The 144,179-nt window shown below is 43.7% G+C and overlaps 2 protein-coding genes across 2 annotated transcripts; one reads left to right on the forward strand and one right to left on the reverse strand.

Moving 5' to 3' along the window:
- Positions 1 to 37,898: 37,898 nt before the first annotated feature.
- On the reverse strand, positions 37,899 to 41,690 carry utp11 (UTP11 small subunit processome component). Its single transcript, XM_029737730.1, has 8 exons — positions 41,505 to 41,690; positions 41,189 to 41,250; positions 40,560 to 40,662; positions 40,051 to 40,173; positions 39,645 to 39,738; positions 38,988 to 39,118; positions 38,640 to 38,750; positions 37,899 to 38,261 (listed from the first exon to the last, which is right to left on the reverse strand). Exons 1-8 carry the CDS (start codon positions 41,562 to 41,564, stop codon positions 38,178 to 38,180), a joined length of 768 nt encoding a protein of 255 aa, XP_029593590.1. The 5' UTR covers positions 41,565 to 41,690; the 3' UTR covers positions 37,899 to 38,177.
- Positions 41,691 to 49,255: 7,565 nt separating this feature from the next.
- LOC115177178 (four and a half LIM domains protein 3) lies at positions 49,256 to 97,982 on the forward strand. The gene is made up of 6 exons (XM_029737737.1): positions 49,256 to 49,523; positions 87,622 to 87,806; positions 88,984 to 89,158; positions 94,803 to 94,972; positions 95,217 to 95,403; positions 95,748 to 97,982. Exons 1-6 carry the CDS (start codon positions 49,445 to 49,447, stop codon positions 95,903 to 95,905), a joined length of 954 nt encoding a protein of 317 aa, XP_029593597.1. The 5' UTR covers positions 49,256 to 49,444; the 3' UTR covers positions 95,906 to 97,982.
- Positions 97,983 to 144,179: the final 46,197 nt, after the last annotated feature.

Here is a 144,179-nt window from a genome sequence, read left to right on the forward strand (position 1 = left end):
AGCTGCATCGATCCTGTGTTGGACAAAGTTCTGTGAATTCAAACTGCGCAACACAACCAGAAGGTAAGAAGAAACAAGGCTGTTCTCAAGTGGCTTATCGACGCTACTGCATTTTTGGACATGTAAGAGTTGTCTTTTAGGGGGCACGATGAGAGGGAACATTCTGCTAACAACGGCAACTACAAGGAGCTTGCAGAGGTAATTGCACGTTACGATGCTTTACTTGTTGAACATATGGAATTTTCTACTGTCGTCTCTGGGATGTCGAAATCAATTAAGAATGATTTGATAGCTACCATCGCGTCATCCATAAGCTTCAAATCAAATCAAATGTATTTGTCACATACACATGGTTAGCAGGTGTTAATGCGAGTGTAGCGAAATGCTTGTGCTTCTAGTTCCGACCATGCAGTAATATCTAACAAGTAATCTACCAATTCCACAACAACTACCTTGTACACACAAGTGTAAAGGAATGAATACGAATATGTACATAAAAATATATAAATGAGTGATGGCCGAACGGCATAGGCAAGATGTAATAGATGGTATGGAGTACAGTATATACATATGAGATGAGTATTGTAGGGTATGAAAACATATAAAGCAGGTGGCTGGCTAGTGATACATTACATCAGGATGGCAAGATGCAGTAGATGGTATAGAGTACAGTATATACATATGAGATGAGTAATGTAGGTTATGAAAACATTATATAAAATGGCATTGTTTAAAGTGGCTAGTGATACATCTAATTACATCAAGATGGCAAGATGCAGTAGATGGTATGGCGTACAGTATATACATATGAGATGAATAATGTAGGTGTAAACATGATCTAATATAAATAATATAAAGTGGCAAGTGATAAATTGATTACATCAATTTTCCCATTATTAAAGTGGCTAGAGTTGAGTCAGTATGTTGGCAGCAGCCACTCAATGTTAGCGATGGCTGTTTAACAGTCTGATGGCCTTGAGATAGAAGCTGTTTTTCAGTCTCTCGGTTCCAGCTTTGATGCACCTGTACTGACCTCGCCTTCTGGATGATAGCGGGGTGAACAGACAGTGGCTCGGGTGGTTGCTGTCCTTGGTGATCTTTTTGGCCTTCCTGTGAAATCGGGTGGTGTAGGTGTCCTGGAGGGCAGGTCGTTTGCACCCGGTGATGCGTTGTGCAGACCTCACTACCCTCTGGAGAACCTTCCGGTTATGGGCGGAGCAGCTGCCGTACCAGGCGGTGATACAGCCCGACAGGATGCTCTTGATTGTGCATCTGTAAAAGTTTGTGAGTGTTTTTGGTGACAAGCCGAATTTCTGCGCCTTCTTCACCATGCTGTCTGTGTGGGTGTACCATTTCAGTTTGTCCGTGATGTGTACGCCGAGGAACTTAAAACTCTCTACCCTCTCCACTACTGTCCCGTCAATGTAGATAGGGGGCTGCTCCCTCTGCTGTTTCCTGAAATCCACGATCATCTCATCATCCATCATCCAGTGTATTTTTTCGCATGCCAAATGGGTGAATCCACAGAAATCAGCTGTCGCTTGCAGTTGTCAGTTGTTGTCAGGTATGTGAATGATCAACGCTTTATTCAGGACAGTTTCTTGGGATGCTTTGATGTGTCAAGTGGTCAAGATGCGAGTGTGAGTTTAACTTCATGGAGAAACGTGTTGTCGAAACCTATGATGACTCTACTGTAATAGAATGTCTCTGCTATTTGTATTTACATCTAAGTCCCCTCCTGTTCCCTGATTAAGAGGTGATGACCACTCCACTCACGTTACCAGTGTCAACTCTCTCCTGACATGAACTAAAGCCATGTCTCATGTGTTCTTTCATCCACTGGCGCATTGAATGTTTCCTCTCCAAGCCACGTGGCCCTGTCAATTTTCTCTCATTAATGTATGTAGAGTCAACCACATACACAAATACAATCACATTATTACGCATCAATGTGATTTAAATCCTTGCTTGGACTAACTCATTCTTAGCTCTTTTTTCTAACTGTGTTGTGTTGTTGTTTTTAGTCTTCCCAGTCAAATCCTGTTCTGCCCTCAGTGGAAGAGTTGAGCCTCCGAACACCTCAACCACTGTCCTCCACCGAAGCCAAGCCTCTGAACACCTCAACTCGTGCCTCGTACCCTCACTCAATCACTGCTGTGATCGCTTCCCAACACTGTATAAGTAGTCCTCTCATTCCCATTCCCCATAATATTTTACTATAAATGCCTTCAAGAAATGTTTTAGGTTAAAATAATTTGTCTTTGATGATTTTTTTTAAACACCCTTTGCTGTCTCCGTGTGGTCCATGCCTATACCATGGGTCTCCCATCCTCCTCAATTTTTCAAGTCACCAGCCTCTGTTGGCCTGTGGCTATATGGTTCATCCTTCATGCAGACTCCCAAGGTATATATCTATAGAGAGAGGAGTATAAGTGCAGGTTTAAAAAGTTCCTCTCCCCCCTACCTCCCATCTCTCTTTTGATCTTCTCTGGGTTTTGAAGAAGAAGAGAAGACGGTATCCTGGCTTCATGACTGTGAGGGGTGCCTTTCAACCGCAGAGCTGTCTTTCAGTGTGAGAAACAATTGAAAGGAGAGGTCACAGCTATTACCAACCCTCCTATAGCCTGCAGGCTATACTGTAGATACAAGAAGATATTCACAACTAGAGGAATGTTTGAAGCATTCAAAGCCACCATTTTGACTAATTCAGCTTGATGTTTGGAGAATAGTAGTACTGTCCTGCCCTACAAAGGCAAAGTGCACTAACTGCAAATTCGGTCCTAAATATTTGATCTGTTGTAAGGTCCAGGTGTAATATCTGATTAAAGTGGTATTTCGTTTCCTGACACAAGAACAAGCCAGACAATCAGAATGAATCCTAAAGAACTAAATATTGCTCTCTGTCTGGACAGAAACAGACCTTGAAATCAGATTTTGTAGTTCAATATTTTACGTAGTTCCTGCACTTTCCATTTGTAGGGCAGTGTAGGGCAGTGTAGGGCAGTGTAGGGCAGTGCCCTACAACTGGATCTGTAAGAATAAGGAAGAAGTGTAGAGAAAGTCCTATTGTTATACACTGAGTGTCCAAAACATTAAGAACACCTTCCTAAAATTGAGTTGCGCCACCCTTTGCCCTCAAAGCAGCCACCATTTGTCGGGGCGTGGTCTCTACAAGGTGTCGAAAGCATTCTGCAGGGATGCTGGCTCATGTTGACTCCAATGCTTCCCACAGTCGTGTCAAGTTGGCTGGATGTCCCTTGGGTGGTGGACCATTGTTGATACACACGGGAAACCGTACCCCGTTCAAAAGCACTTAAATATTTTGTCTTGCATGTTCACCATCTAAATGGCTCACATACACAATCTGTCTCAATTGTCTCAAGGCTTAAGAATCCTTCTTTAAAACGGTCTCCTCCCCTTCATCAACACTGATTGAAGAGGTTTTAAGAAGTGAGATCAATAAGGGATATAAGCTTTCACCTGGATTCACCTGCTCAGTCTATGTTCTGGAAAGAGCGGGTGTTATTAATGTTTTGAACACTCAGTATCTAGTCTTACTAAAGAGCAATAGTAGAGAATATTTGCTTTCATTACCCTGAAATTTCTCCCTGACCCATTGCCCCCTCTCTATTCACACATGCTGTGGAGGCCATTAAGACCGATGTACAAGGTTGCAAAATGAATAGTTTGCCTATAAGGCTTTTCTACCCTAAGAGCCGCTTGAGTCGGGCGTTAAAGGTTGCCCCCGTACTTCCCCTTCAAGCGTGCCTTTTTCCCACGGCCATGAAGGAGTGACTTTAACCACAAGATTAGCTGTGGAAAAGAAGAGAAGAAAGAAAGCAATGAAAGAGGGGCTTCTTTGAAAAGATACGGCAGTAAACAATAAGGTCATCCGTGCATTCTCAGGGCCGATCCCCATCAAGGATGTTCATAAACATGGCAATTCAGATTTGTCAAATATACTGCTCAAAAAAATAAAGGGAACACTAAAATAACACATCCTAGATCTGAATGAATGAAATAATCTTATTATATACTTTTATCTTTACATAGTTGAATGTGCTGACAACAAAATCACACAAAAATAATCAGTGGAAATCCAATTTATCAACCCATGGAGGTCTGGATTTGGAGTCACACTCAAAATTAAAGTGGAAAACCACACTACAGGCTGATCCAACTTTGATGTAATGTCCTTAAAACAAGTCAAAATGAGGCTCAGTAGTGTGTGTGGCCTCCACGTGCCTGTATGACCTCCCTACAATGCCTGGGCATGCTCCTGATGAGGTGGCGGATGGTCTCCTGGACAGTCTGTGGTGCAACGTGGCGTTGGTGGATGGAGCGAGACATGATGTCCCAGATGTGCTCAATTGGATTCAGGTCTGGGGAATGGGCGGGCCAGTCCATAGCATCAATGCCTTCCTCTTGCAGGAACTGCTGACACACTCCAGCCACATGAGGTCTAGCATTGTCTTGCATTAGGAGGAACCCAGGGCCAACCGCACCAGCTTATGGTCTCACAAAGGGTCTGAGGATCTCATCTCGGTACCTAATGGCAGTCAGGCTACCTCTGGCGAGCACATGGAGGGCTGTGCGGCCCCCCAAAGAAATGCCACCCCACACCATGACTGACCCACCGCCAAACCGGTCATGCTGGAGGATGTTGCAGGCAGCAGAACGTTCTCCACGGCGTCTCCAGACTCTGTCATGTCTGTCACGTGCTCAGTGTGAACCTGCTTTCATCTGTGAAGAGCACAGGGCGCCAGTGGCGAATTTGCCAATCTTGGTGTTCTCTGGCAAATGCCGAACGTCCTGCACGGTGTTGGGCTGTAAGCACAACCCCCACCTGTGGACGTCGGGCCCTCATACCATCCTCATGGAGTCTGTTTCTGACCGTTTGAGCAGACACATGCACATTTGTGGCCTGCTGGAGGTCATTTTGCAGGGCTCTGGCAGTGCTTCTCCTGCTCCTCCTTGCACAAAGGCGGAGGTAGCGGTCCTGCTGCTGGGTTGTTGCCCTCCTACGGACTCCTCCACGTCTCCTGATGTACTGGCCTGTCTCCTGGTAGCGCCTCCATGCTCTGGACACTACGCTGACAGACACAGCAAACCTTCTTGCCACAGCTCGCATTGATGTGCCATCCTGGATGAGCTGCACTACCTGAGCCACTTGTGTGGGTTGTAGACTCCGTCTCATGCTACCACTAGAGTGAAAGCACCGCCAGCATTCAAAAGTGACCAAAACATCAGCCAGGAAGCATAGGAACTGAGAAGTGGTCTGTGGTCCCCACCTGCAGAACCACTCCTTTATTGGGGGTGTCTTGCTAATTGCCTATAATTTCCACCTGTTGTCTATTCCATTTGCACAACAGCATGTGAAATTTATTGTCAATCAGTGTTGCTTCCTAAGTGGACAGTTTGATTTCACAGAAGTGTGATTGACTTGGAGTTACATTGTGTTGTTTAAGTGTTCCCTTTATTTTTTTGAGCAGTGTATATATATATATATACAGTAGTACAATCATTTTCAAGTACTGCAGTGCATCTCCTCCTCATGGACTGCACCAGATATGCCAGTTCTTGCTGTGAGATGTTACCCCACTCTTCCACCAAGGCACCTACATGTTCCCGGACATTTCTAGGAGGAATGGCCCTAGCCCTCACCCTCCGATCCAACAGGTCCCAGACGTGTTCAATGGAATTGAGATCCGGGCTCTTCGCTGGCCATGGCAGATCACAGGAATTGCAGGAAATCACGCACAGAACGAGTAATATGGCTGGTGGCATTGTCATGCTGGAGAGTCATGTCAGGATGAGCCAGCATGCAGGAAGGGTACCACATGAGGGAGGAGGATGTCTTCCCTGTAATGCACAGTGTTGAGATTGCCTGCAATGACAACAAGCTCAGTCCGATGATGCTGTGACCCACTGCCCCAGACCATGACGGACCCTCCACCTCCAAATCGATCCCGCTCCAGAGAACAGGCCTCGGTGTGACGCTCATTCCTTCAACGATAAACGCGAATCCGACCATCACCCCGGTGAGACAAAACCACGACTCGTCAGTGAAGAGCACTTTTTGCCAGTCCTGTCTGGACCAGCAACGGTGGGTTTGTGCCCATAGGCGACGTTGTTGCCGGTGATGTCTGGTGAGGACCTGCCTTACATCAGGCCTACAAGCCCTCAGTCCAGCCTTTGGCAGCCTATTGTGGACAGTCTGAGCACTGATGGAGGGATTGTACGTTCCTGATGTAACTCGGGCAGTTGTTGTTGCCATCCTGTACCTGTCCCGCAGGTGTGATGTTTGGATGTACCGATCCTGTGCAGGTATTGTTACATGTGGTCTGCCACTGCGATGACGATCAGCTCTCCGTCCTGTCTCCCTGTAGCGCTTTCTTAGGCGTCTCACAGTACGAACAATGCAATTTATTGCCCTGGCCACATCTGCAGTCCTCATGCCTCCTTGCAGCATGCCTAAGGCACGTTCACGCAGATAAGCAGGGACCCTGGGCATCTTTCTTTTGGTGTTTTTCAGAGTCAGTAGAAAGGCCTCTTTAGTGTCCTAAGTTTTCATAACTGTGACCTTAATTGCCTACCGTCTGTAAGCTGTTAGTGTTTTAACGACCGTTCCACAGGTGCATGTTCATTAATTGTTTATGGTTCATTGAACAAGCATGGGAAACAGTGTTTAAACCCTTTACAATGAAGATCTGTGAAGTTATTTTGATTTTTACAAATGATCTTTGTCCTGAAAAAGGGACGTTTCTTTTTTACATGTTAAAAGTTATTTGACAAATCTTTATTAGGCCTACTTTGCCCACAGAGATCATATGAAATGAATAGGGGTTCTATATGTGATTCTATGATTACACCTATGTCACACCCTGACCTGAGAGAGACGGTTTATTTCTCTATTTTGTTAGGTCAGGGTGTGGGGTGGGCATTCTATGTTTTGTATTTCTTTGTTTTGGGCCGAGTATGGTTCCTAATCAGAGGCAGCTGTCTATTGTTGTCTCTGATTAGGAATCATACTTAGGCAGCCTTTTCCCACCTGTGTTTGTGGGTAGTTGTTTTCTGTTTTGTGTTTCTGTACCTGACAGAACTGTGTGCTTTCGTTTCCCTTTGTTATTTTTCTTCGAGTGTTTGTTTGATTTAAATAAATAATAATGAACACGTGCCATGCTGCATCTTGGTCACCTCTCTACGACGATTGTTACAGAACTACCCACCACAACTGGATCAAGCAGCGTGCCCGGGAGCAGATGGATTCCTGGTCTCTGGGGGAGTTGGAGGAGAGGATAGACTGGACTTTGGGCCAAGTATTGGAGAGATACAGAAGCCTGCCGGGGAAGCAGGTGAAGGCAGCGAGAGAGGAACTAGCACGGCAAGGACGAAAGCACGAGAGGCAGCCCCCCAAAAAATTTTCGGGGGGGCACACGGGTAGATTGGCGGAGTCAGGGTTGAGACCTGAGCCAACTGCTCATGCTTATCGTGGTGAGCATGTGCCTGCTCCTCGCAATCTCCCTCCAGTGTGCCTCTACAGCCCAGTACGTCCTGTGCCTGCTCCTCGCACTCTCCCTCCAGTGCGCCTCCACAACCTAGTACGTACTGTGTCTGCTCCTCGCACTCTCCCTCTAGTGAGTCTATTCAGCCTGGTACGCCCTGTGCCTGCTCCACGTACCAGGCTGTCAGTACGTCTCCTCAGTCCGGTGAGACCAGTTCCGGCTCCACGTAAGAAGCCTCCAGTGATGATCCATGGTCCGAAGCCTCCAGTGATGATCCATGGCACAAAGCCTCCAGTGATGATTCATTGCCCGGAGCCTGTAGGGATGATCCATGGCATGAAGCCTCCAGTGATAACCCATGGCCCAGAGCCTCAAGTGATAATCCATGGCAAGAAGCCTGTAGGGATGATCCATGGCCCGGAGCCTGTAGGGATAATCCATGGCAAGAAGCCTGTAGGGATGATCCATGGCCCGGAGCCTGTAGGGATAATCCATGGCCCGGAGCCTGTAGGGATAATCCATGGCATGAAGCCTGTAGGGATGATCCATGGCCCGGAGCCTGTAGGGATAATCCATGGCAAGAAGCCTGTAGGGATGATCCATGGCCCGGAGCCTGTAGAGATGATCCATGGAACGAAGCCTCCAGTGATAATCCATGGCACAAAGCCTCCATTGATGATCCATGGCGCGGAACCTGTAGCGATGATCCATGGCACGGAGCCTGCAGCAACGGTCCCGAGTCCGGAGCCTCCAGTGACGCTCTCCAGTCCGGAGCCTCCAGCGACGCTCCCCAGTTCGGAGCCTCCAGCGACGCTCCCCAGTCCGGAGCCTTCAGCGACGCTCCGCAGTCCGGAGCCTCCAGCGACGCTCCGCAGTCCGGAGCCTCCAGCGACGCTCCGCAGTCCGGAGCCTCCAGCGACGCTCCGCAGTCCGGAGCCTCCAGCGACGCTCCGCAGCCCGGGGTCTTCAGCGACGGTCCGCAGCCCAGAGTCTTCAGTGACGGTCCGCAGCCCGGAGTCTTCAGCGATGGTCCGCAGCCCGGAGTCTTCAGCGGCGGCCTGCAGCCCGGAGTCTTCAGCGGCGGTCGGCAGTTCAGAGCCTCCGGCGATGATCCACGGTCTGGTTCCTCCGGCGACACAGAAGCGGGGGGATCAGCGGGCGGAGTGAGGGCTACGCCCCGAACCAGAGCCGCCGCCAAGAATAGACGCCGACCTGGACCCTCCCCTATAGGTTCAGGTTTGCGGCCGGGAGTCCGCACCTTTGGGGGGGTACTGTCACGCCCTGACCTGAGAGAGACGGTTTATTTCTCTATTTTGTTAGGTCAGGGTGTGGGGTGGGCGTTCTATATTTTGTATTTCTTTGTTTTGGGCCGAGTATGGTTCCTAATCAGAGGCAGCTGTCTATCGTTGTCTCTGATTAGGAATCATACTTAGGCAGCCTTTTCCCACCTTTGTTTGTGGGTAGTTGTTTTCTGTTTTGTGTTTCTGTACTTGACAGAACTGTTTGTTTGATTTAAATAAATAGTCATGAACACGTGCCACGCTGCATCTTGGTCACCTCTCTACGACGATCATTACAACCTATGCCAATCCGGATCACGGAAGTTCAGCTTTACAGCGTGATTGAAATTTAAACGGTAAACACTGCATATCTTAGCTCAATCGGAAATTACCTTCACATTTCTATGAAGGTATCTGTAACGCTTCCGCTTTACAGATTGAATAGAGCCCCTAAACTATAAACAAATATACTTTTAAAGAGACTTTTAAAGAGATTTTTGTACCACCACTTTTAAGAGACACTTTCTACCTTTCCCAAATAAAGTATTGTTCATTGTGAAACTTACCTGGTTGTCTGTCATACTTCCTGAAATTGAACTGGGGCGGCATGAAAATAACCTGAGTTTGACCATATCTGACACCCAACCACATACACACACACGCACGCACTCACACGAAAGCACACACGCACACACCAGTCAAAACAGAACAACAACAAAGATTCGAGCAAGGAAATAAATAAATAAGGAGGGAGGGAGGGAGGGAGGGAGGGAGGGAGGGAGGGAGGGAGGGAGGGAGGGAAGGGAAGAAAAGGAGAGGAAGAGAGAGACGGAGCAAGATATGAAATGGAGACCTGCCGCTGAGCTCAAGGATGCTGCGTGCGACTCGGTAATTAGAAATGTAGAAGGGTGGGATGGGAGGACAGACAGGTACACAATGTTAGACTTCCCCTGCCCCCGTCACCACCCTGTGACTAGCATGGAGAGACAGAGACGGACAGCAGACACAGAGACAGACACATGGGCAACAGAAGCACAGACAGACAGAAAGAGAGAAAAAGATAGAGAGGTAAAGAAGGAATTATATGAATAAGGAGAGAGTTGGGCTCATAAATATTCAGAGTTCAAGACACTTATGAAAACTGATGATGATGAAAACCCCAAAGCCCAAATAGACACTAAGGCTTTGGAGAAGAACAGGGAAGGTCTTAGGTAGTAGCAAGGGGTGAACTGAGACAGAGACCTGAAACAGGGAGGCATCATACAGCTTTGGAGGTCAAGTATGAGGATGGACAGAATATATCCCAGAAACAATGCACTAACACAAACACAGAGAGGAATGCCCTGTTCTGGAATCAGCTGTTTTACCATTACTAAAAGCATCACAAGGTCACCTCTAAGCACAAGGACAAAACCTTCCCTTTAAAAGCACTACTCATATCCTCAAGGCATAGGGACATAACACAAAAGAGGAGATGGCCTCTTCTTCTCCTCGTAATGAGGAAAGCCCAATTAAAAAGGCTCCAGTCCTCCTACTCCTCCTCCTCCTCTCTCTCTCTATCCCTCCCTTTTTACTCTCCTCCAGTGCCCTGTTATTGATCACCTTTAACCTCGGCTTTCAGCGGTGTCAAAACTACCATTTAGGGGGTTCCCCAGGGCTGCTCGTGAGGGCCGCGCGTCAATCGCACCCCGACCCATAAATCATTACAGGGCCTGTGAGTGTCTGACGCCCGGGGAGGGTGAGGGGGATGGGGGGGGATGACATTCAGAGCCACCGCTCGAGGGACTCCCCCTTCACGGCCCCCTGGGGTCAGGGGTCAGCGGCGGCCCATGGATCAGGGACCCAGACGCCCCCGCCAGGTCCCGACACACACACACCCCAAGGCCCAGCGGTGGCACCTTTTTGATTTTTAAATAAGACAAAGGTCAGGTGGCGAAGGCGCCCCATCCCTGGCCCCGCCTCATTGGCGTTCCCTACGTGACACATCCTCTTTATTCATGACTCTTCATTTCTTGGAGCTTAAGTTACCTGTACAGCAGACAGCATGGAGGCAGGGGAAAGTTAGCCAGACCAACCTGGAGAGGGAAGTTTAGAGACAGACAGACAAGGTTTTTAATGTGTCTTGAATTATCTGTCGTCTGATCATGATGCTAAGGGTCCATTGTTATGACACCCTATCTGTCTGGTTGTGGATCTAACGGTCCATTGTTGGGACCCTATCTGTTCCTCTATCTGGTCCCCTCGCTCCTCTCACCTCCTCCAGGGCTTGAGGTGCCTCATCGCCTGAGTACTCGTCTGTCTGCACGTAGGCTAGATGCCGCCCCCTCTCCAACAACCCCTCCACCCCTCCTTTATTCCACCCCTCCACCCCCAAAAAGCAGCACATGTGACCGATCCACTCCAGTGACTCAGCTGTTGCCAGTGCTCATCCCACTCCCTTCCCCTCTTCTCCCTCTCTCATTCTCCCCCTTTCTCCCCTCCCTCTCTGTCTCTCCCCCCCCCCCCTCCGTTCACTTGCTGCTCCCTGCATTGTGGCATGAAGAGATGACCCAGTAGGAACTACAGTGCTTTGCAAAAGTATTCAGATTTCTTCACATTTTATTGTGTTACAAAGTGGGATTAAAACGTATATATATATATTTTGTGTTACGAAGTGGGATTCAAAGGCAAAGGTCGAGAGACATGCGTCCTCCAAAGCACGACCCTGCCAAAAGCACGACCCTGCCAAGCCGCACTGCTCGCTTAACCCGGAAACCAGCCGCACCAATGTGTCAGAGGAAACACCATACAACTGGCGACCGGCCCGCCACAGGAGTTGCTAGAGCGCGATGGGACAAGGACATCCCAGCCAGCCAGACCCTCCCCTAACCCGGGTAACGCTGGGCCAAATGTGCGTCGCCTCAAGGGTCTCTCAGTCTCGGCCGGCTGTGACACAGCCCAAGATCAAAACTGGATCTATAGTGGTGCCTTAGATCGCTGCACCTTTCGGGAGGCAATAAAACATTTAAAACTAAAATGTAGTTGTTGCATAAGTATTCAGCTCCCTGAGTCAATAGATGTTAAAAACACTTTTGCCATCAATTAGTCTTCTTGGGTAAGTCTATAAGAGCTTTGCACATCTGAATTGTACAATATTTGCCAATTATTATTTTCAAAATTCTTCAAGCTTTGTCAAGATGTTGGAGATCATGGCAAGACACCAATTTTCAGGTCTTGCCATAGATTTTCAAACATGATGCTGTCACCCCCGTGTTTCACGGTGGGGATGGTGTTCTTCGGCTTGCAAGCCTCCCCCTTTTTCCTCCAAAAATAACGATAGTCATTATGGCCAAACAGTTCTATTTTTGTTTCATTGAGGTTTTGGAGCAGTGGCTTCTTCCTTCCTATAGGACTCGTTTTACTGTGGATATAGATACTTTTGTACCTGTTTCCTCCAGCATCTTCACAAGGTCCTTTGCTGTTGTTCTGGGATTGATTTGCACTTTCGCACCAAAGTATGTTCATCTCTAGGAGACATAACGCGTCTCCTTCCTGAGCGGTATGACAGCTGTGTGGTCCCGTGGTGTTTATACTTACGCACTACTGTTTGTACAGATGAACGTGGTACCTTCAGGCATTTGGAAATTGCTCCCAAGGATGAATCAGACTTGTGGAGGTCTACAATTTTTTTCTGAGGTCATGGCTGATTTTTTTTTATTTTCCCATGATGTCAAGCAAAGAGGCACTGAGTTTGAAGGTAGGCCTTGAAATACATCCACAGGTACACCTCCAATTGACTCAAATGATGTCAGAAGCTTCTAAAGCCATGACATCATTTTCTGGAATTTTCCAAGCTGTTTAAAGGCACAGTCAACTTGGTGTATGTAAACTTCTGACCCACTGGAATTGTGATACAGTGAATTATGAGTGAAATATTCTGTCTGCAAAACATTTGTTGGGAAAATTACTTGTGTCATACTCGAAGTAGATGTCCTAACTGACAGGCCAAAACTACATTTTGTATACCATCAATTTGTGGAGTGGTTGAAAAATTAGTTTTAATGACTCCAACCTAAAAATGTATGTAAACTTCCGACTTCAACTGTACCTATGTAAATGTGATATTTCAGTTTTTTTAAATTTAATTAAATAGCCAAAATGTCTAAAAAACATTTTTTGCTTTGCCATTATGGGGTATCGTGTGTCTGAAGAAAAAAAAATGTATGTAATCCATTTTAGAATAAGGCTGTAACATATCAAAATGTGGAAAAAGTCAAGGGGTCTGAATACTTTCCGAATGCACTGTATATGTGTTATCTAACGCTGTTCTTTTCTATTTATGTGACGTTTTCTGGTCAATTGTATTGTTATTTAGCCTAGATTCATTATGATTTGAACTGAGCATCATGAACATGTTCTAAACATTTTATGAAAGTGTTATCATGGTGTTGTAATGCGTTCAGTGCTGTGAGCTTGTTTTCATAAGCCGGTGTCAAGAGACAAAAGGTGAGACGGCGAAGTTGGGGGATGGTAAGGGTGGTATGAATAAGACGGGTCTGGATTTGGTACCCATTGTTAGGGGATCTTTACATGTCTCCCCACCCACTCTTTCCCCACCTCTGTCCCAATGGGATGACCCAATTCTCTGCCCCCCTACCTCTTTCCCAGTGGGACAGCCCAGCCAGGGGGAGTAGGGTTCGGACGGGACAGGCCGTCACAAAGATAATTAATTGGTGTGACACCTCTTTTGGTACGCATGGCCACAGCAATTAAATGGTGTCCCTAGGCCCTCGATCGGTGCAGCCATTATCATGTGGGTGACAACACTGCATATTGGGCCTTTCCATTCAATATGTTGGCTATATGTGTGGGAATATGGTTGTACATGAGTGTGTGTGTGTGTGTGTGTGTGTGTGTGTGTGTGTGTGTGTGTGTGTGTGTGTGTGTGTGTGCGTACGCAAGGTGCATGCAGGGAAGTGTACAGGTTGTGGAAACAGGACCAGAGGGAGGATAGGACCAAGGAAATGAGAGATTGAAGCAAGTAGGGTTTCTCAACGGGTGCCTCCTGAGATAGCCAGCGTGTGAACATTGTCTGTGTGTGTAGTATGGGGGGGATCTGGTGGCTTTGATATAGCTCTCTCTGTCTCTCCCACTCCCTCCAGCCATCAATTAGTGGGCTTGGGTTCGTGAAGGCCTCACGTTATTTCACAGAAGCCTTTGTTTCTGGCGCATTGATTCGCTCTATCCTCTCTCTCTGTTTCTCTCTCCACCTATCTCTCTCTGTGTGAGCGGGCGCCGTCCAGCGTTTGAAGGTTAAGATAAGACACAAGGCAGGTTACTCCCGCTCCTCCTCGCTTCTCTACTGGGTTTGGGCTCGGTAGGGCCAGGGCCTCCCTGGGTAGAGGACCTGAAGCAGAGTCCAAAGAGCTTTTAAACAGAGGAACACAGACGTGGCCACCAAGAGCAGAGCCCGTATTCACAAAGCACCTCAGAGAATAAATGTGACTATATGGACAATGGGTACCTAATCCAAGATTCACACTCTGAAACGCTTTGTGATTACAGGCCCAGTGCTTCAACATATAGCTCCATCAGACACACTTCAAAACACTCTGTTTTGTGATTTAATACGATGATTGTAATAGAATTTGAATTACTTGTCAGCCGAGACCCAGCAATGCAATAAAGTGCACTAGTATGTGAGCAGGACTGCTTGCACACTGTTTAAATAAAGGCACTTGCGTAAGGTATAAATTAGCCTTTACTGTGGTATTGTGTCCCTGTCCCTCTCTCACGTTCTTCCAGCCTGTTATCCAGCCTAGCCAGCTGTTTTCCCTAGAAGGTGAAATCAGACAGTGTGTGTCTAATGAGGGGCTAGACATCACCACCCCTTAACCCTCCATCCCCACTCCCCCACCCCAGACACTGGGACAGGGAGAGGGGGTCCCAGCCCCATCCATCACAGCCTCTGACCCGCCCCGCGGTGCTGAAAAGACCATGGTTATCACTCACCCCTGACATGGCCATCGATGGTCCCCCTCTCCCTCTCTCCTCCTTTCTCCTCCACTCATTCTCCCATAGCTGCAGTCATTCCGACGGACCTTTCACCTCCTGTCATCTCTCCCACCTACCTCCATCACCCCTCCTCCAAAATGCCAGCACTCTCAACAGATTGGTGTTTATTGGACAGAATTAACAAATCAGAATACGATGAAATGTTGGGAAAACCCCAGCAGGAACCAATCACAATGGTCAAAATATGAGGACACCATTTTGAATGCCCTCTGGTTATTAACCAATCAGAATAATACAAAATGCCAGAAAACCCCAGAAGAGACCAATCGCGATGCTCAAAGTAGTAAGAAGACGAGAACACCTTTTGGAAAGAGCTAATGTGAGTACACATGTCACGGGTGTGAGGATTTGCATGTTTAATTTCAGAAGCATTTCTATTCGGTGATTAGCCTGTCACTCGTTTACTCGATTACATTTGGCATAGTCGGCAGGATGTTACATATCTGCTGTTGGGTTTGGGTGCGCACTTGTGTTTGTTTATGACTGAATTCGAGAGCACTCAAGCTGTTCTGAGTTGGTGTTCCCAGAGACGAAGACCTTATTGTCCCCAAGCCCTCTCCCCTTTATTACATATGTATGTGTTGATTGCAGGAAAACAACAATACAAGTGCATGGCATTACCACTAACAATAACAGTGATGGTTGCTCTCCTACTCGGCGTTGGCTGGTTATCCGGCAGACCCCGGGTTTGCCGTCCGACTGGTGTGAAATGTCGCCAGAAGGGCCGGCTTCAGAATATTGTGAATGGGAATTGAAGTTCATCTCTCATTAATGTTTCCGTTATACATGAGATAATGTTGAAATGAGAGCTTTGAAGTCAATGTTTGGTCAAACAAATGAAAACCTTGGAACTCAGGTGAATGTGTGTGAATATGCTACGTGGTCTCATTAAAATATGGCATAATAGGGACGTTTAACCATTGCGGTTATATGTCATGTAAACAGACATGTTCGTTATATGTCCTTTCCATATTAGTTTTTTGTCACTTAGGTGACATATGACTAATTAGTTACAATGTTGTGAGTATACGAATAATACTCTACATTGGGCCCATGCTGGGTAGATGTGTTAAATTGATACAGTGCCCGCAGAACAATGGGCACACATGACGTCCTCAATCTTAGGGTTCAGAGGTCACCTAGGCCACCCACGTCAACAAGCTGTCACAAGTGAGAGTGGAATGCGTCAGTCCAGACCAAAACCTTAGCTCTGCCACTCCTCGCCCCGCCATCACGATACACCCAAAACTATGCAACACCCCCGTCAGCACTTAGTCCTAAGACCCCTTAGTCCCAGAGACCTCCCCACCCACCCTTTCTCCCCCCTCTGTCCCATTCACACAAAACCACACATGGGCGTGCGCAGACAACAGCCATCACTGATGCCCTTCTGATTCTTTGCCTCTGATTCTCCTGGCATCTGGGTGGAGGGAAAAAGGTTAGACTGTTTGTGTGTGTCTCAGAGAGAGAGAGAGAGAGAGACAGTGTGTGTGTGTGTGTGTGTGTGTATGTGTGTGTGTGAGAGAGAGAGAGAGAGAGAGAGAGAGAGAGAGAGAGAGAGTGTGAGTGAGTGAGAGAATGTGTGTGTGTGTGTGTGTGTGTGTGTGTGTGTGTGTGTGTGTGTGTGTGTGTGACTGAGGTGACGAGCATTCGGGGGGAGATGTCCCACAGCAGTGGCTCATGAATGGCTGCTGTTGTGAGCGTGGCGGGGAAACGCGTCGGAGGCCTGGCCTACGCACAGCAGCCACTTGAATGGGTGGAATTCAAGATGGCCGAATAGACGAGCCGATGCGAGCAGGCTGAAAACAATGCACCCTCACACTCTCTACTTCTCTCTCACTTTATCTTCCGTTGACTCTCTCTCTCCTCTCTGACACTAGCTTCTCATTATTTCATTATTCTTCCTTTTCTGTATTTTCTGCTCTCCCTATCTTTTGTAGTTCCATTGTAACACCTCATTTCCTCAATATGGGGATTCAACACCTTGAATGTATGGTTAATCAAAAAAGGTTGATTGATTGATTGGCCTATTTCTTAAATAATAGATCCATATAGAAAGGAGAAAAACGCACACAAGATGGATTTCAAAGGCTGTGATGTTCCTTTCTTCTTGGTGCTTGCAATGAGAAATAGCTGAACCATTGAAATAAAGCAACAGAGAAGGAGGGAGAAGGGAAACCATGCTGTAATTGATTTGAAGTGGTCATTTTATGATTGATCTGCTGATGTCTTAGCGGTCTTCCCCTTGTTAACAGCAGACATACGCCTTCACTCAGGGGATGTCAAGCAGGCCTCCAGTGGTTTACATCCCTTTATCCTCTCCCCACCCAACCTTCCTCAATATTCCTACCCCCCAATGGTAGCCTACATCCACCATATGACCATAAAAGGAAGAAGAGACAGGAGGATAGGACAAAAAGGCTACTCCCATTAAACATCTGTCACACTATCCTAATATTTACACTTGCGCACACACTAACCCAACAGGTCAAGGGTGACAGATCTACCCCAGGTCAAACAATGTGGTAACTATTTCCATTTAAGTGGTTATAGGTCAACTCTCTCAGATTGCAGGTGAAAACACCAGACAAGAGAAAGCCGAGAGGAACTAAGTCCAGAGAAATTAGGAAGATCAGTCAAGTATAGACATGAATTCTAAAATGACCGACAAGTTTAAAGATATAGTATTTCCTTGGGTCAGGCAGCTCAGATGTAGCCATCTCCACTGGCAAGCACCTGGTAGTGAGAAGAGGACAGCCAGACTGCAGAGCACTCCATTCTCTTTTCCTCGCAGACAGATACAGTACATCAACACCACCCAAGCACTGTACAGACATGGAGGAAAAACGGAAAAATAGAACAACAGGACATTTCAAGACGTAAAAGAGCAGCGTGTTCAAAGAGATTGAAAAGGGAGAGAAAAAAACAAGTCTTGTTTTGAGGGGCCATTGTTCCTTGGCTGGGTCCTGGGCGTAGGCGGACCAGTGTAGATTAGAGGGAAACATTATCTCTCTCTCCACTCCGGCCGGGGCCAGTTTACTGGCACGGGCCCCGGCTCCTCTTGGTAATTGAGTCTCTGAGTGGCCCTTGTCCACCGCAAACAAAGTAGCGGCTTGTTGGAGAGGGCAACTCTCTGAGGGTGACTCCCTGCTCTCTCCTCCTCTCTTCTCCCCTCTGGGCCTAGACCCGCCACAGGGCTACCGGAGTTCAAGCGTGGCCACGTGTTACCCATTAACCCTCCCACAATGGACCTCTTGAGTCACAAAATTTTGGGTCCCATAAAAACATTATTGTCCAGCTCCTGGGATCATTTGTCCACTCCACAAAGGAATAGAGAAAACCAAAATGTTAACCCGGCCGGGTCTCATCCGGGCGCATTTTTCAAATACTGCCCCCCCAAACCCCCGCCCCATTGGACCGCATTGCGCCCACTTTGACGTCCTTCCCAGTGCCGGTGCCCACGGAGCTCTGCCTCCGACGCCACGGAGCTCTGCCTCCGACGCCACGGCGGTCAGAGGAAAGGTATGTAAAAGGTTGCCCTGGTCAAAGATCTGCTGCTGCCTATAACATGCCATTTTGTCCTTATTTTGCCCATAAAAAAAAACAAAAAGACAAAATGCTCCTTTGTTTTCTGCAACCATCACCAGGTGGTTTGATTTATACATTTTTGGACCCCTTTTTACTCAACGTTTCCGGGGAAAAAATATCCTGCCCCTTTTCAGATACATAAGTATGTGAACCCATCAGGGTTAGCCTCTGATGGTCGTTCCTCCTTCTCTCTTTAAATACAACCACTTTATATGGCTGAGATCCTTTATTGTGTGTACCTGCCTGCTGAGTGAATGGGCAAGGTCATGCCACCCTATTAACCATATTAAAACCTGGCCCCATTATGGTAATTCAAGTTAAGGTTGCTTAGCGCCCGTCAATTAACCCTGATGGATGACTCTATGATTAGCAGTGAAAGGTACAGTGCTGCCTACACGCTGCTTTGCTTTCACAATCCTCTTGACGAGTACTGTGACCTCAGTCATGTCCACTCAGGTCAGTTCCCAGCTAGAATTTCTGGTCACCTCACGTCTGCATTTTCTGAACGTTAGTATAGAAACGTTATAAGAAGGTTAAAATGGCGGGTATTCAAAACATTTCCCAGAGAGATTCCCAGGGATCTTCGTTAACACATTCTAGAAATGTCAAAAACAAACAAAAATCATCTCCAAGCATTGTTATAACCATTATGGCATGTCCTTTAACTAAAGTTGATCACATTTATGGAACACTGTCATGCTAACATTAACCAAATTGTGACCTCTTTTGAACGTTACCAAGCATTGTAGGAACCTTCACTGTTTGCTGGGGTTGGACCAGAATGTCTGTTTACTAAATTGGAAAAGAGTCACAACAAAACTCTGAAAACTGCTGCAGACCATGCCTCTGTCACACACATTCTATCAACTCAACAAACATTTTGTCAACTCATGGTAAAAAAAGTGGTGTTTTATGATATAGTGCACATAGGGGTTATATTACAGCAAAGGAAGCACTTTTCTCCCAGGCATTTGCCAGACGACATCAATAGAGTAGTATATCAGGAGGTACGGTGGTGGTTGGGTCTTCGTTCTAGAAATAATGGGTCTGTGTCCTAAATGGCACCCTATTACCTTTGTAGTGTACTCATTTTGACCTGGGCCCATAGTGCACTATGTCGGGAATATGGTGCCATTTGGGACGCGGCCTAGGAATGGGACTTTAGATACTAAGATGATTATCGAAGTGATACCTACCTGACTTCAAGCCTTGTTTTACATCTTCCGGCTGAACTATAACTGAAGATACACAACTGACAATGACAAAAGAATCAAACAATTTCTCCTAGAATAAAAATATAGTGTTTACAATTGGGAAGCTTGTCCTGTTTGTATGATAGAACACCCCCCCCCCCCCCTCTGCTGACACACACACACCGTTCTCCACCCCATCCTCCCCCATCCTCTCCTCCTCTCGGAGCGGCCCTGACTGGGTCCTTCTGGGAGGAGAGCGCATTCTCCTTTCATCCCCTGTTAGAGGACAAACATCAGTCCCATCTCGCTGCCCATCCATATTCATGAGCCTCTTATAAATATCTGATAGCAGCCTCGCTACAGCTGTTTAGCTCCGAGAGCAACGTAGTGAGCCCTGCTATACGCACACACACACTGAGACACGCACACACACACACAAAAAGACAGAGACACACATACACAGGCACACACACAGTGGTCGGAGGAGGCCTGATCTTGGGCCTTCATCTCCCCAAAGCTGTGCCTGCCATCGTGGCCCCCTGATAGCATCGGCTCATTGTCGGGGTATCACCAGCGCTATAATTAAAGCGTAAGTGTGACCGCCAAATGAGAGAAGAATCCTTAAGTGCCGTATTTACCTTCCCCTCTGACAGCCCTGGTGCTTATCAGAGAGCTGGTGTTTTATTAAAGGAGCCGGGAGAGAGAGAGAGAGAGAGAGAGAGAGAGAGAGAGAGAGAGACAGGGGCTTCTCAAAGACCTAGCTATCGCCCGAGTTGCGCACACACACACTCTCGCAGGCACGTACATACACACACACAAACACACAGACACTTGAATGGTCATTTCTCATCTAAACTAGAGGAGAGGATTTTCAAGTGTAGCTGCCTACCTTGGAGGCTTTTCAGAATTTTGACATAATGAACTTGGGTGGTTTGTAACTACACTGAACAAAAGAATAAACGCAAAGTGCAACAATTTCAAAGATTTTTCTGCGTTCCAGTTCATAGAAGGAAATTGAAATAAATTCATTAGGCCCTAATCTATGGATTTCACATGACTGGACAGGGACGCATCCATGGGTGGGCCTGGGAGGGCAAAGGCCCACACACTTGGGAGCCAGGTCCAGCCAATCAGAATGAGTGTTTCACCAAAAAAGGGTTTATTAGAGACAGAAACACTTCTGAGCGTATGGAAAATGTCTTGGATCTTTTATTTCAGCCCATGAAAACTGGGACCAACTCTTTTCATGTTGCGTTTATATTTTGTTCAGTATAGATTCATTCATCTGTGCTTTCTGTGCAACTAGCTTGTTTTAAGTATCATGTAGGCTACAATGGGCACGTTCGTTTTGCAACGCCCGGTGGCCCGGGTGGGTGGAGATTTCACTTTAGAAACAATGGAATGCCCTAAAGTGAGAAAAATCCATCCACACAGGGAACCAGTACCTTGAGATGTAACTGCAAAGTGCAAACAGAACATGGGGTTACAATAATAAAGTTTTACATGAGGTTGCTGTTTTCTAAACAGAGTTACAATTACTGTGTTGTTAGCCAACATTAACCTTGGCCTATTCACGTCATTTCCAATAAATCTCAGTGCATTTTATTCCTTGCTTTTTATTTCCCTATAGATTTGTGATGAAAAGCCTTGCCACCATTTACAATGCAGAACTCATCTGAGAGGAAAACAGAAGGGCCCTCTACCTCAAGCTTCAGATTAAAAAGGTGATATGCACACGGCATACCTCCATATCTCCGCTCGTCTGCTAGCCTAGTGGTTTCCCATCCTAATCACATCCCTGGAACTGATACAGAGTGAGAGAGAGAAAGAGCAGAGAGAGAGAGAGAGAGAGAGAGAGAGAGAGAGAGAGCAGAGAGAGAGACAGAGAGAGCAAGAGAGAGAGACAGAGAGAGCAAGAGAGAGCGAGAAAGAACGGCAGAGAGCGAGAGAGAGAAAGAGCAGAGAGAGAGCAGCGAGCGGAAAGAGAGTGAGAGAGAGAGAGAGAGAGAGAGACAGGGGAGGGAGAGTGGGTGGGTGGGTGGGTGGGTGGTTGGTCGGTTGGGAGAACGTGAGAGAGCGAGTAAGAGGGGACAAAAGAGAGAGAAAAGGGTGAGGGAGAGGGAGAGAGAGAGAGACACCGAGATCCTGAGAAGGAAAAGAGAGAGAGAGAGGCTGAGATACTGAGAGAGAGGAGAAGCAATCTGGAAATCAAATGCCAACACAACTGCCTCGCGTTCTGCCGAGGCACAGATATGGGTGACAATGACAATATTCAAAGGTGACATTGCAATCAAGGGGACATTGGACAAATGCTGGCAACAGTCTGAGTCTTACAGGAGGGCGACTAGAAACACAACCAACTGCACTTCTGAGGAACTTTCTGTTGGTTTTCATGTACAGATACCGCTTCCAGTCTCCTCTACTCCAACTCATTAGAAACATTAGAATTGCTGATGCATGCAAGAAAAATTCATTTTGCTTCGGTCTCAAGAATATCTTTGTTCTTTTTCCAATACAAATAGAAGGACATTTAAATATTGTGCTCTCCCTCTCATGTATGTGTGTACGTGCAAGCGCTGTTTGAATGTGTGTGTGTTTGCGTCCACCTGCACGTTTTTTTCACTAAGAGTATTTTGAACTTAAAGATAAGCACCATTGTACCCTGTGGACCAGAATAATACTACAGCATCAACAGAAACCAGAGGAGGGGCGGGTAAAGCGGTGAAATGTACACCACAGCAACGCTTTTTTTTATTTAAAGGAACTCATAGATATTGCTGTAATTTTTTTGTCACTCAAATATCACATAAATACACATTAGACATGTCAAAATGTATAGAATTGCAAGAAAATGTGCTTTAAAATGGCAACATTTTCTTTGCACCCCATGACAAAATGTGTAGAATTGCAGGAAATAAGCTTTAGACCTGCACAATTCTCACCACCAACCAGAGGGATGTGAACAGTTTGTGTCATGAACAGTGCTTGTGCCCATAGAAATGGACTTGGCGTGCGCGCATGGGGGTGCATGGGATTTTCCCCAATACTGGAGTGAAACATTTTGGGAACCCCTGCACTATAGTGTAACTAAGTTCAAAAAGAGCAACACAGAGGTGTGGTACTGAAACTAAGGGAGAATACGCAATTACAAGAAGTCAGAGTGAACTAAAGACAAACAAATACTCACTACCATGAGGGTGGAAGCAAAGTTAAGAGAGGGAAAGAATAAGGGGGCAGGGGTAAAGAAGAAGAGGTATCAGACAGGAGCTTTAGAGAGACAGAGGGAATGTAAAAACGGGGGATTTGTTAGGAAGGGGGAGATGAAACAGAGGGAGGATGAGCGGAGTGGAAGCAGACAGAAGGAGAGTGAGAGGAAAGGAGGTGAGAGGTGCCGGGAGAGAGAGAGAGAGAGAGAGAGAGGGAGAGAGACAGAGAGAGAGAGGGAGAGCATTACAGGCATATAGAGAGAATAGAGGGTAACAGAGAGCGAGAAGTGGGGAGAGGAAGGAGGGAGAGAGCATTACACATACACACAGAGAGAGAGAGGAGAGAGTAGAAGACAGACAGAGAGAGAGAGAGAGAGAGAGAGAGAGAGAGAGAGAGAGAGAGAGAGAGGAAGTGTTTCTAGAAGCTAGCTAGCGTTGTTTCTCATTACCGATGCAGAGCGCCTTCCCTGGCTCCTCTCCCACACCTCCCGGCTCATTACAGCCTGGGCCCTTGCTGCCAGCGCGCCCCCATCCCCTATCCCACTGTACCCCCTACCCCTACACCCCCCCCCCCCAACCCCCCCATAATCACGCCCGCAATCACAGCCTCTAATTAGGTTAATTAATTTGTATCAGCCCTTGTAGGGACCTGGCTGATGAGGCAGCCATAATAGCGTTAGCGCTTGCCTCTTTCTCATAAAAAGAGAGAGAGAGGGAGAAAGAGAGAGATAGGGGGAATAAGCGTTGTCTATTTAAGACTGAGACAACCCCGCCACCTGGGACGAGACAGGGCCATAAACCACGGGGGATCGTCCCCCCCCCTCCTTCCCATACACACAACATCCCTCCCTCCCAACCTGCCCCTACCCCCAGCACTCTTAATATTCATAGACCCATGGTGTGATATCATCTGTTGGTGCATTCATGTCCATTGGGCATCATGTCCATTGGGACGGAAGCATTCCTATATTGGTGTTTGCTGAGAGAGAGTCAGAGTCAGAGAGACAGAGAGTGAGAGAGTGAGAGACAAAGAGAGTGAGACAGAGAGACAGAGACAGAACCATATGATTAGCATATCATGTGGTGAGCCTTGGTGCGTGTTGGACGTCTTTGGCATCGTTGTGATGTCGTCAGAGACCTCCGAGGCATCACATTACAATCAGCGGCTCGGCTCGCCACTCATCAGGACACTGACGAACACACTGATTAAAACAGAGATCTGATTACAGCAATCACACCCGTGCCACGGTGTCGCAATGCCCTGCACACACACACACACTTACACATAATCGCAAACACATACACACACAAACTGATAGAACGAAAGAGATTAGATCATGTCATGTCAGATCATGAGGAAAATGAGAGGACGGTGGGGGAGAAAAGAGACTCAGTTAGAAAGTGGAAAACAAAAAACAACTAGACCTTGATGCTTCTCCAGGACCCTGGTAAGGAGGCCTGAGTGTATGTCTCTGTACCCCTGACAACTCTCTCGCTCTCTGGGGTGTTGACGCTCTCTCTCTGAGACAGACACCCAGACAGACAATGACACAGGGGAGCCGGTAGACAAGGACAGATCCGGTAGTTAAAACGTAATGAACACGTCCCTGAGGCACGCGCCCAACGTCACAGGAGAATGATGGTCTGACGGTAATACACGGGCAGATGGGTGCGCTCCATGCCCAGTTCTACACCCCCCCCTCCTCCCTCCCGCTGTACATTGCTCCCCCCGGCCCATCCTGTCCCCTCACCCGCAGTGTACCCCCTGTAGGTCTGATGGGGCGCTGGCGGGGGGGTGGGGATGAGACCCCTATCGTGATTTAGGCTCCCATGCAAATTTAATCAATTCGAGTACCTCTCGCCAGCCAGCCCCGTGGCTCATTAGAGGCAATTTAAAGGGGGATCTGTGATCCCCACCTAACACACACACACACACACACACACACACACTGAGCATGCACACACATGCATGTGAGCATGCACACAACACTGTCAGGGTTGTAAAAGATTTTCCTTCAGACGTCTTCCCTCTGGCACGAAGCCATCCTGAGTGCCAACCCCCGTCCGCCCCCCTCTGTCTTTCCAGTATCCACTACTTCAAACACACAGTGACACCAAACTCAAGTTAAAGGGAAGAGATTTAACAATAAAGCCTAGCTAGATACTATCCTCCTCTCTCCAATCCATTCTTTACCCCCCCCTCTCTCCTCAACCCCAGGCTAACTCTTTCTTCTCTCCTTTTTCTGTCTCTCGCTCTCTCCTCCTCCCTATCAGTCTCTCCAGTGTAATTGGAGGATCGATTAGCGCTATCATTAACCATCTGTTAACCTCTCCTCCTACGAAGGCTGTCTTTGAGCCAGAGCAGAGCTGAGCAGCCAGAGCAGAGCTGAACAGCCAGAGCAGAGCTGAGCAGCCAGAGCAGAGCTGAGCAGCCAGAGCAGAGCTGAGCAGCCAGAGCAGAGCTGAGCAGGTAGAAACTCCAGTGGAGTGGTAGAGTGTTGGGTCCTGCAGGGATCAACTGCTAGTCATGGGCTCCCGAGTGGCGCAGCGATCAAAGGCATTGCATCTCAGTGCTAGAGGCATCACTACAAACCCTGGTTAGATTCCAGGCTGTATCACAACCGGCCATGATTGGGAGTCTCATAAGGCAGCGCACAATTAGCCCAGCGTCGTCCGGGTTAGGGTTTGGCCGGGGTAGGCGGTCATTGTAAATAAGAATTTGTTCTTAACTGACTTGCCTAGTTAAATAAAGGTTAAATAAATAAATAAAATAAAAAACGCAGGCCATGAGGGTTGCTTGGTACTACTACACTGACCAAAAATATAAGCGCAACATGTAAAGTGTTGGTTTCATGTGCACACACTTGTACACCTCTGTTAGTGAGCATTTCTCCTTTGCCAAGATAATCCATCCACCTGACAGGTGTGGCATATCAAAAAGTTGATTACAGCTGTCACACCCTGATCAGTTTCACTTGTCCTCGTTATTGTCTCCACCCCTCCAGGTGTCGCTTGTTTCCCCCAGTGTATTTATCCCTGTGTTTTCTGTCTCTCTGTGCCAGTTCGTCTTGTATGTTCCAAGTCAACCAGCGCTTTTTCCCGTATTCCTGCCTGACCATTCTGCCTGCCTTGACCACGAGCCTTTCTGCCACGCTGTACCTTGTGGACTCTGATCTGGTTTTGAACTTTTGTCTGTCCACGACCATTCTCTTGCCTACTCCTTTTGGATTATTAAACATTGCAAGACTCCAACCCTCTGGGTTTCGCCTTGTGTCATAATACAACATGGTCATTACACTTTAAAATGTGCAGTTTTGTCACACAACACAATTCCACGGTTTTAAGGGAGTGTGCAATTGGCATGCTGACAGGAGGAATGTCCACCAGAGCTGTTGCCAGTGAATTTAATGTTAATTTCTCTACCATAAACCGCCTCCAACATCATTTTAGAGAATTTGGCAGTACGTCCAACCAGCCTCACAACCACAAACCCCGTGTAACCATGCCAGCCTAGGACCTCCATATCCGGCTTCTTCACCGGCGGGATCGTCTGAGGGGTATTTATGTGTGTAATAAAGCCTTTTGTGGGGAAAAGCTAATTCTGATTGGCTGGGCCTGGCTGTCAATTGTGTGGGCCCCTGCCCAGTCATGTGAAATCCATAGATTAGGGCCTAATTTATTTCAATTGACTGAACTGTAACTCAGTAAAATCTTTTAAATTGTTGCATGTTGCATTTATTTTTTTGTTCAGTATATAAGGTTTATATGAAATGTCAGTTTAATTAAGGATTTTTAAGCCTTGAGACAATTGAGACAATGTATGCCATTCAGAGGGTGAATTCAGTTTCCCATGTGTATCAAGAATGGTCCACCACCCAACAGACATCCAGCCAATTTGACACAAATGTGGGAAGCATTGGAGTCAACGTGCGCCAGTTTCCCTGTGGAACGCTTGACACCTTGTAGTGTCCATGCCCCGACAAATTGAGGCTGTTCTGAGGGCAAAAGGGGGTGCAACTCAATATTAGGAAGGTGTTCTTAATGTTTTGTACACTCAGTGTAAAATCAAGCCGTTTTGATGGCCATTGAACACAGACACTTAGCTTAACACACCCTAAAGGTGTATGTATTTTTCCCCAAAACATGACTGTATAATTAAGTAATAAGGCCCGAGGGGGTGTAGTCTATGGCCAATATACCACCAATAAATTTGATTTGCTTTGAATTAGAGCTGGAAAAATAAGTGTTTTGCCATATCCATAGTATGCAGTCTGATATACCACAGCTGACAGCCAATCAGAATTCAGGGCTCAAACAACCCAGTTTATAACAGCACATATTAAACTGGTATACAGTAGGTCTACATACAAACATATTCAACTGGTATACAGTAGGCCTACATACAAACATATTAAACTGGTATACAGCAGGTCTACATACAAACATATTGAACTGGTATACAGTAGGTCTACATACAAACATATTAAACTGGTATACAGTAGGTCTACATACAAACATATTGAACTGGTATACAGCAGGTCTACATACAAACATAATAAACTGGTATACAGTAGGCCTACATACAAACATATTAAACTGGTATACAGTAGGTCTACATACAAACATATTAAACTGGTATACAGTAGGTCTACATACAAACATATTAAACTGGTATACAGTAGGCCTACATACAAACATATTGTACTGGTATACAGTAGGTCTACATACAAACATAATAAACTGGTATACAGTAGGCCTACATACTGTCATGTTCGTTGGAATGATCGGACCAAGGCGCAGCGTGAGTAGCGTTCCACATCTTTTATTAGAAAGTGGAACTAAGCAAAAAATAATAATAATAAAGAATAAACGAAACGTGACGACAATGCAACTACACATAAATAATATCCCATAACCCACAGGTGGAAAAAATGCTACTTAAGTATGATCCCCAATTAGAGACAACGATAACCAGCTGCCTCTAATTGGGAGTCATACAAATCACCAAAACATAGAAAAACTAAACTAGAACCCCACATAGATAATAATAACTAGAAAAAACCCCAGTCACGCCATGACCTACTCTACTATAGAAAATAAGAGCTCTCTATGGTCAGGACGTGACAGTACCCCCCCCCCCCCAAAGGTGTGGACTCCGACCGCAAAACCTAAAAGAAAAAGAGAGGGTTGGGGGGGTGTATAGTGTCGGTGGCGGCTCTGGTGCGGGGCGAAGTACCCGCTCATCCGCCAGCATCGGGGGCGGCTCTGGTGCGGGACGAAGAACCCGCTCATCCCACAGATCCGGCAGCTTTGGTGGCGGCTCTGGTGCGGGCCGAAGAACCCGCTCATCCTGCGGGTCCAGCCATGGACCCAGGCTGAACACTGTGCCTGGATTGGGCACTAACGCAGAAGAAGACTCTGGTCTTGGAGCTGGACTGGACGCCGTGCTTAGACTGGGCATCGACGTAGGGGAAGGCTCCGGCCATGAAGCGGGACTGGACGCTGTGCCTGGACTAGGCACCAACGCCAAAGAAGACTCTGGCCTTGGAGCTGGAGGTCCCGAACCATTGACCGTCTCAGGAGGTTCCGGACCGTGGGCCGTCTCAGGAGGTTCCGGACCGTGGGCCATCTCAGGAGGTTCCGGACCGTGGGCCGTCTCAGGAGGTTCCGGACCGTGGACCGTCTCTGGAGGTTCCGAACCATTGACCGTCTCAGGAGGTTCCGGACCGTGGACCGTCTCTGGAGGTTCCGGACCATAGACCGTCTCAGGAGGTTCCGGGCCGTGGACCGCCTCAGGAGTTTCCGGGCCGTGGACCGTCTCTGGAGGTTCCGGACTGTGGACCGTCTCAGGAGGTTCTGGACTGTGGACCGTCGTTGGACATTCCGGACTGTGGACCGTCATTGGAGTTTCTGGACTGTGGACCGTCGTTGGAGGTTCAGGACTGTGAAACGTCGCCGGAAGCTCTGGACTGGAAACTGTCGACGGAACGCCGGAAGCTCTGAACTGGGAACTGTCGCCGGAAGCTCTGGACTGCCAACCGTCGCTGGAGGCTCTGGACTGCAGACTGTCGCTGGAGACTCCGAACCTTGAATCGTCTCTGGAGGCTCCGGGCCATGGCTCATCACTGGAGGCTTCGAGCGTAGAGCTGGGACAACGCGTCCTGGACAGATGACCACCTTCACACAGCAAGTGCGGGGAGTTGGCACAGGACGCACTGGGCTGTGAAGGCGGACTGGGGACACAGTGCGTAGAGCCGGTGCAGGATATACTGGACCGTGGAGGCGCACTGGAGGTCTGGAGCGTAGAGCTGGGACAACGCGTCCTGGACAGATGACCACCTTCGCATACAAACATATTAAACTGGTAAACAGTAGGCCTACAGTACATACAAACATATTAAACTGGTATACAGCAGGGCTACATACAAACATATTAAATTGGTATACAGTAGGTCTACATACAAACATATTAAACTGGTATACAGTAGGTCTACATACAAACATATTAAACTGGTATACAGCAGGTCTACATACAAACATATTAAACTGGTATACAGCAGGTCTACATACAAACATATTAAACTAGTATACAGTAGGTCTACATACAAACATATTAAACTGGTATACAGCAGGTCTACATACAAACATATTAAACTGGTATACAGCAGGTCTACATACAAACATATTAAACTGGTATACAGTAGGCCACATACAAACATATTAAACTGGTATACAGTAGGTCTACATACAAACATATTAAACTGGTTTACAGTAAGCCACATTCAAACATATTAAACTGGCATAGAGTAGGCCTACAGTACATACAAACATTAAACTAGTATACAGTAGGCCTACAGTACATACAAACGTATTCAACTGGTATACAGTAGACCTACAGTACATACAAACATATTAAACTGGTATACAGTAGGCCACATACAAACATATTAAACTGGTATACAGTAGGCCACATACAAACATATTAAACTGGTATACAGTAGGTCTACATACAAACATATTGAACTGGTATACAGTAGGCCACATACAAACATATTAAACTGGCATACAGTAGGTCTACATACAAACATATTAAAATGGTATACAGTAGGCCTATATACAAACATATTAAACTGGTATACAGTAGGCCTACCTACAAACATATTAAACTGGTATACGGTAGACCTACCTACAAACATATATAAAATGGTATACAGTAGGCCTATATACAAACATATTATACTGGTATACAGTAGGCCTACAGTACATACAAACGTATTAAACTGGTATACAGTAGGTCTACATACAAACATATTAAACTGGTATACAGTAGGCCTATATACAAACATATTAAACTGGTATATAGTAGGCCTACATACAGTAGGCCTACATACTGGTATACAAATCAAATTTCAAATCAAATTTATTTATATAGCCCTTCTTACATCAGCTGATATCTCAAAGTGCTGTACAGAAACCCAGCCTAAAACCCCAAACAGCAAGCAATGCAGGTGTAGAAGCACGGTGGCTAGGAAAAACTCCCTAGAAAGGCCAAAACCTAGGAAGAAACCTAGAGAGGAACCAGGCTATGAGGGGTGGCCAGTCCTCTTCTGGCTGTGCCGGGTGGAGATTATAACAGCACATGGCCAAGATGTTCAAATGTTCATAAATGACCAGCATGGTCAAATAATAATAATCATAGTAGTTGTTGAGGGTGCAACAAGTCAGTAACACAAGAGTAAGTGTCAGTTGGCTTTTTCATAGCCGATCTTTGAGAGTATCTCTACCGCTCCTGCTGTTTCTAGAGAGTTGAAAACAGCAGGTCTGGGACAGGTAGCACGTCCAGTGAACAGATCAGGGTTCCATAGCCGCAGGCAGAACAGTTGGAACTGGAGCAGCAGCACGGCCAGGTGGACTGGGGACAGCAAGGAGTCATCATGCCAGGTAGTCCTGAGGCATGGTCCTAGGGCTCAGGTCCTCTGAGAGAGAGAAAGAAGGAGAGAAAGAGAGAATTAGAGAGAGCATATTTAAATTCACACAGGACACCGGAAAAGACAAGAGAAATACTCCAGATGTGACAGACTGACACTAGCCCCCCGACACATAAACTACTGCAGCATAAATACCGGAGGCTGAGACAGGAGGAGTCAGGAGAAACTGTGGCCTCATCCGATGAAACCCCCGGACAGGGCCAAACAGGTAGGATGTAACCCCACCCACTTTGCCAAAGCACAGCCCCCACACCACTGGAGGGATATCTCCAACCACCAACTTACCATCCCGAGACAAGGCCGAGTATAGCCCACAAAGATCTCCGCCACGGCACAACCCAAGGGGGGGCGCCAACCCAGACAGGAAGACGCACCCCTCCCAGGGACGGCATGGAAGAACACCAGTAAGCCAGTGACTCAGCCCCTGTAATAGGGGTAGAGGCAGAGAATCCCAGTGGAGAGTCTACATACAAACATGTTAAGTGCAATATTCAAAAAACAATGTTATATATAGCTGTGAATTGAAACTTGTTGCGTCCCTCTTCCTCTTAACCAGGCTGCACGTTCATGTTCCTAAAACAGTTCAGAGTCAGTGTCATGCCCTGCAGCTGTGTAAATGACATAGGGCGCACCCCCGCCCCATTCCTCACCCCCTCCTATAACTGGTGACACGCAAGACCTTAACAAACCTCCAGGGTATCAGAGTGGGGGGCACACAGGATGCCCTGTGCATGTCGGAAAAAAGAGCTCAAACTACCAAACAATGCAGAGGAAGAGGAATCCTACGTCAATATCTTTCAAATCGGAGGATCACCCTCCACCCACCGACCCCCCTGCTCCCCCACCAACCCACCCCAGCCTACCCTCTCCAGGCTCTGGCTGAATGAAAGGCGGGCTTCAGGGGGAAACAGTGGACTGTCTGTTGTGGCCGGACAGAGGGACAGAGGGGTCCCGGAACTGCGCACACAGCGGTATGACCGCTGTGGCCCATGCCGCCCCCTCCTACCCCCACCCTCACCGCCCCTGGTCCTGGTCCTGATGGTCCTGACGAACGCACACTCCTCTGGTCATGTGACGCAGAGAGAAAGGGGTAGGGTGAGAGGGAGGAGAGAGGGATGGAGTAGGGAGGAAAAGAGAGGAGAGAGAGGAAAAGACCAATAAAGGGAGAGTGAGGGAGAGAGAGAGAAAGAGGGTGGGAGGGAGGAGGGACGTCAGTCACACCGCCACCGGGTAGGACAGGACTCATGCACAGAGGGTCAATATTGAAATGCCACACAAGGATTCATGTTAAGTAGCTCTGTGGCTGTGTGTGCGTGCGTGGGTCAAAGTACGCTACATCATCGTGACTTATTTAGATAATCTTGAATATTATTGACTATTGCTCATGAAAATTTGAATGCCAAATCTAGCCAGAAGGCAACACTTCTTATTTGGTATTTTGATGAACCAAAATATTCCATCGGTCTTGTTTTATTTTGATACCTCTGGCTGTGTAGAAACAGGTGAAAAGTTTGACCTCTTTGGCTATGTTGAGTTGTGTTAAGGCTATGGTGTCCATATTAAGACTATGTTGAGTTGTGTTAATGCTATGGTGTCCATATTAAGACTATGTTGAGTTGTGTTAAGGCTATGGTGTCCATATTAAGACTATGTTGAGTTGTGTTAAGGCTATGGTGTCCATATTAAGTCAGCCTCAGAGTCAAAATAATTGGAGCTGCTTCGTGTGAGGCCTAACCTAAAGGCCTAACCTAAAACATCACTCCCCATTTCCTTTTGGCCTCTCCTTAACAGCCATCTCACCTTTGCTCTGGTCAGCACCGCAACCGCCAGACCCAAGCTCAGTCCTCCACCCCCCAGGCCCGGTGACATTTGTGCAGGGCTCCCTCCGTCCTCCCATGGGTCCCAGGAGAAGCTGATGGATGGGGCCTGTTTATGAAGCTGCTGCCACCACAATGATCAATCAAGCCTGACTCAGAGTGATCTGGGCTCAGGGCCTGCAATTTTCTGTTTGTGAGAGAGCTCAAACACACACACACACACACACAGATCGGCTCTTTCTCAAACACACAGCAAATCTCTTGCAGCTCCTTTCCTGATGAACACACAAATACACACGTTCACAGTACATACAAACACACACAAAGGTGTGTACATGTGCACAAACACACACAATCTGACTCAGTTTCAAGCAATGAATGTAAATGGATCAATTTCTAGAGTGGGATGTTTTCCTTTGAGTCGATTTGAATTCTTGATAGCAACACATTTAAAGTTCTGGAATGGCCTAGTCAAAATCCAGACCTAAACCTGATTCAGATATTGTGGCAGGACCTGAAACGTACTGTTGATGCCCCACAACCCACAAATGTCACTGAGTTAAAGGAGTTCTGTATGGAAGAGTGGGCAAAAATTCCTCCACAGGGATGTGAATAGACTGATCAACAACTACACGAAGCGTTTGGTTGCAGTCATTGGCACAACCAGTTATTGAGTGTAAGCGGTCAATTTTTCATGCAAATGTTTTCATTAATTTGTGAAAATTAGAAAAAAAAACATAACTCCAATTTGACATTACGGGATATATTGTGTGTAAGTCAGTGACAAAGTGTCTACATTCAATCATTTTCAATTCAGGCTGTAAAACAACAAAATGTGGAAAAAGTGTATGAATACTTTTGAAGGCACTGTAGCTAGCTACATTGACTAGCTAGGTTCACAATGTAAAAAGCAACTTGTGAAATTACAGGATGATTTAGTACAACCACTAGCAACATTTGAATGAATATTTACGAAAACCTGTAACAAAGCTATTGTACTTACGCATAATCGATGAATATGGTACGGTAGAGTAAAGAGGCTCTTCCCCTCTGCTTTCAAAACAACATGCTCTGTGTAGCAGGTAGAATGTCACATTAACACGACACTGATGGCAAAGCAACGCTTGTAGTGGAGCTGAAGTGTAAAGGGGCAATTTGGGTGTTGCATAACTTTGTTAATAAAATAAATAAAATCCTTATTAACATTGTGTTATTTATTCACTCAGGTTCCCTTTCTCTAATATTAGGTTTTGGTTGAAGATCTGAACATTCAGTGTCCAAATTATGCGAAAATAGAGATATTCAGAAAAGGGGAAAAAACTTTTCACGGGTATAATGGCAGCTATAAAAACTGGACCAGTCAAACGTTTGGATACACCTACAATGCCTTGCAAAAGTATTCATCCCCCTTTGCGTTATTCCTATTTTGTTGCATTACAACCTGTAAGTTAAATAGATTTTTATTTGGATTTCATGTAATGGACATACACAAAAGTAAAAATTGGTGAAGTGAAATTCAAAAAAATTCAAAAAAGTATTTAAAAAAATTTAAAACAGATAAGTGGTGCGTGGAAATGTATTTACCCCCTTTGCTATGAAGCCCCTAATTTTTATTTTTTTATTTCACCTTTATTTAACCAGGTAGGCAAGTTGAGAAGTTCTCATTTGCAACTGCGACCTGGCCAAGATAAAGCATAGCAGTTCAACACATACAACACAGAGATACACATGGAATGAACAAAACATACAGTCAATAATACAGTAGAAAAAAGAAAACAAAAAGTCTATATACAGTGAGTGCAAATCAGGTAAAATAAGGGAATTAAGGCAATAAATAGGCCATGGTGGCGAAGTAATTACAATATGGCAATTAAACACTGGAATGGTAGATGTGCAAAAGATGGATGTGCAAGTAGAGATACTGGGGTGCAAAAGGAGCAAAATAAATAAATAAATACAGTATGGGGATGAGGTAGATAGATGGGCTGTATACAGATGGGCTATGAACAGGTGCAGTGATCTGTGAGCTGCTCTGACAGCTGGTGCTTAAAGCTAGTGAGGGAGATGGGAATCTCCAGCTTCAGTGATTTTTGCAGTTCGTTCCAGTCAGTGGCAGCAGAGAACTGGAAGGAAAGGCGACCAAAGGAGGAATTGGCTTTGGGGGTGACCAGTGAGATATATCTGCTGGAGCGCGTGCTACGAGTGGGTGCTGCTATGGTGACCAGCGAGCTGAGATAAGGCGGGGCTTTACCTAGCAGAGACTTGTAGATCTGGTGCAACCAATTACCTTCAGAAGTCACATAATTAGTCAAATAAAGTCCACCTGTGTGCAATCTAAGTGTCACATGATCTGTCACATGATCTCAGTATATATACACACCTGTTCTGAAAGTCCCCAGAGTCTGCAACACCACCAAGCAAGGGGCACAATGAAGACCAAGGAGCTCTCCAAACAGGTCAGGGACAAAGTTGTGGAGAAGTACAGATCAGGGTTGAGTTCTAATTAATGCCGCAAGGACGGCATTAATCAGAGAGGCAACAAAGAGACCAAAGATAACCCTGAAGAAGCTGCAAAGCTCCACAGCGGAGATTGGAGTATCTGTCCATAGGACCACTTTAAGCTGTACACTCCACAGAGCTGGGCTCTATGGAAGAGTGGCCAGAAAAAAAGCCATTGCTTAAAGAAAAAAATGCCAAAAAGGCATGTGGGAGACTCCCTAAACATATGGAAGAAGGTACTCCGGTCAGCTGAGACTAAAATTGAGCTTTTTGGCCATCAAGGAAAACGCGATGTCTTGCGCAAACCCAACACCTCTCATCACCTCGAGAACACTGTCCCCACAGTAAAGCATGGTGGTGGAAGCATCGTGCTGTGGGGATGTTTTTCCATCGGCAGGGACTGGGAAACTGGTCAGAATTGAAGGAATGATGGATGGCTCTAAATACAGGGAAATTCTTGAGGGAAACCGATTTCAGTCTTCCAGAGATTTGAGACTGGGATGGAGGTCTGGGATGGAGGTTCACCTTCCAGCAGGACAATAACCCTAAGCATACTGCTAAAGCAACACTCGAGTGGTTTAAGGGGAAACATTTAAATGTCTTGGAATGGCCTAGTCAAAGCCCAAATATATTTTATATTTGAGATGCTTCAAAGTAGCTACCCTTTGCCTTGATGACAGCTTTGCACACTTGGCATTCTCTCAACCAACTTCCCCTAGAATGCTTTTCCAACAGTCTTGAAGGAGATCCCACATATGCAGAGCACTTGTTGGCTGCTTTCCCTTCACTCTGAGGTCCAACTCATCCCAAACCATCTCAATTGGGTTGAGGCCAGGTGATTGTGGAGGCCAGGTCATCTAATGCAGTACTCCAACCCTCTCCTTCTTGGTCAAATAGCCCTTACACAGCCTGGAGGTATGTTGGCCCATTGTCCTGTTGAAAAATAAATGATAGTCCCATTAAGCCCAAAGGAGATGGAATGGCGTATCGCTACAGAATGTTGTGGTAGCCATGCTGGTTGTGTGCCTTCAATTTTAAATAAATCACTGACAGTGTCACCAGCAAAGCACCCCCACACATGCAGAGATCATCCGTTCACCTACTCTGCATCTCACAAAGAGACGGCGGTTGGAACCAAAAATCTCAAATTTGGATTTCCACCGGTCTAATATCCATTGCTTGTGTCTCTTGACCCAAGCAAGTCTCTGCATCAATTCGACCATGAAGGCCTGGTTTACGCAGTCTCCTCTGAACAGTTGATGTTGAGATGTGTCTGTTACTTGAACTCTGAAGCATTATTTCGGTTGCAATTTCTGAGGCTGGTAACTCTAATGAACTTATCCTCTGCAGCAGAGGTAACTCTGGGTTTTCCATTCCTGTGGCGGTCCTCACGAGAGCCAGTTTCATCATAGCGCTTGATGGTTTTTATGACTGCACTTGAATAAACTTGACTGACCGTATTGACTGACCTTCATGTCTTAAAGTAATGATGGACTGTCATTTCTCTTTCCCTATTTGATCTGTTCTTGCCATAATATGGACTTGGTCTTTTACCAAATAGAGCTATCTTCTTTATACCAACCCTACCTTGTCACATCACAACTGATTGACTCAAACGCATTAAGGAATGAAATTCCAAAAATTAACAAGGCACACCTGTTAATTGACATGCATTCCAGGTGACTACCTCATGAAGCTGGTTGAGAGAATGTCAAGTGTGCAAAGCTGTCATCAAGGCAAAGGGTGGGTACTTTGAAGAACCTAAAATATATTTTGATTTGTTTAACACGTTTTTGATTACTACATGATTCCATGTGTTATTTCATAGTTCTTATGTCTTCACTATTATTCTACAATGCAGTCAATTTTAAAAATAAAGAAAAACCCTGGATTGAGTAAGTGTGTCCAAACTTTCGACTGGTACTCTATATCAATGACAATTCTTATTAGTCTTATGTTATGTAGATCATAATTGGTCTTTAAACGACGCAAAGAAAATACTAACTTCACTATAATGTTCTTGAATTGAGCAGTCCTGAGTGGGGAGAGCAAGTTAAGCACAACTGTACTTACTTCAAATCTTCCATCTAGACCCTCTGACAAAATAAAAGAAACACCAAAATAAAGTGTCTTAATAGGGCGTTGGGATACCATGATCCAGAACAGCTTCAATACACCTCGTCATAGATTCTACAAGTGCCTGGAATTCTATTGGAGGGATGCGACACCATTCAACAAAAATGTCTATAATTTTGTGTTTTGTTGGTGATGTAGAGCACCGTCTCAGGCGCCGCTCCAGAATCTTCCATAAGTGTTCAATTGGGTTGAGAACGGATGACAACCGGCCATGGCATATGGGTTACATAGTGTTCATGTTCTTCAAACCATTCAGTGACCACTTGTGCACTGTGGATGGGGGCATTATCATCCTATGGGGGCATAGCCATGGTAGCCAAAATAATGCCCAGAATAATGGCGTGCCCAATATTTTTATACATGACCTTAAGAATGATGAGGCTGGGATGTTAATTGCTTCATAAAATCAGGAACCACACCTGTGTGTAAGCACCAGCTTTCAATATACTTGGTATCCTTTATAATATTTACTCAAGTGTTTCCATTATTTTGGCAGTTACCTGTACATTGATGAGGTACACTAGTGCCATCTACTGGTAGTATAACTGAACAGCATGAGATTGATAAATGCTCATATGAACCTATAAAAATGACATTGGGCATAGACATATACAAGATTGAGGCTTTAGAAATTGGTCTGAAAACAATTTATTCATACAATAATCAAACTTATATCCTTTGATAAATATGTACAAAAACTCTGTATTGCTGCAACCATAGAGATCAATTTATGCCTCTAACAACAATTGAGGGTATTCCTTGACCATTTCACTTGTCCATATCCACATGAATTGCAATAGGAAAACCAAAGTCCACATTATTGTCAGATGAAGACCGACTGGTGATTGTATAACAGGCCACAGAAATGTCTGGTTGATGATGCGTTTCCTGTTCAAAGAGGTTAACCTTTCTCATCGCTTCCTCTTAGCTTCAAACTTGTAGACGGCAGAGGCATTGACCGTCTCTTTGCTCACCTTCACCTTCTTGTTCTTATCCTGGACAGAGAGGAGACACCATAGAGATGGTAATACTGTTGAACATTCTATTGTTTAGTGTGTCATCGTATTCTGTGGGAGACACACACAAGCACAACGAGGATCAAACAAACCTCCTATATAGTTAACAAGCAGGCTGTTCTTTCTATAAGTAGATGCCCCTTTGGGACAGTGGATAAAATCAGATGAATTAGAACAAAACCCAATTGAAAAGCCTAGAATTAAGCACAACTGTACCTTTGGCTTTGCTGACATGTGACACGCCTAGAAATACCCCATCAATACAATTATCATGGGGAAATCCATGTCTTTCCCAACCACCGTCTTAAGCATTACAAATCATTAAGCTTCTATGGCTTGTAGTCATCCCCTACTCACATGTAGGTCTTTGCGGGTCTGGATCTTCTGGCCAATGACAAACATCTTCTTCTCCCGGTCAATCCGCTGGGACAAGATCTTATACTGGTGCTTCCTCTGTCTGGCCAACTTCTGCAGAGAGGAAAACATACACAACCATCAATACATGTAACAGAGAAATACCCTATAGAGAGCTGAATAACCACACACCATCATCATTTATGCTAACAAAGGCCTTAAATGAAAGACTGGAATGGTCTCAAATGTACAAACTCTACCCACCCGGTGCCCTGGGTGAGCTAAAACGAATGTACCCATTGCTGAGGAACAGTGTGGCTGTCAGGCTACACAGGGACAGTCCTGACTGACCTTTATACTGAGAGGTTCCACGGCGCCCTGGATGGTCTTGCTCTCCAGCGTATGGAGGGTGGGCCGGTTGTACACTCTGTCCACCAGCTCAGGAGCTGTATCCAGGTGGCTGGCCAGGTCAAAGTCCGCTACTGTAGTGGAACACAAAACCAGGAGATATCAGGGCTCTGTCGGTTTCAGATGGTCTTTAAAAACAGTCTTCAGTTAAAAGAAAGATAGAACATTCAAAATGGGTCAATCATATTTGTGCATCTCTGAGCGATGTTCTATCGATTCCCGGGGTCATTTCACGTTTCATGTGTATCTGAGCTATTTGCCATTCAAGCAGGCAGAGATACAGCCGCTGGATCAGACATTTTTCCTTTAACTATTCATAAAGCGTCTCAGAATGAGAGTGCTGATCTAGGATCAGTTTTGCTTTTTACATTGTAATGAATTACATTACAAGGACAGGGGGACATGATCCTAGATCGGCTCTCCTATTCTTAGACGCTTTATGAATATGGGCCCTAATTCCTTGGTGTACAAGAAGAATGTCTGTATGTATGACAAAAGTGGAAGTTAAAGGCCTTCTGTATGACATATCCAATACTACAAAATAACACTGTGCAGTATGTATACACTTTGCTTGGTGTTTGTATTAATGTATTCCTCTACCTTTTTGCTTCGAGTCCATGTAGAAGGTGTGCCCGTTTCTCTGTTTGCCGTCAGCGTCCAGGAGATGGAGTTCCGATTTCAACCTCTCAATTTTCTGAAGGCAATTCAAAACACTTAAGCCTGCACTTTCACCACTGTATACCACCATTGACAACTTCAGTGATTGAACTGAGTGAGTACAAGAAAGAAACAGTCTGCACATTGCACTCCATGGGATAAATTGTTGTTCAATTGTTTTTCATAGGCTCTTAAATGGGGCTGACTGGCATAGATTCCCTCACAATTTCACACTGTACATTTTCACAGCCCATTCATTTATCTATTCATACAGCTAAAAGGAAATTGTCATTCAAGAACATAAGGAACAGTTTATTCCAGTTTACAAGGCACCACAGTGAGCTCTTACCTTGCCCTCAGCCACTCTCTTCATCTCCACATATCTGATATCCTGCGTCCTCATCACCTTCCTCTGTTCCTCTGTATTCTCCTCCTCTGTTCCTTTAGCCTTATTTGCCACATGCACTCCATCCTTTCAGAACACAAGAGGACCAGAGATGAGGGGATTTTATTATCAGACTGCAGAAATGGCACAACAATTAATCTATCATGTTTTACTTTCATTCTTATACCAGCAAGGATGAAATATGGACATGGTAAAACAGTCAAACATGAATGACCATATATAGGCTAGCTATTGTATTAGCCCGAGTGTCAGTCTGTTTGTGCCATTGCCAACTGATTATCACGCTTGACAATGAGCAATGGAGTTGGCAAGTGCACAAACAGATCCGGGACCAGGCTACTCTTGTATAACCTGGTCCCAGACCTGTGCGGTCTTACTCCATTGTGTTTGGGTTGACAAGACAGCACAGACCTGGGACCAGGCTAAGCAACATCCCCTGAGTGATGACTTACCTTAAGCTGAGAGCTGACCATCTTGAAGTAGAACTCATCAGGGTTCTTGTCCAAGGCTTTTTTACGCAAAGCAGCAAGGGTGTTCTGTTTCTTGTGGTAGTCACTGAAAATGTCCAAACAAAAGGGTATAAGATCAGCAACCAAACCAAATCAAATCTGTACATGGACCACACATAGTTAGCTGTGTAGCACATGTGACAGTTCAGCAAAGGTGAATAAGGGGTGGGTATAATTTGTGTAACGTTCCAACAGGAATCTGTTCCAAAAACGTAGTAAATAACAAGGTTGCCAACAAACAACACATATAAAGTTGTATAGCGGCCGAATAAGATACAGGGTAAGGAGCGGGCTATTCATTACATTTTTTCACTCACCACGTTTATTCTGAAAAATGTCTGTCCTCACTCTGGTAGCCTATGGACAAACATTAAGAATAAGCTACGTGGTGAGTTGATGCCTGTTCGGCAGCTAGTTAGCTAGGTGAATTGATCGTGCTACTGTATGCGTTGTTTGTTAGCAACCTTGTACTTTACGAAGTTTTTGGAACAGATTCCTGTCGGAACGTTCCACAAATTATACCCACCCGTGAATAAGTGTTAATAGAATAACCATGAATTCGATTGACTTACTCTGCACGAAGTTTGTAATCTTTCTTCTTTTCAAGATGTCCCAGATGTTTTCGAAAACCAGGCTGTGGCACAAAATGAAACAGATTATTAGTTAGTTAACGTTAGTTGTTACAGTAGGCAACAGGATCCAAATGCACATTATCGCTAGCAACATAATGCTATAAGTCAACAACCACCAATCACACCAGTCAATACTTTACACATTGGTAGCTAAACAAACAACAACATTGCTTCCTGGAAAGCTAACGTTAGCTAGCTAAAGTAACAACTATCTCATCCTTAAAAATGATATTTTTTTAAACTATCTCATCCTTACCTGGGATCTTTCTTTGTGATTTTTTTGTTGGGACTTCAATGCCTTTCTAAACGATGACATATTGACAATTTTCAAAGTAAAAAAAAATCAATCAACTGTCTGGCTAACGACAAAGCTAAGATGCAAATGCCTCAAAATTCTTCCTTAGTGAAACACGTGGGTATACAGGAAGCGCTACTTCACTTTTCATTTAAGAAGATTCGCTATTTCTTCTCTCCGCCCGCTACCACATGTAGTACAAATCAAACCAATGATATCACGGTGAGCTCTCTTGATGTTATGGTGGGTGAAATTAGTGCTGACGAAATATTAATATATGTTTAGAATTTCCGTTAGTGTCATTATTCACATCAACAAAATACACAACATCAAAATTTTGTTGACATTATCAGATGTGGTTGTTGCAATATTCGCAATTAAACAGCAGGTGACAATGTTGCACACATTTTGACAATTACCCAGGCACACTAAACTGAGGGGCTTAAAATATATATTATAATGCTATTATGCATGTATATTGTTATTAATGTCAATTTTCAGGGTGCATTTAAAAAGTAGCTTTAACTTCCGTTAATGTGAGGATAATCAAATAAAAATCTGTGATAAGACAACCAAATAAGCCATTCAGCACAGTAAATCCTTAAAGTTTTATTGCGTTGAAAGTTTTACATAAAATGTTTTACTGTGTCTTTAAAATATAAACTTTGGCAATCTTTCTTCAAGCAGACCAAGGCAGATGCCAACATCCTGCTAGAGACACTAAGCACACATCACCACATTAGCTTTATATGGACTGTTTAAGCATCTAACACTGGGATTGTCTGGTCTGTTCTGTCTCATGCTGCACAATGCCAGGCTTGGAACAAGGAAGAGCTCCATAACAAACCCAGGTCACTTCACTAGTCAGTTTATATGTCTTGGCCGCAGTTTTGATGCTCCAAATTACTTTGGTCACTGTAATGAAGGCCTGCCTTTGCCAAAGAAGTTGTTTAACACTAACATATAATATGTTTGTGTTTTTCCAACATGAGTTCTTTATGTTTCCTGCTGGGGTCCAGACCCCATTATGATTCATATCCAAATCAATGGTTTCAAATAACCTCAGTGTCAAACATCAGTGACAAATGCCTTTGTTGATGGACACCTGAGTGGATCTTTCTCCTCTCATTTTTACTCTCACGTTCCCCTGGCCATGTTTCCGTTTATGATGTGGGAAACATGGAAAATAGGTCATATACAGTACCAGTCAAAAGTTTGGCCACACCTACTCATTCAAGTGTTTTTCTTTATTTTTACTATTTCCTACATTGTGGAATAATAGTACTGACAGCTTTGCACACTCTTGGCATTCTCTCAACCAGCTTCATGAGGAATGCTTTTCCAACAGTCTTGAAGGAGTTCCCACATGTGCTGAGCACTTGTTAGCTGCCTTTCTTTCACTCTGTGGTCCAACTCATCCCAAACCATCTCAATTGGGTTGAGGTCAGGTGATTGTGGAGGCCAGGTCATCTGATGCAGCACCATCATTCTCCTTCTTGGTCAAGTAGTCCTTACACATCCTGGAGGTGTGTTGGGTCATTGTCCTGTTGAAAAACAAATGATAGTCCCACTAAGCACAAACCAGATGGGATGGCATATCGCTGCAGAATGCTGTAGTAGCCATGCTGGTTAAGTGTGCCTTGAATACTAAATAAATCACTGACAGTGTCACCAGCAAAGCAACCCCACATCATCGCACCTCCTCCATGCATCACGGTGGGAACCACACACGCAGAGATCATCTGTTCACCTACTCTGCGTCTCACAAAGACACAGCGGTTGGAACCAAAAATCTCAAATTTGGACTCATCAGACCAAAGGACAGATTTCCACCGGTCTAATGTCCATTGCTTGTGTGTCTTGGCCCAAACAAGTCTCTTCTTATTATTGGTGTATTTTAGTAATGGTTTCTTTGCAGAAATTCAACCATGAAGGCCTGATTTACGCAGTCTCCTCTGAACAGTTGATTTTGAGATGTGTCTGTGACTTGAACTCTGTGAAGCATTTATTTGGGCTGCAATCTGAGGTGCAATTAACTCTAATGAACTTATCTTCTGCAGCAGAGGTAACTCTGGGTCTTCCTTTCCTGTGATGGTCCTTTTCCGGATTGACTGACTTTCATGTCTTAAAGTAATGATGGACTGTCGTTTTTCTTTGGTTATTTGAGCTGTTCTTGCTGTAATATGGACTTGGTCTTTTACCAAATAGGGCTATCTTCTGTATATTACCCCTACCTTGTCACAACACCAGTGATTGGCTCAAAATAAATTCCACAAATTAACATTTAACAAGGCACACCTGGTAATTGAAATGCATTCCAGGTGACTACCTCATGAAGCCGGTTGAGTGAATGCCAAGAGTGTGCAAAGCTGTCATCAAGGCAAAGGGTGACTACTTTGAAGAATCTCAAATATAAAATATATTTTGATTTGTTTAACACTTTTTTGGTTACTACATGATTCCATATGTGTTATTTGATAGTTTTGATGTCTTCACTATTATTCTTCAATGTAGAAAATAGTACAAATAAAGAAAAACCTTTGAATGAGTAGGTTTGTCCAAACTTTTGACTGGTACTTTATGTCAAAACATGTGGGGCCACAGTGCATGAACAAGAACCATGTCGGAAATTACACACTCCCCATCTCTCTCGCACAAAAATAGTTATTTTTCATACATTCCATATACTGTCACGTGCATTGAAAGCATGCTCTTCTCCTCAGTGACGTGGTTTCATGGCCACAGCATTCCATGGAGAAAATAAGGGGGCCACAACATCTCCTTGGGGAACACCGCTGTCTCTCGCTCCACTTCCTGATACAATAATCCAAGGAGAGACCAGGCAAAGCCACAGTGGCACCAGATCCCTAATCCCTAATCGCACGTAAACTCTCGCTTTGGGAATGTGGTGGAAAAAGCTCAAGAAGGAAGAGGGATATTGCACTATTCCACAAACCATTTTTTTTCTGGGTCGCACTCTCTGTGCTCTGTCCCCAATGACCACAAAGAATGTGTTTAATATGAATATTCTGCGGGTGATGAAGAAACCTCTGAGTTGGTTCAGTGTTTCCACATTATGTCACCCACTTGTTTTTCATTTTCATCTCTAATGACCCTACTGCTAGGGGTCCGCCTCGGGGCCACTGTGATATACTAGCCCACTAACATGAATCTAATTACCAATACACAGACAGCACTTCAGGATTTACAGGTTAAATAATGTCTGTGTAGATTCTGACTAATCAGCACTTATTGTAAGGGATAAATAGTAGAATGAAGATTGTGAGTCATAACAAGTCGATCCTAGAGTGGGAGGACAAAAGCATTCGCCAAGGGTCAGGGATTTTGGAATACCCTTATGGTGGCAGAACTATGTCCTGTTTGGTTTTTAATATGACCCTGTAAAAATAACAGCAGTGACATAAGCATGCTGGACAGTGGCTGAGTTCAGGACTCTGGTCCTGTCTCCGCTGGCCCTGACCATTGCAGGGCCTTTTTTACAGCAGGCCGACCCCATCAGAAAGATTCCTTGAAAGGAGTTCCTTAGTGTGGTTCCAGATCTGTTTCTGCTGTCCTGTGGGCTCCTATGGTCATTGGCGTGACAATGGCCATAGAATTTGGCAAACAACCCAAACCGATCTGGGACCAGGTTAGGAGTTTAACATTTTAGTCCCCCAACCAAGACCACAGTATTTTCCCAGTGCAATTACATTACGTTTCTATGAGGAGACCCAGCCTCTAAGACATATAGTGCGAGACGTAGCATTCTTCCTGTCTTTTCTCCCCGTCTCCCCCTCTGTTCCTCGAGAGCCAGCAACAGTGAGTGCACCCCTGGACGTGATTCCCACCCTCGCTCTCCGACCGCAAAATTCCTATAAAACGTAAATCGTCTACAATTAACTGTTAAGTCTGCTACTGAATTCCTCTGCTTGAGGTTGTGGTCTATATTAGTGGATTACCTGTTTTATTATGGAGCCTCGGAGTGAGGTAGAGGGGGTGGTGGATGTTGTAAGTCTCCAAAATATGTCTGCAATCCTGAGGTTAAGACAGTTCATCTCAGGCTTCAGCTCAAGCTGCTGTGAGCTCTAGGCCTGGGGTTCCCTTATTGTCTTCTACTTATTCATAGCCCTACATTTCATTTTTGGACAAGCAACCAATTGGATATTGCGTTTGGACAAATAACCACCACTTCTTAGACGTGGTCAAATATATGTGGTCTTAGACGTGGTGTATAGATAGCTACTCTAGCCTATGGTGACCCATTATGGCTAACTCTCTTGGCAGATGCGACAACACCCTTCAGAAATGAACATTTTATTTTTTGTGACGTTTTATTTGGCACATCACATGACAGTCACCTGGCTGAACTCATAACAGGTCATACCAGGTCGCATTTCGCATCCAAATCTGATTCTAAATTGAATCTAAAACTCTAAATCTACATCAAAGGTCAAAATGTGTCCTGACAATACTGGACTCTGGTGGAAAATTGGCACTCGTGTTATTTTTGCTGTGACGGTTCCCAACCCGACACCACACACACACACAGATAAATGCCAGCCTCCGATTGCCAACTTACTCCATATTTTTCCCATCAGCACTGGTAACCCCCCCCCCCCAGGAAATGTATCATACTTATATCTCTAGAGTCATAGGGCTTCAATTAACCTCTGTGCTTGTTTTCCAAAAATTGGGACAGAGAATGGTTCTGTGTTGGGGTATAATATGGATCTCAACATCTCTAGGAAGAAGATCACTTTTTCCCTGTGTGAATAGAGCGGCTTCTATTCTCTAATTTGTTGTGCAGGACTGACAAGTTTCCACCTCGGTGTGTAAAATAAGCATTTATAATTAGGGGAGTGAGGTGTTGAGAGGTCCTGACAGTATCAGAGACCACACTCTTCCAATTGTCTTGCCTTTGAACTGTGAAGACTGAGGAGTCTCACATGTCTTAGGAAACATGTGAAGAATCCTTGTTTATCAACCCTCATCCTTTTAAGAATTGAGACACAATAGTTCTTTCCATAAGGTTTTGCAACCCATGATGCAGGTTGCAAAATATGAATAGGATTTCTATGGTTTACATCACATGTGTGTCTTCTTTACCACATTAAATACATTCCACTGAATCTAACAGTAACATAATCAAAATCAAATCAAACTGTATTAGTCACATGCGCCCGAATACAACAGGTGTAGACTTTACAGTAAAATGCTTACTTACGAGCCCCTAACCGACAGCGCAGTTCCAAAAAATACGGATAAGAATAAGAGATAAAAGTAACAAGTAATTAAAGAGGAGCAGTAAAAAATAACAATATATACAGGGGGGTGCTGGTACAGAGTCAATGTGCAGGGGCACCGGTTAGTTGAGGTAGTATGTACATGTAGGTAGAGTTAGTTAAAGTGACTATGCATAGATGACAACAGAGAGTGGCAGTGGTGTAGAGAGGGGAGGGGAGGAAGGGGGGAAATGGGAATAGTCTGGGTAGACATTTGACTAGATGTTCAGAAGTCTTATGTATTGGGGGGTAGAAGCTGTTTAGAAGCCTCTTGGACCTATACTTGGCGCTCCTATACCGCTTGCCGTGTGGTAGCAGAGAGAACAGTCTATGACTAGGGTGGCTGGAGTCTTAGACAATTTTCAGAAACTTCCTCTGACACCACCTGGTATAGAGGTCCTGGATGGCAGGAAGCTTGGCCCCAGTGATGTACTGGGCCGTTCACACTACCCTCTGTAGCCGAGCAGTTGCCATACCAGGCAGTGATGCACCCAGTCAGGATGCTCTCGATGGTGCAGCTGTAGAACCTTTGCGGATCTGAGGACCCATGCCAAATCTTTTCAGTCTCCTGAGGGGGAATAGGTTTTGTCGTTCCCGCTTCACAACTGTCATGGTGTGCTTGGACCATGTTAGTTTGTTGGTGATGTGGACACCAAGGAACTTGAAGCTCTCAACCTGCTCCACTGCAGCCCCGTCGATGAGAATGGGGGCATGCTCGGTCCTCTTTCTTCCTGTAGTCCACAATCATATGCACTCTTGCTTCAATGTCAAGACCATATCCACCCAGTTACTTTTCCCAACTACACTATCTTGTTTTCCATTTATGTACATTGATGATTTCGAGGCAGCACTCAAAACCCTTTCTTTTAAAAGTTGCTTTTAAGAACAATAAAAGCAGTGCTCAAAACTGTTTCCTTAATTCCTTTTTTTATTATTATTTGAAAACATAGATTTATTTTATCACATCCATCTTTTTATTGACCAAGTCCTCAGTGAACTGGTACTGTTGGCACCCAGTTGGTACTCATGCCTAGTTATGTAAAAGTCGTTTGGGCTGAGTGCAGAACCATATGAAACGGTGATCTGCTACAGCTAGCCTAGGCACTTGTCTCCGTGTAGTCTAAATAAAATGTGACGATCAAAGCACACCAGTTCAGACCAGAACAATACCATGGTGTAGGGTGATTGCATTTGTCAACATCATGTTCTACAGGCTCAGCACAGCTTGCTGATGAAACACTTGGATTAACCTCTCCACTATTCCAGGGAGTGTATAAAAAGTTTCTAGAAGTGCCGATCGAGGATCAGGTACCTTCATGTCCTTATAATCTTATTCATTATTATCTAAAAGGCCAAACTGATCCTAGATCAGCACTTTTACTCAGAGACATGTTTTGCATACCGGCCCAGATCTCAGGTGAGTATTTAATTTCTACCCCAAGGACATATAGCTGTTGACATTTATATCGAGAACGCTCCCTCTTGTTGACTCATATAGTCAAGATGAGACAAATGAATAAAAGAGGGGAACAGAAGTGAGATAATTACCCATATTGGGGCAAAGTGCGCCGGATAGATCACGCCTGAGTTAAGAGAAAGAACAGCTGTGCAGTTTTTGGAAAATAAGAGAAAGTACTGATACTGGTCACACACATACATCCACACATATAGGTTTCAATTTAACACGTGTAAAAGCTATCAATAAACTTACAACAGCAAAAAAACGTAATGAAAGAATGACCAACGATATGAAAGCAATACCAATCGCCCAGGGTCTATTATGCACTTGTTGACAACATTGGATGAACTCTACGCTATGGCAATTCAAGTCCATAACACAAAACGATACAGTAGTAGGCTTACTGTTCATATTGTTGTTCAAGTTTGTATGTAAGTGTTGCGTGTAACCTAGGTCTACCTGTTGTCTGTTATCCCCACCTACCTGTCGTGTGTGTCTAGCAAAATAGTGATGTCAGCTGTAGCCTAGATTTCAATCAAATCACCATTTCCATTTCCATTAAGCCTACTCCCCCAGCCTATGCTGGGGGAGTAGGCCCCACTGAGGAAGGGCTACTATAATATGGCCTACATAATGGATGGGCAACCTTGATGCGGGTGGGGGCCACAAAACATCTGCATTTATCACGAGGGGCTGCAGTGGCTCTGTGTACCCACATTTAATATATCTGAGTGAGCGTGACTAAGCAAATCAATGGGGGTCCTGGTCAGTAATTCAACCATTATTAATACACGTTTGGATAGCTGTCTAGACTAACTACCAAATCATAAAAAATGTGAGCTGACATGGGCGACTTGAGTGACTGTCAGTGACTGACATAACAATATAAAAACTGCTGAGGCATAACCAAATTTAGGAATTGCACCAAACTCCGAAGGTTCGAAGTTAGAAGGAGGAGATTTTTTCTCCAATATCGGGGCGGGGTCTTGTGACTAACTTCCTCATAGACAGTGGAGCCGGTGAACTCTGTCACTCTTCAGCATCGTACAGTTAGAGGTCCGAGTAGACTGCAGTGAAAAAGGAACGGGAAAAGTTGTACAGTATAATAATCTGCCACTGGAGTAGCGACCGGTAGACCGGCTGCAATTCTCATCAGTTGAATGTCTGGTGACACAGCGCGAGAGGTGGGCTTCGATTGTCAAGTCGCAAAGGTGCATTCAACAGCGGATATAACGTCGGGTAAGCGCAATCACCCATTCTACCTACAAGAATGAATTGCAAACTTTTCGCCATCGTATCGCCACTGTCCTTGGGTAGGCCTACGCACACGTTTCTTATTCTTTGGTTTTCGTCAATGAGTCCATGTGCATTCTTTCTTTGTAATCATTCGTTTGTGCTGTTATGAATCCCATTCATTGCGCATTTGAGCCTGACGTCAGTAATGTAGGCCTAATGTGCTTTATTGAAGTAAATACTAAGTTCAGCAGTGCTCCGGGATTCTGAATGAATGAATGAATGAATGAATGAATGATACAGCAATGCGTATAATCCATGTCAGGACAGGAAGAAAGGATCACCAGACAATTTAGAAATAGCCAACTATGTAGCAGTTTGTCCATATTATACTAATGACATTAAGTAACCTGAGAACAACTGGAAATTGAGACTAGACTATACTTTTAAACGTTAGCTTTCTGCTGGGCAATGCAACAAAGGGAGTTATTAAGTAATGCCATAACAGCATGTACTCTTTTGTTTTCACATGTCAAGCATAAGAGCCTCATAGAATGGGATCTTTTGACTAATGATGTGTCAATTTCAATATGATGTTTCTACTTTTCACATTTCTAAAGCAACAAACGGTCAATAGCTCCCACCTAAACGACTCCAAGTATCTCCTTTATAAGTATACTAGGAAAGGTGACATAATAGGCTATATCTCTTAATTTGTGGATTTCTCCAAGTTTCAGTTGGTTGGAGAGATATTTAATGTCTATACATGGTTAAATACTGAGTAAGACATAATAACAATGTCTTCTATACAAGGGTCTAGAAGTACTGAGATAATTGGAGGTTCTCTAGACTTTAGTGTCCCTGAACATGCTCCAGTTGCACTGAGGAAATATGAAAATTCTTGCCACTTAGCACCTTCAGTAATTACACACAGTGATAACTGGGACTGAAGACAGAGGGAGCCATGAGTGGAGAACAGAGGGAAGGATTGCAGGGAAATGGGGACTATTCTTGTCACAGGGAGTGCTGGCCTGTCCAGTGCCCACAGATGGGCTGCATCCCAAATTGATACAGTGGAGGCTGCTGAGTGGAGGACAACTCATAGTAATGGGCGGAACGGCGCAAATGGAATGGCATCAAACTCATGGAAACCATGTTTGATCCCATTCCACTGATTCCGCTCCAGCCATTACCACGAGCCTGTCCTCCCCAAGTAACGTGCCACCAACATCCTCTGATTCCCTATAAAAATGGTCAAATGTAGTGCACGATGTAGGGAATAGGGTGCCATTTGAGACGGAGCCATGGAATACTTATCACCACTATTCCCTCTGTTTTCCCTGGCTTTCGTGCTACATGTTGAACCTTAAGGCTGTCATCAGGGCTGGCATGTCTGGGGCATCCTAACACTGATGCAGGTAGGTAGCTGAGCAGTTCCCTCACATTTTTTACATTTTTCTTTACATTTTTAGTCATTTAGCAGACGCTCTTATCCAGAGCATACAATGCATTTTTTTTCGAACCCACAACCCTGGCGTTGCACACACCATGCTGGCATTGCAAACACCATGCTCTACCAACTGAGCCACAGGGAAGCCCTCCTCATTGACTCGGTGGTCAGTCCCCAAGGCTGAGCAGTTCTGTGGCCATGTGTTTGGGATGGGGATGTCTATGTCGCTGTGTTTTGAGTTGTGAATTTTCATAATTGCACTGTAAATGCTAGCCATATTTAAGGTTGAACTTTCCCAAAATTCCCTAGTTTTCCTAAAATCCTGGTTAGAAAACTTCTGGAATAAGCAGGAAAACCTGGGAATTTTGCATCCCTAGTCATGTTGCTATCTCATCTGTTGCCGTTTCACACGTTACATTGGGCGAGAAAGGGAACATGTGGTCACTAGAAGATAAATCATACCCTTAAAATAGCTGTGGTACCAGGCTTACTGTGAGTTCCAGACCAACTCGGTAAGGCTCCTGCGCAGTTGGTTCTCCCTTGCATGCTTCCTGCCTCCTGCCCCACCTGGGACAACTTTAGAGATCCCTGTTTTTCTACACTCAAAAGACTACAATAGCCACAAGGCTGTTGACAACCAAAGCAACCATTATTGCAGTTGTTTAGCAGTTATCCCATTTCCTGTAGTTTGTTTCAAGTAATAATTTTATTTTCAATTTCTACTTCAAGTGGAGCACACTTTGTTAATAACATATAAAATAATGTCATTCAAATAAGTTGACTCACCCACATAAGTATACCTGGATGCACATGTATCCACTTTAAAATAGGGTGTGCTTTGTTTGGGCTAATGGCTAGGTTCCAAGGTGGCGTAGCAGTCGGACATCTGTTTTGTCTTGTCCCATCCCGTGTATATATCGGTTTCTTCGTATATATTTTTATTCTCAATATCCATCTACGGATTGAACATACTCTTCTTCAATATTTTACACTTTAGAACCGGAACCCCCATCAGAAGCTAGCCAGCTACTAGCTAAGAGTCAGTTAGCCACTGCTACCAGTCATCACCATTAACTCGGACATCAGCCAGCCTCAGCCCGGTCAATTCCTGCCAGTCTGCACAGCGCAATATTAACCCAGAGCATATTGGACTGCTTTTTCTCTGCCACATCTCCGGATTCCTACAGCAAGTTCTGAACCTTTACACCGGATCATCGCAGCTAGCTAGCTGCTATCCGTGTGGCTACTCCTGGCTACCGTCTCTGTCCCGAAGCAAGCACCAGTTAGCTTGGAGCTAGCCTCGAGCTAGGCCCATCTCCAGGCTAGCCGACGAGGTCCTTCAGCCAATTCTTGGGATACAATACCTATTTTGCAAATTGGCCTGGACCCTTTTACTGCCGACACGGAGCCCCGCCAATCCATCACGACTGGTCTGCCGACGTAACCGTCTGAAGGAGTTTCAACAGGCTCTTCCGTTGCGACGAACCCCGGAGGCCCATCTGCTAACCCCGGCCCGCCATGCTTTCCACCTGGCTACCCCTACCCCAGTCAACCTCTCAGCACCCCCTGCAGCAACTTGCCTAAGCCCCCCCCCCCCCGCTTCTCCTTCACCCAAATCCAGACAGCTGATGTTCTGAAAGAGCTGCAAAATCTGTATCCCGATAAATCAGCAAGGCTAGACAATCTAGACCCTCTCTTTCGAAAATGATCTGCCGAAATTGTTGAAACTCCTCTTACTAGCCTGTTCAACCTCTCTTTCGTATCGTCTAAGATCCTCAAAGATTGGAAAGCTGCCATGGTCATGCCCCCTCTTCAAAGGGGGAGACACTCTAGACCCAAACTGTTATAGACCTATATCCATCCTACCCAGCCTTTCTAAAATCTTCGAAAGCCAAGTTAACAAACAGATCACCGACCATTTAGAATCCCACCGTACCTTCTCCACTATGCAATCTGGTTTCCGAACTGGTCATGGGTGCACCTCAGCCACACTCAAGGTCCTAAACGATATCATAACCGCCATCGATAAAAGACAGTACTGTGCAGCCGTCTTCATCGACCTGGCCAAGGATTTCAACTCTGTCAATCACCGCATTCTTTTCGGCAGACTCAATAGCCTTAGGGGCCAACCAAAGTTAGGCTATGAACCGAGCGTGAACCATCAAAGTTCGCCCATTTGGTTGTTGCGTCACCTCACCTTAGCTGAGGAACGCACCCTTAACCTCTCTCACTAAAGTGTCAGAGGTCTGACAAACTACAGTGTTCTTCAAAGGAGCTCCTCTTCTGGGTGTGTCAGTGTTGAGCATCTGTTATACTGTACCAATCTAATTTATAAATCGGCACCATTCCAATTACACTATAGATACTTTTGTATGTGGACACCTCTTCAAATTAGTGGATTCGGCTATTTCAGCCACACCCATTGCTGACAGGTGTATAAAATCGAGCACACAGCCATGCATCCTCCATAGACAAACATTGGCAGTAGAATGGCCTTACTGTAGAGCTCATTGACTTTCAACGTGGCGCTGTCGTAGGATGCCCCGTTTCCAACAAGTCAGTTCATCAAATTTCTGCCCTGCTAGAGCTGCCCCGGTCAACTGTAAGTGCTGTTATTGTGAAGTGGAAACGTCTAGGAGCAACAACGGCTCAGCCGCGAAGTGGTAGGCCATACAAGCGCACAGAACGGGACCACCGAGCGCTTAATGCATAAAAATCGCCTGTCCTCAGTTGTAACACTCACTACAGAGTTCCACACTGCCTCTGGAAGCAACGTCAGCACAATAACTGTTCATCGGGAGTTTAATGAAATGGGTTTCCATGGTCAAGCAGCCGCACACTAGCCTAAGATCACCATGCGTAATGCCAAGCGTCAGCTGGAGTGGTGTGGTGTGAAGCTCGCCGCCATTGGTCTCAGGAGCTGTGGAAACGCGTTCTCTGTAGTGACGAATCACACTTCACCATCTGCCAGAAGAACGCTACCTGCCCCAATGCATAGTGCCAACTGTAAAGTTAAGTGGAAGAGGAATAATGGTCTGCGGCTGTTTTTCATGGTTCGGGCTTGGCCGCTTCGTTCCAATGAAGGGAAATGTTAAGGCTACAGCATACAACAACATTCTAGATGATTCTGTGGTTCCAACTTTTGTGGCAACAGTTTGGGGAAGGCCCTTTCCGGTTTCAGCATGACAATGCCGCCGTTCACAAAGCAAGGTCCATACAGAAATTGTTCGTCGAGATTGGTGTGGAAGAACTTGACTGGCCTGCACAGAGCCCTGACCTAAACCCATCAGACACCTTTAGGATGAATTGGAATGCTGACTGCAAGCCAGGCCTAATCGCCCAACATCAATGCCCAGCCTCACTAATGATCTTAAGGTTGAATGGAAGTAAGTCCCCCCCAGCAATGTTCCTAAATCTAGTGGGAAGCCTTCCCAGAAGAGTGGAGCAACAAAAGGGGGGCCAGCACCATATTAATGCCCATGATTTTGGAATGAGATGTTTGAAGAGCATGTGTCCACATACCTTTTGGTATTGTAGTGTATATCTTCTTAAAAGATCTCATAAATGATTTTAAGAAAATATGCTATTGATTCATAAACAAGGATGGAAATAAGTGTCTTACCACTAAATCTTATGCAAAAACCTTAGATTTAATAGATCAAGTACACAGCTTGTTTCATAAACACGGATAGAAATAATAGTACTCGTTGATCTATATTAAATTACATTTGATTTATGAAATTAGATTTGATGGGAATTAGATTACTTTTGACATTGATCTTCATTTTTCCATAGCATCACATTGTCACTTATGAAAGTCAGAGGGTCAAAGATCATACCCCCAAGACATGCTTACCTCACCCCGTTATTGGTAACGGTGAATGATCTTTGACCCTCTAGGGCCTTATTAATTCAGTGCTGCGAAAATGCAGACGGAATCACAGAATCAAGACATTAAAACGCAATTCAACAATATTAAAACATTTATTGAACATAGGAAATCAACTAAGTGTATTAGAAAAGGCATTAAGATGCCAAAGATTATCATAAGACATGAACAAAATGCATCAGTGATTCATATTTTCCCATAAACTTTCTGAAGAGGCAACGGCACAGGAATCCCCCTGTCTGAATTTGCACATTAGTCTACCACTTTGTGTAGCCATTAGCGATGATGCTAATATAAGACAACCTCTTCTGGTAGATGGAAAGGTTCCCAAAAACCTTCTCAATTAAATGTTAACTACAAAGTAGCCTATGCCTACCTGGCAGAATATGATTGTTTGTATCAATCCAGTGGCCATTTGCAAAATCTGCAATCGCATCATGCGATTGCAGATTACAGTAGCATCGCTAACCGAATGGTCTCAGGATGGTGCACAGTTAAATTAAAGGGCAACTACACCCAAAGATGAAAGTGTCTTAGATTTTTCCAGCCCTCAAAACTGGTCACCTGATGTGATTTAAGCATGGTTGTGGACTTAGAACATCCAAACCTGAAAAAGCAGGGAAAAACCAAAACCTGAGGGGGAAAAAACTAAGAATTTGTGGTGGAAAACTAACGGAATCAGGCATTAGATTTGACTGATTTTGTAACTCCAAAATAACACAATACATGATTTACCAATCATTTCTCTTGGGCACAAAATAATCTGTAAAAGAACCAATACAAACTACAAATGCATCCAACAAGTTTGTAGTCACAAGCTTGATGTAATCATTGCGTGCTAGGAAAATGGGACCAAATACAAAACTTTTGACTACTTTATTTAATCTTTAGTAGTGATTGGAAGTTCATCTCTTTTTACTGACTCAGATCTTCTTTTGACTAATTTTGTTAATTTGAGTCAGTAATGCCCAGAGCATGCAGGACCCCCTACCTGTGAACGATGAACTGAAAACTCGAAAGAGTCATGATTCTGCAAGCCTCACGTTCACATGCCATTCATAATAAGGGAGCTGTCTGTATAATTGGAGCTGTCATTTGTGACATTGTTTAAAGCGCACTATCATTTATTGATTGCTAGGCATACAAATAAGAATTTCTTGACGCATTTGAACAACTCTTGGCAGAATGTATTGCTTGACTGCCGTGAGGGTGATTGGCACCATATCGTTCGCGAACTGCAGCACCCCAACGATTCGTTCTCGAGTTCGAATTTGTTGCGCAAAGGCTGTGTGTATGTTTTGGTTCTACAAATCTGTGTCCATCGTAACATTCAATAATACATTTCTTGCATACATTTTTGCACCATACGATCAATTATCAGTTCTATAAATATACTGCTCAAAAAAATAAAGGGAACACTAAAATAACACATCCTAGATCTGAATGAACGAAATAATCTTATTAAATACTTTTTCCTTTACATAGTTGAATGTGCTGACAACAAAATCACACAAAAATAATCAATGGAAATCCAATTTATCAACCCATGGAGGTCTGGATTTGGAGTCACACTCCAAAATTAAAGTGGAAAACCACTCTACAGGCTGATCCAACTTTGATGTAATGTCCTTAAAACAAGTCAAAATGAGGCTCAGTAGTGGGTGTGGCCTCCACGTGCCTGTATGACCTCCCTACAACGCCTGGGCATGCTCCTGATGAGGTGGCGGATGGTCTCCTGAGGGATCTCCTCCCAGACCTGGACTAAAGCATCCGCCAACTCCTGGACAGTCTGTGGTGCAACGTGGCGTTGGTGGATGGAGCGAGACATGATGTCCCAGATGTGCTCAATTGGATTCATGTCTGGGGAACGGGCGGGCCAGTCCATAGCATCAATGCCTTCGTCTTGCAGGAACTGCTGACACACTCCAGCCACATGAGGTCTAGCATTGTCTTGCATTAGGAGGAACCCAGGGCCAACCGCACCAGCATATGGTCTCACAAGGGGTCTGAGGATCTCATCTCGGTACCTAATGGCAGTCAGGCTACCTCTGGCGAGCACATGGAGGGCTGTGCGGCCCCCCCAAAGAAATGCCACCCCACACCATGACTAACCCACCGCCAAACCGGTCATGCTGGAGGATGTTGCAGGCAGCAGAACGTTCTCCACGGCGTCTCCAGACTCTGTCACGTCTGTCACATGTGCTCAGTGTGAACCTGCTTCATTTGTGAAGAGCACAGGGCGCCAGTGGCGAATTTGCCAATCTTGGTGTTCTCTGGCAAATGCCAAACGTCCTGCACAGTGTTGGGCCGTAAGTACAACCCCCACCTGTGGACGTCGGGCCCTCATACCACCCTCATGGAGTCTGTTTCTGACCGTTTGAGCAGGCACATGCACATTTGTGGCCTGCTGGAGGTCATTTTGCAGGGCTCTGGCAGTGCTCCTCCTGCTCCTCCTTGCACAAAGGTGGAGGTAGCGGTCCTGCTGCTGGGTTGTTGCCCTCCTCCACGTCTCCTGATGTACTGGCCTGTCTCCTGGTAGCGCCTCCATGCTCTGGACACTACGCTGACAGACACAGCAAACCTTCTTGCCACAGCTCGCATTGATGTGCCATCCTGGATGAGCTGCACTACCTGAGCCACTTGTGTGGTTTGTAGACTCCGTCTCATGCTACCACTAGAGTGAAGGCACCGCCAGCATTCAAAAGTGACCAAAACATCAGCCAGGAAGCATAAGAACTGAGAAGTGGTCTGTGGTCACCACCTGCAGAACCACTCCTTTATTGGGGGTGTCTTGCTAATTGCATATAATTTCCACCTGTTGTCTATTCCATTTGCACAACAGCATGTGACATTTATTGTCAATCAGTGTTGCTTCCTAAGTGGAGAGTTTGATTTCACAGAAGTGTGATTTGACTTGGAGTTACATTGTGTTGTTTAAGTGTTCCCTTTATTTTTTTGAGCAGTGTATATAAAATAAAATTGTGTGTATTTCACCCCCCTTTTCTCCCCTATTTCGTGATATCCAGTTGCGATCCAATTACGATCTTGTCTCATCACTGCCACTCCCCAACAGGCTTGGGAGAGGCAAAGGTCGAGTCATGCGTCCTCAGAAACATGACCTGCCAAACCGCGCTTCTTAACATGCGCCTGCTTAACCCGGAAGCCAGCTGCACCAATGTGTTAGAGGAAACACCGTTCAACTGACGACCGAGGTCAGCCTGCAGGCGCCCGGTCCGCCACAAGGAGTTGCTAGAGCACGATGAGCCAATTAAAGTCCCCCCCCCGGCCAAACCCTCCCCTAACCCAGACGACGCTGGGACAGTTGTGCACCGCCCTATGGGACTCCCGGTCACGGCCGGTTGTGACACAGCCTGGGATCGAACCCGGGTCTGCCGCGCCACTCGGGTATTTTCTTCTTTATGCTGCCTGCAGCTTGATCTTTGTCCCTGCGCACATCTATGACAGACAGCTGTTGGTCGGAGCACGGCTCCTGAGCCACTGAGCCGAAGGAGTGCGTATTAAGTCGTTCAAAAGTAATGAATTGTTTGCGAACTGCACATCACTAATCAATGTCAGTGTCAATCATTTTGATTTAAAAAAAGGATTGTTTAACAACTAATCTCTTTCTCTGAGCTATTTTATTAGTGTAAAATAAAAAAATTGGCATACAATATCGCTCATTATTTGAATTATTTATTTTATCTATCTAGGGTGTACTGCCGTCAACTTTGAAAAAACCGCTCTTCCTCTCACTTGTACACCACAACTGGGGTGGCAGGTAGCCTAGTGGTTAGTGTGGGGCCAGTAACCGAAAGGTTGCTGGATCGAGTCCCCGAGCTGACATGGTAAACATCTGTCGTTCTGCCCCTGAACAAGGCAGTTAATCCACTGTTCCCCGGTAGGCCGTGATTGTAAATAAGAATTTGTTCTTGACTGACATGCCTAGTTAAATAAAGGTTGAATAAAAAATAAACTCAACTTCCTCCTATGAAGAGCTGTGTGATCTGTAGTGTCCTGCTGTGTCAACAAGGCCAGTCTGTTGGTTTTACAGTGACTTTTTTTTTCACAGAGGGCAAAAAAAGCCAACATGCAGTATGTAGTGTCTGGCATTCCTGCCTTGACCCAACTTATGGAGTATATAATGTATTTGGCTTCTCTTCTTTTCTATCTATGGCGTTTTAAGTGACCGGTCACCTTCTTTGTAGGTCTCTGTTTTGCTGAAGGTTAGTAGTGCTCTGTTTTGGAGTGGTGCCATGTTTAAACTTCAGTGGGACCATAATGACTTGTAATCAAATGTATTGGTCACATACACACACATATTTTGCAAATGTTATTGTGGGTGTAGTGAATTACTGGTGGGTGGGTTTGGAGGCTGACAGTTTCTAACCCATAGTACAATGATGACGGACAATCCACAGTCAAGTGCAGGTTGCTAAGGACTGGAATGTTGAATTGTAGTGACAGGTTTGACGCTGCACACCTTTCATTCCCTCTTTCTCCAACTCTGAGGAAGGTTCCTGTAGCTGTTACTTTTTGCGGTCTGCTTGCTGTCTATTTGCTGACTCTCAAACACTCTAAGGGGAATCGTTATTGCGGTATGTGAAATATTGGTTAAGCTACCCAGGCAATATGAACACTAGTTTTACAGAAAAAGATAACATAATAAAGGTATTGAGCACACAAGTGGTCCTGAAATGGACCTGTCAAGCATTACCTCCAAAGCAGGCTTTTCTTTCTGTATCCTATACCCTCAACCCCCATTTCCCTCTTCCTCCTGCCTTCCTCTGGTAGCCAGACTAGCCACTAACCAGGCACCCTTCAATTGAGTGTGGGGGTGCGTGGCAGGCAGCTGGAGTGTGTTTGGCCTGTCTGTGAAGGGGGGGGTGACCTCATGTTTCCTGCGTGAGTGGGGGTGGGTGTCCAGGTGCTGCAGTGTTATTGTGAGGGTGCACGGCTTCCTCCAGCGGCTGCTTTGTTGGTAAATGAATGAAATACGATCCTGAGAGTTTGACCCTCTGCGGGAGGCAGCGTAGGTGTTCCCTGCTGCGCTGTCTCTTCTCCTCTGTCTCTTCTCCTCGGTCTCTTCTCCTCGGTCTCTTCTCCTCGGTCTCTTCTCCTCGGTCTCTTCTCTCTCTCTGGTATAAAGGTTATTTATGCCATATGTCGTTCTCTTCCATATGATGTTGTTCACCTCTTTCTATCATAAATGTTTATTTTGTCCCTACTATGACATCAAATAATCCTTCATCTCTACCCGATCTTGTCAATGCATGTCGTGCAAGAGTTTGGCTATTCCAAAAACATTTGCGTTTGGAACTGCATGACGTCAGCTACAGCTCCATAGTTCTTGTGACGAAGCAGATGTTTAGGTACACGATTCCTGTCGAGTCATCATCACCCCCCCAGTTATGTATCCGGCTCTGTGAGTCAGCCATGACTGGTTCCCTGGCTGCGCCCAGGCCTACAGTAGGATGTTGTCTACTGCAAGACAATGAGAAGTATAGCTATTGAGATGTTGAAAGGCATGTAATCATAATTAGTCCCCTCCTGCACAAAACAATCATGTGACATAGCAAGATTTTATCCTGTATTTTAAGCCTGATCCAAAAATAAGAATTAGACAAATGAAAGCAATTGGCTGAGGATGATTCTGGACCATCTGACATAAAGAGGACCGTTTGAAATAAAAAATATTAAAGATTCAAATCCAGGCATATCACATGATTGCGCAAAACACATGGCCCTAGTCATGATGGGAGACGGACTGTCCAGTTAGTATCAACACCCTCCCTCCTGATTTAATGTTATACTGTTAGAGAAGGTTCATCATTTTAGTGGCACGTCTATAGTGAGGCAACCTGCCTTCTCAGTTGAACTGTTGTGAAACAAAGTGAGGACCGTGTTCAGTCAGGCTTAGGCAGTCTGATGGTTGATTTCATCTTTTGGCATGCATGACTATCCCCCTCGCCTAAACTTGCAACACTGTTAGAGAATGTGCCCTAGAACACTGGCAGCCACACCGCAGTGCCTTGTCAGTTATAAACATCACTCTTATTTCCTGTTTTTGAATAAATGGAGGCCATAAATATATATTTTCTTTCTCCAGCAAACATGCCTCCAAAACCAACAAGCAAGTCACATCAAGCCGTGTAAAAGTGCACAAGGTACACATTGCAAGTTTGAGGACAAATTGCAGCCGGTTTTGAGATAACGAGTAATGTGATGTGTATTATGAATTTAATAGATACAGTAATGGTTACGTAGGGATGTGGCTAATGATTAAATCATAGGATAGGACTATATGATTAGCAGAGGCACCTTGGGGGGGGTGTAATGCAGTCCAATAATTTATACAGCGTGGTGGGGTGTGTAATTTCATCTTGCAACAAACCTGAGAAAGACAGTGTGTACAGGCCTCTTTGCTACTGTTCACTCAGCAGCCCTATGTCCTCCATTGAAGTGGGAGTGTATATGTTCTACAGATATATTCGCCATACAGTAACTTAAACATCCCTTCCGTAGCTGTCCCTTGTTACTTTGGCAACTCCCAAAGCATTTATTTCGAGGACCGTGACCTACCAGAAACCTTCTGTCTGATAACGATGAAAGGAATAACAATGAGGAAGAAGGGTGAAGTTTTATCGAGAAATCCATTGATCGATCAAACACATCAGCTGCCAAAAAACCACATCTGTGGGACAGACTGTCCTGAAGGATCACCCACCCGTGATAAGCATGTTGTATCTCTTGTCATCTTTCAGTAATCCTATTCTCGGCTAGATTTACACCTCCCATAATGTATGTGACAGAAGTCATTGTTCATCTGGAGTGTCTTCTCCTTTTTTGGGTTGCTCTCACTCACCAAGCATATGGCCTAATTGGCCATCACTTTGAGGCATTGTGGCTTGCTATGATCCCCACCACAGAGTGATTCTCAACAGCCCTGAACAAGGCCCAGCACTATTGCTAATGCTAACGATACAACCAGAGAGCATTGGAGGGCCTGACGTCTTTTCACAACAGCATGCTCACAAGGCTTTCTCATAACAGTGATGTCCTGGCCTAGCAATTTGCCTGCAATCCTTGTTTGTTCCAACATGCCATCAACACCACTGCAGAGGCTTTGTCTTTATATGGCTCGGCTACCCACCTTGCCCCAGCACTCGCGCGCGCACACGCACACTGAGCTAAGTGCCAAGGCTAGTTTATTAGGCTTGATTGCTTCCCAACACTTAATGAGCCTAGCCTCCCACCACATCTGCAAGAAATGAAACCAAATGACTGTGACATCGTCACAGATGTGGAGTAATCGGAGGTGTGTGTGTGTGTGTGTGTGTGTGTGTGTGTGTGTGTGCGCGCATTTCCTTGAATTTGTGTGTTTGGATGTATGTGGACCCCTTTTGTGCAGATACTGAACCCTGTACCATAGGTTGTTACTCAGCACATCTTTTCTGAAGGGGCTGTGTGAAGTGTGTACGTGCGTAAATTCCTCAACCCAAGTTATGGATTGGCTCACCCTGGCCGACCCTGGACGGACCCGTCTTGCATGAATGTTACTTGTACAGATTAGATATGCATTTTCTTCTCTGTTAAGTTCATATGGCTGTCTTGTTTATTTGGAGCACAGCTGCGAGTGAGCGTGTTCCCCTCTTTAAGTAAACACAGGCAAATCCCTGCTCCGCATGATGGAACTGGTGGGCCATCAAGAATGTGACTCCTTATCCGGGTATCTTCAGTAGCCGCCTCTCTCCTTTTCTCTCCCGCTCCCTTTTTCTCTTCCCATCTCCGTAGTTGAATAGACAGTCGAGTTCTCTCCTCAGAGGAGGCAGGCTAAGACAGGCCAGACCGACCTGCCACATTCACACATTCCACTAAAGGTGTGAGCGTATGTCACTCCGTGGACCGTAAATCGAAGTGTATATGATAAGTTGCCCAAGTCCAACATAAACATAGGGGAGTGTTTACTTGGCAGCAGCATGGGTACATGTTGGTACTAATGTGCAAGAGTCAGAGGCAGAGTAGAGGGGGAGCCATCACAATGCCTTGCACTTGCAGGAACCATAAATGGGAGAAAGTGTCCTTGGCTTGGCTATAAAAGAACACCAGCTCCTGGTTGACGAGGAGAAGAAGATGGTGATTTACGACAGGACGAGCAATGGCGATCCACTGCCAGGGATCTTGAATGAAGGGCTGCAGAAAGGAGATGGAGAGAGGAGTGGCCCAAGAGGAACACCGTTAAATCTCGAAGGCACATCTGTCAGTGGCCTGTCACAGCATGGCTTAATCTGAGGTTACTGCAAGTCCCTACTGTTTAGTTGACGTTCAGTCCATACTAATGCTATTGACTCTCGCTTGTAGGGGTTCGTGTTAGGCACTAGGCCGGAGAAATTCCACTCCCTTTTTTCTGCACGTTAGACTCAGTAATATGACGTAGATGCAGAAAATAAACAGCGTAGTGGGTAAATTTCCGCAAGTCTTGCATCTCTCGCATCTCTCTCATCTCTAGCTGCAGTGCTGCACATGGCGAAGTAATTTAGCGGCGTCTACCTTTTTAATTCAACAAAGAGCGGAAGAGAACGTTGTAATTTTCAGACACACTTGATTAAACTCTTTACCTTTTACTTTTAAGGTCTTTTGTCAAACAGTCGGCTGTATGAGATCATATGACTAATGTACTCCAAAGAGCGTAATCTGTTTGTTTGATAGGGCTCGCAGAACCAAAGGGTGGATTAAGCCCAGGATGTTTGGATAGTTGAATATACACTGTGAAAAATGTTACCTAGTTTCAACTAATTATTATTAAGTAACAGCTTTTTTTTTACTTCAACTTTTCTGTTAGTGTTAGCTAAACTTAACCTTTTTAGTTGGCCCAAACTTGGCACCAATTTGAGAAGTCAGGCAAAACTTCTGTCAACATAAAATGTGTTTGCTCAACTTGTCTTGTGTTCATTCACCTATTATTTGGCCATCTTAACTAAAAAAATATATATTTAAAAAAAAAAGTCTATACTTAACTAAAAATATCAACGCAACATGCAACAATTTCAAAGATTTTCCTGTGTTTCAGCTCATATTAGGAAATCAATCAATTGACATAAATTCATTAGGTCCTAATCGATGGATTTCACGACTGGACAGGGATGCAGCCATGGAGGCCAGGCTGACCCACTGGGGACCAAGGCCCAGCCAATCAGAATTAGGGCTTTACTACAGACAAATATTTCCCCCTCGCAGGTGGTCCTGGGCTGGCGTAGTTACACGTGTTCTGTGGTTGTGAAGCCGGTTGGACAGACTGCCAAATTCTCAAACAACGTTGGAGGTGGCTTATGGTAGAGAAATGAACATTCAATTCTCTGGCAACAGCTCTGGATGACATTCCTGCAGTCAGCATGCCAATTGCACGCTCCCTCAACATGAGACATCTGTGGCATGTTGTGTGACAAAACTAAACATTTTAGAGGGGCCTTTTATTGTCCCCAGCACTAGGTGCACCTGTAATGATCATGCTGTTTAATCAGCTTCTTGATATGCCACACCTGTCAGGTGGATGGATTATCTTGAAAAAGGATCAAATGCTCACTAACAGGGATTAGGGTAAACAAATGTGTGCACCAAAGTTGAGAGAAATAATGTTTTTGTGCATCTGGAAAATTTGTGTGAAATTTTTGAAATCATAAACATGGGACCAACACTTTAAATGTTGTGTTTTTATATTTTTGTTCATTGTAGTTGAAACAACTAAAAAAATGTTTTTCTGTAACTCATTCCAGAGCAGAGACCAGAACATCTAACATGTTTAGCAGCACAGATGGGACCCAGACCTGGGTGTCATGGAGGTTCTGTTGATGTTGTTGTGTCTGCTGTTGTGCACATTTCTTTGAGGTTTCCAGGCCCGTTAGACGCAGAGTAATGTCCAGACTTTCTGGTTCTCTGAGCAGGACTTTTCTAAGTGTCTTGCTCCCATCGATCAAGACATATTTTTGTGACGTCATTCGAGAGGGAAGAGCGTTGGAGGGTATCTTTGGGGCGATGTCTTCATTTGAAGGGGAATGTGACATCCATAGACTCCAACAGATTCTGTTTCTATGTTCATGATGACATCACTCCCATGCCCATGACCATCAAACACCAAGCTGACCCTTACTGCAGATGGAACCCTATCCCTAAACATGGCCACCGACTTTGACCGTGACCCTGAACTGAAAGGCTTAGAGGACCTCTGGTCAGAGTGAAATCGATAGTTTCCTAGCTGCATTCCTGTTTAGGATTATTACACCTACGAGGGCAGTATTCTTGAATCAGTTTCAATACAATGCTTAGGATGTAAAAAAATACTAATGTTGCTATAATGCTCCATTGGTGTGGGCTGGAATATAATCGCTGCTTTGCACTGTTCAGGTATCCTCAAAAGGTGTAGAGCCGGGGTCTAGGTAACCATCCATGCATGTTGCCATCTCCATTCAGACTAACTTAATGGGGGTTGCCAGATTACCTCTCTACTCTCCACTGAGACAAAGTCAAAGCTGTACATTTCTCAACACATTCACCCATTCCTCTCGAGCAAAGTCTGGCAAACATTATTAGTTGTTTGTTCTCTACTTTTTGACATACGTTAGTAATTGTTGCACTTTAAGGGGAGCAGGAGACCTAGGCATCCAGCATCAAACAGAACCACATCCAATGCAAGTGCAATGAAATTAAATCAATGAGTAGAACAGACTGCTTGGAAAGCAGTACAGCATAGGGCCAATGACACCAACACCATGACTAAACCCCGAAAATATTTCAACCCCCCTCGGCTGCCTTCATCCCCTCGCCTGCTTTCTTAAAGAAGCTGGTAGATGGAAACCGTATAAGATTTTGTGATCTCCGAAAACAGAATTTAAGAAAACAGTGGCACCCCACTGGTCAAAAACTGGTTGAATCAACGTTGTTACCACATTTCAACCCCCCCCAAAAAATCTGTGATGTCGTTGAATCAACATGGAAAAGTGATTGGATTTGAAAAAAGTCATCAACATAAGGGCATTTCATCTTTTTTTCACCCATTTAAAAAAAAAAATACATAAATCCAATGATATGGTAACACTTTGTTGAATTCACAACTCAACCAAATGTAAAATCAAAGCTCGACGTTGAACTGACGTCTCTGCCCAGTGGCACTATGATGTTAAATATGGCTTTCGGTCTTCTTAAGTCGGCATAAAGATAAGGATCATAGGTCAGACCACGTCATACTTCTCTGTTGAACGCAGAGATAATTTGTGTATGGTGTATATGTGTGCTCCTACACATTCGTGTGTGTGTGTGTGGGTGCCAGCTTTTTAACCTTTACAGTGTAGCCAGATTGAATGGTGTTTACCGTGGGATGCCCTTTTATGTCACCATCTGTGGTTGACTGTGATGCTGTGCAAGCTAGCAGCCCACTAATCAGGGCTGTGCAGTAGATCTCGTTAATTTACACCTTGTGTGACAAACATGTACTTTTAGTTGATCGATGGAGACGCCAGGTTTAGTCAGAGCAGTGACTAAACCTGGCGCCTTTGACTACACACTTTGTCTGTCTGCCAGGTTTCTGTCTTTTCCCGTCTCACTGCTAAATATATTTTCCTGTTCCTACTAGTGTTGCACGGTATACCGAAACTTCTGTACTTTTAGGTACTAGAATTTGTTACTTTCGGTACTTCTGTGAAATCTCACGTCGTTTACTGATTTGGATCAAGTCTGTCCAATAGCGCAGCCGATGTCCCCTTATAGCTTGAGCGCGCCGTTCCTGCTTCACTTACTCATTGCTAACTGTAGCCTGTCCTGAGGAGCCACTGCACTCACTGGGAGTCTTGGCTACATCATGTTAGCCCAACACTTAGGCTGCACAGAAGTTAACACACTTGAATAATGCAACACGGCATGTTGAAACTCTTAATTACTGTTCGCAAAACAATGTTCATTACAGGCTTGAACACTTTACAATGAAAGATATCGGTAGCTTCCAGCTTTGTAGGACAACTTTCCTTGCTAGCTTACAGCTGACGCTAACATCAATACACTAGCGTAGTACCTCGAAACATAACTAAATAATAAAAACATATTGTTGAAATCCAAAGCTCATAGTCATCAAACTTTATTCATTTCCTTCATCTCCCCTGATCATTCCCAGTCAAGATCATCTTTGCTCAATCCTTGAACTGACTGTGTATGTGAATAAGCACTCACTTTTTATAAAATAAGATACTGCTTCTTCTATGCAAATGTTGTTGATCAGTATAATAAACTAAGTCCCAAATGGAAAGGAAACTGTTTTTCATCTGTAGCCCCATGAAATCAGTCAATACATGCTCAATAACACAATGCATGCACACACTTCTATTGAATATGCATTCACCGGTATTGTGAATAGGCCTAGGTTACATCTTGATTTACCCTGTTTATCAGTAGATTTACCATACGAATAAATCAATACCGAAGTTGGATTGGTAAAAAGAAAATCAAATTGATTTTATAATTGATTCATTTAAAATGCATACATTCAAAATTCAAACATTTTCTTCAAATGTAATGACATTGAACTAAAAAGATCTGTCTGGATCAAGTGCAATTCTGTGACTTTAGGTAATGCGTCTTGTTTTTTGCCGTTGTATCGTTTTGGTATCAAATATTATTATCATGTTATCGAGTATCGTGATGCCAACCTGGTATTGGAATCGAAGAAAAAATTCTGGTATCATGTCAACACTACTTCCTACTCTGTTAATCTGTTCTTAAGTCCTAGTCTTGAGGTTTCGCCTATACTGTTTCCTATAGCCTACCGTCTCCTAAAGAAGAGATGTATAGAACCAGAGTAAAAGAGGGAGTTGAGAAAGAGCGGGGAGATTGCGGTTGATAGATTGAGAGAGATAAGACATGTCTAATTGGGACTCAACGTAATTCAACTCTACGTAATTCAACTCTACTATCTGTGTTTACCGAAACACCTGTGCTTGCTTACGTTGTCTCTTTGTTTAACCAAAGCGCTGGGTGGACTTTGCAGTGAATTAGGCGGAGAAGACGAATAGTGTTTTGCATGGCTGCATGATAGAGATCCCATGTGACACAGCGAGATAAGAGCGTGACGGATTGTGGCTCTCCTCTGGTAAAGTCAACTGGATTTCTTAGATTGGGCTCTCCTTCAAGCCCTATTGAACACTACAATAGTCAAGTCCAAGAAACTCCCTGTCCATTCGCACCAAGGTATATCTGCTATTTTTGATAATGATGATTAAAATGTGTCTACTGAGAATCTACTTATAACAACCTGCCCCTCCCCAAATATATTCAATGACAAGGAAGCAATGACCTGCCCTTGACCTGGCTACTACAAGTTCTGACTCATTTTCCTCAGCATTGGAGACAGAAGAAGGGTGGGACCAGAGTGAATGAGCATGGAGAATGTGCCTGCATTGCAAAGTCCAGCAGATATTGCACCTTATAGACATAGAATGAGGAGTTTCATCTCTGGGCGCATGAGCTACCATCTTTCATGCACAACTATGAACATGGTCCAGGTTCTCATGTTGGAGAAGGGCAGAGAGATGGAGAGGTAAGGGGAAGGGTAGCAGAGGGGAACGGGGTGGAGTCCTTGGCATGGCAGCTTGATTTATGGACACCTTTTGAAGTGTGCTTATTCCAGCCGTGTGTGTGTGTGAGAGCCGGGGCGTTCTCCCCACGGTACGAAGAGGGGGAAAAATGACCAGCGGGTCGCTGACCCCCACTGGCTGCACCACTCACATATGGACTTCCTGATTTTTTTATTTTTATTTTTTTTATTTTATTTTTTTTGTGGCAATTCATCAGCATGCATTTGACCTCCGACGCTAAAATGAGCAATGCAGTCTTCTCCAACGGACACGTGACATTCTCTTCTCTCGGGTCCTATGTGAAGGTCAAAGAAAATGAGAGAAGGGGGTGGGAGGAGAAAGGAGGTGGTCCTTTTTGATGGGTCTGATGGGGATCGTAAAATTGGGTCAGGAGAGGCGTGTTTCGGCACAAGCCAGCAGTCTTTCCTCTTTCTTCCCTCATGCTGAACTCTGGAAGGATGTTTTGTAACTGTGGTTGTGTAAGTTTTGTCATTATTCCCTAGTGGCCTAATGCAGATTTTTTTTTTTTTTCCATGGCCGGTGTGTATAAAAGTTGTCACTTTTCCCTGTTATGACAGCTTCAATGAAATCACTGTTTGAATGAGCACAGCTTTCATTGGTCTCTTATACCAGTGAGGAGGGTAATTTGGCAGGATTATGCCTATTAAACCCTAGTGCTTCTTATCCCAGTCTGGTCCACTCTCTGTCTGGACTGATTATCCACTCCGTGTGCTTTGAAGACAATGACCAGGATCTGCCCACTTTGTTTTTAGTGCTCATTTCCTAAATATATCAAGTTATTGGATCTTATCGGGTTCATTTATGAGTGGAAGAGTTGGAATTGTGAATATGAGCAGTAATTACACTCAATGGGAAGTCCTAAAAAAAAGTTCCCTATATAGTGGCCATAGTTTGACCAGAGCCGTATGTGCCCTTGTCAAAAATAGTGAACTATAGAGAATAGGTTGCCATTTGGGACTCAGTTTAAACAAACTGCTGGTGTGTGTATGCAGCTGCTCGCCGTGTCTGGTCTTCCTGCACAAGTCACCCATTGTCCCCCGATTTTGTATTTTTGTCTTTGAGCCCTCTATCTTCCCATTTTAGCTTTTCAGTGTAAAGAAAGTGTGTGTGTGTGTGTGTGTGTGTGAACTTTTGCATGTGCTGTATATGTTTGTATGTGTGGACAGTGGCCTGTGTGTTCCTTTGTCTAGTTGCTTGTCTCTGCGTCAGGCGTGTTTATACAGTACATGTCTGTTTTTCTTTGTGACCGTGTGTGCATGCCTGTGTTTGTGTGCACATATAGTACTCGTGTGTACTGGGATGGGATCTGTGAGATATCCCAGAGCGATCTCTGTTTGGGGGGACAGGAAGGAGCAACTGGCCCCCGCATTGTCGTTGACCCCATGCTAGTCATAGGGTCGCCGTCCAGCAGGAAAGGAACCCACTTATGGCCTCTCCTACAAACACCAGAATGAAAGAAAGGGTCATTACGTTTTTATGAGTGGAAAATACAAATTTGAGATGTATCAGACGGGCCAACTGGGGGAATGGGACTGTCGACATAGAAATGCCTGTCTGTCTGCCTGTCGCTCCATTAACACACCCAGTTATTAGGCCTGTTATTCTGTTTTTGTTACATTTAAGTCATTTAGCAGACGCTCTTATCCAGAGCGACTTACAAATTGGTGCATTCACCTTATGATATCCAGTGGAACAACCACTTTACAATAGTGCATCTAAATATTTTAAGGGGGGGGGGGTTAGAAGGATTACTTTATCCTATCCCAGGTATTCCTTAAAGAGGTGGGGTTTCAGGTGTCTCCGGAAGGTGGTGATTGACTCCGCTGTCCTGGCGTCGTGAGGGAGCTTGTTCCACCATTGGGGTGCCAGAGTAGCGAACAGTTTGGACTGGGCTGAGCGGGAACCATGCTTCCTCAGAGGTAGGGGGGCCAGCAGGCCAGAGGTGGATGAACGCAGTGCCCTTGTTTGGGTGTAGGGCCTGATCAGAGCCTGAAGGTATGGAGGTGCGTTCCCCTCACAGCTGCGTAGGCAAGCACCATGGTCTTGTAGCGGATGCGAGCTTCAACTGGAAGCCAGTGGAGAGAGCGGAGGAGCGGGGTGACGTGAGAGAACTTGGGAAGGTTGAACACCAGACGGGCTGCGGCGTTCTGGATGAGTTGTAGGGGTTTAATGGCACAGGCAGGGAGCCCAGCCAACAGCGAGTTGCAGTAATCCAGACGGGAGATGACAAGTGCCTGGATTAGCACCTGCGTCGCTTCCTGTGTGAGGCAGGGTCGTACTCTGCGAATGTTGTAGAGCATGAACCTACAGGATCGGGTCACCGCCTTGATGTTAGTGGAGAACGACAGGGTGTTGTCCAGGATCACGCCAAGGTTCTTGGATCATGGAACGGGCAGTCCTTCCCCGGGAGGAAGAGCAGCTCCGTCTTGCCGAGGTTCAGCTTGAGGTGGTGATCCGTCATCCACACTGATATGTCTGCCAGACATGCAGAGATGCGATTCGCCGCCTGGTTATCAGAAGGGGGAAAGGAGAAGATTAATTGTGTATTAATTGTTCTTTAGTACGCTGCTTTTAATATGCTTCTGTTACACTGTCCCTTACTGTACTGACATGGATTGACCTGTTCCTCATGTTCTGGAGGCTTTTGGCCAATTTTTCTAGTGTTGCATCAGTTTTGTATATTCATTTTATTTTGGGCTCCTTAGATCCAGCTCCTCCGCCAAAGACATAATGTGGTTTTATCGGGGCAAAATGAATGAAGTCCGCCCACAAGTCATGTACAGTATCCCCTGACAGTGAAATAGTTCATCTACGAGCATGTGCCTACTCATTCAGTGAAAAAATGTATCATACAGTACATTGAGTGAGATAGTCAACATATTTCGCATTGCCACAGCATCACCTCCGGAACGCTGGTTGCTGCCCTCGGAGAACTCCGGGAGGACAAGAAGCAAGGGAACACTTCACTGCCAAACGTTTTATGGTGCCAGGGAATGAGGGCACTGTTTGCACGTCTCCAAGGAGACCTTACTCTGTGAAGAAAAAAAGGACCTCTGGATATTACTGGAAATGACTTTTAACGGTGATTCATCCCAGTCCTTTCCCATTCGGCAGGTTCCCTCAGCATTTTCTGGACATACGTGATGTTTTTTCCCCACAAATAAACCCATCTTTTCAAGGTTGTGGAGCGAGAGAGAGAGAAAGGGAGGGTTTTTGGTGACAGCAATTTACTCTTGTGAGTTGCAGAGAACACAGCTAGGGTAGATGAGGTCAACTTTGGTACTCATTACAAGTGTACTTACTAGGACCAATATGGAACACTTCTAATAGGACATGTCTCCGATGCCTATACCTGCAAGCCACAAAGCCTCCAGATAGTCCCCATGTAGGTTTGAAATAGAGAGAGCGAGCAATAGGGAAAGAGACCCTTGCCACATTGGCCAAAAATCTGGCATCTTAACCCAACGATCAGGTGCCACCATAGCAATCATGAGTGGCCATGTGTGTGAGAGGAATAATTGCTTGCAGTTGTGGCGAGCAGCAATTGCGCGTCGCCATCAAAGGGTGCTCAAATTGCTGACTGTGCGGGCTCTGAAACTCTACACCAGCTCCTTGATGCCCTCGCTAACTGTGCTGAGTCGGCAGAATCAGGCGACCACCTGGGAATGGCCAGTTTACAAGAGCCATTTTGGCTCTGTGCCGCATGGTCTAGCCTTGGTTTTTGGTCCCTGTGGGTTGGAAATAGCCATGGACCTATAAAAGGCGGTAGGGCATGAGGGGATGATGTCAAATCAACTTGCTGACGTATTCATGAACAATGTGCTTACTCTGTCATGCTAAATGGTCTGTGTAGCATTTGACTAGCCAACTTTGTGTCAAAGGTTAAGGGAACTACACAGATGACCATTTTGGTAAGCAAATACAGAATGTGAAGTGTCATTCAGGTCAGATCCCTAGAAACCAGGAAGGATGGAATTTGCATTGTCCGTTACGAAGGAAATCCACTGCTCTGGAAAGGAAGGATAAGAGGCAGCATGGATCTTTCACCACTGTCTCTGCATGATGGACCGGGCTCTGAGAAATGCCTTTGTTCTGTATATCAAGTTCCCGGTGTCCTATCTCAGCCTTGAGACCAGTCCTACTACAGCAGGGGTCTCCAACATTTTCTAGCTACTTTTAAATGATGAAACATGTCACAAGCAGCTCATTAATTCTTTCCTAGCTTTCAAATAGGCACTATTTTGTAATTTCACATTCTGTTTTTCTCCATTTTATTTTTCCTGGTTTGGGATTTTTTCAGTTATTCACTCAAAATTACAAATATTCATAGAGAAAACAATGACATTGGATGTTCTAAGTCCATGTCAATGCTTAAATTGCATCAGCAATTTTTTTGAGGGCTGAAAAAAATGGGGAAAACGCATTTAGATTTTTTTGTATAATACCCCTTTAATTGTGCATTTTGTGAAAGAGGAATGTGCTGGTCTAGGGATGTTTTTACTGCTAGTAGTGGTGGGAAAAGTACCCAATTGTCATACTTGAAAAAAGTAAAGATACCTTAAATGACTCAAGTAAAAGCAAAAGTCACCCTGTAAAATACCACTTGAGTAGAAGTCTAAAAGTATTTGGTTTTCAATATACTTCAGTATCAAAAGTATAAATAATTTCACATACTTTATTTTAAGCAAACCAGACGTCGCAATTGTCAGGGTGAATTGAATTTTTTTTTTTACGGATAGCCAGGGTCATTTGGGTTTAGTGAGTCCGCCAGATCAAAGGCAGTTGAGATGACCAGGGATGTTCTCTTGATGATTGTGTGAATTGGACCAGTTTCCTGTCCTGTTAAGCATTCAAAATGTAACAAGTACTTTTGGGTGTCAAGGAAAATGTATGGAATAAAAAGTACATTTTCTTTAGGAATGTAGTGAAGTAAAAGTAGTCAAATGTAAATGGTAAAGTACAGTTACCCCAAAAAACAACTTAAGTAGTAGTGTATTTTTACTTAAGTACTTTACACCACTGCATATATCATGACAGAGTTTTTAAATCAAAGTCCCACCTGATTTTATATAAATAATCATTATATTATTCCACCAGGTAAGCCTACTTTGCAGTTAACATTTAATTGAGAAGGTTTTGGGGTAAGTATTTTTCTACCCAGAAGACAGTTCTCATTATCACGAACTGGTTACAGGAAGTGAATAAAAGACAAACGTGCGCAGCACACAGACATACAGGGGCAATATTGATGGAACTTAATTTGCAGATGTTGTGCTACGTTTGGCTTTTTAAGCCAATTCTGGCTAACTAGGAGTGGGATAATGTCGATTTGATTGGTTAGTGCTTGAGGTGTCTGATACTTGTGAGATTTGTTTAGGACAGTTTGCGCTGGAACACATGCACTTTCAGAATTGTTTGGCAAGCTAATGATAGGTGGGCTGCGAGCTACCAGCGTTCGACCTGTTGGAGACGCCTGTACTACAGCATAACGTGTGACTGAATCCATTTCTATGACTGGATCACTCACCTCCAAATTAGAAAATCACAATTTCCGTACCAATATCCAAGTGTCAATAAGGCGCCACCGTTCAAAAATATCTGACAGATTTTGTGTTTTGTTTCTGGCTCCAGACATAACAGCCTTGTGTCTGGTGACTGGGGAGGTTGTTGTGTCTGGTGACTGGGGAGGTTGTTGTGTCTGGTGACTGGGGAGGTTGTTGTGTCTGGCTGTAGGTACAAACGAGGGGAGCGGGAGGGAGGTCGAGATGTAAAACACCGGCAGAGATGAAACGCCAGTGAAGATATTGCATAGGAGGACTCCCTCCGTTTCCCCTTCTGAAGATTGGTGCAAACACCATCCTCTCCAGAGACCAGCTAGGCTGACCTGCTGCTGAATCACTCTATAAGGGAGCCAGAGTGTACTGACCTACTGTAACTAAATATTCTGGTCCTAATGCTCTAGTAGAGCAATTCTCCTTTAGGTGGGAGAAATGCAATACTTTTTCAAGGATCAAGCTAGTGCGGTGTGTTTTTGTTCTGTTGCAAGCATTAATGAAATTTGGCGCACAAAAAAATAACTACAGCCTTCGACAGATATTGAAACAATCGACTTCCCATGTTATCTTCATGTCTGCATTTGCACCTTGTTCCAATGAAGCCTCAGAGGATGATACTGAGCCAAACCCTCCCCTCACTCTGCCAGTGTCTGTAGGGTTCTGCTTTCAAAGAGATGAAAGAGATGTCCTGGCCTATCCCCTGGATTGGAGTGCAGATGATGACAGGCAGCCCAGCCAGGGGGAGGACAGGACATTGACGAGAATGATGGGATGGCCATGTTTGGTAATAAATCTGCACGGTGCCGCGGGTCAGCCGGAAACGGGGGAGCAAGGACACTCCTGGGAATCAGGGCCATTTTTGTTTGTTTGTTCAAGGAGGAATAATATACTCCACCTTCTCATACAGTGGCTTCTGAATAGTACTCACCCCACTCCATATAACACACTTCCTACCAATGTCCACTAGGGCCCTAACTGAGAAGATTTGCTGTAATGACTGTCAACTTGCTACATGCTTCCTCCTTTTTTCAGACATTGCGCTCTCTCGCCTTAGCATTTAAGTCTATTCTCTTGTTTATAACGTCATAAGCTTTCTTTTATTACCATGACTAGATTTTTATCCTTTTGTTGAAAAATTCTCTATATAGACTTTTCGCTCAGCTCTTTAGTCTCTGCATTCTTTCACTTCCTATATTCCCCTTGCAATGCTGACAGTCTTGTCATTATCTTCCCATCAACTAGTGTTTCCCACTCAGATCTAGGCCGAGATATTTTCTCGCTTGCTACCTGTCTTTGTCACTTACTGTACCTCCCGCTTTCTCTTTCTCGCTCTCTCCGTTTTTGCCTCTGCCCTCCTTAACATTTACCGGCAAATACCAGTGCTGCAGAGAAAGTAAAGACAGACCTTCCTGCATTCTCCAGGCAGTGACTGTCCAAAACCTCCTTTGGCATGCTGGAGTTGACTGCATACTTCCCCGAATCCAAACCAGATGTGAAATTGTAATGTATGGCAGCGTTTTTTTTTTCTCTTCAAAGGAAGACAAATGTGGTCCAAAAACGTAGTCTTTTGACCATCCACACAGTGATATAAAAATACATCCAGATACATTTTCCAGAATCTAAAGCTGTCCTTCATGGTTGGGTGAAAAAGCACCGTAGGATTTAGGATCATTTTTCTGTTATTGTTTGGTGTTGGGGGAGCGTTATGGTAAGCTTGGATAGACAGTTCGCAGAGGGGGGGGGGGAATATATGAAAGTTGCATTTCGGACTGCTTTACTTCTGAGAGTAGCTATTCATTCTTTCCTCACAATGAGCATGTCCTCTCTTGGCAAGTAAGAATGCGGCTTTATCACAATGTACTCTTTGGCATTTCCAGAAGTCAGTAATAGGCCTGCAGCAATTACTGATGAGAGCTGCGTTACCTCCTTTCCTGTGGTTTACTGACATTCTCCATAAGATGCTTTAAATCACCATGAAACTCCTGTTCAATGTTAAGCCCCATTTTTCCCTTCAGGGCCAGTAAGCATATATCCGTCTACTCACTGCGCAAAGTAAACCCTGCTAACCTTCTAGCGGAGGTTTGTGTCCCACATAGGCCTGTCTTTTCCAGGGTTTCCTCTGCCTCTCTTCAAATCTCTAAATCACATCTCTCCTCAACACCTGCTCGCTCATTAAAAGCTAAGAGAAGAGACAAATTACAAAGGCCCTGCCACAGGTACTCATTTGGCCTCCTTTATGTTTACGACACTCTCCCTCATTGGAGCCCTCGGTGTCCTCCCACCACCACACCAGGCTGTGTTTAAATGCTCAGGGACAATGACCAGTTAGGTCTCCTGTGTCTGGTCCTCTGCCCAGCCCTCTTTTGGTGAAGTCAAACCCTCCACATAGGAACAGTGTACCCCTTTCTCGCTACTGAGCTAAACTAAGCTGAGCTGTACTGGATCTGCCTGTGTACGCTTCCAGCGTAGTTGATGAAACCATGTGGAAAGGACGATATGAAAAGAATGAAAATATCTGAGCCAGCACAGTATGGCTTGAGTCAGCTTGATAGTATGAAAAATGGTCAGTAGAGACAAAGCATCTCGTTGGTGTTATTTTAGGGACCACAGAGAATAGCGGTGGCCACAGCAGTAGTGTTTTAATGGGGCCTACTGATTGTAGCCTCATGAAATGTTTGAGGAATAAGGATGTTGCTGGGTGGGCCAGGTTGTTCTCGTCTGAAAGTGGGGGAGAAAAGATGTAGAAGTGGCAACTCTTCGGCTGGAGCCTCCGTTTGTTTACCGATGGCGTCCGATCTGTGGCTCCACGCCGAGGCTGGAAGCGTAAACAGCAACGGCCACAGATTGCGCAATGGTTATGTAAGTATCCTGACCCGTGGAAGCTATGGAGTGCTGGGGTGGAGTTGGCCTGTTCCAACCACACTTAAGGAAATGTTGGTTTGACGAAGGTTTGACCTACCGAAACACATCAGTTTAAGATGGTGTTCCATTGAACTTGCCACCTCAATAAAGGCATTTTAATCATGAAGAGTGAGCGCCTTTGTCCTCCTTGTTTTTTTTATGTTGGGTACTATTGGAAAGCAGCTAGCTAGGTTCTGCGTCATCCCCATGTGCATCGTCATTCATCAGTTAGAAGCGGAAAGCATCTTTGTGGTCTGGGTCTGCACATTGGGTTGTTCTAGTGACTGTAAGCATGGTGTTATCTCGTTTTCATGAGCAATTTCCTCTGCTTCCTTGGACTTCATTGGCTCACCCCTTCCTCATAGTTACTGTAGTGTCTTTATCTGATACAGCGAATGCCAGCGAGAGCAGCTCACAACTAGAAAGTACAAACAGATGTTGCACATGAAATGTATCCCCTAGTTTGACTTTATGTTGCCTCATTGTGCCTCTAGTCTCTCTTGTCAACTGACTTGCATAGGCTGCGTTACAGTGGCTTCAGAAAGTATTCATACCCCTAGACTTATTCCGCATTTTGTTACAGCCTAAATTCAAAATGTATTAAATATAAAAAAATTCTCACCCATTTACACACAATACGCCATAATGACAGTGAACCTGTTTTTAGATTATTATTTTTTTCTTCACATTTTTGGAAAAGGAAATACATAATCTAATTTGCATAAATATTCACACCGCTGAATCAATACTTTTGTAGATGCACCTTTGGGTAAGTCTCTGAAAGCTTTGCACACCTGGATTGTGCAACATTTCCCTATTATTTTCTAAATTCTTCAAGCTCTGTCAAATTGGTTGTTGATCATGGCAAGATAACCATTTTCAGGTCTTGCCATTATATTTTCAAGTAGATTTAAGTCAACGGTAACTTGGCCACTCAAGAACATTTACTGTCTTGGTAAGCAACTCCAGTGCAGATTTGGCCTTGTATTTAAGTTCATTGTGAATTCGTCTCCAAGGGGAATTCATATCCCAGTGTCTGGTGGAAGCAGACGGAACCAGGTTTTCCTCGAGGAATGGAGCTAAGCACAGGCAAAATCAGTTTTATTCTGAAATACTCCTTAACGGATACAAACATACCCATGACATGATGCAGCCACCAGTATAGTAAAAAATATGTGTGGTACTCTCTAATGTGTTGTATGTTTGGGGCAAATCCAATGACTTTTTGTCCTGAATACAGAATATTAATTGCTTTGCCAATTGTTTTGCAGTATTACCTTAGTGCCTTGTTGCAAACAGGATGCATGTTTTAGAATATTTTTTAATGTACATGCTTTATTCTTTTCACTGTCAATTAGGTTAGTATTGTAGAGTAACTACAATGTTGTTGATCCACCCTTGGTTTTTTCCTATCACAGCCATTAATCTGTAACTCTTTTAAAGTCACCATTGGCCTCATGGTGAAATCCCTGAGCTGTTTCCTTCCTCTCCGGCAACTGAGTTAGGAAGGACACCTTTATCTTTGTTGTGATTGGGCATATTGATACACCATCCAAAGTGTAATAACTTTACCATGCTCAAAGGGATATTCAATGTTAGCTTTTTTTATTTTAACCATCTACTGGGTGGCTTTCTTTGCGAGGCATTGGAAAACCTCCCTGGTCTTTGTGGTTGAATGTGTGTTTTGAAATTCACTGCTCGACTGAGGGACCTTACAATTATCTGTATGTGTGGGATACAGAGATGAGGTAGCCATTCAAAAATCTTGTTAAACACTGTTATTGGACACAGAGTGAGTCCGTGCATCTTATTATGTGACTTGTTAAGCACATTTTTACTCCTGAACTTATTTAGCCTTGCCATAACGGAGGTTGAATACATATTGACTCAAGACATTTCAGTTTTATGAATTTTAAAATCAGACTAACACAACAAAATGGGGAAAAAGTAATGGGGTGTGAATACTTTCTGAAGACACTACTTATTTAGCATGACGTACAGTAGCTAGATCATTCTGTCCCCAAAAGCCTAAAAAGGTAGTTGAACCTGCCAGCCCGTTGATGTCCTGATGTTAACCGAAGTGGCTAGGCAAATGTCCAGTCATCTTGGCCTCATAGTTTTCTCTATGGAGAGGGTAGTCCTTGAGAATTATCAAGTGTTTAAATCCCAAAGGACACTGACCTTGCCTTGCATTCCAGTTTATGAGTAAAGGGATTGTAATCCTAATGACAGTCTAGCACAAACAGACCATTAAAATATTGTGTAATTCACGCCATTGACATTTTAGCATTCGTCACCAAATGGAAAGTCTTATCTAGCTGACACGGCATGATGCATTGAGTAAATAAGACCGGGAGAGGTTCCCCATTTGGCGAAGTTCTGAAATGGCCATATTGCCATTGGGCTGTAACACAAATGAACTTTTCTCGATATGCTCAACTGGGCCTTAAATGATATAGTGAAGTGTCCAACGCTGTATTTTCTACCCATCTCAAAGCCAGCCAAGGAGCTTTACTCTGTCTGGAAGACATCCAGACGGTAGAACTGAGGAACACAATGTGGTGGTATGTGTTTATCCAAACCCAACGTTTCACTTTTCCTCTGCTCTGATTTATGACGTGTCATAGGTTTCAGATCCCACGCCAAGATTGGATTTCCTTCTAAATGTCACCCTCTTCTTTGCTCTTTCTATCTATTCCATTTGGTTTCTTCTTAATTTCTCCTCACTCTGTCTTTACCTTTTGTCTCTGTCCCTCTCATATTCCCCATTCTAGCCAGTTTAGCGAATGCAACAATTGTCATGTTTAATTTGAAAAATACTAAGCAGGTTAATTTTAACTAGAGGTCGACCGATTAATCAGAATGGCTGATTTAATTAGGGCCGATTTCAAGTTTTCATAACTATCGGTAATCAGTATTTTTGGACACCTTTATTTAACTAGGCAAGTCAGTTAAGAACACATTCTTATTTTCAATGACAGCCTAGGAACGGTGGGTTAACTGCCTTGTTCAGGGGCAGAACGACAGATTTTTACCTTGTCAGCTCGGGGATTTGTTTTTGCAACCTTCCGGTTACTAGTCCAATGCTCTAACCACCTGCCTTACATTGCACTCCACGAGGAGCCTGTGTGGCAGGCTGATTACCTGTTACGCGAGGGCAGCAAGAAGCCAAGGTAAGTTGCTAGCTAGCATTAAACGTATTTTATAAAAAACAATCAATCTTAACATATTCATTAGTTAACTACACATGGTTGATGATATTACTAGTTTATCTAGCATGTCCTGTGTTGCATATAATCGATGTGGTGCCTGTTCATTTCTCATCGAATCACAGCCTACTTTGCCAAACGGCTGATGATTTAACAAGCACATTCGCGAAAAAAAGCACTGTCGTTGCACCAATGTGTACCTAACCATAAACATCAATGCCTTTCTTTAAAATCAATACACAAGTATATCCTTTTAAACCTGCATATTTAGTTAATATAGCCTGCTAACATGAATTTCTTATAACTAGGGAAATTGTCACTTCTCTTGCGTTACGTGCAAGCAGTCAGGGTATATGCAGCAGTTTGGGCCACCTGGCTCGTTGCGAACTGTACGAAGTCCATTTATTCCTAACACGATTCTGTGCTTCCAACTTTGTGGCAACAGTTTGGGGAACAGTCCTGTTTCAGCATGACCCTGTGTAAAAAAAAAATGAGGTCCATACAGAAATGGTTTGTTGACATCGGTGTGGAAGAACTTGACTGGCCTGCACAGAGCCCTGACCTCAACCCCATCGAACACCTTTGGGATGAACTGGAACGCCGACTGCGAACCAGGCCTTATTGCCCGACCTCACTAATGCTCTTGTGGCTGAATTGAAGCAAGTCCCCACAGCAATATTTTAACATCTAGTGGAAAGCCTTCCCAGAAGAGTGGAGGCTGTTATAGCAGCAAAGGGGGAACCAACTCCATATTAATGCTCTTGATTTTAGAATGAAATGTTTGACGAGCAGGTGTCCACATACTTTTGCTAATGTAGTGTATATGTTTTTATATACACCAATGGTTAGTTCAATGTGTGTAAACTATATTCCTTTGGGCTGCAATAGGAAGCCATCTTTGTTTCCCCTCTACTCCATGTCTTTGTGATGTAGGAGAACTATTGGATAGACTCAGACGAACTGAGGAGTGGTCATAGACTGTACTGAAGTACTCCGTGCACATCAGACTTGCCTGACCTACTGCAGAGAGGTTAGAGAGGTAATATCCCTAAGGAGACCATTGGTTAGCTCATGTCTAACACACAACCACTCCCAATATTCTGGTAGTCTATCCTTTTTTCTTTTCTCACACTTTAAGATATCCATTTAAGGCCATTCATGTCCTTCGTATATGTCCTTGAAAAAGAACAACAACAACTGGTCTCATTCCCAGTCAGTAAAATAGAGGAGGCATTTTGAAACCAGGAGCACACATTCTTGTCCAAGTTAAAACGGTCGTAGTCGGTAATAATAGCAAGGTTTTGTTGACCTTGTTTGAGTCTCCTTTCCACACTTTGGAAAGGAGACTCAAAGATACAGCAGCATTGATTGTGGTTGACGTATGTGTGTGTGTGTGAGGACTGTCTCGTGGGTGTGTGCCTGTGCTTGTTTGTATGTGTGTGTATATGTTTGTGCTTAATCATAGAGTACACACAGGCAAGCAAGAGCTTGAACTCTACACAGAACACCTGTTGGGCAAAGTACACAGGGCGACGTCGCCGTCTAGTACGTCAAGGGCTCTCCTTGCAATGTTTACACCGGCTCAGCTCCAACAGCCTAACGCTTACTCACCAACACTCTGATCCACTCCAACAGCCTAACGCTTACTCACCAACACTCTGATCCACTCCAACAGCCTAACGCTTACTCACCAACACTCTGATCCACTCCAACAGCCTAACGCTTACTCACCAACACTCTGATCCACTCCAACAGACTAACGCTTACTCACCAACACTCTGATCCACTCCAACAGCCTAACGCTTACTCACCAACACTCTGATCCACTCCAACAGCCTAACGCTTACTCACCAACACTCTGATCCACTCCAACAGCCTAACGCTTACTCACCAACACTCTGATCCACTCCAACAGCCTAACGCTTACTCACCAACACTCTGATCCACTCCAACAGCCTAACGCTTACTCACCAACACTCTGATCCACTCCAACAGCCTAACGCTTACTCACCAACACTCTGATCCACTCCAACAGCCTAACGCTTACTCACCAACACTCTGATCCACTCCAACAGCCTAACGCTTACTCACCAACACTCTGATCCACTCCAACAGCCTAACGCTTACTCACCAACACTCTGATCCACTCCAACAGCCTAACGCTTACTCACCAACACTCTGATCCACTCCAACAGACTAATCCTCAACACATGATTATAGATGAAATGTCGAGAAATGACACAAGTAGAGTAGCTATAGAGTCACATTTTTCAGCCCCTAAGACATGCATGTGTTTCCCATAAGATTCACACACGTTAGTAGTGTGCACTCCGGCTATAGATAGGCCTGTAATGCACTTGGTTTATTTGGTTGTCTCGTAAATATCCCCCTTATATCCACACTTTGAAATCCTTTTAGAATAACTATCTCTGCTCATGCTCCTCATAACATTTTCCTTCACAACAACTTGTCTCATCAATGGTATGCCGGTGTTGTGAAACATTAGACGGTTATGTCATCATTTGCTTGTGTAGCATACTTCGTGGAACTCGCTACAGTCTCCTCGACAGCCGGGGACCGTCTCTCTCTCTCTCTCATCTGTTGATGTAGCACACTGTCTACTGCTTTGTCTGGCAACTCTGACCGTAGCCAAACAGACGTTTTACAAGCGAATACTCTCATTGGGCGTTGGGACAGGGGAAGAGTGCTAGGGACTGTTCCCAGCACGGAGTGCAACTGCCGGCTCGTTTTGGAGTGAACCGAAGCGCGAGCAAAGTTTGGGCAGGGGATTAGCGGGCTGTCGGTAAAACCGGACCGAGAACTGGGGTTGGTGTGAGGGAGCCCTAACTAACCCATCTCTGGCGCACATCCTGAGTCAGAGCATGATCAAACGGCATATAGTGCTGACTGAGGTGGCAGCAATGAGTAAACAACTTGCATATACCCATAGAGATAAAACAATAGAGGCAGATTGCTAGGGTTCTCTCTACACATAAACCTCTCTCTGTTGGGTCTCCAATCAGCCCGCCAACTCGTCTATCGGGGGGGTTGTGATGACTAGACTAGACCGACCTTGATGTTCTCTAGCTATCTCACCGGATGTTCTGGCTGAGAATGAGAAACTTCAACTCCAAACAACCGCCTTGAAAGAGTTAAAGTCAGAGGAGAAGGCAGTGTGAGAAGTCACTCCGTTTTACCTACAGTGTATATAGCATTTACAGCATCTGGATGCGTTTCCATCGAGCTAAATGTCTTTCAGGCAGTTGCTAAAGGGAATGTATGTAATATACCAGAATGTATTACTAGTGGAGTATAAGTAACCTTACTGTAAGATATGATAGCATAAACATAATTGTCGTTGGTCGTCCTTGGTGGGGGAGGTAGTGTTTTCCTAGAAGTCTCTGTCAGGGGACTCTGTCACTCACTACTCTAGTGTTTGGGAATGTTATGAGCAGAAAGTGGTTTTTCTTAGTCACTGCGCCCCAAGCACAGAGAATATGGACTCCTTCCGGGAATCCGGGATACACTGTGAGAAATAGTCTAGATAGTAGTTCACTGAGTACCACTTCCACCCCCTACAACCTTCCATTCCCTCCCCCCTCGTCTGCGCAAACAGCAGCCCCCTCACCATCTTTTTAGGGGGTGGTGGTGATTGAAAGGGAGGTTGTCTTGCTTTGGTTTCTGGATTCAATCACTTGTGGAGCCCCAGGGTCATACACTGACGTCATGCTCTCTCGCTGTGAGAGCCGGGTCCTGTGGCATCCGGAGTTCATTTACCCGTCAGGGCTGTCCGCTCGCCCCTCACGGATTGTTACTCTTGCATTTCAATACTACAAGACGTAAAGTCAAAACAACCCGTTCTGTCCTACCATAATATGTATTTATGTATCGGGCTGTGGAATATCGACAACTGTAAAGTTCCCATCCGTAGTTTAGAGCCCTTTGGAGCCACGGGCTGCTACCTAATCTTAACTGATTGCTGGCAGGCGGGTTATTGTAGCTCAAGCCCTCGTCTCCCCAGGGGCCATAAATAGACTTGTAGTTTGGATGTTGGGACAAAGCTGCCTGGATGGGCCATGCAAGAGGGAAACAAATGGGCACCAGAATGCCCTGGATGATCCATTCCAGGTACCGAAAGCTTGTAACCTTGGTTGTTTAGACATCTCCGACGCAATATTGGTCCAGCCTTCACAGAACTAGTGCTTACATCAAACTTAAGTGCTTTCTGGCCGTACTTTGAACGACTTGTTTGCAAGCTACTGACACAAAATGAACAGGGCAATTAACAGATCCTCCATTTATTTTAGATGAAGGATGATGTCAGAACACAGGCTAACCTATACTTTCAGTACTGTATGAGTATGCACATGCCTGGTCTCGTTCGCCTGTTTGGAAAGCAAGGCTAGCGCATACCTGGTGCGGCAGATATGTTTTGGTTTGATGGCGCAGCCTACGTCTTAGCCTCGTGTCATATGTATAGACAAGTCATTGGCATGAAGCTAGCTAACATTTTACTTTGGCACGCTGAAGAAAGTATTGAACCGTGAGGTTGCAAGATCAAATTCCATCCAATCAACCGTGTTCGGTTTCTCCAAGGTGGTTGTCAGTGATGCGAGCCCCACGTTTAACGACTATGAAGTGAATAATGGTTGAGTCTCTCAGGTCCTCGGGGGGGATAGGTATCAGTTGCCTCATTAGTTGTAGAGATGTGGTAGGCTTGTGATGTGAAACAGAGGCAGCAGGACTCCCCAACAGTAACGCTCCCTAATTTATGGTTCTGTTTATTGAAGGGGGAGGAGAGGGGGTTGAAAGTGCCTTTCCAAAATGGGTAAAGGGGTGTCATTTCAGAGAGAACACATCAGTGGGTTATTTATGAACATTAGGAGCAGGTGAATACATTTTTATCTCGACTCCATCACGCGACTCATTTAAAGCCTTTGTCTCAGGGCAATTCCACATCAACAGAATGTTGATACATTTAAAAAAATATATGTCAAACAAAAACCAATGATTGCAGAGATCAACAAATCCTAGAACTCTATGCACAAGGACTACTTTTAACAATTTCCACAAACACATTTACTTGAACAGTGGAATTGCCCCTCACCGAGAGCTGAAACAGTTTAGGTCTGATGTTGTCTTTGATCCAGTATCGTGTGTTAATGGTGAGTGTGTGTGTGTGTGTGTGTGTGTGTGTGTGTGTGTGTGTGTGTGTGTGTGGACACAGGCAGCACTAGACCTCTAAAGTCTTGATTCATTATTTTATCAGACATTATTATTATTTCTGGGCGGTTGTAAATGGATACCCGGCTGCTTGCTTTGCCAGTGCTGTATCACTTACCACAGGGCTTTCCTTCAACACTGTAGTGTTTTGGCAACCAGCTACCATTTGCCATAATGCGCAAACAATATTATTGTGCACTTTAGTGTGTACTTCAGCTAAGATCTAGTATGCCGTCAAACTGCTGTTCCTGTAAAAACTGAAAGTATAAATATAACATTACAGTATATGTTAGGGAATATACACTACATGACCAATAGTATGTGGATACCTGCTCGTCGAACATCTAATTCCAAAATCATGGGCATAATTATGGAGTTGTCCCCCCCCCCGTTTGTTGCAAGCACAGAATGTCATTGTAAGCTGTAGCATTAAGATGTCCCTTCACTGGAACTAAGGGGCCTAGCCCGAACCATGAAAAATAGCCCCAGACCATTATTCCTCCGGCACCAACCTTTTACAGTTGGCACTATGCATGGGGTCTGTAGCGTTCTCCTGGCATCCGCCAAACCAGATTCGTTCGTCGGACTGACAGATGGTGAATCATGATTCATCACTCCAGAGAACGTGTTTCCACTGCTCCAGAAGAGCCCAATGCCGGCGAGCTTTACACCACTCCAGCCGACGCTTGGCATTGCGCATGTTGATTTTGGGCTTGTGTGCGGCTGCTCGGCCATGGAAACCCATTTCAAGCTCCTGACGAACAGTTCTTGTACTGACGTTGCTTCCAGAGAGAGTTAAAGTCAGGAGTGAGTGTTACAACTGAGTGAAGTTACGTGCTTCAGCAGTCCCGTTCTCTGAGCTTGTGTGGCCTACAACTTTGTGGTTGAGCCGTTGTTGCTCCTAGACATTTCCACTTCACAATAACATCACTTACAGTTGACCGGGGCAGCTTTAGCAGGGCTGAAATTTGACAAACTGACTTGTTGGAAAGGGGGCATCCTATGTTGGTGCCACGTTGAAAGTCACTGAGCTCTTCAGTAAGGCCATTCCATACATTTTTAATTTTACACCCTTTTTCTCCACAATTTCGTGATATCCAATTACGGTCTTGCATCATCGCTACAAACCCCCCCCAACGGTCTCGGGAGAGGCGAAGGTAGAGTTCTGCATCATCCAAAACATGACTCATCAAACCGCGCTTCTTAACACGCGCCCGCTTAACCCGGAAGCCAGCCCCACCAATGTGTCGGAGGAAACACTGTTCAACTGACGACCGAAGTCAGCCCGGCCCGCCACAAGGAGTCGCTAGGGCGCGATGAGCCAAGTAAAGTCCCCCCGGCCAAACCCTCCCCTAACCCGGACGACACTGGACCAATTGTGCGCCGCCCTATGGGACTCCCGGTCACGGATGGTTGTGACACAGCCTGGGATCGAACCCGGGTCTGGAGTGCCTTTGATGGAGTGCCTCTATGGAGATTGCATGTCTGTATGCTCGATTGTATACACCTGTCAGCAACGAGTGTGGCTGAAATGGCTGTATCCACTCATTTGAAAGGGTGTCCACATTTTCTGGGTGGGTGGGCAGGCAGGCCGGCCTATCCTGGATTTGTGTTTTCACCAGTCGACTGTGATGAGTTTGACATGAGGGTAGTAGGTCTTCACCGCTGTATCGGTTGGCGGTCCACACAGATTTCCATCTCTTCCCAACATAAATATATGCATTTTACCGTTTCATTCCTTTTAATCTCAGACTGTAGATTCAGAGGGGTTGATAGTGTTACGGAGGAGTGCATAGCTCTGTGCAACGCCGTTGTCCGTCTCTGTGTGAGTGCATCTCGCTTTCATCACACAGCAAAAAAAAGTTAATAGCCGTTTTGAACTACCTCTCATGAATGTCTCTCCATCTCCGGTTCCCTCTCTTTGTTCCCCTTTCTCTCCATGTCTCTCGCGCTCCATTGAGCGTTAAGGTTTAGTTAAACTTCAGTTCAGTTAAAGGTGAACAGTAGAAAGTGAAACGAATGACAAACAGCCAGAAAAATGCTTGCAAATGACACATTTAACAAACAAAAACACTACGGGTGTTAACATTAAGTTCACTGATGGGTACGGTCTCTCCTTTCTCTAACTCCCTCTCTCCACCCTGCATGTCCCCCTCTCCCTGCCTCCTTGCCGCTCGCCTTCCCCAGCACTAAGGGTTCATTTAAAGGCTCATGTTCATTCCGACACTGCTTTTCTATTGCAGGGATGGAACAAGTCACAATGAGCGACCGGTTCGACTGCGACAACTGCAAGGAGTCCCTGTACGGACGCAAGTACATCCAGGCAGACGGGGGAGAGGGGGACAACCCCTACTGCATCCCCTGTTACGACAGCCTGTTCGCCAACACCTGCGACGAGTGCAAGGAGCTAATCGGCCATGACGCCAGGGTAGGACTTTCATTTTGGCTCCACTCGTGGGTCATGTTCATTAGTGCATGCAATTCTAGTTGAGTGATTTCAACACTGCAAACTGTTGTTACATGGTAATGAGTGGTAGTTAGGGGTCGTATCTCGATAATTATGCATTCTGTATGGTAAATGAGGCAGTTGTCTTTCATGGTCTGAATGTGGCAGGGCAAGGTTTAGGCAAATTTAACATGCCATAACAGATGTTTTCCAACCAAGCTCAACTAGCCAGCCTTGCCGTGTCAGACCATGAAATGTTGTGTGAGGAAATGTCTCCTTGTTCCCCACAATGAATGCAGTTTTAATATTTCCTTAATGGAAAACACAAACACGTGAAGTTGATAATTTGCTACAGTAAGAAGAGGGAGTAGATGCGGTGGGATAAGCAATGAGGGTGTGTTCTTGGCTAGTGCACACACTGACACACACACAGGAGGCCAATGAGTTATCATCGACACCCTCAAAAGCAGCAAACAGACAGTAAAGCCTGTGTTTGTCTTCGACCACACAAACTGTTGCTGTTCCCTGTCGAACACACACACACACACACACACACACCACACACACACACACACACACGCATACGCTCACACATTCTCTCTCTCTCTCTCTCTCTCTCTCTCTCTCTCTCTCTCTCTCCTCTTTCCCATCTCCTCTCTTACCTATCACCTCTCCCCTATTCCCTCTGTTCATAACCAGAAACCTCAGTGTTAGCTTGAGTTCTCCAGGTACTTTCAGTGTCAGGATGACTTGGGAGTCACCCAGAGTTGTTTTCATTACAGAACCGGAAACACTTTAAATTAGATGTATAATGCACTCTTTTCAGATCATTTACAATACTTGACCATGCTGGTCACAGTAGTTCACTGGTCATTTGAAACAGTGCAATTGTATCCAATGTACATGTGTAGCCAATAACATAACATCCATTACATTGTGTGGCCTACATTACACTCCTTTCCAGGAAGTCCTAGGAATTTGTGTCTATAAATTGTCTTTGATGAAAGAATAGAATAGTACTTTATTGTCAGTCTTGCGAAGGTAACCAGTGCGGTGCCCCTGGAGCAGTTTAGGAGTTAAGTGGCTTGCTCAATGGCACAACGGTAGTGGACGGTAGCTTTGATTATGATCTCGACTGTTGCCCTTGTTGTGTCTCCAGGAGCTGTTCTACGAGGACAGGCACTACCACGAGCACTGTTTCCGTTGTTTCCGCTGTGACCGCTCGCTGGCGGACGAGCCCTTCACCAGCCAGGACGAGGCGCTGCTGTGCAACGACTGCTACTGCAACGAGTTCTCATCCAAGTGTGTGGCCTGTGACAAGACTGTCATGCCAGGTACTGGAGGGAGGCATGGAAACACTATGCATGTAACACTGGAGGCTGGTGGAGGGAGAAATTGCTCATTGTGGGTGTAATAGAATGGAACTTTTCCATTCATTCCTTTCCAGCCGTTACAACGAGCCCGTCCTCTGATTTTTAAAGTGACACCAGCCTCCACTGACATGAACACACTCACTCCTAGCATATATATTTAACATAAGCTACACTACGCGACACAAGACTTATCATGATCTCCCCCATGTCCTTGGAAATGTTGTCCTTGCGTCACCCTAGCACTTCATAATTTCTGCAACTGAGTGTTTCAGATGGTCTGAAGATATAGGCTACTGACCATGAAAAGCACAGAGGCTTTGTCGTATAAAGCTTGAGATCTAGAGAAAAAATCTTTGACGACAAAACATTTGCACCTAGCCAGAGAAAGAGAGAGCGAATGTCAGAGAGACAAAGAAGAGCGAGCGAGAAGAAATAGTTAGCGAGCCAGCGCGGCCGGGGCAGAATGTGACAGAGTAATTGCCAGTTTTCCTTACTTGCTGTCTCTGAGCCAAATCACCGTGCCTTGGAGAGCGGCCAAGTGTCTGACGATAACGAGATAAGCCAGTAAACTATTTCAGCACCACTATCTATCAGCCAAAAACGAAAAGTCATAAAACAGCAAATGATTCCAGGAAGAGTGTGGTGGAGGTGGTCTTTTTTGTTGTTGTGGTTATTTCTCTTTTAGTTTAGACAAAAATTCCCATTACTGTATTCAGTATACATTGATGGTGTTGGATATCTGAGAACCCTCGTTCAGTAATGATGGCAAAGATAAATATATCATGTTTCCAGAGCCTGGAAAATAATTACATGTTTTGGTGCCAACCAGATTGGGTGCCGTAAATTCCGGACTATAAGCCGCAACTTTTTTCCCACGCTTTGAGCCTCGCGGCTTAAACAATGACGCGGCTAATATATGGATTTTTCCCGCTTTCAATTTTTTTTCTACAAATAAACACATTCTGTGACGTGCTCAGTTTTTGGGCGGCATGAAGCTTTCATTAGACCAATGAAATTGCCGAACTGTTTAGATTAAATCGAGCGCTCTCAAACTTCCCATCATTCTGATTACGGTAGTCATTTTGTCACCCTCATGGCAAAGGCACGGAGAAATGCATATGATGCAGCTTTCAAGTTGAAGGCGATTGATCTGGCTGTTGGAAAAGGAAATAGAGCTGCTGCACGGGAGCTTGGTCTTAATGAGTCGATGATAAGACGTTGGAAACAGCAGTGTGAGGAATTGACTCAGTGCAAAAAGACAACTAAAGCTTACTGCTAATTTTTTATTTTTTGTTACAAGCCGTGTGTCGTTAAAGCCTATTTATTTTTGTTACAAGCCGTGTTTCGTTAAAGCCTGTGTAAAGTTCATTTGTTTCTATGTACCGGTAGGCACCTGCGGCTTATGTTCAAAATAATATTTCTTTTTTAATTCAGTGGGTGCTGCTTATATTCAGGTGCGCTTAATAGTCTGGAAATTACGGTAATATTATTTGGTCAAACTTTATTTGGATTAATAATTTTTCTTTAATGAATCGAACGAGTGGGATTTACTCCAGACACCCGAACAGGCCCTCATCCCCGTCATTCGCAGGAGAAAGAGACGGAGGTTTCGCAGAAGGAGATCGGGGTGCCTTGTGAGGATCCGGGTGACGAGTGGCTAATCTGCCTTTGCCATCGGTACTATTGGCCAACGTACAATCGCTGGATAATAAAGTGGCTGAACTAAAAGCACGTATATCCTACCAACGGGACATTAAAAACTGTAATATCTAATGTTTCACCAGGTCGTGGCTGAATGGCAACATGAATAACATCCATCTGATGGGTTATACACTGTATTGGCAGGATAGAACAGCAGCCTCTGGTAAGACAAGGGGTGACGGTCTATGTATATTTGTAAAAAATTTCAGACTCTAGCCACCCTAGTCATAGACTGTTCTCTCTGCTACCGCACGGCAAGCGGTACCGGAGCGCCGAGTCTAGGTCCAAAAGGCTTCTAAACAGATTCTACTCCCAAACCATAAGACTCCTGAACAGCTAATCAAATGACTACCCAGACTATTTGCATTGCCCCCCCCCCCCCTTTACACTGCTGCTACTCTGTTATTTATGCATAGTCACTTTAACTCTACCTACATGTACATGCAGTTGAAGTCGGAAGTTTACATACACTTAGGTTGGAGTTATTAAAACTCATATATCAACAACTCCACACATTTCTTGTTAACAAACTATAGTTTTGGCAAGTCTGTTGTGTCATGCACAAAGTAGATGACCAAAGTAATTTTTCCAACAATTGTTTAGACATATTATTTCACTTATAATTCACTGTATCACAATTCTAGTGGGTCAGAAGTTTATATACACTAAGTTGACTGTGCCTTTAAACAGCTTGGAAAATTTCAGTCAATTGGCGGTGTACCTGTGGATGTATTTCAAGGCCAACCTTGAAACTCAGTGCCTCTTTGCTTGACATCATGGGAAAATCAAAAGAAATCAGCCAAGACCTCAGAAAAAAAGAATGTAGACCTCCACAAGTCTGGTTCATCCTTGGGAGCAATTTCCAAACACCTGAAGGTACCGCGTTCATCTGTACAAACAATAGTACGCAAGTATAAACACCATGGGACCACGCAGCCGTCTTACCGCTCAGGAGACTCATTCTGTCTCCTAGAGATGAACGTACTTTGGTGCAAAAAGTGCAAAACAATCCCAGAACAACAGCAAAGGACCTTGTGAAGATGCTGGAGGAAACGGGTACAAAGTATCTCTATCCACAGTAAAACGAGTCCTATATCGACATTATCTGAAAGGCCGCTCAGCAAGGAAGAAGCCACTGCTCCAAAACCGGGTCTTTCAAATGGACAATGACCCCAAGCATACTACTAAAGTTGTGGCAAAATGGCTTAAGGACATCAAAGTCGAGGTATTGGAGTGGCCATCACAAAGCCCTGACAACAATCCCATAGAAAATGTGTGTGCAGAACTGAAAAGGTGTGTGCGAGCAAGGAGGCCTACAAACCTTATTCACTTACACCAACATGTCAGGAGGAATGGGCCAAAATTCACCCATCTTATTGTGGGAAGCTTGTGGAAGGCTACCCGACACGTTTGACCCAAGTTAACCAATTTAAAGGCAATGCTGTATAAAATATAAAATAGATTTAGATGTGTTTAACACTTTTTTGGTTACTACATGATTCCATGCGTTATTTCATCATTTTGATGTCTTCACTATTATTCTACAATGTAGAAAATAGTACAAATAAATAAAAACCTTGGAATGAGTAGGTGTGTCCAACTTTTGACTGGTACATTGGACTATCCAAATCAAATTGTATTTGTCACATGCGCCGAATACAACAGGTGTTAAGTATAATTATGCAAAGTATCTCAATCACACATAGCAATTCTGACTGTTTAAAAATAACAGTATCATCAAACACGGCAATATGGAAATGCTCTATTCTAGACCTTACAGTGAAATTCTTACTTACAAGACCTTAACCAACAATGCAGATAAGAAAAATACCTAAGAAATAAAAGTAACAAATAATTAAAGAGCAGCAGTAAAATAACAATAGCGAGGCTATATACAGGGGGTACCTGTACAGAGTCAATGTGCGAGGGCATCGGTTAATCAAGGTATACAGGTATACAGAAGATAGCCCTATTTGGAAAAAGACCAAGCCCATATTATTGCATGAACAGCTCAAATAAGCAAAGAGAAATGACAGTCCATCATTACGTTAAGACATGAAGGTCAGTCAATCTGTAAAATGTTAAGAACTTTCTTCAAATGCAGTCATAAAAACCATCATGTGCTATGATGCCTGGCTCTCATGAGGACCGCAACAGGAAGGGAAGACCCAGAGTTACCTCTCCTGCAGAGGAAAGGTTCATTAGTTTCCAGCCTCAGAAATTGCAGCCCAAATAAATGCTTCACAGAGTTCAAGTAACAGACACATCTCAACATCAACTGTTCAGAGGAGACTGTGTGAATCAGACCTTCATGGTCCAATTGCTGCAAAGAAGCCACTACACTACTAAAGGACACCAATAATAAGAAGAGACGTGCTTGAGAAATGGACATTAGACTGGTGGAAATCTGTCCTTTGGTCTCATAAATCCAAATTTGAGAGTTTTGGTTCCAACCGCCGTGTCTTTGTGACGCAGAGTAGATGTACGGATGATCTCTGGTTGTGTGGTTCCCACAATGACGCATGGGGGAGGAGGTGTGGGGGTGCTTCAATGGTGACACTGTCAGTGATTTAATTAGAATTCAAGGAATACTTAACCAGCATGGCTACCACAGCATTCTGCAGTGATACGCCATCCCATCTGGTTTAGGCTTAGTGGGACTATCATTTGTTTTTCCACAGGACAATGACCTAACATTCCTCCAGGCTGTGTAAGAGCTATTTGACCAAGAAGGAGAGTGATGGAGTGATGCATCAGATGACCTGACCTCAACCCAATTGAGATGGTTTGGGATGAGTTGGACCGCAAAGTGAAGGAAAAGCAGCCAACAAGTGCTCAGTATATGTGGGAACTCCTTCAAGACTGTTGGAAAAGCGTTCCATATATTTTGATTTGTTTTTTTTTGGTTACTACATGATTCCATATGTGTTATTTCATAATTTTGATGTCTTCACTATTATTCTACAATATAAAAACCCTTGAATGAGCAGGTGTGTCCAAACTTTTGACTGGTACTGTAGATCTACAGATACTTTGTGGATGGTCATACTATCTTTAGCATCTAGGGTTAGGTTTAGAATAATGGTTAGGCTAAAGGTTAGTGTTAGTGGATAGTTCGTTGAAATGTTGTTGACAGTTATTGAACATCTACTGAACATCTACAAACCATATACTGTACTTGGGAGTTGGGAATATCCAAATAAAGTGTTACATATTATTCTGATATTGTGCGGTCACTAGTGGCTGCTTGTCTAGGGTGGAGTTTTGCGCTGTCAAGCTTCACTTGGTAAAGCTCAGGTGTCATTTTCCTTAGAACTCCAAACCAAACTTAAATCGCCTCAAGAATACCCCCTAAGCCATTTGAATGGAATCCTGAATCCTCAGAAGCACTCGGTCACTTAGATGGATCTGATAGAACAAGACCTGGGTTCAAATACTATTTGAAATCTTTCAAATACTTTAAGCATTTGCTTTAGCATGCCTGGAGTACCAGGTGGGCAAGGTTTGCAAATGTCTGACTTTTCTATTGGTTCCATTGCAACAGGCAAGTTCAATCAAGCACAGCTTTAAGTATTTGACATTGTTTCAAAAAGTATTTGAACCCAGGTCTGGATTGAGCTACAATAATGTCGGTTGCCAGGGATATTCAGCCGGGCGGGGATGTGTTGTGCAATCTTGACAGGGCTTTTTCTTTTTGTTCTCACTCAATTTTCCCTTCAACAAAATATTTCTTCAACAGTGGGACATTCTGTTGCTATTATCGCTGTCAACTGCCATGCATCTTCTGACTTGGACCTTCTCTTTAGTTTTTTATGCTTTCTACTTCAATATTGTCCTATTGATAAATATCTCCTTCTTTCTCACTTCATTTGTCTCTCCTATCGCTCAATCTCTACATTCCCAGGCACGAGGAAGTTGGAGTATGGTGGCTCCACATGGCACGAGGGCTGTTTCATCTGCCACAGCTGTGAGCAGCCCATCGGCTCCAAGTCCTTCATCCCAGACAAGGATGAACACTACTGCGTGTCCTGCTATGAGGATAAGTTCGCCCCGCGCTGCACCCGCTGCAAAAAGGTCAGTGTGGAAATTTTCCCCAAATTCCCTCTTTTTATTCGACAGAATTATATCCCTGCTTATTCCTTATTTCCTGACTCTGGGAACCAAAGTGGTTAAGGAGTTGTGCGGCAAAAGCCTTAACAGAGGGTTTCCATTCTGTATTTTTTTTTTTTATCACATATTTTGAGTGTGTTCCATTCTATAATTTTGACTTGTGGTCTTTAACTAACTATGATGACCTTTGACCCTCTCTTCCCTCCAGGCCCTGGCTAAAGGGGGCGTGACATATCGGGATGAGCCATGGCACAAGGAGTGCTTTGTGTGTACTGGCTGCAAGGTGCAGCTGGCAGGGCAGCACTTCACCTCGCGCGAAGACAACCCCTACTGCCTCAAGTGCTTCGGCAGCCTATACTCCAAGAAGTGTGAGGCCTGCAGCAAGCCTATCACAGGTAGGGTCAAAGGTCATAGACGGCTATTATGACCCAGGAGCAGGGGACAGTTGAGAAATTCTGCTATAGACATGTATTTTGTTCTGAGGATGCAGATTTACTGGGTAACTGTTGGCCATGTTCCAGGCTGCCTACATAGAAGTCACGCACCAAATCTCAAAAAGGATGGATAACATGGCATTCAATCATTGGTTATTTTTACTCGTGGCTACTGCATTGCAGATAACCTGGAATGCGACCATTGATTACACATGTTTATGTATGGGAGGAGACCTCAGTGGCTGCTTGCTGTTTGTTAAATAACTATTTAAATGTCTAAAATAACACCTTCCTGTCTTGTCAAGGTTTTGGCGGAGGGAAGTACATCTCGTTTGAGGAGCGCCAGTGGCACCAGCCCTGCTTCACCTGCACAGAGTGCTCCGTCTCTCTGGTGGGGGCAGGCTTCTTCCCCAATGGAGACCAGATCCTGTGTCGTGACTGCAACACCAACAGCAATCTATAGACTACACACACACCGTATCGCCCCTCTCGTCACACACGCCCGCCTAGGTCAACCCCATCACTGCCAGGGTTGTTAACATAGACCCACAGACTGCCTCTCAGGTCATGCCCACACACACACCTTGCTCACTAGACCACAGCTCAATCCCTCATCCTCCCTCAGTGCTTTCTGCTGCTTGCTGTCAAATACCAGAGCTAAGCATCAGGCTACTGAAGCACAGACAGAAATCAGCCAGCCTAAAGTTGATCTAACTTGGCAGAGGCACGTTTTCATGACCAAATAGATCTACATTTCCTTCACCTGTATGTATGGGGTGACTTTTAGGTCAGATTATGTTTGGTTTAACAGAGGAAAAGGTATTGTCTTTGGACAGTTCTGAACGTTAGCTGGACAATTTTAAAATGATTAGTGGTGTCATTTGATGGATTGCCAATGATCTACCAACCAAAAGAATGATGTACCAAAGAAATGTAATATATACCATCAAATAATTAACTGGTATTGGGGGGAGGAGGACCATGGATCCGAATTCACTGTAGAATTGAATTCCACTATCGCTACTCCAATGTTCTGTATTAGAGGCTGTAGCATTTTAATATGTGAGGATAATTGACCAACATGCAAATTGTCCATCGAACATTTTTCAAAATCATACTATTTTTGATGTCGTTGCTATCTAGACTGGAGAGGGGAGATCCACTCCAAGGCTTTCCTTCTCCACAGTAAGATGTGACTATGTGGGGAAAAAAGGGTTATGTGCCTTTTTAAAAATGCCATACTTTATATAGTATGTATTATCAAACCAAAGAAAAGAAAAATGCTTCCAGCTATGCAAACTTGCTCGAATTGTTGTATCAACGCATCACCGCTAATCTATGAAAAGCGACACTTTGTAAAGCAGCTACAGAACACTATTTACTACATTGTAAATATGTTATGCAAGTAAAGTATGTTTGAGTGATTCAATGCTGATAATTGCAGTTTTGTGCATATGACTGTTCTCCTATGTCAATTAGGTTTCAAGCAGTATTTGCTGTCATGCTTTAGTTGTTGCTTAATTTACTTTACTTAGCCGTATCATGATTATTTGAAGAGAATAATATGTTGCAGTAGTTTGTTTATGCAGTTGTCAAACACTGCTCCAGAAAGTTAATGTCTTTATAGTATACTAAAGAATAGGTCCAAGAGATTGGGGGGGGGGGGGGGAATATGTTGAGAACGTGAAAAGAAAGATGGCTTGGTGGTGCTGGAGAAAACCAATGAAGTCAGTTAAGGCATAAGCGAAACGCTGTCATGTATTTGCACTATGGCTAAAATATTCCTCGCTCCCATAATCTGTGAACATACGAACGCAACTCAAGCATTTATATATGGAGCAACACCTAAACCACTCTGCCTTTTTTAACAACTATTGTTTACTTTTTTTCCATGTTGACACTTATCTATGATATTTTTCATCAAGCATATTTCCTTTTTTCGCCTTTTGTATTTAATCTTTCTGTTACTATCGCTGTCGTTTTGATAATGAATGGGCTAGTCCCAAAGAAGCTGAACTGCATTTCATCAACTAAGTGGTATGCATGTCTTTACCAGACATGGGTTCAAATACTATTTGAAATCATTTCAAATACTTTAGCTGGGCTTGATTGAGCTTGTCTGGCCCAATGGAACCAATAGAATAGTGGCAAAACTACAAACCCCACCCATTTGCACTTCAGGCAGTCTAAGGCAAATGCTAAAAGTATTTGGAAGATTTCAAATTGTATTTGAACCCAAATCTGGTCATTACTTGTTTGCCTAAAAATGTATATTGATTGTTGCTGTTGATTGTTTTAATATTATTTAGGTTGTCACTTATAGAAAAAAAAATCAAAACAATATCTATATTTCATTATTTTGAGCTTTGATGCTGGCAAGTCAGAGTTGGCAAATGTGCTTTTTCTGATTCTAAAGAAGATGGAGAAACACCATCTGGGTGATGGACGAGTTGATTCAAATCAGTTGAAAATGTATAATGTTAAATTGTTCATTTGTATGACCTGTTTATAAAATGTTATTAAAGAAATCTTAATTGAAACTTAGAGTAACTTTCATTTAAAAAATGTTTTTTAAAATGTTTAATCGAAAACCTAATGGTTAAGACTTAGTTATAGTGAAACACCTCAATTCTGGTCTTAATTTTGACAGTTCGTTGCAAAAGTCATATTTTGGTCTTTTAGTAGTAAATCTAGCTCTTTGCTCTTAGTGGTTCAACTCTATCATTGAAACGACCTACAAGCTGCCTCTAAGTCATCTCAAGACAGGTATTTAGTTTGAAATACACTCCCTTCTATATGAGCTGGTGGTACCACCACAAGGCTTAATTTAAATGTTCTTGGAAAGTGGAGTGTGCCAATTATATATTGCATGATGCTTCCTTGACTAGACTACTGATGTTACAAAGTTCAAAAGGAAATAAGGCACATTTCCTCATATGACCAAATTGAACGTTTTTGCTTACCGTTTCATACAGTGCTTTTACAAAGAAATAAACATGTAGGCTAAAAGGATTATGTTTGTGTGTAGCTACATTCATCATAAGAAATAGATGACAATGGTGGACATGTCAACTAGTTATATTTTTTCCCAAACCGCTATGACTGATTGGTGGCGCAGTCCGAAAGAACAGTTGGCTCATAGTTCAATGATTCCACATGGGCCTGTATTTACAATATTCATCCCATGCCAACGCAATTCTAATTCTCAAAAGTGAACGTACCTGTGAGATGGGTAGTAGTTGTAGGTTTGTATAGTACCCAAGACCAATCTGTGAGTTCATTTGACCATTAGAAAGAGGGATTGTGTAAATACTGCAATGCAGGTTGGATTGAATTGAGCCCATCTTCAAGGTGACGATTGCACTTTTCTTCCCAACACAATACTGCAATATGTGTGAGTCCACATTTCAAATATGTTTTGTGTGCCCAATGAGGGATTTGAATTAACTCTGCAAGTGGCAATAGATGTCAGGGACTTGGCACCTTACCATGTAAGCTAACTGTCCAAAGCCATATCTACTTCCGATGCACATTATTTTATTATCAGAACGTGCCAGTGGACTTCTGGTAAGTATGCTTTAGTGAAAAAGTGTTGGAATTAGGTACAACTAAATTTACCCACCCCCAAAAATGAATATTTATGAGTAATTCCCGCCACCCACAACTTCTCACCTGAATGCATTTTTTGTATTTAATGAAGGGGTTGGGCAAAGGCTGAAATTGGGATTGAGAGTTACCCTAATGTGTGAGTTGATGTTGTGCTAGTGATCTTATACTGTATACAGTAAGTCATCCAGTTCGGCACTTGTTTGTGCAACTAGCTTTAGACAGTCAATGTATGTAATTTAAATTATATTTTGCTGGTAGTATAGTATTATGTGCAGATTCCTACTTGTTTGTTGGCCGAGGTTCAGTGTAACCCAACCACTGGAAACCTCTAAGCCTGATTCCGTGTATAACACAAGGGTGTAGGAACTACACATCTTTGCTATGACTCTGTGTGTGTGTGTGTATGCATGTATGTGTGTTTATGCTGAGTAGGCCATTTCATCGCCTTGATAAAGCACACAGGCCAATAACAAACAGACCGCCAGATACTCTCTCCTGTGGGCATTGGTTCAATGTCTTTCTCCCGCCTTTCAGATTTTTTCACCAAAAAAGGAAATGGAAAACTTCGCTCATGGGAGGAGAGGAGGACTGGAGGGAGTGAGTGAAAGAGGGAGGATGAGCACATCTGGAGCTGCTCCATGGTAACTTTCACTCAGGGCCTGTTGCACACACATGGCCCCTCAGATTTATGGGAAGATGACTTCGGGTAGTGAGGTGAGGGCTGATCGGAGGGGTCAGAGCAAGCCCATATGACTGAGTTGTTTATATAGAAGCTGACCTTAAACATGGTATAGGCTACACAAGACTCTGGGGCTCTAAGAAGTTAGACTATTTGTATTGACTGAAAGTGGTAGGGATGGAATTGAATAAATAATAAAAAAAAGATTGAGTAGTGTGGTATTAGTATATTGTATACCTTGTTCTATAGTGACGACCTTATCCACATCGACGGGACCGCAGTGGAGAAGTTCCTCGGCGTACACATCACTGACAATCTGAAATGGTCCACCCACACAGTGTTGTGAAAAAAGCGCAACAGCGCCTCTTCAACCTCAGGAGGCTGAAGAAATTCAGCCTGTCCCCTAAGACCCTCAGACTTTTACAGATGCACAATTGAGAGCATCCTGTCATCAAGGACAGCAACCACCCGAGCCACTGCCTGTTCACCCCGCTATCATCCAGAAGGCGAGGTCAGTACAGGTGCATCAAAGCTGGGACCGAGAGACAGAAAAACAGCTTCTATCTTAAGGCCATCAGACTGTTAAATAGTCATCACTAGTTGGCTACCACCCGGTTACTCTACCCTGCACCTTGGAGGCTGCTGCCCTATGTACATAGACATGGAATCACTAGTCACTTTAATAATGGAACACTAGTTTAACACTAATAATGTTTACATAGTGTTTTATTCATTTCATATGTATATACTGTATTTTAGTCAATGACACTCCGATATTGCTCGTCCTAATATTTATATATTTCTTAATTCCATTCTTTTACTTTAGATTTGTGTGTATTGTTGTGAATTGTTAGATACTACTGCACTGTTGGAGCTAGAATAACGTCAGCTAAATATGTGCATGTGACCAATACACTTTGATTTGATATCGGCTCATTTGGAAATTACCTTCACATTTATATCGCGATATCTGTAATGCAAGACTACACACTGTCTGTTGAGTCTCGTGCCGTGTCTCTCAAGCTAAAATATACAATCTCCAAATTCCATGTCACAAGTGCTATAAGAGAAACCATCAAACGTATCCCACGCTGGGCCTCAAGTTGAAGTAGGGCTGAATTTAGGTCAGTGTCCAGATCCTAACTTGAGATAGTTGTGGACAATTTAAATTTCCGAGCAAATAAAATCAAAATAAATCCAAAACAGACAGTAAAATAGACTATTGCCATTTAGCAACCACCCAGATGTTTACAAACAACCTTGGCCTTCCTAATATTGTCTCCAGATGTTTTTAGATGGTTCACAGTAGGACACAATGAAACAATTCAGGTTTGGCATCTGTATACTGTAAAGGCTAAGCTTCCCACCTGTGACTTGAAAATGCAATCCTCTGGCAAACAATCGCCATCTTTCTTTACCGCACCTATTACCAACATTAGATTATGTTCAATTAGGAAGGTTTTCTTGGAAATAGAATTGTGGAATTGAATCACAATGAATGTCTGGTATCTAGCCACAACTGGCAAATGAGAGAACATCAGACTCTCTCAAGGTTTCTACCACAAACAGGAATTGGGAAGAGCACAAAAATGCATCATCTCTTCTCTCTCTCTCCTTTCTGTCTCTCCCTTCCATTGAATTTGTTTGCTATCCCTTTGTCAGTTCCAAGCCGAATCATCCTTGCCCAGCTAAAATGCCTGGGAAACAACTCAGGCCAGAAAGCTGGACAAACATCTAATAATGCAGTGTGTTGATGAGTTCATGTTACATAGGCATGATAAACTACAGTATGGGCTTTCACTTGGTTTCTTAGTAATGTCCATTAGAAAATGGCTTCACAAGTCAGTTCTCACACGCATCCACGCTACTCAGAAGTCCTTAGTTTCTGATTTAACATACACGGTTTGATTTCCACTGATGTGGGGAAAGGAATGACAGTTAAGAAAATAATATGATGCCTCTGACTCAATGTCCAGAATATTTCTCCCAAATTATTTTATTTGAACAAACTAGATTTTTTTTTCCTTCTTAAAACTCTAAGCTTTGGTGGGGGGTGGGGGTACTAAGCTAACATATGGAATGTATTTAATATGGTCATACCATTAATCATTTAGCTATGAGTGTCACGCGGAGCGGAACAGGTGAACCCAAGAGCGGACTCAGATGGGGAGACTGGGATGAGGTAACCAAGGTATTTATTGAAACACGGGGGTGGGGGATTGAGTGCAGGCCAGGGGAAGCTCAGGCGGGTTGCCGGAAACCAGGTGCGGAGGCTGAGGCTGGAGCAAGAGGTGTTAGGACAGGGTAAGCAGGTCCAGAGGGGAATCTAAGGGAACGTAGAGTGGGGAATCCAGGACAGAGTAGGAGGACTGTCGAGAAGTCGGACTGGAGACAGGGACCAGAGTCAGAGCGGGCAGAACTGTAGCGGAGAGGAAAACAGCTTCAGGCAAGGGAAAACAGGGACAAACGGCTAGAAACATGGACTGACTGGACAGAGATTATGATCTGGCAGTGTGGAAGTTGCAGGACTGAGTATTTGTAGAGGTCTTGATTATGGAACAGGTTGCAGCTGGTGGGGATCTGCTCTGTCTCCGCCCACACAATCACACACGCACAGAGAGGGAGAGAGCACTGGGGGAGTGGCGGCAGGTTAAGGAGACACCAGATGAGCACTAGAGGGTGTGGCAGAAGCAGATGTGACAATGAGTTTTTATTTTAGGGCCCCTTTAGGTGTCAATTTTTTTAAATGTATTTGATAAATATTGAATTAGGCCTTTACTAATATAGCCCAGAGAAACGCATTGAATAACATATTCATAAATGGCAAAAAAGAAATCTTAAGAAACAAGGTTTTGAAGTGCTTGTCCTACTGTATATCTAGGAGATATAGTAAAGCTCAGGAAATGTTTATTTATTTATTTAGTTTTTACACATTAACCCCTTTTTTGGGTAGGCACAAAATACCTTCATACTCCATTCATTGTTTTTTACCGGTACCAGTTACCTTCAGATGAGTCCTGTGACACTTGTGGGGGTCATAGAGCAGAACGGAGAACACCATCGTGTTTGTGAGAATCTCCCCTTTCCACATTTGTTTATAGGTCAAACTGTTCGGACGCTACAGACGTTTTCGTGAGAAGACTGATTTTTTTGGAATGTCTCCTGGTCTGACAAACACTGCTCTAGCTCTGTCACCTTTCACCGCAGATGGGATGTCTCATGGTCTGACAAACACAGCTCTAGCTCTGTCACCTTTCACCGCAGATGCGTAAGTGCGACACAGGTGGATGCGGTGGATTGAGACGCATACAATGCAAAAACATACAATGCACCGATGCGTCAATCGGCTTCAGGGGGTTTACACAAAAGCAGTCTATTGCTCCACACCTCCAGCTAAGGCACCTCTGGTGCACATGTGAGTTTCATCCCACTAATAATTATACTCATTGCACTTCCAGCATGTGGCACAAAATCCTTTCCCCGACAATAAAGGGCATAACGGGTTATTATAAAGTCCATAAAAGTAGGAGGGAGGCCTGATTTTACACTAGTTCCAGTGATCTTCAGGCCTTGCAGGAAGTCGGGTCCATAAAGCCAGCTGTATAGGGTGATAACAGGCTCCATGTTGTTCCCACATGGCCGTTCCCATTCTCATTATCTTAGACCTACAGGATCAAGACTGCCGGTTACTAGACCAGTCAACATAGGCAGAAAAACGAAATGACTGGTTGAATAGTGTAATAATAATTGTTTATTAATAGTTTATAAATATGCAAATACAAATACATAGTGAAACTTCATACTATACTTGTAGTGTTTCAACCACTGAAATTGAATGAGTATTAGAGGAGAGCTCCCCCCCCCCCTCAATTTGGATTTGGTGTAAGTGTAACACTTGGGTAACACAATTGTCGTTATTCAGTTAGGTTGATTTGATAAGCCGAAGACATTACCCTACTAAGAAACCTGTCGAAGAATAATAGTTCTGACTCTTAGACACGTTATCTCACTCTCATGATGAATCATCCACTAAGTGGACACATTTGAGATTGTGAAAGCAGTTTTCCAACAGCATATTGAATGAAACAGCTTTTTCTTTTAAAGCTGCTGCATTGTTGAAGCAGGTGGCTTCATGGAAGACTGATAAAGTAGAAAGTAGGAACCAAAGCGTGTTATACTCAAGAGGAGGGGAGCGGACATAATTAACGTCACACAGGAATTACATTACACACAGATCACCATCTACATAGCAGCTGTTCTTTGCATATGATTTTGGCTCATTTGAAGGGAGACATTTTTAGAGATAAATTACACCATTCACACATAACACTGGAATTGTAGAATTAGTCCACTGGTAGTCAGTCGCAAGTCAGACATGATCAAGGACGGATAAACCAGTCTTGTCGAGACATTTTGTTTATTTTGTCTGTTCCGAGAATTCACACATACAGACAGTAATTTCTTTTTTAGCTCTTAAAGATAACTTCCACCAATATTTCTTTCCCCAAGCAGACAGAAGCCTGATTGCTGTAATGCCATTAGTCTTGTTAGCTACCAAACTTCTAAGCCAAAAACATTGTTCTATTTAACAGACAGAAGACTGTGAGGTCATTGGCTGTTTGAGGCAGTACTAATGATCAAAGGACAGTGGTTAAGTGTTTGGCTTGTGCTGCCACTGTATTATTAGCTGTGACAACAAATGAACCTTTAAGGCCTACACATTCACACTATGAACAAGACGCCATGTTGGGGAAAGTATGGGATCATGACCATTAAAAAATACAGCCTACTAAGTTCATTGAACAAGTTGCTAAAATCCAAAATGGAGGACAATCATAAACTACTGTCTTCTCATTGCTCATGGACCAGTTGGTCAATAGTTTAGTCTGGTGATGCCTACAGTATCCATATGGCTGTCCTAATATGGACATCGTACCAGTGTCAATTTCTCCTGTGATACTCGATGACTGACGATGATGTAATCTGAAAACCTCAATCTGTCCAGCCACTCAAACAGCTGCCTTTTTCTCAGTAGTAACTCCTCGCTTTGCCCTGTGTGAAGTCTGTGCAATGTCTAGACAAGCACACCTAAAGATTAGTAACTGAGATGGTGTTACTAAATGTGTCTGTAATGTGCCCTGAAACAAACCATAAAAATAGAGGCCATAAATTATGCCATGGCTGCTCCTGATGCTGGGCCTAGGGGAAGGGCCATGGAATGTGACGAGATGACACCATCACCAACTGATCTGACACACTTGTGTCCCCCGGCAGCACTGAGGCCACCTGCCATTCCTGACCCAGAAACAGACAGCGCTATGAGAACAAATGGGACGGGCCATTTCACCCAAGCATTTGAGTCAGCAAATGCTCACACAAGTTTGTAGTAAATGTCTATAGACATTGCAATGCCATCAACTACTTGTTTAGATACCAGTAAACAAGATAACATCAGTGTTATCAACTTTTTATTGTTTTAAATTAACTAGGCAAGCCAGTTAAGAACAAATTCTTATTTACAATGACAGCCTACCAGGGAACAGTGGGTTAACTGCCTTGTTCAGGGTCAGAACCAGATCTTTTTACCTTGTCAGCTCAGGGATTTGATCCAGCAACCTTTCGGTTACTGGCCCAATGCTCTAACCACTAGGCTACCTGCCGTGTTAATACCAATGCAATAATAACTTTGCGATAATAGCATTATAACCTGTATTGGTTCAACTGAGATGAGGAATATTAAAGAGAAAAGCTGAGCACACATGAGAGAAACGTTGTTGGACCGCAAAAAGATGACTTGAAGATACCTCAAAGCTGTCTTCTTACTATCTCTTCCAAAACAAATGATAAATCAGGGTTTGTTAGTGATAATTTTTGATTCTATCTGAAATGATGGGTCTATGCGGAGTACCATCAACCTCCCGTTGAACATGAGAGAAGGAAGGAACAGCACATCAGAAATCATCTCAATGTAATTGAAGAACCCTATAGACTGTAACCACTTTTGGGAAAATTGGAAAACACTAAACAAACAACATGAAGAGTTACCTATCCAAAACGGAGATGTATGGGTAAACCACTTCTCCAATCTTTTTGCCCCTATAACAAAGAACAAGCAGCAAAAACATATACATGATCAAATACAAATCTTAGAATCAACTATTAAAGACATCCAGAACCCACTGGATTCTCCAGTTACATTGAATGAACTACAGAACAAAATACAAATCATCCAACACAAAAAGGCATGTGGTGTTGATGGTACTGTATCCTTGATGAAATTATAAAATATACAGACCACAAATTCCAATTGGCTATACTTAAACTCTTTAACATCATCCTTGGCTCTGGCATCTTCCCCAATATTTGGAACCAAGGACTGATCACCCCAATCCACAAAAGTGGAGACAAATTTGAACCCAATAACTACCGTGGGATATGCGTCAACAGCAACCTTGGGTAAATCCTCTGCATTATCATGAACAGCAGACTCATACATTTGTTCAGTGAAAACAATGTACTGAGCAAATGTCAAATTGCCTTTTTACCAAATTACTGTAAGACAGACCACGTATTCACCTTGCACACCCTAACTTGACAAACAAACCAAAACAAAGGCAAAGTCTTCTCATTCTTTGTTGATTTCAAAAAAGCTTTTGACTCAATTTGGCATGAGGTTCTGCTATACAAATTAATGGAAAGTGGTGTTATGGGAAAAACATACAACATTATAAAATCCATGTAGACAACAAGTGTGTGGTTAAAATTGGCAAAAAAAACACACATTTCTTTCCACAGGGCCGTGGGGTGAGACAAGGATGCAGCATGAGCCCCACCCTCTTCAACATATATATCAACAAATTGGCAAGGTCACTAGAACAGTTTGCAGTACCCCGCCTCATCCTACTACAATCTGAAGTCAAATGTCTACTGTTTGCTGATGATTTGGTGTTTCAGTCCCCAACCAAGGAAGGCCTACAGCAGCACCTACAGTTGAAGTTTACATATACTTAGGTTGGAGTCATTAAAACTCCTTTTTCAACACCTCCACACATTTCTTGTTAACAAACTAGAGTTTTGGAAAGTCGATTAGGATATCTACTTTGTGCATGACACAAGTAATTTTTCCAACAATTGTTTACAGACAGATTATTTCACTTAGAATTCACTGTATCACAATTCCAGTGGGTCAGAAGTTTATATACACTAAGTTGAATGTGCCTTTAAACAGCTTGGAAAATTCCAGAGAATTATGTCATGGCTTTAGAAGCTTCTGATAGGCTAATTTACATTATTTGAGAAAATTGGAGGTGTACCTGTGGATGTATTTCAAGGCCTACCTTCAAACTCAGTGCCTCTTTGCTTGACATCATGGGAAAATCAAAAGAAATCAGCCAAGACCTCAGAAAAAAATGTGTTGACCTCCACAAGTCTGGTTCATCCTTGGGAGCAATTTCCAAATGCCTGAAGGTACCACGTTCATCTGTACAAACAATAGTACACAAGTATAAACACCATGGGACCACACAGCCGTCATACCACTCAGGAAGGAGACGCGTTCTGTCTCCTAGAGATGAACGTACTTTGGTGCGAAAAGTGCAAATAAATCCCAGAACAACAGCAAAGGACCTTGTGAAGATGCTGGAGGAAACGGGTACAAAAGTATCTATATCCACAGTAAAAAGAGTCCTATATCGACATGCTCAGCAAGGATAAAGCCACTGCTCCAAAACCGCCATAAAAAAGCCAGACTACGGTTTGCAACTGCACATGGGGACAAAGATCGTACTTTTTGGAGAAATGTTCTGGTCTGATGAAACAAAAATAGAACTCTTTGGCTATAATGACCATCATTATGTTTGGATGAAAAAGGGGGAGGCTTACAAGCCGAAGAACACCATCCCAACCGTGAAGCATGGGGGTGGCAGCATCATGTTGTGAGGATGCTTTGCTGCAGGAGGGACTGGTGCACTTCACAAAATAGATGGCATCATGAGGCTGGAAAATTATGTGGATATATTGAAGCAACATCTCAAGACATCAGTCAGGAAGTTAAAGCTTGGTTGCAAATGGGTTTTCCAAATGGACAATGACCCCAAGCATACTTCCAAGTTGTGGCAAAATGGCTTAAGGATAACAAAGTCAAGGTATTGGAGTGGCCATCACAAAGCCCTGACCTCAATCCTATAGAAAATTTGTGGGCGGAACTGAAAAAGCGTGTGCAAGCAAAAAGGCCTACAAACCTGATTCAGTTACACCAGCTCTGTCTGGAGGAATGGGACAAAATTCACCCAACTTATTGTGGGAAGCTTGTGGATGGCTACCTGAAACATTTGACCCAAGTTAAACAATTTAAAGGCAATGCTACCAAATACTAATTGAGTGTATGTAAACTTCTGACCCACTGGGAATGTGATGAAAGAAATAAAAGCTGAAATAAATCATTCTCTCTACTATTATTCTGACATTTCACATTCTTAAAATAAAGTGGTGATCCTCACTGACCTAAGACAGGGAATTATTACTAGGATTAAATGTCAGGAATTGTGAAAACTGAGTTTAAATGTATTTTGCTAAGTGTATGTAAACTTCTGACTTCAACTGTAAATCTTCTGCACAGATTCTGTCAGACCTGGGCTCTGACAGTAAATCTCCAAATAAGGTCCAGTTGCCAGGACCACAAATACAAATTCCATCTAGACACCGTTGCCCTAGAGCACACACAAAACTATACATACCTCGGCCTAAATATCAGCGCCACAGGTAACTTCCACAAAGCTGTGAACGAGCTGAGAGACAAGACAAGAAGGGCCTTCTAGGCCATCAAAAGGAACATAACATTCGACATACCAATTATGATCTGGCTAAATATACTTGAATCAGTTATAGAACCCATTGCCCTTTATGATTCACCAACCAATAATTCACAAAATGGGACAAACACCAAATTGAGACTCTGCATGCAGAATTCTGCAAAAATATCCTCTCTGTACAATATAAAACACAAAATAATGCTTGCAGAGCAGAATTAGGCCGATATTCGCTAATTATCAAAATCCAGAAAAGAGCCATTAAATTCTAAAACCACCTAAAAGGAAGCAATTCCCAAACCTTCCATAACAAAGCCATCACCTACAGAGAGATGAACCTAGCGAAGAGTCCCCTAAGCAAGCTGGTACTGGGACTCTGTTCACAAACACAAACAGACCCCACAGAGCCCCAGGACAGCAACATAGTTAGACCCAACCAAATCATGAGAAAACAAAAAGATAATTACTTGACACATTGGAAAGAATTAACAAAAAAACTGATCATACTAGAATGCTATTCGGCCCTAAACAGAGAGTACACAGTGGCAGAATACCTGACCACTGTGAGTGACACAAACTTAAGGAAAGCTTGGACAATGTACAGACTCAGTGAGCATAAAGTTGCTATTGAGAAAGGCCACCGTAGGCAGACCTGGCTCTCAAGAGAAGACAGGCTATGTGCACACTGCCCACAAAATTAGGTGGAAACTGCACTTCCTAACCTCCTGCCAAATGTATGACCACATTAGAGACACATATTTTCCTCAGGGTACACAAATACACAAAGAATTTGAAAACAAACCCAATTTTGGTAAACTCCCATATCTATTGGGTGAAATACCACAGTGTGCCATCACAGCAGCAAGATTTGTGAACTGTTGCCACAAGAAAAGGGCAACCCATATTTATGTTTATTTATTTTCCCTTTTGTACTTGAATTATTTGCACATATTATGACATTTGTAATGTCTTTATTCTTTTTGAACTTTTGTGAGTGTAATGTTTACTGTTCATTTTTATTGTTTATTTAACTTTTGTTTATTATCTATTTCACTTGCTTTGGCAATGTTAACTTATATTTCCCATGCCAATAAAGCCCTTAAATTGAATTGAGAGAGAGAGGAGAGAGAAAGGGATATTTGGGTTAAGGTGGGGCGGGGGCATGATTTAAGAATCTGTGTTAGAACAACATTACTACTGTACTACATCACGAATGCAAGGTTGAAAGGTCGGCAACAAAAAACATTAAATGCAAGGTTGAGTGACAGTGACAAACCAATGATCTGTGCAAAACAAAGGAACTCGAACTGGTGTTGTCCTCAATGAGTGAATGTCAATAACAAACGATTTAGAAATTGGCTAGTACAATCTGGCGGAAAGGCAAGATTATATGGTTGTCGCCCTCTACACAATGGTGACTTAATTGTACTGTATGCTTACTGGGAGACAAAATGAGACTGGGAGACACAGTGGTTGTGTTGTCACCTGAGTTTAGATGAAAAAAGGTCAAAACAGCATAAAAAGATTACCTTTGAGGAGCCTGATCCTAGATCTGTTTGTGCTGTCTTGCCCACTCCTATGGTCAATGTCATGCCAATGACCATAGAAGTTGGCAAGGCAGCACAAACCGATCTAGGATCATGCTAACTTAGGAGTGTTGCCTCAGTGAAACGTGGCACCAGACGTGCTCTGTATGGGAGTGGGACGGTTACGGGTGTAAAAACAGGGAACGCATTCCGAGGGTTTACTCATCATTCCAAAGAGGCTCTCCCCTGGCCTGTCTCAAGGCTTTGGGTTAGCCTGGGTGTCTTTAGCAGACGTGACTCGACCCCAACGTGTCAGACGATAGGTCTTTCTTCCCAGTAACTGTATAGCCATGCCTCACCGACCACCGACCACTGACCAGTAACAGCATGTTTGTTACCAAAGAAATTGTGGTTGTTACCGAAGATATGAGGACAAGTTTTATAGTGAGTCAGTAACTACACCAAACATGTCTATGTACTGCCAGACTTTGTACCGTTTATGAAATCATAATTGTTACCTCAGCAATAGGAGGACAAGTCAAAGCTTCTGTACACTGGAACAAGAGATAGGATTTAGTTGCACAGTGTAGAGTCCATAACTACATCAAACATGTCTGTGTACTGTACCAGCATTGATACATGGATGGAGCGGCAAAGGGAGCAACATCCTTAACAATCTGCTTTGTAACATGGTGGTACCTGTACTAATATAGGAGTTCCATGGTTCATAATCCAAAGTTAAATCTAGAATTGGCTTCCTATTTCGCAACAAAGCATCCTTCACTCATACTGCCAAACATACCCTTGTAAAACTGACCATCCTACCGATCCTCAACTTTGGCGATGTCATTTACAAAATAGCCTCCAATACCCTACTCAATAAATTGGATGCAGTCTATCACAGTGCCATCCGTTTTGTCACCAAAGCCCCATTTACTACCCACCACTGCGACCTGTACGCTCTCGTTGGCTGGCCCTCGCTTCATACTCATCGCCAAACCCACTGGCTCCAGGTCATCTACAAGACCCTGCTAGGTAAAGTCCCCCCTTATCTCAGCTCGCTGGTCACCATAGCAGCACCCACCTGTAGCACGCGCTCCAGCAGGTATATCTCTCTGGTCACCCCAAAGCCAATGACTGGAACGAATTACAAAAATCTCTAAAACTGGAAACACTTATCTCCCTCACTAGCTTTAATCGCCAGCTGTCAGAGCAGCTCACAGATTACTGCACCTGTACATAGCCCATCTAAAATTTAGCCCAAACAACTACCTCTTCCCCTACTGTATTTATTTATTTATTTTGCTCCTTTGCACCCCATTATTTCTATTTCTACTTGCATTTTCTTCCACTGCAAATCTACCAAATCTAACATTCCAGTGTTTTACTTGGTATATTGTATTTACTTCGCCACCATGGCCTTTTTTTGCCTTTACCTCCCTTATCTCACCTCATTTGCTCACATTGTATATAGACTTATTTTTCTACTGTATTATTGACTGTATGTTTGTTTTACTCCATGTGTAACTCTGTGTTGTTGTATGTGTCGAACTGCTTTGCTTTATCTTGGCCAGGTCGCAATTGTAAATGAGAACTTGTTCTCAACTTGCCAACCTGGTTAAATAAAGGTGAAATAAAAAAAAATGTAACCTCTACATGCAGCACCAAAGAAATTAAATTGGAGCTACCAGATACATTTAAATAGAGCTACCAGCAACATTAAAATAGTGCTACCAGAAACATTAAACTGGAGCTACAGTAAGTCAATGTATAATTGTATGGAGAAAAACACAAGCTTCCCTAGCTCCAAACTGACAGGGTGAATAGGGTGCCTGATGCCTGATGTTGATCGCTCCCGTCTTCTCCATTCACTCCCGTCTGAGGTCAAGGAGTTGGGCTTCCTTGCAGATCCTCGGCTGTGGTGTGGGAAGCTTCCGTACTGTCCCATAATGAGTTCTCTCTGTGGGGAAGACTAGGCATTATTTTCCCACAGGCAGGGATGGATGGATGCAGCCTTGGGTCCAGACAGCCAAACCTCCAGACAGAGGCACTTTGTTGTGTCAGTAAATGGCTACAATCCGAGTGGTAGCATTGTCCTCTAAACAACATGGTCATACAGACAGACAGACAGACAGACAGACAGACAGACAGACAGACAGACAGACAGACAGACAGACAGACAGACAGACAGACAGACAGACAGACAGACAGACAGACAGGACAGACCCATAATGAGTTCTCTCTGTGGGGAAGACTAGGCCTTGTTTTTCCAGAGGCAGGGATGGATGGATGCAGCCTTGGGTCCAGACAGCCAAACCCCCAGATAGAGGCATCTATTCACCCTGATACTATCATACTAATCATCCACTGTATGTTTATGGGAGTGAGTCACTGCAAAAGGTCCAGTAAACCTCACATGATCTGAAAGCATATGGAACTATAGAATTGAAGGAAAAAGCACAACGTAAAGTAAATAATTAAGTAAAATCATCCTTGAAGAATGCAAATGTTTAACATATGACAAGAAGGCGGAACAAATACAAATACTCAGATTCCATAATCAACGTGTTTAAATTACTCACAGACCAAGTATAGGAGCTTTTAGATAATGGCATCAGAACGTTTGAATACTGTTTGAGTAACTGTTCACACGTGTTGTTTTGTTACCGTCCCATCCCACTGCATTTCATACATTATGCAGACGTCTATGTATGCAATAGCCTGGTCTCAGAGCTGTTTATACTGTCTTGGCAACGTCTATGGTGATTGTCACGCGAGTTGACAACACCGCACAAACAGATCTGGGACTAGGCTATGTATGCATGATTTTCCAAGTAAATGCTCTACACAATAAAAACAAATGTGTCTAATTAGTACCAGATAGGGGTTCTTTGGCTTGTAACCATAGCGGAACCCTTTTTGGTGCTATATAGAACCCTTTTTTGAAGGTTCAATAAAGAACCATGCTCATATGGTTCTGAATGGAACCTGTATGGTGCTATAAAGACCCCTTTCCTAATGTTCTATATAGCACGAAAAAATGGTTCCGCTAAGGTTATAACCCCTTTTGTATGGTTCTTAATATAACCTTTATGGAGAATGAAAAAGGTTCCTTATAGAACCAATCTGAAAGGTTATTTGTAGATAATGTTGAATAATGGTACAGGGTTTCTTGTTCTGGTCAGCCATATAATATTGTTAAAATTCCATAGGGGTGTTAATATTGTGTTAATTGACAAGTTGAGTCAAGTGAACTACCTCTGAACAGCTGGGAGTCCCTGACGAGAGAATTGAGGACCACTGACTGATTTAGTCAAACGTTCATACACAAGTCTTTTACAAGACACCATCACTGTTTGGCCATAGTCATATATAACTTTAATAGCATAACACAACACATTTGATAAACTGGAATGACACTCTCACTCACGATTGCACAAAAAGACCTATGAGCCAACCATGCCCCCAAATATTCAAATGAGCCACCTCCCCTACATTTCAATTATCACCAAAAGAGCAAAAAAACCTTTTGTGAACTCAAAAAGTGAATGACTCAAAGGGTTCTTTGTGTCATTATGGTTCCACATTGAACCATCACCCTTTCCAAAGAACTCTTGAGGAACCCTTATTTTCTTGTGTATTAGCATTTTTAGCCACATACAAACCTAACTTTGCTCCTTGTCTTGTGACAAGTATTCACACCCCTTGACTTTTTCCATATTTTGTTGTGTTACAGCCTGAATTGAAAAAGGCTTAAATTGAGATTTTGTGTCACTGGCCTACACACACAATACCCCATAACGTCAAAGTGCAGTTATGTTTTTATACATGCTTATAAATTAATTCAAAATGAAAAGCTGAAATGTCTCGAGTCAATAAGTATTCAATCCCTTTGTTATGGCAAGCCTAAATACATTCAGGTGTAAAAATGTGCTTAACAAGTCACATAATAGGTTGCATGGACTCACTCTGTGTGCAATAATAGTGTTTAAAAATGTTTTATGACTACCTCATCACTGTACTCCACAGTCGAAGTCCCTCAAGTCAAGCAGTGAATTTCAAACACAGATTCAACCACAAAGACCAGGGATGATCTTCAATGTCTCGCAAAGAAGGGCACCTATTGGTAAATGGGTAAAAAAGATAAAAGCAGACATTGAATATCCCTTTGAACATGGTGAAGTTATTAATTACACTTTGAATGGTGTATCAATACACCCAGTCACTACAAAGATACAGGTGTCCTTCCTAACTCAGTTGCCAGATAGGAAGGAAACCGCTCAGGGATTTCACCGTGTGGCCAATAGTGGCTTTAAAACAGTTACAGATTAATGGCTGTGATAGGAGAAAATTGAGGATAGATCAACAACAGTGTATTTACTCCACAATACTAACCTAAATGGCATAGTGAAAAGAATGAAGCATGTCCAGAACAAAAAATATGTTTGCAATAAGACACTAAAGTGAAATTGCCAAAAATGTAGCAAAGAAATTAACTTAATGTCATGAATACAAAGTGTTATGTTTAGGGAAAATGTAACACATCACTGAGTACCACTCTTCATATTTTCAATCATGGTGGTGGCTACATCATGTTATGGGTATGTTTGTCATTGACAAGGGCTAGGGAGTTTTTTAGGATATAAAGAAAAGCAATAGAGCTAAGCACAGGCAAAATCATAGAGGAAAACCTGGTTCAGTCTGCTTTCCACCAGACACTGGGAGATGAATTCCGCTTTCAGCAGTACAATAACCTAACCACAACACCAAATATACACTGGAGTTGCTTACCAAGATGACATTGAATGTTCCTGAGGGAAGATTGTTGTCTGGCAATAATCAACAACCAATTTGACAGAGCTTGAAGATTTTTGAAAAGAATAATGGGCAAATGTTGCACATTCCAGGTGTGGAAAGCTCTTAGAGATGTGCCCAGAAAGACTCACTGCCGTACTCACTGCCAAAGGTGATTCTAACATGTATTGACTCAGGGGTGTGAATACTTATTTAAATTAGATATGTCTGTATTTCATTTTCAATACATTTGAAAACATTTCAAAAAACATGTTTTCACTTATGTGGTATTGTGTGCAGATAGGTGTCCAATCCATTTTGAATTCAGCTGTAACACAACAAAATCTGGAATAGGTCAAGGGGTATGAATACACTCTGAAGGCAATATAAACCTATATCTCATTTTCGAGGCATGAAAGAACATTCGGTCCAAGAGTAACAGTGTTTCTTCGAGTGCCTGTGACACAAATTAAGACATTTTTAATAACCTTTATTTAACCAGGGGAATCCATTGAGACCAGGGTGTAATTTCCAATGGTGCCCTGAGAAGAACAGTTCAAGCAATGTAAGCAACAATTCAAGCATGATCATTACAAAATTAGTTACAACATATTAAATAAATCATGTTACATTCAAAAGGGTATTAGAAACAAATATATACAATCAATGAAAACATGCATTTTTTTTAAATCAGATCCCTAAATTCACCTTTTGTGACCGAAGAATCAAGTTTTAGAGTGACCTGTAGGACTGAGGAGCATTGTAACTGAAAGCAGTTTTCCTTAAATCAGAGGAGACTTGCAGACCCTCTGGAACTAACCAGTCTTGAGAGCGAGTCTTATAGTTACTACATTTCCAATTTAGAAGTGAGGTGAGGTTTTATGGGAGTTTCTGGAGAAGTGCTTTACTGTACATACAAATAATAGCCAATGTTGGGTAGTCAGAGACTACCAGCCAACAGAACTACATGAGACAATGATGCATATGGAAATTATCACCAGTGATAAAATACAAAGCTGAGTAGTAGACTGAATCTATAGGTTAAAACACAGAGGCTGTCGCGTGCATGTAGATTGAGTCGCAATAGTCATTTACTGGGAGGAGTGCTGCTTGAACAATCTTCCTCCTATTTTCAAAAGTGAGACAATTTAGGTTCCTCTCAAGGCACAGATATGCACCCAGGTCTTTAGGATCAATTTTACGAGAAATCTAGAGGTTTTCAGGGAAACCAACATTATTCATGTAAAACGTGAACAGTAAATGGCCTAGTATTGAGCCTTGTGGCACTCTTTTGGTTATGTTAAGAAAATTAGACTGAGCTCCATCAGCAGATATATATATTGAGTTCTGTCATACAGGCCATTTTTTAACCAGGCGCAGGCTGCTTGGTCTAGACCTACGTAGCAAAAATACTTTCTACAGATCAATATAAAAGGGCAGTTGAACATTTACCAAGAGTGCTAATATTTTCGCTAGACTTGAAAGTTTTGAGATTGGGCGATAATTATTAAGATCACAGGGATCCCCACCTTTATGGATCAGGAAAACAAGGGCCGACTTCCACACCTTAGGAATAATACCCAACAGAATGGACAGATAAAAAAAAGTTGTGTCAAGGGCTCCACAATCAGAGGTGCAGCAAGCCGTAGAAGACACAGGTCAAGCAAGTCTGCCCCAGTGGGCTTTTTAACATCAACGACAAAGAGAGTGTCCAGAACTTCCCTAGTCGTGACTTGCTGAAGAGAGAACATTGGGTCACCATTTACAGTAGCAGGCAAGTCTGTGATTGAACAGGGGTGCATAAGAGATGTGTTTCTGTCATGAAGTCTTTTCAGAGTTGTCCTTATTGCTTCTATTTCCCCTTTCAAATAAATGGCCTGCTGCAATAAAATGTTGGTTGAATGCGTCAGTTATTTCAGTTTAGCCTTTTATAGTACTGGAGTTAAATAGAACCTCATTGGGCAGAGAGGTGTGGCTGCTTCTTTTTAGATTTAATATCCTTCCAAAACTTAGCGGATCACCACAACGGTCAGAAATGGGATTAATGAATGAGTTTGACTTAGCCCTTTTTATCGAAGTAGTACATTTGTTTCTAAGACATACTGTATAAGGAGATAAAAATGCAGGTACATTTGACCGCTAACCAGGTGACACATCGTGGTCACACACAGAGGATTAAATTCAATGAAATGTTACTCAGTCCGTTGATTCTGTGAAATCCCCTTGTTAGCAGGATCTAATGTAGGTAAATGAGAGCTAGACAGGCACTGCATCTGTGTAATGCCGAGGAACTTAAAACTGCTGACTCTCTCTACTGCGGTCCAGTTGATGTGGATTGGGCTGTGTTCCCTCCTCTGCTTCCTGAAGTCAGAAATCAACTCCTTTGTTTTGCTGATGTTGAGGGAGAGGTTGTCATCCTGGCACCACAATGCAAGTTCACTTACCTTCTCCCTATAGGCTGGCTCATCGTTGTTGGTTATCAGCCTACAGCTGTGGTGTCGTCAGCAAACTTGATGATGGAGTTGGTGTCGTGCAAAACTAAGCTGTCGTAGGTGAACAGGGAGTACAGCAGAGGGCTTAGGACTCACCCCTGGGGGGGCCACTGTGTTAAGAGTCAGTGTGGAGGAGGTGTTGTTGCCAATCCTCACAGCCTGTGGGTCTGCCTGTCTGGAAGTCCAGGATTCAGTTGCTCTGAGCTTGGTGACGAGCTTGGAGGGAACAATAGTGTTGAATGCTGAGCTGTAGTCAATGAATAGCATTCTCACATAGGTGTTCCTCTTGTCCAGATGTGTTAGGGCCGTGTGAAAAGCTATGGAAATGGAATCTTCCGTGGATCTGTTGGAGTGGTAGGCAAATTGGATTTGGTCCATTGTGCTGGCTTTGATGTGGGCCATGACCAGCCTCTCAAAGTACTTCATGATGACAGGGGTGTGTGTGGCGGGGCGATGGTGTCGTCACACACAGAGAATAATCCATCACATTGTAACCTGGAGAGAGGTCACCCTGAAGTATGATCCAGTCTCAGTGCTGTCATGTTGCTAAACAGGGGGCCAACACCAGATCTTCCACAGATGGAAAGAATAAGATGCATCCTACGGATACTTTATCTTCCCCTGCCGTTCTGTTTACCTTCCTGTGTGAGGAGTATAAATGGTGAAGGAACCAGACCACCAAAAAGCACAGCAGGTGGTGATATGGACATGAAAAAAGCTCATTAGTTAATGAAAATCAGGTGATCAATACAGTTGCATGGTCATCAATATGAATCTCAGAACAAAAAAAAGGTTCACAAAAATGTTTATTATGTTCTGCCTACCCAGGGTGATTTCTGCATTACTGACCATGTAATCCGTTCGTAGAAATGATATACTGAACAATGTATGTCATATATATTCTGCACAAATATGCCTTTATACTGTGTAATTGAAGTTTACCAGCATTTATCGTATCAACCGTTGAGTAACAATTCGTAGTGACTGTAATGATTCCATGTGGTGTGGGACACTCTAGTGGTTAACTGTAACATTACACTCATGACAGTAGGACTTCCCTGACAGAGCCATACAGTAATATCACAGATAGAACAATGAGACAGATATTTCACCAGATGTGAAGCATCCGCTTGGCGTTTCCACTCACTGTTTTCTATTGATAGGTCTTTGTACATATCCATAAAAATGATGCTGATTCATGATTTCGAATGGCTGAGAAACGCTGCCAGCCTGTCTGTCTCGTCCCGACTCCCAGCACGTTCATTACTATGGAACACCTGGATATCGAATTTAAATATTGAAACAATGTTGCAAATGTAGGAGAGCCACAGATGGCACAGAGAACACCAGTACCTGCGTGCACCTGAAAAACAAAGCAATGAGCGCTCTAAACAGCTGACTGACAACAGAAAACAATGCTAACGGATAAATCTTATGCGTTGGAATAAAGGCTTTTTTTTTTTACCAAGGGCGCACGGCAAACAAACAGTGAAAATGAGGAAGTACAAAGGAAATCTATGCGTTAAGGAGCTCGGCTGAGGTAAAAATTCAGCACTACTGGATGAGCAGCAGCACATAGAAATAAATGGTTTAAACCATGACAGAGAGGTGGCGGTGTTTCATTGGATGGTTTTACTTAAATATTTACCTCTGTAAAACATATTTACCACTGCATTTTAAACAAATAGGAGAACGGTTAAATTAGCACTATTTAGAGACCCCCCAAAGTTTGACTTTTGTTGCATGTAGAGGAGCTAATTTCTCATTCAGGGCAGCTGAACCTCCCTGGATCCCCTGTAATTCGCACCGTGAATGCTCCTGTGAAACGAGGCCCTCCCCATGCATTTATGAAAGCAATTGTTTCCAAAGCTCAAATTATATCTCACTCTCTTTACAGTTCTACTGGATGATGTTAATACATGTTATGTTTATTGTAGTTTGAACTACTGTGGGGTCGTGACTCTGTTGTGTGTGATATACGCTGCTCATTGATAACAACTCTCTTTCCTGCTACAGGCAGTTGGTTGCCTAGTGATTGCAGCGTTGTAACTTCGATGTTAATAGTTGGCAACGATGTTTCGTTTCCAAGTGCTACTGATTAAGCTCAACTGAAATGAACCAATTGCGCATGATACACATCATTACTATACTGTAGTTTATCAATCCATTCCAAATCTTTATATACTAAACAAAAATAGAAAAAATGTAAAGTGTTGATCCCATGTTTTGAAAGCTTATTTTTCTCAAATCTTGTGGACAATTTGGTTTTTATACCCGTTTGTGAGCATTTCTCATTTGCCAAGATAATCCATCCACCTGACAGGTGTGGCATATCAAGCAGCTGATTAAACAGCATGATCATTACACAGGTGCACCTTGTGCTGAGGACAATAAAAGGACACTCTAAAATGTGCGGTTTTGTCACACAACACAATGCCACAGATGTCTCAAGTTTTGAGGGAGCATGCAATTGGCATGCTGACTGCAGGAATGTCCACTAGATCTGTTGCCAGAGAATTGTATGTTCATTTCTCTATCATAAGCCTCCTCCAATGTTGTTTTAAAGAATTTGGCTGTCTCAAGTTGAGGGAGCATGCAATTGGCATGTTGACTGCAGGAATGTCCACCAGATCTGTTGCCACGCAAGCCCAGGACCTCCACATCCGGTTTCTTCACCTGTGGGATCGTCTGAGACCAGCCACCCGGACAGTTGATGAAACTGGGTTTGTACAGCCGAAGAATTTCTGCACAAACTGTCAGAAACCGTTTCAGGGAAGCTCATCTGCATGCTCGTCTATCTTACCAGGGTCTTGACCTGACTGCAGTTTGCAGTTCGGCGTCGTAACCAACATCAGTGGGCAAATGCTCACCTTCGATGGCCAGTGGCATGCTGGAGTAGTGTGCTCTTCACGAATGAATGGTGTATGGCGTCTTGCAGGCGAGTGGTTTGCTGCTGTCAACGTTGTGAACAGAGTGCCCCATGGTGGCAGTGGGGTTATGGTATGGGCAGACATAAGCTACGGACAACAAACACAGTTGCATTTTATTGATGGCAAATTGAATGCACAGAGATACCATAATGACATCCTAAGGCCCATTGTTGTGCCATTCATCCGCCACCATCTCTTGTTTCAGCATGATAATGCAGGCCCCATGTCGCAAGTATCTGTACACAATTCCTGGAAGCTGAAAATGGCTCAGTTCTTCCATGGCCTCCATACTCACCAGTCATGTCACCTATTTAGCATATTTCGGATGCTCTGGGTCGACGTGTACGACAGTGTGTTCTAGTTCCCGCCAATATCCAGCAACTTGAATAGGTGTGGGACAACATTCCACAGGCCACAATCAACACTCTGATCAACTCCATGCGAAGGAGATGTGTCGCACTGAATGAGACAAATAGTGATCACACCAGATACTCTGGTTTTCTGGTCTACGCCCCTACCTTTTTTTTAAGGTATCTGTGACCAACAGATGCATACCTGTATTGTTGCATGTTGCGTTTATATTTTGTTCAGTATACTATACATGACAAAATATGTTCATCTTGTCTAGGGCGGCAGCAGAACTGCTAGGACCAGACCTGACAAACACAATAATTTGCCTCTAATTTACTTGTGTTTGCAGTGGACCTTGGCCTGTACAAAGTGAGCCGCTGCAGTTGGGAAGTCAAAACTGTCCAACTCCTTAGACCAGCTTGTGATGTGCATCAACCTCATTACTTTGTCCTCAAGAAGGAGCGATCTTGAGGCCATCTTTACTCTGTTACGGAGAAAGAATCCCTTCTTGATGGGCACACTGTATATGGGGATAATCAAAACAATCTTTGCCAATTTTGCCCAGTCGGGGTACACTTAGCTGAAGTCCCTTATGAGGACCTCAAGTCTTTTACATGAGTAAAAATAGAAACACACCGACACTAATTTCCAAGCACTTCAAGGATTTATTAGCCTATGAAGTATATTTGCCTTTGAAGTTTAAGCCCATCGACTGGTATATCCATCAATGAATAGAAAGCCATTTTGAAATTGATTTCTTTTTCTCTCTCTGACAATTTGGCCAGCAACTATTGTATTTAGCGGTTTTTCCTATTTTGTTGTGGGGTTTGGATCTACTAAGCTAACATATGGAATTGTTTTAAGATGGTCATACTAAGGATCATTTAGCTATTTGATTTTGAGTTTTAGGACGCCTTAAGCTATCCCCCCAAAAATAAAACTATTATTTTATGAAACATTGAATTTGACCTTACTGCTATTAACCCAGAGAAAAACATTGAATAACAGCTTCATACATGGATAAACAGACAGTAAAAGTGTGTGTGCGTGCTAGACAGATCGGATGTACCAGCTTGTGGAGAACACCATTGTGAACACCATCTGGAGTACACCATCGTGAACACCATTGTGTTCATTTAGAGTCTCATCGTTCCATAGATGGGCAGTGGTGGAAAAAGTACTCAATTGTCATGTGTAAAAGTAACGAAAATGACTCAAGTAAAAGTAAAAGTCACCCAGAGAAATACTACTTGAGTAAAAGTCTAAAAGTATCTGGTTTTAAATGCACTTAAGTACAGTGGTGGAAAAAGTACTCAATTGTCATACTTGAGTAAAAGTAGGAAATAAAAGTAAATGCTATACATCAAATTCCTTATGTTAAGCAAACCAGAGAGCACAATGTTATTATTTTATTTATGGACAGACAAGGGCACACTCCAACACTAAGACATAATTTACAAACTCATTATTGGTGTTTAGTGATCAGAGGCAGTAGGGATGATGTGTTATATTGATAGGTGCGTGATTTGGACCATAATTCTGTCCTGCCTGAGTATTCTAAATGTAACGAGTGCTTTTTGGTGTCAGGGAAAATGTATGGGAGTAAAAAGAACATATTCTTTAGGAATGTAGTGGAATAAAAGTTAAAATTGTCAAAAATATTAATATTAATATACAGATACCTCAAAAAACTACTTAAGTCCATAAATTTATTTTGACATAAGTTTTGCAGGACAAACCGTTCGGCGCTACAGACATTTTTGTGAGAAGACCAATTTTCAGGATGTCTCATGATCTGACAAACACCGCTCTAGCTCTGACACCTTTTACTGCAGAAGCGGAAGGGCAACATCGGCAGATGCAGTGGATTAAGACGCAACCCATGCAAAAAAACAGATATCTCTAGCTTTAACCCTCATGCTGCGTTCTGGTCGAATTGGACCGATTTACAAGTTCTCTCTCTGAAAAATGTACTTCATTTAATCTGATTGTCATAAGGTTCCATGACTTTGTCCACACAGGGCATCTGAACACACATTTTGATGATTTACATTACATTTTGGATGTTTTATTTAACTTTTGTACACCTGTGGTGTTCCCGGTCAAAAATGACCGGTCATTAGAAATGAATGGGTGAGACTACAATTAGTATATACAATTTAGTTCAGGCACATGCCCATTCATCAGATGGACACACTTCCTCTCCCAGACTCCCACATACATGTGTGTTTGAGCACACACACACACACACACACACACACACACACACACACACACACACACACCTCACTCTACTTCTTGGCTTCCATGGCAACCCCCAGGGAACCTTTCCCCAATAGAATCTTTCCCCCATGGGAACCACACCTGTTGGCATTCTCACAAACAATCGCAACATTGTTTCAATAATATATATAATTTTTCTTGCAGCTCTGGTATATTAAGCTTCTTTGAGGCCTTGCTCACAATTCATTCTGTGGCAGCACAATGACCAAGCGATATACTGTTGATCATATCTTTGATCATGACACTGGTGAGGAGGAGAGAGTCCTTGTTAAACTTTGACACAAAGTAGTCTGTGATAAATAGCACAATATGTTTCATCTGAGTATTTTATAATTAAAATAATCCATGCATTATGTTTTTTTACGAGTTGTATGAGCTCAGGTCAATGAGGCCTACAGGCCATAAATAGCAAATAGAAATTCAAAAATGTTAATGTTCACAAGAACTTAATTTGATAAAAAGATCTAACTGTCATGTCCTGACCAGTAAAGGGGTTATTTGTTATTATAGTTGGGTCAGGACGTGGCAGGGGGTATTTGTTTTATACGGTTTTGAGTATGTGTTTATGTAGAGGGGTTTTGGTCATTGTATCTTTCTAAGTCTGTTCTAGGGTGTTTAATTCTATGTTTAGGTATTTGGGATTGGGGCCTTCAATTGGAGGCAGCTGTGTATCGTTGCCTCTGATTGAATGTCCTATAATTAGGAGTGTTTGTTTTGGGAATTGTGGGAGGTTGTTCTTAGCACTGCTGTAGTTAGTTAGTTAGTTAGTTAGTTAGTTAGTTAGTTAGTTAGTTAGTTAGTTAGTTAGTTAGTTAGTTAGTTAGTTAGTTAGTTAGTTAGTTAGTTAGTTAGTTAGTTAGTTAGTTAGTTAGTTAGTTAGTTAGTTAGTTAGTTAGTTAGTTAGTTAGTTAGTTAGTTAGGTTTCTTGTTTTGTTTAGTGTTCACAAATAAAGTAAAGATGAGCACTCAACCCGCTGCGCCTTGGTCCATTCACTACGACGACTGTGACACTAACACAACATTAGGTGATAATATATGTATTACGGATTTATAATCAGCTGTAATGGGGTGGTCATTTTGGACCGGGAACACGGAATTAATTAACATGAAACGAACACAACAGGAGGGTTAACTGATGTTTTTTATGCAGATTTTTTTCTAATGCCAATTCGATTTCTGCAGGGCCATGGACATCTACTCTTATGAAACACTAGGGGATTTTAAAGTCAATCCTATAGTTGACTAGTAGCCAGTGGAGTTCAGCAAGGATGTTAGGTGTCGTCACGCATGCGGTACTTTTGGGTGGACCCACCTGTCTCAATCAATGAGAAATATGAAATAGACAAGATTGCGGCACACATTGTTGGATTACATCATGGATTTACTTTAAGAACGGAGCTTTTTGCTAAATTCAGACTCACCACCTGCAACTGGACAATGACATTTTCGAGAACGAAGATAGTATCACCAATACCAGGTTAATTGAAAAATCTCTGCCGATATTTTCTATAGGCAAACCTGTAATTCCCAGTAATGGATACCAAAAATCTTTGACTAAATCACATATTTTGTGACAATCTGTAGCTAGTAATAAATACCCTTGGGGTACAGATACCTTGAGAACAAAGTTCAATCTCTCATGTCTAGATTTTGCACTGACCTTCCGTGATGTCAGTGTCAACTCGTGGGCACGTTCAAGGTCGTCGTTATTTTCAGCGTGTTGAGCAGATTCTTCTTCGATGAGGTTTAATGGCGGTTGGCATCCAACATATGTTGCATTACCGTCACCAACTAGACTGGAGTAAAAATCCATTATGTTTTGTAACCTTACACTCATTAAAAACCCACCATCATATTACACTATTTAACCCCATCTGGTCCTACACTGGGCCAACGGCCTGGGAAGATGGAACACCACCTCTCAACACTCCCTGTAACTCTTCTGCAGTAAAATCTCATAAACCCAAGTACCATAACTTCTATGGGCTTCTATGGGCTACGTGAAATATCAGGGCGGCAAATTCAAAACAACAAAATGTCATAATTCAACTTTCTCAAACATACAACTATTTTACACCATTTTAAAGATACAGTTCTCCTTGATGTAACCACATTGTCCGATTTCAAAAAGGCTTTACAGCGAAAGCAAAACATTAGATTATGTTAGGAGAGTACATAGACAAAAATAATCACACAGCCATTTTCCAAGCAAGGACATGTGTCAATAAAACCCAAAACACAGCTAAATGAAGCACTAACCTTTGACGATCTTCATCAGATGACACTCCTAGGACATTATGTTACACAATACATGTATGTTTTGTTCGATAAAGTTCATATTTATATCCAAAAACAGCATTTTACATTGACGCATGATGTTCAGAAAATGTATTCCCACCGAAACTCCTGGTGAATGTGCACATCAATTTACAAAAATACTCATCATAAATGTTGACAAAATATGTAACAATTATTTAAAGAATTATAGATAGACTACTCCTGGATGCAACCGCTGTGTCAGATTTTAAAATAGCTTTACAGAGAAAGCACATTTTTCAATATTCTGAGTACATAGCTCAGCCATCACAGCGAGCTATACAGACACCCGCCAAGTTCGGGGCAACCTAAACTCAGAATTAGTATTAGAAATATTGTCTTACCTTTGCTGATCTTCGTCAGAATGCACTCCCATGACTGCTACTTCCACAAGAAATGTTGTTTTTGTTCGAAATAATCCATATTTATGTCCAAATACCTACCTTTGTTCATGCGTTCAGGTCACTATCCAAAGGCATACCGCGCGAGCGCGATACCAGAGATGAAAATTCAAAATGTTCCATTACCGTACTTAGAAGCATGTCAAACGCTGTTTAAAATCAATCTTTATGGTATTTTTAATGTAAAATTGCGATAATATTCCAACCGGACAATAGCATATTCATTCAAGAAGAAAAAGAAGGAACAGCGCACTCACGTGACTGCGCATATCTAATCCCTTTGTCCACAGGCAGTCCACTCAGTAACTGAGCTCCTATTATCTGCCCAGTGACAGGAGAATGCTCAAACCACTTTCTGAAGGCTGTTGACAGCCAATGGAAGCCTTAGGAAGTGCAACGTCACCCCACAGACACTGTAGTTTCGATAGAGAATCAAAAGAAGAACTACAATTCTCAGACTTCCACTTCCTGCTTGGATTTTGCCTGCCATATGAGTTCTGTTTAACTCACAAACACCATTCAAACAGTTTTAGAAACTTCAGAGTGTTTTCTATCCAAATCTACTAATAATATGCCTATTCTATTTCTGGGCCAGAGTAGTAACCTGTTTAAATTGGGTACGTTTTTCATCCGGCCGTGAAAATACTGCCCCCTACACCCCAACAGGATAACAGCTATTTTCTGTGACTTACGTTCCTTACCCGCAGTACAGATAACCATAGCAATGAACGCTAAGCCAATAACATTGTACTGGCACAATTCTACTATTCACCAGGTGCCTCTTAGGATCCCTCCCCATTATCCCATCTTACTCTACTTTTTAACTGCCTCAGATTATGACACCTTCTGTACAACTTTAACTCTGGAATCCTCAACTTGCCTCTCTTGCACCGGACACCTCTGATCCCCAGCAACATGGGCACCCCTACAATTAACACATACTGCTTCTTTCACCGACACTACACATTCTTTTGTCTCATGCACTTCTCACATCTAGGAACCTCTGTCCTACAGAAGCTGCCTCATGCCCATAAGCTTGGCACCTGAAACATCCTAATGTGTTTGGCAACAAAAGCCGGTAAGGGATAACTGATATATCCCAACATTACCTTTTCGGGTAAAGACTCAACATCAAAACTCAATAGAATAGACAGTGACTCTTCAGTTTCACCACGCTCACCATCTTGTCTGCATCACAAATGATCACAAATCCACTTTGGGTTACCTTCACGATTCAGCAGCACTCAACTCCGTTTTCCCAGACCCTGAAACGACATATGGATCAGCCAAAAGGAAGGGGTCCACCTTCTCCAAAAATGTCACTCCCACTGGACCAGAATCATCCGCTTCATGACTACCGTTATGAGGCTCGGGCTCAGTAGCCCTCGCCACACCTTCCTTCCCAAATAATTAATCCTCACTATCATCCAATTAACCTTCAGAGCTACTGGAGTACTGCTCACCCCGCTTGTACTTGGCGCCCCTCACCCACCCACCTCCCTCGGAACTCAACTCTTTTTTTTCTTCCTCACTATTCATATTCGCACTATAAAACTATATTTTTCTCTCAGCCATTGCAGCCAGCCGGCCTTTAACCTCGAGTATATCATCTGAGCCTTCCAACCCATTTTTCCTTCTTTCACCCCATCTTTCAGATAGTATTTGGAAAGCTAACATATAATAGCAAACACTACATTTCGTTCTTATTCTTGAGCTGGCTTGTTTCTCCTGCTTCCCCTTGAAATCCCAAACCACCTGACCAAGACATTTTGCTCAGATGGGCAGGGGCCTCATTTATAAACCATGTGTGCATGTACATAATATACTCCACAATATGTGAGCTCTAGTTTTGATCAAGAGCTGCTGCTCACCGATTTGATAGCGCAAACGTAGACACCCCCAAAACATCAGCTAGGCGGGTGTCGGTTATCGCCATTTAACACTTGATCTGCTTGAATCTAGGCAATAATTAATGCTTGCAAATTACAAATGTGTAATGGTCGTCGTACGTAGTGGACCAAGGCTCAGCCGGTTGAGTGCTCATAGTGACTTTAACACTGAACAAACAAAACAAGAAAACGATCGAACGAACACAATTGCAGGCTAAACACACAGCTATGCAACAACAACTTCCCACAAAGGGACAAGTGAAAACAGGCTACCTAAGTATGACTCTCAATCAGCACCAACGATGTTCAGCTGTTCCTGATTGAGAGCCATACCAGGCCAACAAAGAAATACACAACATAGACAGAACATATAAATATGAAATAAAGAACATAACCCAAAAACCCCGGAATACTCTAACCAAACACCCCTCTACATAAACACATATACTAACAAACCCCGAACCACAAAACAAATACCCCCCTGCCACGTCCTGACCAAACTACAATAACAAATAACCCCTTTACTGGTCAGAACATGACAGTACCCCCCCCCAAAAAAGGTGCAGACCCCGGATGCACCTCACACAAAAAATCAACACAAAAATTAACCAACCAAACTAAAGGGAGGGAAGGGAGGGTGGCTGCCATCACCGACGGTTCCCGTGCTACACCCCCCCTCCCCAATCCTCCTACTGTGGAGGTGGCTCAGGCTCTGGCCTTAGTCCCCCCACCTAACCTGTCCACCCCCGCTGAATACCTCTGGCTGAGGCACGTCGCTGTAGACCTCGGGCTGAAGCACTTCGCTGTAGACCTTGGGCAGAAGAACAATTCTGGGAGCTCTGGACTGTAGGGCGACTCTGGGAGCTCCGGACTGTAGGGCGACTCTGGGAGCTCCGGACTGTAGGGCGACTGTGGCAGCGCCGATTCCGGACTGTAGGCCGTCTCACTCGGCTCCGGACTGTGGGCCGTCTCACTCGGCTCCGGACTGTGGGCCGTCTCACTCGGCTCCGGACTGTGGGCCGTCTCACTCGGCTCCGGACTGTGGGCCGTCTCACTCGGTTCCGGACTGTGGGCCGTCTCACTCGGTTCCGGACTGTGGGCCGTCTCACTCGGTTCCGGACTGTGGGCCGTCTCACTCGGTTCCGGACTGTGGGCCATCTCTCTTGGTTCCGGACTGTTGGCAATCTCTAGACGGGGCACTGTCGCCGGACACTCTGGATGGGGCACTGTTTCCGGAAGCTCTGGATGAAGTACTATTGCCGGAAGCTCTGGACGGGGTAATGTCGTCGGAAGCTCTGGACGGGGTACTGTCGTCGGAAGCTCTGGACGGGGTACTGTCGTCGGAAGCTCTGGACGGGGACTGCGCACTGAAAGCTTGATGCGTGGGGCTGGTAGTGGAGGTACCAGACTGGAGACACGCACCCCAAGGCTAGTGCGAGGAGCAGGAACAGGACGAGTTGGACTGGGCTGACGCACTGGAAGCCTGGTGCATGGGACTGGCTTTGGATATGCCAGACTGAATACACGCACCTCAGGGCTAGTGCGAGGAGCAGGAACAGGACGAGTTGGACTGAGCTGACGCACTGGAGGCCTGGTGCATGGGACTGGCCTTGGATACGCCAGACTGGATACACGCACCTCAGGGCTAGTGCGAGGAGCAGGAACAGGACGAGTTGAACTGGGCTGACGCACTGGAGGCCTGGTGCGTGGTGCTGGCTTTGGATGTACCAGACTGGAAACACGTACCTCAGGGCTAGTGCGAGGAGCGGGAACAGGATACACTGGGCCGTGAAGGCGCACTGGCGGTCTTGAGCGCAGTACTGGCACCACCCTTACTGGCTGGATGCCCGCTTCCCCCTGGCAAATGCGGGGCGCTGGCACCGCGCACACCGGCCTGTGAATGCTCGGCCTCAATGCCGTGTGCATCACCCCATAGCACGGGGTCTGACCAGTAACAGGCTGCTTCCTATAAGTACGGGGAGTTGGCTTGGGGCTTAACCCTGGCCCAGCCAAACACCCGTGTGCCCCCCCAAAAAAAATTATTGGGGCTGCCTCTCAGGCTTAAATGCCAACCGTGTGTATAGAGCCTCATACCGGCGCCGCTCCGCCTTGGCTGCCTCTATCTCCTCCGTTGGGCGACAATATTCCCCAGCCTGGTGCCATGGTCCAGCCCCGTCCAGGATCTCCTCCCATGTCCAAGTTTCCTGATAGTCCACATAATTCCTCCGTTGCTCCTTACCTTGCTGCTTGGTCCATTTGTAGTGGGAAGTTCTGTAACAGTCGTCGTACGTAGTAGACCAAGGCGCAGCAGGTTGAGTGCTCACAGTGACTTTATTTAACACTGAACAAACAAAACAAGAAAACGATCAAGATTGCAGGCTAAACACACAGCTATGAAACAACAACTTCCCACAAAGGGACAAGTGAAAACAGGCTACCTAAGTATGACTCTCAATCAGCAACAACGATGTACAGCTGTTCCTGATTGAGAGCCATACAAGGCCAACAAAGAAATACACAACATAGGCAGTACATAGAAATACGAAATAAAGAACATAACCCAAAAACCCCGGAATACTCTAACCAAACACCCCTCTACATAAACACATATACTAACAAACCCCGAACCACATAAAACAAATACCCCCTGCCACGTCCTGACCAAACTACAATAACAAATAACCCCTTTACTGGTCAGAACGTGACAAAATGCAATTTTTAATTGATTTTTTATCTCCATTTTTTATTTTATTCTTCACGATTGACTGATCCCTGTTGATGACCCCGACATGACTCAAAGGGCCCTCAATTGCAATGCCCTTGTGAATACGGCCTTTTGGCTACTAGAGGCCTCTGTCGTTCTCTTCCCCAGATTGCAGGGTGATAACGCAAAGTCACATGGAGCACAACAGTATGGATCCTATGTACAGCAGCCTATAGACCAGCAGCACTGGGAATTGGGAAGGCTCAGAGATCTGTATGTAATGATGAGATGCTTATGTCTCCACCCTAACAATGGGAGTCGTTGTCCCAAGAGCAGGCGACAAGCATAGATCCAAAATAAGCCCATAGAAACGCATTGGGCTTATTTTGGAACAATTTTGGCGAGAGTGAAACCTCTTCCTCTCTGGAAGGCTATAGCGAGGATAATAGGCATACAGTAGGCGACTCTAGGCAATGCATGCCAACGTTTTGTTTTGTATAATTATTGCAATTATGCCAAGGCCTATGCATTAAAATGTACAGAGAAACTATAGGGCTAATGCCACTGTAAAGCACAAAACATGAACAAAGCCACAGTGATGTAGTGTTCTGTGTGCAATTAATGGATTATTCAGTTGACAACCAACAGGGGGTGATATAGGCCTGTGTAATTTCAACCATTTATGCCAGGTCATCAAAGTGATACAATTGAGGGTGTTTTCTAGTCAGTTTTTCTGAATATAACTTGCTTGCCTATAATTAACCTGGAGACAGATTCTTTATCTATCATATTGTTACTATAATAGGGTTTCCTATGCCTAATTCAGAGGCAAACATTACTTCTTCAATATACAGGTAACTGCCAAAATAAAGAAAACAAGTCAATGAGGAATGCGAAGTAAATTGAAAGCTGGTGCTTCCACACAGGTGTGGTTCCTGAGTTAATTGAGCAATTAACATTCCATCATGCTTGGTACCTGCTTTATTTATTTTTATATTTTTTATATTCGATCTCTGTAGAGGGAGCAGCTGTTTTTTTTTACATCTTGTGTATATTTATTCTGAACACATTTCAGTTTGTTGGCAATGTCAATAGCAAGGCTTACCTTGGCATGACGTTTTGATAACCATGTTATTCTCTCTCGGACAAGGTGAGTTTTATCAATATGTTTGCCTTGATAACATAACATATACAGTGGGGGGGAAAAGTATTTGATCCCCTGCTGATTTTGTACGTTTGCCCACTGATAAAGGATCAGTCTATAATTTTAATAGTAGGTTTATTTGAACAGTGAGAGACAGATAAACAACAAAAATGTTATAAATGTTATAAATTGATTTGCATTTTTATGAGGGAAATAAGTATTTGACCCCCTCTCAATCAGAAAGATTTCTGGCTCCCAGGTGTCTTTTATACAGGTAACGAGCTGAGATTAGGAGCACACTCTTAAAGGGAGTGCTCCTAACCGCAGCTTGTTACCTGTAAAAAAAAACACCTGTCCACAGAAGCAATCAATCAATCAGATTCCAAACTCTCCACCATGGCCAAGACCAAAGAGCTCTCCAAGGATGTCAGGTACAAGATTGTAGACGTACACAAGGCTGGAATGGGCTACAAAACCATCGCCAAGCAGCTTGGTGAGAAGGTGACAACATTTGGTGTGATTAATTGCAAATGGAAGAAACACAAAAGAACTGTCAATATCCCTCAGCCTGGGGCTCCATGCAAGATCTCACCTCGTGGGGTTGCAATGATCATGAGAACGGTGAGGAATCAGCCCAGAACTACACGGGAGGATCTTGTCAATGATCTCAAGGCAGCTGGGACCATAGTCACCAAGAAAACAATAGGTAACACACTACGCCGTGAAGGACTGAAATCCTGCAGCGCACGCAAGGTCCCCCTGCTCAAGAATACATATACATGCCCGTCTGAAGTTTGCCAATGAACATCTGAATGATTTAGAGGACAACTGGTGAAAGTGTTGTGGTCAGATGAGACCAAAATGGAGCTCTTTGGCATCAACTCAACTCGCCGTGTTTGGAGGAGGAGGAATGCTGCCTATGACCCCAAGAACACCATCTCCACCGTCAAACATGGAGGTGGAAACATTATGCTTTGGGGGTGTTTTTCTGCTAAGGGGACAGGACAACTTCACCGCATCAAAGGGACGATGGACTGGGCCATGTACCGTCAAATCTTGGGTGAGAACATCCTTCCCTCAGCCAGGGCATTGAAAATGGGTCGTGGATGGCTATTCCAGCATGACAATGACCCAAAACACACAGCCAAGGCAACAAAGGAGTGGCTCAAGAAGAAGCACATTAAGGTCCTGGAGTGGCCTAGCCAGTCTCCAGACCTTAATCCCATAGAAAATCTGTGAAGGGAGCTGAAGGTTCGTGTTGCCAAACGTCAGCCTCAAAACCTTAATGACTTGGAGAAGATCTGCAAAGAGGAGTGGGACAAAATCCCTCCTGAGATGTGTGCAAACCTGGTGGCCAACTACAAGAAACATCTGACCTCTGTGATTGCCAACAAGGGTTTTGCCACCAAGTACTAAGTCATGTTTTGCAGAGGGGTCAAATACTTATTTCCCTCATTAAAATGCTAATCATTTTATAACATTTTTGACATGCGTTTTTCTGGATTTTTTTTTTTTATTCTGTTTCTCACTGTTCAAATAAACCTACCATTAAAATTATAGACTGATCATTTCTTTGTATGTGGGCAAACGTACAAAATCAGCAGGGGATCAAATACTTTTTTCCCCCACTGTACAACCTCTGCCTCAATGTGATCAAGACAAAGGAGATGATTGTGGACTACAGGAAAAGGAGGTCCGAGCACACCCTCATTCTCATCAACGGGGCTGTAGTGGAGCAGGTTGAGAACTTCAAGTTCCTTGGTGTCCACATCACCAACAAACTATCATGGACCAGAGACACCATCACAGTCGTGAAGAGAGCGCGACAAAACCTATTCCCCCACAGGAGACTGAAAAGATTTATCATGGGTCCTCAAATCCTCAAAAAGTTCTACAGCTGCACCATTGAGAGTATCCTGACTGGTTGCATCACTGCCTGGTATGGCAACTGCTCGGCCTCCGACCTCAAGGCACTACAGAGGGTAGTGCGTACGGCCCAGTACATCCAGGACCTCTATACCAGGCAGTGTCAGAGGAAGGCCCTAAAAATTGTACAAGACTCCAGCCACCCTATTCATAGACTTTTCTCTCAGCTACCGCACGGCAAGCGGTACCAGAGTGCCAAGTCTAGGTCCAAAAGGCTTCTTTTAACAGCTTCTACCCTCAACCCGTAAGACTCCTGAACAGCTGATCAAATGGCTATCCAGACTATTTGCATCCCCCCCAACCCCTCTTTTACACTGCTGCTACTCTCTGGTTATCTATGCATAGTCACTTTAACTCTATCTATGTACAAATTACCTCAATTACCTCAACCCACCTGTGCCCCCAAACAATGACTCTGTACCGGTACCCCCTGTATATAGCCTAGCTACTGTTATTTTACTGTTGGTCTTTAATTATTTGTTATTTAAATTTTTCTACTTACTTTTTTTTCTTAACTGCATTGTTGGTTAAGGGCTTGTAAGTAAGCATTTCACTGTAAGGCCTACACCTGTTGTATTCGGCGCATGTGACAAATACAATTTGATTTGAACAATGTACTCAATAGCATTCTAAATGCTAATTAGCAACACAGAAGACCTCAGCATGACTACAAATTCATGCAGGAAGCTCCGGCACGTCATCTCTAGCCAACACTGTCAGCTACCGTTCACCAGCGCGATCAGAGACCTGTTTCCAATCCATGATGAATCCATGTGCTGTATTGAAATTAACTGAATAAACTTATTTTGTCCCCTTTCTCAGTCTTAGCTAGCCATGGACTACACTTTAGCTAGCTACTTAGCAGAGCAGTAGATCCCCCCCCCCCAAAAAAAAAATGTTATTACTTAGCCTAGATAATTGTTTGTACAGTATGTCGACGTTGGTGCCTATTTCAGACCTTATGGCATTTTTCAAGGATGAGCATAAGAGCATTGAAAGGGGAGACCACTGTTCATGCAGCTATAGTGAGGGGCAATTTACTGGGTTGGTCAGGGCCAGCATGAGGGATAGTTTATCCCGTGTCGGTAATTGTTGCTACTAAGTTAAGTTTGAGCATCTCAGCAATAAAATGTGTTCTACACCGCTGTCAACATTCTACAAGGAAAGAGACACTTAATGAATTATATAATCATTAAGCAGATTACCCCAGATACCAGACTTAGATGAGCAGTGGCGGCTCGTCACTCAGGGCAGGTCCTTTTTTGCATATTATTTTAACATTAATACGTGTCACATATCAGTTTGCAAACAATGTAAAAAAAATAAGAATTTAGTTAATAAAGCAGCATACAAACTTGGTCTCTTATTTGCTTTCTTAAGGCAGCTCCAAAATGCAGGTGTTTCAGCCTAGCTTAGTGCTTTCTGTGGTGGTGGGGCAGCCAGCGGAAAATAAGGAGCGTAGAGTTTGGTAATGTTCTCTAGTTGTGCCGTGATTGGGTAATGTTCTCTAGTTGCGCCCTGATTGTCTCAGTGTTCTATCACTCATGTGGGCACTACGTCACTGCCAAATCTAAGGGTAGAGCTCGAAAATTCCAGGTTCTTGGGTGCTGACATAGAGTTACATTAGAAGTGCCCATCCAAGAAGGATCAAGGTCATTGGCCACAGATAAAATGACGTCAAATCACGTTATATCTACAGTAGCTTTGATTGGACTGATCTTATCTAGCAAGCTAGCAGTCATCCTCATTGATCAAGTCGACAATCTACTGGCAAATGCTTTTTAATCCTTGTCATATGAAGAGAAATAATGAAGATAAATTATAAATAAAACGTATCGGTGCTCATTGGACATAAACATTACACAAGTTGGAAATCGCAAATTCAACAATGAGTGGTTTGGAAGGAATCAGTGTTTTTTTTGTTTGACGAACCAAGATTTACATCCTAAAATTTCCACTGGAAGAGCAATAACTCAGTTCTAGAATGTTGTCAATGATGACAATGAATCTAAAAATCTATTGACTTTGTTTAGACATCCAGCCTGTATTCTAGTTTCATGACCAGAAACACATCTTCAAAAGCACAGTATTTATTTATTCGGAGTGGTACATGCATTCACACTGTCTTAATTTATAGGATCCTTCCCACTATATGATTAATATGTCAAGTGATAAAATCACAAATTATCAATTAAAAGTTTATGGAAACACTGCACTTTGTCCTTGCGTGAAAATTACAGTTTATTAAATATTATACAGCTGAAATGTCATCAATCAAATCAAACATTATTTCTAAAGCACATTTCTTACAGAAAATACATTTCAAGGTGTTCAAAGTTTCATGCATTGAAAGGCATGTGTCACTTAACATCCTTCCTCTTGGCAGGTCTCTATAAGTGACCAGGGGATTCTCTCTACCACATGCAAATGACTCCGTGGAGCTCATAAGTGTACCCATACAGCCTACTTCTGCGGTTCACAATATTGGCCATACGGATATGGAATGCGAGTAGAGGAAGCCAACTGCAACCCTCTGTGCCGAGAGCCCACAGAGAAGGATCTTCAGTGGCTAAGGAACCATCTCTGGGGCAGGTTCAGTGGAATGGCATGTCTCCTTGAACCTGAGCCAGAACAACTGCTACCATCCCTGTATGTACCGGGCATTGTTAAAAAACAAGGGCACCTGGCGCAGCAGGAGGCTATACGGCAGGCAACAGTTGGACAGAGCACAGAGGGAGGTTGACGGTCAGCAATTATGGAGCAGTGATTAGTGCGTTACTCCATAGCTGCCAAAAAAGGTCCTCAGATCAGTCATTGGATGGGGTGTTGTCAGTAAAGTGGGGCATATATAATGAAGAAGAGGGCATCAAAGCATTCAAAATGGCTACAGAGATGGATGTGCTATCAGACCTCAGGATAAGACCCAGATGTAGACAGTTCGAAATAACAAAAGTTTATTTACAAAACAGGGGATAGGCAAACGGCAGGTCAAAGGCAGGCAGAGGTCAGTAATCCAGGGCAGAGTCCGAAAGGTACAGAACGGCAGGCAGGCTCGGGGTCAGGACAGGCAGAATGGTCAAAAACCGGGAGAACTAGAAAACAAGAACTAATGAGAAACAGGAGCACGGGAAAAAATGCTGGTAGGCTTGAACGAGACAAGACAAACCCTGCAACAGACAAACCGAAAACACAGGTATAAATGCACAGGGGCTAATGGGGAAAATGGGCGACACCTGGAGGGGGGTAGAGACAAGCAGGTGAGCCATGCACAGTGTGATGGTGAAACAGATCAGGGTGTGACATGTGCAGGAGTCAGGGCTTTGAGTCACAGAGTCTGGGTTCCTGGGTGCCTCACCGGATGATCTGGTGGCACCATAACAGCAGTGGAGGTCAAGTGTCCCTATGGTGCAAGGGACCTTACCACTGAAGAGGCAGTGAAATCAAAGGATTTCTATATCGAGGGAGGGTCTTACCGCCTCCATGAAGACCATCCTTACTGGCATCAGGTCCAAGGTCAGCTCCACAGCACTGGGAGGGACACCTGCTTCTTCATTGTGTGGACCACCAAAGCTTCCATCCCCATCCAGTGTGATGACCTATGACAGACTCCTATTGCTCCTCCTGCCAGTACCTGTTTTCAGTGAAGCCAATGGTCCAAAAAATATTCCACATAGTTCATACACACACACACTAGGCTCCCAGAATAGGTTATATTACATACAGGTTTTGCTCAAAGCAGCCAACTAAGCAATGTAGTTAACTTTATCATGTGTACAGTGGGAATGTATATCTGTGATGATCAAATTATTTCTTACATCCTATGTCTTACTTGCTGAAGGCCCCAGTCATCCCTGCCCGTACCTGACAATGTTGAAAAAGAAGTGAACAATGAATAAAGATCATAGACCCAAACCCCGGCCAACAGCTCCGCACCCCCCATAGCTACTTGCCCAAGCCTCCCCCAGCTTCTCCTTCACCCAAATCCAGATAGCAGATGTTCTGAAAGAGCTGCAAAACCTGGACCCGTTGAAATCAGCTGGGCTAGACAATCTGGGCCCTCTCTTTCTAAAATGATCCGCCACCATTGTTGCAGCCCCTATTACCAGTCTGTTCAACCTCTCTTTCGTATTGTCTGAAATCCCTAAAGATTGGAAAGCTGCCGCGGTCATCCCCCTCTTCAAAGGGGGTGACACTCTAGACCCAAGGTACTCAAGGTACTAAACGATATCATAACCGCCATCGATAAAAGACAGTACTGTGCAGCCATCTTCATTGACCTGGCCAAGGCTTTCAACTCTGTCAATCACCGTATTCTTATCGGCAGACTCAACAGCCTTGGCTTCTCAAATGACTGCCTCGCCTGGTTCACCAACTACTTCTCAGACAGAGTTCAGTGTGTCAAATCGGAGGGCCTGTTGTCCGGACCTCTGGCAGTCTCTATGGGGGTACCACAGGGTTCAATTCTCGGGACGACTCTTTTCTCTGTATATATCAACGATGTCGCTCTTACTGCGGGTGATTTCCTGATCCACCTCTACGCAGACGACACCATTCTCTATACATCTGGCCCTTCTTTGGACACTGTGTTAACTAACATCCAAATGAGCTTCAATGCCATACAACACTCCTTCCGTGGCCTCCAATTGCTCTTAAATACAAGTAAAACTAAATGCATGCTTTTCAACCGTTCACTGCCCGCACCCGCCTGCCCGACTAACATCACTACTCTGGACGGTTCTGACTTAGAATATGTGGACAACTACAAATACCTAGGTGTCTGGCTAGACTGTAAACTCTCCTTCCAGACTCATATTAAACATCTCCAATCCAAAATTAAATCTAGAATCGGCTTCCTATTTCACAACAAAGCCTCCTTCCCTCACGCCGCCAAACATACCCTCGTAAAACTGACTATCCTACCGGTCCTCGACTTCGGTGATGTCATTTACAAAATAGCTTCCAATACTCTACTCAGCAAACTGGATGCAGTCTATCACAGTGCCATCCGTTTTGTCACCAAAGCCCCTTATACCACCCACCACTGTGACCTGTATGCTCTAGTCGGCTGGCCCTCGCTACATATTCGTCGCCAGACCCACTGGCTCCAGGTCATCTATTAGCCTATGCTAGGTAAAGCTCCGCCTTATCTCAGCACACTGGTTACGATAACAACACCCACCTGTAGCACGGTATATCTCACTGGTCATCCCCAAAGCCAACACCTCCTTTGGCCACCTTTCCTTCCAGTTCTCTGCTGCCAATGACTGGAACGAATTGCAAAAATTGCTGAAGCTGGAGACTTATATTTCCCTCACTAACTTTAAACATCAGCTATCTGAGCAGCTAACTGATCGCTGCAGCTGTACATAGCCCATCTTTAAATAGCCCACCCAATCTACCTACCTCATCCCCAAATTATTTGTATTTAATTTTCTGCTCTTTTGCACACCAGTATTTCTACTTGCACATCATCATCTATCACTCCAGTGTTAATTTGCTAAATTGTAATTACTTCATTACTATGGCCTATTTATTGCCTTACCTCCTCACGCCATTTGCACGCCATCTGCATATAGACTTGCTTTTTTTCTATTGTGTTATTGACTGTACGCTTGTTTATTCCATGTGTTGTTGTTTGTGTCGCACTGCATTGCTTTATCTTGGCCAGGTCGCAGTTGTAAATGAGAACTTGTTCTCAACTAGCTTACCTGGTTAAATAAAGGTGAAATAAAAAATGTACAAACAATAGGCTCCTAGAATAGGTTATGTTGCTCAAAGTAGCCAACTAACGTAATGTAGTTAACTTAAGTTCAATCACAAAGGCTGGTCTGAGTGCATCTCCTCAGAGTTTCATAAAACTATGAAATAGCACATATTGCCTTGATGACAGCTTTGCACACTCTTGGCATTCTCTCAACCAGCTTCACCTGGAATGCTTTTCCAACAGTCTTGAAAGAGTTCCCACATATGCTGAGCACTTGTTGGCAGCTTTTCCTTCACTCTGCTGTCCAACTCATCCCAAACCATCTCAGGGAGCTGAATGATTAGTTTACTGAGTAAACTAATGGACTCTTAGGCTTCTACTTCCAGTTTAAACATACCGTATACATTTTACGGACACAGTATATTTTACAATGTTATCTTTTGTTTGTTTTTAGTCCTATCATTCAGCTCCCTTCAACCCTCCCATCTATCTCTGAACACCATCCAGTTTTGATTTATTTTTTACATATATTTTTCAACTGTGCTGTGATGTTCCACAAAAGTTCTGAACCTTTAATTTCCTTTAATAAAAAATAAGAGTATTATTAAGTCACCCAGCAGTGCTATTTGCAGAGTTAGCTCCAGGTAAATGTTGCAATTCTTCAGCCATTCCTGAACCTGCGACCAGTTACATATATAGACTGTGCCAAAACAAATTATCTAATGATTTTGTCTCTTTGCAGCAAACTCTGCAGCGCTGGGATGGTTGTATCCCACATATATAGCATTCAATTGGTTGTAAGAATTTTGTATAATAATTGAATTTGAAAAACTCTGTTTTGACTCCGGCTTTGTTTTCTGTATCAGTTCATAAACCATGTGCCATGGAATCGGTACATTGAAAATCTCTTCCCTCCCAACTATTTTGCAATCTATATTGCACATGTTTAATTTTTTGGGTCCTTAAATGAAACTGGTATACTTTTTTATCACAATTTTCTTTAGCCAATGTTGGTCTTTAATGCAGGGCCGACAGACAAGTTCCTTACTTTCTCCCCCTTTCACATTCTTTTTCCATTTTTGCGGTAATGCTGCAATTAGTTAGTTGTAATTTTGAGTAGAGCAGACATTTCCATATATTTTTGTTAGCTCCATGTTTGACAACTCCACCAGTCCTATTTATGATATCATGACCACCTCAAGCTCTAAACCCTCAGCGGTAGTAATCACACCAGTGGGGAGAGGGGCATGACCTTTGCTTTGGAGGTGTTCAGAACAAGGTTAAGGGCAGAGAAAGCTTATTGGACACTAAGAAAGCTTTGTTGTGGAGCATTTAACACAAAATCCGTGAGGGGCCAGCTGAGTATGACTTCATCATCTGCATATAAATTGATGAGAGAGCTTCCTACTGCCTGAGCTATGTTGTTGATGTAAATTTGAGAAGCACGTGGGGCCTAGGATCGTGCCTTGGCGTACTCCCTTGGTGACAGGCAGCGGCTGAGACAGCAGATGTTCTCACTTTATACACTGCGCTCTTTGAGAGAGGTAGTTAGCAAACCAGGCCAAAGGCCCATCAGAGAAATCAATACTCCTTAGCAGGGCCACAAGAATGAAATGGTCTACCGTATCAAAAGCTTTGGCCAAGTCAATAAAAATAGCAGCACAACATTGCTTAGAATCAAGGGCAATGCTGGCATTATTTAGGACCTTTAAGGTTGTAGTGACACATCCATAACCTGAGGGTAAACCAAATTGCATACCATAGAATAGTATAGACACCAAGAAAGCCAGTCAGTTGATTATTGCCAAGTTTTCCAACACTTTTGATAAACAAGGCAAAATAAAATTTGGCCTATAACAGTTAGGATCAGCTTGATCTCACCCTTTTAAATAAAGGACACACCTTGTCTGCCTTCCAAGCACTGGGAACCCCCCCAGAGAGGAGAGACAGGTTAAAAAATGTCAGAGATAGGCTTGGCGATGATAGGGTCAGCAACCTCAAGAAGAAAGGGTCTAAACCATCTGACTCAGATGGTTTTTTGGGGTCAAGTTTAAGGAGCTCCTTTAGCACCTCGGACTTAGTGACCGCCTGCAGGTAGAAACTTTGTGGCAGAGCAGGGGGAAAAGAGGGAGGAGCTTCGGGATAGTTGCATTAGAAGGGTTGGGAGATGAGGAAATGTTGGACGAGCAAGGAGGCATGGCTGAGTCAAATAGAAATCCTGACTTAATGAAGTGGTGATTAAAGAGCTCAGCCATGTGCTCCTTCAGTAACAACCACATCATCAACATTAAGGGACATGGGCAGCTGTGAGGAGGAGGGTTTATTCTCCAGGTCTTTAACTGTTTTCCAGAATTTCAGAAGCAGTGCTTAAAGCATCAGACATGTTCAGTACATACAGTTGATTTTATTAAAACACATAGGGTGTCTATATATGGAAAAATACAACAAAAAAAGACTACTATTGGTAGACCAAGATTTTTTTCTTGTCAGGGACAGCCCTAGTAGAAATGCAGGAAATGAGCTTTAGATGCCCCAAAAAATTGTGAGAGAGGACCCCCTGCCAGGTTATGTCCCCCCACTTCTAAAACCAAAGTTGCGCCACTGGATTTATCACAAAACCGGATAGCAATCTCTATCCAGTGAAGTCCACAAAACATATTGCATATACAGTAACACAGTTACATGACCATTAAACAACTATTGATTTAAAAGCACAGAGAGAGTTACCACAAGTCACAAAGAAAACAGGAGCTGCCTCCACTATTAAAACACCATTTGAACTTCAACATTTGAACATCATCAAATCACCTCTGCTTAGTCTAATACAGTGACAACCAAAACAATTTAGTCCAATCAACGTAAGCTAAATATGATGTGGCTGTCCATGATTCTGATTTCTGTGTGTACGTGTGTGTGTGTGTGCGTTCGTGCAAGTAGAAAAACATGTTGACTCACCCTACTTGTAGAGAAACGCCAATGTCATCCTCCTCTCATGTTGATGAAACAGTCTATCACTCTGTCATACAGTACACACTTTATTTCTTGTTGTCCTAGGCTACCTGGCTAAAATGCTTGCTCGCTAGCCTAACTTCCATTCATGGGCAACGTTAGCTAGTTAACATTAGCCTTCTACATCTAGCTACATATTTAACTTCCATCCTCTCAGGCCAGGGGCACAACAATGTATGAATTAATGGTTGGATCAGAATCGCCGTAATAATCATTGGCCAGTACGGAGAATTAAGTAAAACCACAAGTCCAAATCCCTATCTCCATCCATGCTAAATTATGAAAGGGCCAATTTGATCTAGCTGGTTAGCTAGCTACTGGAGAACAACAACACAACAAGATGCAACAATTCAAGTTTTTCTGTTAGTGAGGTATGCGTTCAATCAGATTTGATAGGAGTGATGCCAAATCCAAGCTCGCTTCCCTTGACACTTTTTTTTGGTGCGCCAGGACCATTCACAGTTGAGCTTGCTTAGTTTAGCTCAACGCTGATTGGCAAATTTTGTATACTTTTTTTGTCAAGGGAGGCCAGATGCTCGTTGGCTTCCCTTGCCTTCAATGCTACAGGCAGCAACAATATCTTACTCGTTTGGACCATCCAGCATAAGATAGATGGCCTACACATAGTGTAACGGTTCTGTAATGACAGATGCTGGGAGACGAGAAGCAAGTACAGGGTGTGGATTTAATAATAACTAGACATGAAACAAAACAAGAACAGTGTCTACACAGGAGAAACATAACAACTTCAATGCTGACTCGGAAATGAAACTGAGGAAGTGATAGATATAGGGGAGGTAAATGACGTGATGGAGTCCAGGTAAGTCCCATAATTAAGTGCAGGTGCGTGTAACGATGGTGGCAGGTGCACATAATGATGGGTGAACTGGTGAACAGGCTCTTGCGAATTGAAGGAAAATTATGAAACACTTAGAGATGAAATGATTGGTAAACATTTTTGGGAAGCCTGGCTTAAAATAAAATGCTAAGGTAGCTAGCTAGGTAATTTGAAAAATGCTAAACAAGAATACACACGAGAAATACACAAAATCTGTTATTTACACGAGAAACTAAAAAGGCTATAATATCTACAGTCGTGGCCAAACGTTTTGAGAATGACACAAATATTAATTTCCACAACGTTTGCTGCTTCAGTGTCTTTAGATATTTTTGTCAGATGTTACTATGGAATACTGAAATATAATTACAAGCATTTCATAAGTGTCAAAGACTTTTATTGACAATTACATGAAGTTGATGCAAAGTGTCAATATTTGCAGTGTTGACCCTTCTTTTTCAAGACCTCTGCAATCCGCCCTGGCATGCTGTCAATTAACTTCTGGGCCACATCCTGACTGATGGCAGCCCATTCTTGCATAATCAATGCTCGGAGTTTGTCAGAATGTGTTTTTTTGTTTGTCCACCCGCCTCTTGAGGGTTGACCACAAGTTCACAATGGGATTAAGGTCTGGGGAGTTTCCTGGCCATGGACCCAAAATATCGATGTTTTGTTCCCCGAGCCACTTAGTTATCACTTTTGCCTTATAGTAATGCTGGAAAAGGCATTGTTCGTCACCAAACTGTTCCTGGATGGTTGGGAGAAGTTGCTCTCGGAGGATGTGTTGGTTACATTCTTTATTCATGGCTGTGTTCTAGGCAAAGTTGTGAGTGAGCCCACTCCCTTGGCTGAGAAGCAACCCCACACATGAATGGTCTCAAGATGCTTTACTGTTGGCATGACACAGGACTGATGGTAGCGCTCACCTTGTCTTCTCCAGACAAGCTTTTTTCCGGAAGCCCCAAACAATCGGAAAGAGGATTCATCAGAGAAAATGACTTTACCCCAGTCCTCAGCAGTCCAATCCCTGTACCTTTTGCAGAATATCAGTCTGTCCCTGATGTTATTCCTGGAGAGAAGTGGCTTCTTTGGTGCCCTTCTTGACACCAGGCCATCCTCCAAAAGTCTTCGCCTCACTGTGTGTGCAGATGCACTCACACCTGCCTGCTGCCATTCCTGAGCAAGCTCTGTACTGGTGGTGCCCGATCCCGCAGCTGAATCAATTTTAGGAGACAGTCCTGGCGCTTGCTGGACTTTCTTGGGCGCCCTGAAGCCTTCTTCACAACAATTGAACCGCTCTCCTTGATGTTCTTGATGATCCGATAAATGGTTGAT

This window comes from Salmo trutta, chromosome 37 (genome assembly GCF_901001165.1).
Source record: "Salmo trutta chromosome 37, fSalTru1.1, whole genome shotgun sequence".
NCBI classification, from domain to species: Eukaryota; Metazoa; Chordata; class Actinopteri; order Salmoniformes; family Salmonidae; genus Salmo; species Salmo trutta.

Excerpts from the sequence above, each read along its gene's own strand:
- utp11 (XM_029737730.1), bottom strand. The coding sequence starts at position 41,564 with ATGTCATCGTTTAGAAAGGCATTGAAGTCCCAACAAAAAAATCACAAA. Across the intron at positions 40,663-41,188 it reads GATTACAAACTTCGTGCAGA|TGACTACCACAAGAAACAGA; the intron begins GTAAGTCAATCG and ends GGACATTTTCAG. Across the intron at positions 38,751-38,987 it reads TGGAACCTCTCAGTATAAAG|AAGTTGGCCAGACAGAGGAA; the intron begins GTCAGTCAGGAC and ends TCCTCTCTGCAG.
- LOC115177178 (XM_029737737.1), top strand. The coding sequence starts at position 49,445 with ATGTCTGGTGACACAGCGCGAGAGGTGGGCTTCGATTGTCAAGTCGCA. Across the intron at positions 87,807-88,983 it reads TAATCGGCCATGACGCCAGG|GAGCTGTTCTACGAGGACAG; the intron begins GTAGGACTTTCA and ends TTGTGTCTCCAG. Across the intron at positions 89,159-94,802 it reads TGACAAGACTGTCATGCCAG|GCACGAGGAAGTTGGAGTAT; the intron begins GTACTGGAGGGA and ends CTACATTCCCAG.